Genomic DNA, 108,275 nt, shown 5'->3' with positions numbered 1-108,275 from the left:
GGTCGACACGTGATCTGACAGGTTCTGGCGAGAGTTCCGAGATGATCTGTTAGAATCGGCCTAACGTGCTGACTGGTCGATCGGCATGGGATGCCGAAGATTGGTGTAGGTGAGTCGGTCGTTAGCACTTACTAATTTTGACGACCGTGTATGAATAGGTGATGTGTGCTGATTTACCGTTTCGGCATGGCTCACCAAGTTGGTCTTTAGCTTCGTTCACATTCCACGCATCATGACGTGAGTGGGGGGGGTCAGATATGGTACAAACACTTCCCATCCAACCAAGCATCACCATCTAGAGAATCGAGTGGCTGTGGTATGGGTTTGAAGGTTGGGTGTTGGAGCTTGATCGAGAGAACACACAGAGAGAGAGAGAGAGAGAGAGAGAGAGAGAGAGAGAGAGAGGGAGAGAGGGAGAGAGAGAGAGAGAGAGAGAGAGAGAATTTTTTTTTTTTTTTTTTGTTTTTAATATTTTATTTATATTTTAATCAATTTAAAATTAAAAAAATTGAAAAATGTGAGACCTATAGTGCCACGTAGGCAACTAACAGAGAGACCTGACAAAAACCTTAACGGCAGAACCACGTTTTAACAACGTGTCAACAACGTGTTAACAACGTGTCAACATGGAGTAGCTACAGTCTCATCAACAAGAAATGAACAACCAAAAACTGTAGTCGTGTTTTGGTTGTTTACATAAACAAATACCACTAAAGGCTTGTCATATCAGTTGGTCTTGTACATACTATCAAATATCAACACATCCACAAAGCAACAATAATGGTGTAAAGAATGAGAGTCTCTTCAGAATAAATTTTCTAATTTATTCTCCTCATCTACACTAAACATGCAAAAAAAATTCTGGGTCCACTTCTGCCTTCGCATTCATGTAGCTTATTACTGCTTGCGCATCACTATCGAATACTACTTGTCGATGCTCGAAATCCAACATGTTATGTAAATCCTTACTTGTGAACCCAACGTTCATTTATCTGGCTGCTTGGTCAACCATATAGTCGTCCAACTGGTTTTAAATTAGAACATTTTCTCATAGAAATAGATTATGCAATGTCGGATTCCTTAACACATCGGTGGGAGCGAAGAAAAAGCACCTTATGTGAGTGAGCAAGTCGGTGAATGTGCTCATTTACAAATTTATTCACAATATAAACATCTCGTTTATGACAATATTGCACAGCAAATGCGGTGTAATGATTCTCTCTGGTCTTTTTCCTTAGTGTACGAACTATATCCTCTCTATTTGTCCATTTCTTTGATATGCTCCCTTCTTTTGAGCACAACCATTGTCTATTTGTCACAACCCCACCCTTGCTACGTCTTAAACGGCTTCTTCTTATGGTAAAACCAATTGCAAGACTATAGTTCGAGTAAGATCTTTTTGCTTCCTCAAAATTTGCAAACTCCCTCCCCTCTAAATCATTCATGGGCATATTTTAGAAGTTTAACTCATCATACTCCAAGCATCCACTAATCTCGGTAATTTCTTCTGTTGTGTCATCCAAATACTGCAAAGATGAGACATTTTTTGTTTTTTCGAGTGACTCAACCTCCGCAAAATAACCTTCAATGGTAGGTACGGAGCTTTGGCCCTGAATTCCATTGTTTTTTCTTGCTTCTACCTCAATTTCCTGAAAATAGGTAACATGTCTTTCATGTTATAATTAATATGAAAATAAATGGATACACATCAATTGCATTTAGTAGAAGTATAAATATACAATTAATTATGAAGGATTTGCCATTATTGAGATATTCTATGTTTCATAATTGCACACAGAAAATTCAAAACCCTCACAACCACATGGCAATTGCTCGAATGGAATGCAAAAGGGACAACTTGTTTGTCAATTGGAAGACTAGAATGCAAATGACACTACCTGTTTGTCAATTACATTGACAAATCACATATTGTATCTACATTCTCAAAATTGAAAAAGCTGCTAATAACATGGCAATATGCGTACACTAATTACAAAAGTCGGCATAACCAATTGGTAATTGGATTAAAATATGACATATCGAAGTACCTATTGCATTTCCATTACCAAAATGCAAGGCTACAAATATCATGACATTTGCGTACACTAATTGTAATAACAGGATAATCAGCCGGTAATTGCATTCTGAAAATGCATAAGCTTGCCAATTGCATGCCAAGTTACGTACATAAATTGCAAAAATCCGCTTACAATTTCGTAATTGCATGCTTAAATATTATAACAAACGTCAATATATAATACAACAATTCTGATGAAGATGAGTTGAAGATGAACTCAATGTCAGAGCTCATAATATCATTACAATTAAGAAATTCTACTTAATGCTTTTCGAATAAGTCACAAAATTTTCAACATCAACATTATGTCCAACATGAAAGAAAAAAAAGATACAAATTAATAATATTCGGTTTCTTGTATGTAAAAAACCTCAAATCACAATGGGTTTCTTTTCAGGGGAAAAAAAAAACCCAATCCTCAAAGCAAATTGACATTTTCTATACTCACCTTGACTTAAAGATCCACCAATTGATATCCACCAGTCAAGCCGTTGTTCGAACTAAGAAACCCAACTAAAGAAGATATAGCAACAATGGAACAACGAGTGAGAGTGCTAACAAGAAGAAGAGAGTAGTCGTTGCCAAACTTTTATACTCCTTTAAATCCTAGTTGAATATCTCAGAATTTTTAAACTAATTTGAAATCCTTTAAAATCCACCTCGGTAAATAAAATGGGCCTATGTGGACTCTTAAATGACAGAGGACGCACCTAGCTTGGGCCCTCTCAACGATGACGTGGAGTAAACAGGGCCTCCCACAATTGTATTTCTTTGCTTTGGAAGTTCCAATAGCAGCCTCATTTGCCAAATCTCCTCTTTATCTCTCTCCCTGAGCCTGAGCAACTGTGAGCGAGCAGAGAGTGAGGAGTGAGAGAGAGCCATGGAGATGGCAACCTGCAGCTTCCACAGCTCCTCTTTCACCCTCCCAAACCCTAACTCTAACCCTCGAACCAGCCTTTCCTCTACTCTTCCACTCTCCAAGCAACTCTTCGGTTTCAGCTTACCTTCTTCTTCAACGGTCAAAACCACCACACTCAAACTCCGTACCCGAAACCCAAAACCCTTCTCCACTCACCCACCAATCAAATGCTCCGTCTCTGAAGCCACCGAAGCCGCCACCGCAGGTACTTTCACTTCTTCTTCTTCTCTTGCAATCCTTCATTTCTATGTTTCTGTTCTTTTCTGTTTACTGCAGCAATTCTTTACGTTTCATTTTAGTCACATAGAAGTTGCTTGCTTCTTTCTTTTGTGTGTGTGTGTGTGTGTGTGTGTGTGTTGGTTGGATTAAGTTTGGTCTAATTAGGAACTGAGTTATTGTCTTAGAGAAGAAATGTGTTTATGTCTGTGTTTAGAAAAGTTGGTCTAATTGGGAATTTTGGGTTATTGTATTAGAAAGGAGGAGAAAGTTGATGAGGAGAAGTGACATAAGGAATATAGCAATTGTGGCGCATGTTGATCATGGAAAGACAACTTTGGTTGATGCAATGTTGAGGCAATCAAAGGTAGAATTTTTTTTATTCCTATATGATTTAAGTTGGTCAATTATAAATTCCAAATGAGATTGATAGGGCTTTTCTGCAGGTGTTTCGCGATAACCAATTTGTTCAGGAAAGGATAATGGACTCAAATGATATAGAGCGTGAAAGGGGAATTACTATACTAAGCAAAAATACATCTATTACGTATAAAGATTCAAAGATTAATATAATTGATACTCCTGGCCATTCTGATTTTGGAGGCGAAGTCGAACGGATCCTCAATATGGTGGAAGGGATTCTTCTAGTGGTACCCTTTTGCACCTTCTGTTGCTTTGGCATCTAATCCTTTCCTATGGTGCTTGCTTGTCATCATTTGCTTGCTCTTTCTCTCTTTATAGGTAGATTCTGTTGAGGGCCCAATGCCGCAGACAAGATTTGTTTTGAAGAAGGCTCTAGAATTTGGCCATGCTGTTGTTGTTGTTGTCAATAAGATTGATAGGCCTTCAGCTCGTCCAGATTTTGTCATCAATTCCACTTTTGAACTCTTTATTGAATTAAATGCGACTGATGAACAGGTAACTAAATGTTGAAGGAGTGGCGTACATAGAATTCACATTACTGGTTGATTTTGGCCATTTGGAATTCTGTTTGTTTCTCAAACCTGGCCCTGTATTTGAAACCTATTGCCTTTGAATCGATATATCTGGGTCAGTGAAAAGGCATCTTGGACTACATGGAATTAGTTTGTGGTTGCTATGGGATATAATGGCAAGAAATTTCCTTCTAAAACGTGTTTGAAATGTCGATCACATTAGGAAAGCTACAAAGTGATCTATCCCTGAGATCGCCTCTTTATATTAATTGTCTTGTCTATGACGCTTTTGGATTGCACTGCTGCTTCAATGTTAAATGCATGTAAAAGTCTAACCTCATTCCGACATTCATTTTACATGCAGTGTGATTTCCAAGCAATATATGCTAGTGGGATTAAAGGAAAGGCAGGGTTGTCAGCGGATAATTTGGCAGATGATCTTGGGCCCCTTTTTGAGAGCATAATGAGATGCATACCTGGACCTGCTATCGACAAAGATGGTTCACTGCAAATGCTTGTTAGTGGTTTTTCTTTAATGTCATCATTCTTTCTCTTTTTATTTTATAATGCTCATTCACTGATCTTGACCTTTACAACGAACTATTGCATCAAGAAAGGCTGATCAATTAATGAAACTACAGGGGTCTGCATATAAAGACCTGGATGCAGTACACACCATTTCAGTATGAGAGAAGAGTCAAAGGAGGCTCAGACTCTTTAATATCTTGACTAATTGAAATTGATTAGTGGAAGATGAAGAACAAGACCCTTTTATATTAATCGTTCTTGTTTTGTTATACATTATAATTAAATGTTGCATGATATTGTACGGCTTTAAATTGTTACTATAAACCTTAGCTCCTCATTTACTTTTAACTTTACTTTGCATGAGCATCATATATCTTATTCTGTATTTAATATTTCAGGCTACAAATATCGAGTATGATGAACACAAAGGGCGAATAGCTATTGGACGCTTGCATGCTGGGATTCTGAAGAAGGGGATGGATGTGAAGGTGATTTTGAGCCAAATCTTGAATATGTTCTATGCTACATTCTAGCCTTTTTCTTTTCATTACATGATCTCTGGTTGCTAACATATTAATGCAATGCAAGGATCTATAACTAATTCCCATAAAACCAATGATACTCGGATAGAATTTTGGAATCTTATCCATACCTATGTATTTCCTTTTGGTCTACTGTAGTTTATGTTAATGCTTTGTGATCGCATTCATTGGCTACTATACAGAAAAAGAAACATGTTTCTTAATTTCTGGTTATGGTTCGATTTTTATAGGTATGCACCTCAGAAGATTCATGTCGATTTGCAAGAGTTAGTGAGCTCTTTGTGTACGAGAAGTTCAGTAGGGTTCCTGCAGAAAGTGTGGAGGCTGGTGATATATGTGCTGTTTGTGGAATTAATGATATTCAGGTGACAACTTAATAGTTTTGCATTGATATATGGCATATGATTTTTATAAAATCTCAGAGATATTTCATGGCTGATTTTAATATTTTTAATTTATTTAGATTGGCGAGACAATTGCTGATAAGACCAATGGGACACCATTACCTGCAATTAAGGTGGAGGAACCAACTGTGAAAATGGCTTTCTCTATAAACACTTCACCATTTGTTGGACGCGAGGTATGTTCTTACATATATGGATGCCTAGATGTTCTTGCACTTCAAATGTGTTGGCGTTAGAAAGCCATAATACGATTGTTTGAATGCATTTTTATTTTGTTGTTAAATTGTGCATCAAAAAACTGAGAGTTAAAATACAAAACCTGATCCCTAATGAGGAGATTCTACACCTGAAAATATTAAACCTGTCAGTAATGGAGCAGAAGATATAAGGGGATTCGAGCTTAGCGTCTGGACTTTAAAAATGCAATGGATGAGCAATTTTCCATATAACATACATAGGGTAATTCTCCTGCCAGATATTTGGCATATTATGATGTCAGAATGGGAATCCGGGTCCATTTAATCATGGTCCATATTGACAGTCTTGCAACATAGCATGCCAAATTATCTGGCAGCATAAGGTGCCCCCTAATCAATATCTCTTTTTAACATGTCTGTGTCAATTAGTGGTGGTACCATATTAAGTGATCGAGGGTTTGTTGTCTTGTTTGGCATTTTGATTGGAAATTGGTTTCCTATATTTCAGGGGAAGTATGTTACGAGTAGGAACTTACGAGATCGTCTTTCTCGTGAGCTTGAGCGTAACTTGGCTATGAAGGTTGAAGATGGTGAAACAGCAGATACCTTCATTGTTAGTGGACGGGGTACTTTACATATTACCATATTGATAGAGAACATGTAAGTACAGTTATTTTGTTGTTATTACATAATCCTATTCTTCTGCATACACAATTTTAAATGGTTATTCAATGTAGGCGAAGAGAAGGGTATGAATTCATGGTGGGACCTCCCAAAGTCATTAACAAAAGGGTGAATGACAAGTTGTTGGAACCATATGAGGTGATTTCTGTTTAAATGTTTTTTTAATGGTTGATGTTTAGGTAAAGGGTGAAAGGTCAATAGCTACGGTTATAGTTGAAGACCAATATTTATGCTTCGTTTCGAAACAATTTGAATAGAAATAAGGCACATGGTGATATTACTTTAAAATAATAATAAATGCAGTATTTATTTCTTAAGAATTGTGATGCCTTGCTTTTTACAAATATAGCACAGATATTTCCAAATGATTCACGTTTCTTTTTGGTCAAAAATGTTCCTGATAAGTTACAAATCATGCTACCACTCTTCTGATATCAGTCATTTGTATCATGTGGATTGCTTGCAGATTGCCACTGTGGAGGTTCCAGAAGAACACATGGGCGCTGTCGTTGAGCTTCTTGGCAAAAGACGGGGGCAGATGTTTGATATGCAAGGGGTTGGGTATGTAGAATTTTTCTGCTTCTATTTTCATTTTTGACTAATCATCTTTTGAATAAATTCAAAGTAATGCATAAAATTAGAACCAAAGGCAAAAAACTATGCTTGATTATTACATAACTGTCTTTATAACTCTACCAATGAAACTGTGTAGCAGCATATTGGTTACAGGTTCAACAGAAGTTTGCATTATGTAAAGGATAGATCTACAGATGTGATATACAGTAAATGCCCAAAAATAAGATTGGTTACCAATCTTATGCATCCGCACATGCAGGTGCAACATTAATGCAACTGAACAGCCCATAATCATGGCAAAAAAAAAAAAAAAAAAAAAAAAAAAGAATACCCAGCCCATAATGAAGACCTCGTGAGAGATTATTTCACCAGTAGATATTTGTATAGTACATTTTTTACGCCATTTCTTGTCAGCTACTCAGGGATATCATTTTCACTCTTTTCCTAAACTGGTGCAGCAACAGTATCAATGTAGATCGCTCTTATAAAGTAATTGGTTTTGAAATTAGTAAGCTATGTAACCAAAAGAAAATTAATGGACTAATATTTTGTTGTCATCTGTTCAATTCCCCCCAAGCGCACGGGTACTGTGGGGTGTCACAGTGTTATTATATACTCCACTTTTACATCTGTACTTTTACTCTACTTTTGTTGGCAGTTATTGGTTGAATTTGCTGCGTGGTGAATGCAACAGATGTCTGATTATCTGGACTTTTTGTATGTGCTAGGTCGGAAGGCACAACCTTCCTCAAATATAAAATTCCAACTCGTGGCCTTCTTGGTCTGCGAAATGCAATTTTAACAGCTTCTCGTGGCACTGCGATTCTCAACACAATATTTGATAGCTATGGACCTTGGGCTGGTGATATGAGTACCCGGGATCTGGGCTCACTGGTAATTTCTGAGATTGTGGTTATATTTTAAGGTTTGACTTTATTAGTCCTGGTGGTGGAAAGCCTTTGTCAATGTCTGGTATGGTAGTGACCACAACAGTTGTTATATCACATGCACCCTTTTTGCACATCTAGTGTTGAGAACAAATCATCCAAAAGAGAAGTAAAGATCATATATGTGCTCTGCACACGTTTGCATGTGTGTTTCCCTTCCCTTGTGTCAGGATGACTAAATTGAATTGCAATATTTTCAGGTTGCCTTTGAGGGTGGAACGAGTACTTCTTATGCCATTTCTAGTTCACAGGAGAGGGGGCAGTTGTTTATTGGTCCTGGCGTGGAAGTTTATAAAGGTCAGATAGTTGGCATCCATCAGCGGCCTGGGGACTTATCCCTTAATGTGTGTAAGAAGAAGGCTGCAACAAACATCCGTTCCAACAAAGATGTAACAGGTGAGAAGCAACTATAGTACCTGTTCTACTTATCTCATGTCTCGGGTAAAAGAGTTAATACCGTTTCTGATATTGTTAACTTTACATTTCTTAAGTTATGATGTGCTGACCGTGACTGTATATTGGGTGAGGTTTAGCTGTTTTAAGTTAATAGCACCGACTTCATCTCACAAAGAAAGAGAAGAGAAGTTAATAACAAAGACTAAAATGTGTTCGAACATTTCAATTTTGTCTAAACAAATTGTTACTTTAGTATTTGTAAGCTATTTTATCCATTGTTAACAGTACTTTAAGATAGACGCAATAATGAATTGTATTCTCTGTGGAGCAAGCCATGGATTGAATTTTCATAATATTTCACTTTTGCTCTTCGTGTTTCTAATGTCTGCTCCTTTTCTCAGAACAGAATTATCCCTATATTTACAAGGACATAGGATATTTCTTAAGTTTAATGGGGGTGGTATCATAATATTTGCCAGAACCAGTGTAGGCTTTTTATTAGTTTCTGGAAGGTCTCTCCATGCAGTAGCCTTTTTCTTAGACTAGTAGTTTCTGAAGGTCTCTCCATTCTCCGACTTCAATAATCTACTTAGTAATTGATTGCTTACAAAATGGTTGGGTTCACATGTTTTCTTCTCTTTTATAAGTAAATCAATATTTTGAGTTTGTACATTTGCAGCAACAATCCTCAGTTTATTTATGGCAATTAATAATCTAGAATCTCCTTTTCTTTCTTTTTTTTCTTTTTTTTTTGTTCCAGTGATTCTTGATACCCCATTGGACTACAGTCTGGATGACTGCATTGAGTATATTCAAGAGGATGAACTGGTGGAGGTTACTCCTTCGAGTATCCGAATGTGCAAAAACCCAAAGTTCTCAAAGAAATCAAACAGGTAGTTTTGTAAATATATACCATGTGGGCTGATGAGTATTTGTGAAACTCATCACATATTTGTTGAGTCACTTGAGAAATCAACGATAGAAAGTCACGTTTTTAGACATCAACACAGAGTAAGTCAAGTTTTGCAATATTGGTTGTATATATAAAAGATCAAGATTCAGCATTGTACTACTAGAAGATGTTCACTGATGATGTGAAGACGAGTGGGTTGACGAAGATTTTTTATGTTGAGTTGTAATGAAGACTACAAGTATCAAACATTTAATTGGCCGAAAGACGATAGGTTTTGTTTTACCGAGTAACTGTATCTGCTATTTTAAGCTAATGGAAAAATAATTTTTAGCCAGTGATGCAATATGATTTGTCTTTTTTGAGTTTTGACTGGTTCTTGTTCGAGCTCAGGCCTGCAGTCAGTTGCTTAACAGGTACGTTATGTCGCTCACTCACTCTCCTATTAAAAAATCCCATGTTTGACACTTAACAGAGACAGATGTGGCCCTGAACGTATTTTTTTTATACTGAAGCTGTTCTTATGTCTTCATATGTTGGGTCATGAATAGTGTTACTGCCGTTTTGTTTTGGTCTTTCGGAGAAAGTTTTACGGTCTTAGGGTAAGATTACCAGAAAGATGAGGATTGAGTAGACTTGGATATGAAAGCCTGTTTATGCTCAAGAAAGTTGGATTTGCTTGAGTTAGTTAACTTGAGACCAAAGCAAAGTTCCAGCTTTCATGTTTCTTAGCTTCTTCTGGCCAAGTCAATTTTAATGGAAGCAGCTGGGTCTTTTGCTCATTTGGTGTGTCAGTCATCCATGGTAATCATGTGTGTCTAGAACCAAGCTTGGTCCCACACAAGAAATTTTTAGGCATCTAGAACGAGTCATTAATATATTTGAATTATATTTTCTTGTTTTGCTTGTAAGTATTTTTGAAGTTAAATAGAAGCTTCTGATTCCATTCTTAATACAGTAGAGGGTTCAAATATAGGTGAGAACAATTTAGATGTTAATCATAAGACTGATGTTTTTAAATAAATGAAATAAATAAATGAAGCATTTCGTAACAAGGGGATTAATCCAACTACCTCATTCATTTTTTTTTTAAAAACAGAGAAATTCCACGCAAAAAACAAGAAAGGAGTAGGCCATCGGCTAGAACAGTGAGTCCGGCCTCTTGTAATCAAGTTTGAATATACCTCCTCATAAATTTTTTATTTTTTATTTTTTTAAAACAAAGAAATTAATGATAAAAGCCTAGAATAAGGGAGGGTCGAATTTCTTTGAACATAAAAATAAAATAAAATAAAAAAGATAAAAAAGATTGAAAGTGTGGCTGCTGGGATTCGAGCCCAGGTCTCCACGGCCACAACGTGGAATTCTTACCACTAAACTACAGCCACATTCTTGTTTTATATTCTTACAAGTATTTGTATCTAAACGCAAATATTAAAAATGGATAATAATATTTTTTTTTTTCAGTAATATTTTTTTTATATTTAAGTTTATCACATATGAAGAGTGGGGACCATAAGAGCAATTAAAAACCAGGTAATTTTCAACTTCAGTTGGTGTTGACCCAAAAAAAAAAAACTCCAGTAGGTCGTTGACTTTTTATAATTTATGAAAGTTATTGTTGGGAATGGCTGGCAAAGCAAACGACCAAAACTTCCGAGTTTAACAAGAGAGAGGCTGATTCAACAAAGTCCATTATTGACTTGGCACCAACAATACTTTACACGTACCGCCAACGAAAGTGACTGGTTTTGAAATAAATAAACATGTTTGGTTGGCAGCATATGACTTGCGACCAATTTTGAAATTTGACATGGCATGGCATTTACTTGGTCTTTCTCTACCACAAAATGATTTCCTCCACTGCTAGTGTATGCTAAACTGACAAGAATTATAAGTACCACCACATGAAATTTTCCAGAGTTGCGCTTGTGGAAATTTCCAGAAGCATCTCCTTAGAATTGTCATTATTATTTCATCTATAAAAGGAGAAGAGAAATTTCAAATTTGTGGTTGGGTTTTTTCTTTTTTCAAAGGTGTTTTTCATAAGAAAGATAAAATACTTAGCTTAAGCTTTAAGATAGAAATGATAAATAGTAGCTTCTACTGTGCTTTCATGCTTCTGATATGTGTATCGTGAATCAAATATGATTATTACTTTGTAATTTTACTTGAAAAGCAAAAGATCATTAGCTTCTCATGATCGCTAAGGTGCAAGCCACCAAGATTGCAAAAGTTTCAAGTTCCAAGCTTACTTTTTCCACTCAATTTCCATGCCAACCTCATTGAAGTGAAAGTTCAGTCAACAGTGACAGCATGTTGTAAAAGTGTAAAGGAACAAAGCTTTGTATCATTACATTGGATCCAGGCTTATACTGGTTGTCTCGTTATTACCCAACCAGAATTCAACCGATGCACTCTTTTTGTGTTTTTATGTCTATTTCGGGCACGTTATTACTTCTTTTCACCTGAAACTTATATTGCTATAGTGAAAATGGTGAGATTCCATTTGGGTACTTATCTCTCTTTTGGATGGAAGCTCTTTTGTTCATGAGCTCGATATATTTTATCCAACAAAGTAGAGACTAAATATCACGAGATGAAATTATCGTTGACAGCGATTAAAATTATTCTTTAATAGGATTTGTAGGCCTAAATAGCAGTGGCACTTTGCTTATGCCCCCCTCGGATGAACAAAGAACAAAAACCCAAACCCCTTCTCTCTTTTTTTAATTGCAATCGACGTCAAGTGCATAAGACTGTATCATCCATTGGTGAAAAACGTAAATAATACTTGAAAATGGGAGAGAGAGATGAAAAATGCATGTGGAAGATGAACTAAAATGCGACCAATATAAACTTTGTGGGTGAAGCACAATACAAGGCCCCGTTAAATAAACAAGTGACGCGTGGCTTCCAATTGCTTCCATTCCATGCAACTATGAATGAAATGTGGTGCATTTCAACCAACATTTTGGTTAACTTGTCATGAAACCTAACCATTATCTTGGAATATTGTCAAAGCAACGTTGGCACCGCCCATTAGTAAGCATTTAATTGTATGGTGATCTATTTTGGCTTCCATTATGTTGCCTTTGAGGGTGCATCCTTCCAGACTATTTCAACTGTATTCATCATTTGGGTCACTATATGTCGCTTGTTGGGCATGTGGGCAGTTCAGAATTCAAAAGCTAGTTGGGCAAAATTTACATACTAAACTTGATGATACGAGTGCATTTCATTAATAAACACACAAATATACACCTACTTAGGAGCCATACCCTCAAATGCATCTCTATCCATAAATAAAAGTTCAACAAATACAAAAGCTAAAACTAAAACCAAAAGTAAATGCAATGTAATACAAAACAACACTATTTAAATCTAAAATTTAACTATGCGAGGCTTGGAACTCTTAAAGGATAGCCTATGAATAATATGTAGAAAGAATTTTAATCAAACAAATTTTCATAATAGCATCTCAACAATACCAAACCAAAATTTATAATTCATCCATAATTAAACCCTAAAATACTCAATTTTAAGAAGATCTCAAATCAAATCCATACAATAATTCATCACTAATCAAAGCCCTAAATAATTTCAACAAAATTCCAAAATTATTATTCATCCTTAATTCCTAAATTACTCAATTTTAAATTAAAACTATAATTAAAGATATATAGCAATAGAAAGAATGAGAATAACACTTGTTGTTAACAAAAGGAGATGAGAATATGTTGTTGCCAAGTTGCCCACCCAAGATAATAGAAGATATAGCCAATAGAAGGAGAATTTGACCCAAAAAATAAAAGAGAGAAACTTGCTAATGCCTGATAGCAACGAGAGAGAAGATATAGGACCACCTGGATGGGCAACATATGTGCAGAATTTGCTTTTAATTTTTTTAAATTTTGGAATGGACTTATAACGCATGTAGGTAATTTTAACAAAATTATAATAATTTGAGCTGGGTAGACACCCAGCCTGCCTGTGCATAGCACCACCCATTATCAAGGATACAAAAGAGTTTTTATGAGTTGTCACTGCAATATCTTTGTTCATGTTCGTCATAGTACTAATGGTCCGACTCATCATCTAGTTAGATTTTGGCTTGCATATTGAGAAAGCTTGTGCTTGTTTTGAGGAGCCTCATGATGTTCTTTTTTAGCATGGTAATCTCTCATGAGTTAATGATATCTATTTTCATTAAATAAAAAATGACTACTAGCAAAACATATGAGGTTATCTGAGCTTTCTAATGAGTCCAAATTAGTAATTAAGCCTAATTATGTTGCTTACTCATCATGCGGCAAAGCCAAACAAAGTACTATTCACAAGTTAGATGAACTCAAGTTATACTTTGTTCAAACGAACTTCTATTAATTAGATCATTAATTGTAAGTGTAACTTGAATTCATCTAACTTTTTAACAATTTCACTTGTTATCGTAATAAACCGAGTGATGGAATTACACTCATTATCATCGCACTAAAATACGACATCATAATAAACCTAACATAATGATCTCGATTCACAAAACACTCTATTAAATGCCAATTCTAATTGAATTTATTTACGATTTTGTCTTCATTGTCTTGTAAGATTTCTGTGGCGTTCACTTTCCTCAGGTATTCCAGCTGGCTCAGAGCTGCTGAGTCCAATTTTAAGCATCAACCAATTGCTGTCAGTTTTTTTTATTTTTTTTATTTTTTTAAAAAAATTCATGGTCTGACAACCAAAATCAGGATAAAATTCTGTGCCTTGACGTCACATAATAAGAGTCACAAAAATAAAGGAGCACGAAGATTTTTTTTTTTAAAAAAATCCACTCAAAGGCTACAAGTTGTGTCTACTTGGCAACTCCAAAATTCGACATGTTGTATCCACGAGTCAAAATCGTCATCCTTGACTGGTCACCCATATGCCAAAATCGGAGGGCGACGCTTTTGATGCCATTATATCTTTCTTTCGTTAAATGACGAAACTGTCCTTTTTGCCCCATCCCTGGACGGCTGGGCCCCCTGTGCCTGCTTGGAGACAGATGCAAGCTTTTTATTTATTCGGACATTTTTGTTGGCATGGACGACCTAAAAAACCAATAGGGTCTTGCCAAATAGAAATGAGCATTAGTTTGCAGATTCGTAGTCTTATATTCAAAATTTTATAATATTTTAATAGTGTGTGTGAAAATTTCTCTTTTCTTATAGTTTAAATTATTATTTATATTTATAAAAAATAAAAAATAAAATAAAAAACTCTTGTTGCAGTGCCAATTACCTCTCCACTCACCCATATACAGCCCAAAGGGCTCCAATTATCTTCCAAATTGAATGAATTCAAAGAGAAACAACAAAAGGATGGAGGAGTGAAAGGTGGAAGAGGATTTGTGTAGTTAAAAAAAGGATTGAAACTATAATTGTAATAAACGCTAGGAGTAGGTATGGTCCGATTTGGTTTGGTTTTCCTCTTGAATTAAAAACGAAATCAGAATTTTCATATGTTCTAGTTCGATTCGGTTTTTATAGAAAGTGTATAGCAGAACCAAACCAAAATGGACCAATACGGTTCCAGTTCAATTCAGCCCGAATTTCAAATTGGAAAGATAAAAATATAAATATGTGGAGAATGGAGAAATAGGAAGTATAATATATATATATAAGAAAGAGTATTAATTGAGTATAAATTAAGAAAGAGTTAGAAGAGAGGACGAGAAATGAAAAAAAAAAAAAAGGTGGAAAAGAGATAAAGGCAGAAGCATAACAAGAACGAGTATGGTTCATCGAAAAGAAAAATAAATTGGACTAAATTAGTTATTTAGTTTGGTATAAATTAGAACTAAACATCTGAGTATTAATTGTGCTAAAATATCTAAATATTACTTGGAATTAATAATGTTAGTTGAATATTAATTAAGCTTACTAATAATTTTATGTAAAATTGAATAAGTAAAATTAATATAACCGGTCGAGTTTGGTTTAGATTAATTTTTTCAAGATAAGAATCGGGGGTAAAAATCGATCCAAACCAGTCTAATTCAATTTTTCAGTCTAGATTGACATTTTTTTTGTCAACACGAATTTTTTTTCGTTTTTTCCGACTCGGTTCACGGGTTCAAATGCCCACTTCTCAAAAAAAAACCCTTATGACAAATACTAATCATTTGGCAGTTAATGGTTGGCGGGCCTTGGCGGTCAATAAAGGCTATAAAAATCTCCTGGTCGGACAAAATTACCCTTCCGAGATAATTTGTATAGTCAGTGGAATATACTGAATTAAATTGGGAAGGCAACCCCTTGTATATTTTAGTCGCTCTCTCACGCCCCCACCAAAGTTTTCGGTTGGCTTCTAGAAGGTCTACGATGAACAAGGCCAGCCAGTTAAATAGAGCCACGTGCGCATAATCCATTAGATTTGTCTTTTATATCTAATTTTATGTAGAGCAAGAAGTTGTGTGTAAAACGAGAAGGATAGAGAGTAGGTCACTTTTGTCAACTGAATGCAAGCGTGTCGGCCAGAAAATGACCAAGCCTTTTGTCCCTTTACGTTATCACAATATTGCCCTAACTTCTCTTCTTATTTACTAGACTAGCACTTATTTTTATTTTTTATATAGTCAAACTTGTATGCATATTATGTTAATTAAATACTCATAATTTTCAAAGCACCTCTCAATTATATTTTTTATTTATTATAACTAAGTAAATTTTAAATTTTTACTTATAATTTTCAAAGCACCTCTCAATTATATTTTTTCTTTATTATAACTAAGTAAATTTTAAATTTTTACTTATAATTTTCAAAGCACCTCTCAATTATATTTTTTATTTATTATAACTAAGTAAATTTTAAATTTTTCAAAAATTTAAAACTTAAAATTTGATCCATGAATTTTTTTTTCTTTAAAGTTAGGCCCACCGAAAACCTCTATTTTGAGGTAAACATAATATAATTGGGATCAATGCAGGAACTACATTTCATATATTTATTTATATGAATCAAAGATGGTGATCGAGTCAACTAAGATCTGTGTATGCCAATGGTGATAATGGTGTTATATATATATATATATATATATATATATATAGAGAGAGAGAGAGAGAGAGAGAGAGAGAGAGAGAGAGAGATTATCCATTGTAGGGGCTACAATTGTATTTTTCTAATTACCCATTGTTCGTAGTACCTTGCTCAGATTTCTTAATCTAATGATATTTGTACGTACCTTCCGTGTATTTATGATATAAAGAACATGTTTTACAGTATTCGAATCAATGAGTTTATTTGCATATAATATGTGGATTAAGTCAGTTAATCAGTGTGTGTTAGTCTCTTTGCATCCGAGTTCGATTTTATTTCTCGTATATTAGTTTAGAATAACACATATTATAAAAATAAAAAACCAATGAGTTTATTTGAGAATTCTCTCCGGACATATACACAAAGGTGACTTCAAATTAGTAATGAGAATGTAATTGATGGTACTTAAAATGTCTTGGATATTAGGACTACATTTATTAGAGATATATATTTATGTTAATGCATGAATATTGGAATACTATTGAGCCACTTTCATAGTGGGCAAGATATCCCTAAGAAGTAAAACAAAAGAAAAATTAAAGAAGAACAAGAGATAATGGAAAAGTGATGGAGTTGGATTAAGCTGATCATGAAGAAGACCAAGGAGGTATGACGGAGATGATTCAACTGATGAAGATAATCAACGCATGATGAACGCAAATAACCATTAGCTAGAGATCTAATTTCTCATATCGACTAGGTTAACCTATCTCTTGAAGTAGTTAATTCATTGTATAAATTTTGATAACGTAATGTTAATGTAAGAAATTGGAATACTATCATAGAGGGAAAAACCTTCTATACAAGAGGATTTAAGATTAATTGGAGAAAATTAAGGCAAGATGAAAAAATTAATGAAGTTGGATCAAGCTGACGAAGGAGATGAAAGAGGCGGAGAGAGAGAGAGACAAAGAGAAGAGAAGAAGATCCGAGGGTCTCACCACGTGAGAAAGAAAAAGATGAGAACATGATTGAGCTAGCCGGCTCAATTTCATTTATCACTACAAATTATAGATAAATAAAAAAAAAATAGCTCCAAACCGAACCATTCAGTTTAATTTAATAAGTCGACCCGTTTACGATTTGAAATGTCGAACTCTAATTTTGATGTACTTTTTTTAGAACAAACAAAACCTCATTTGGAATTCATGTATATTGATCCTACCTGAAAATGATGTTATTATTCTTCATCAATAAATAGTTTGTTTTTCTTTTTCTTTTTCTTTATATACAACAAATTATATCAAAATATAAGAGATGGCAACGGGGGTACTATTGTCAATACCAAGAGAAAAGACATGGTAAACAACAAAATTAGATGTAATTTGTAATTTTGAACCTAGATTGAGGGCATAGTTTATGCACCTTAAAAAATAGAGATAATTAAATTTTGTTTTGAATATTTTAGGAAACAACAAAGCTCTCCCCTTCTGGAATCTGGACTCTCTCTCTAAATTTCCATCTGTCTATCCAACTGCGTCTGAAGAGAGGTAGAGGTAGTCTAGAGAGAGAAAGAGCGGGTAGGAGGGAAGTCTCTGCGGAAGTCTCTGCGAAAGAGGCTGGACCCTTTCTCTGTCTTTCTCTCTCTCTTTCATCAAATGGTGGTTTTCACACGCTAAATTCTCCTTCTCAGCCTCTTCTCCAATTCCAAACCCAAAACCCTCTCTCTTCATTTCCTTAAATCACCTCCCTCATATCAAATTCTGGTCATCTTCCATTTCATCCCAAAAATACTTCCTACAAATTCCGATCCTTTATCTGAAAATTCTCATTACAATTGGGCTGCAGAGCAATTTGGATCTCAAACACAAAAAACCATATACTATTTTTATCCAAAGAGCTCAGATTTCGATTCGTTCCGGAACTGTGTTCAAATTCGGAAACCATTTTGGCACACAAAGCGTTTTATTATTATTATAGATGGGTAATTGTTGTGTGACCCCTCAAACGGGTTCACCGTTGAAAGACAAGAAGAACAGGAAGAACCCATTTGCAATAGACTACCCCGGCAACCAGGGCAATGGAGGCATCAAGCTCTCTGTGCTGAAAGACCCAACTGGCGTTGAAATCGAGCAAAGATACGAACTGGGTCGCGAGCTCGGCCGAGGAGAGTTTGGAATTACATATCTTTGCATCGATAAGGCAACCAACGATAAATTTGCTTGTAAATCGATTTCGAAGAATAAGCTGAGGACAGCTGTGGATATCGAGGATGTAAGGAGAGAAGTTGAGATCATGAAGCATTTGCCTAAGCACCCCAACATAGTGAGCTTGAAAGACACATATGAGGATGACCATGCTGTCCATCTTGTCATGGAGCTCTGTGAGGGTGGTGAGTTGTTCGATCGAATCGTTTCCAGAGGCCACTACACAGAGCGCGCGGCTGCCGCCGTCACGAAGACTATTGTGGAAGTTGTTCAGGTGAGAATTTGGGTGGTTTTGAGTGATGCTGTTCGATTGGTGATTGGATCTTCTTTTGAGTTTTTGTTGTTGAATTTATGCAGTGGGGGATTGATTTTATTTAAAAGAACTATTTGGTTTTGGAAGTGCTAGACTATGGTTAAATTTAGAACTAATTCTGCTTCTTGTAAATTTAGATCTTTGTTGAATAGATAGAAAATAGTCAGTTGATTACCCTGTAGTACTTAGAAAGAAGTAGCTGATAAAATTCTTTCGGGTAAGTTGGGTTGTTTAATTCTTTGATGAGTATATTCTTTGTACATCAGTTAATCTAGCTTTCGATGGTCAGATTGTAATTGCTGGAATTAGGTGAATTGATTCTTTTTCCTTGTTATCTATAGAACAGATTCTCCTTCACAAGATTTATTCTTTGAGGAATCCACCTTTTAATAGTTTTACATGCGTTGGCATGAGTTAATGTGTTTAATTCTGTTGCAGATGTGCCACAAGCATGGTGTGATGCATCGGGATCTCAAACCCGAGAACTTTTTGTTTGCAAACAAGAAGGAAACAGCTGCTTTAAAGGCAATCGACTTTGGGTTGTCAGTGTTCTTTAAACCAGGTAAAGTCTTCTCGAGACTATCACATTTGGTTTTCTTGTTTTGTTTAGTTTAACCGATGTGTTATCTTTTCATGTACATTACCAGGTGAAAAATTTAATGAAATTGTTGGAAGTCCATATTACATGGCCCCTGAGGTGCTAAGGCGCGATTATGGTCCTGAAGTAGATGTGTGGAGCGCTGGAGTTATACTTTACATCTTACTATGTGGAGTTCCACCTTTTTGGGCAGGTTTGTGCGTGTGTGTGTGTGTGCGCACGTGTGGGTTTAATATTTTTTCCTTAGTGGAGTTACAACTCCTGATGGACAGTGATTACCTTTATGCATGTTAAGTACCTTACATGGTCATGCCAAAGTGTCTACATATACACAATGGTCATACATGCATACTTGCATGTTGGACATGTATACATTTATGAATACTTTCTTGGACTTAAGTATGTTCAGAAAAAGTAAGTACGTATAATTTTCAGTGGTATTTGCAACTTAACACTCCCACTCACTCTAGATAGCCATGCAAGCTGCATCTGCCTATATTCTCACTGAAAACATTAAGAGGGGAACACTATATTAAACTTCACATTCACCACGTATACTCTATCTGTGCGCTTACCCTGTTGACGCATGGACCATGGTTTGCCAATATATTATCCAAATACGTTAATTTTCATCAACTGATAACGAATAGAATCAGAATTTGGAATTGCTGTTATCAAAATACAAGCTTATGTGCTGTAGGTTAGGAATTTACTTACTAGCATAAGTGGCAGTCACCAAATTATAGTTATGGCAAATGCATTTCTATGTGCATTCAAGTAGAATAAAGACCATGGAATGAAGTTTCCACTTTTCTAATTTCTCTTTGCTCCTATGAATTCTAATTTGCTTGCTGGCTTTCCTAGCGTTATAATCTCTGATAATTTCTGACTTCAAATCTATTATCTTGCTGTGCAGAAACTGAACAGGGAGTTGCACAAGCAATTATACGGTCTGTTGTAGATTTTAAGAGAGACCCCTGGCCTAAGGTTTCTGATAATGCAAAAGACCTTGTGAAGAAGATGCTTAATCCTGACCCAAAGCGGAGGCTTACAGCCCAGGAAGTTCTAGGTAATGTTCCGTTCTGTGAATGACAATCATTATTGTTTAGTATAAATGAAACTTTTGTTGCTAGAAGGATTTGCTTATGAGTTTAAAAACTTCTGAATCATAATATAATAAACATACATCTTGTTCTTGCAGATCATCCTTGGTTACTAAATGCAAAGAAAGCTCCAAATGTTTCTTTAGGTGAAACTGTGCGGGCGAGGCTCAAGCAATTCACTGTAATGAACAAGCTCAAGAAGAGAGCACTGAAGGTATTGCCTCAAATATTTCTGTTTGATAATATGTCAAACCCTGTTCATCTTCTTTGGATGTTCTACTGTGATATGAATGAGTCCTCTGTTACTAATGTTTTTATTTTCCACGTCTTTTGGAATTTTAAATTAACAGGTTATAGCTGAGCATTTGTCAATGGAGGAAGTTGCTGGCATACAGGAGGGATTTAAGCTCATGGATACTACCAACAAGGGCAAGATTAACATTGATGAGCTGAGAGTTGGGTTGCATAAACTTGGCCACCAGATTCCTGATGGAGATCTTCAAATTATGATGGAAGCTGTAAGTACTATCCTGAATAAGTGTATGGTTTATACAGTTTAGGGAGGCTTAGAGCTTAGAATTTGAGATATAGATTACTTTAGGCCAATTTTAGAGCTTAAGGTCTAAGGTTTAGTTCCTGGATTTGGGCTGCGCCTAAAAATTAAGAATTGAACTCCCAAGTCTTAAGCGATGATCGAGAAGTAAAAATGCAACCTTGAGGGTGTAACTGTGATACAATTACAGTTACAACTGTAAATGTCCAGGGGCCAGAAAAAAGCAAGGGGACAGCAAAAAGCCATAATTTTTATTTTTATTTTTTTAAATTAACGGGGGTGGGGTGTTGACAAAATGGCATAATGCTAGCATAATTTATCTCCAAGCATGCTTGCTATGAACTATTTTGTTCATACTTCTAACATTTAGAAGGAAATCACATTGGATGAATAACTTCTTCCAAGTCCTCTAACCCCCTAATGCCTAGCCCCCAATTTTATTTAATGGAAACAAAAAGAAGTTAAATCAAAACTCTACTTTTAAGTGGCCAAATTCCTCTTAGGCTGGTCTTCAGTGTCGACCTACATGTTTGATATATCTAAGCAAAAAGGAATCTGCAGAAGTGACCTTTAATCAGTTATGAACTTTAGGTCAAGGGGGAATAAAAGTGATTGTTTTGACATGACAGAACGTATCATCTCTATGTACATTCAAGTCAGAAGAATGCTTGGATTATTTTCTGAATTACATAATTATAAAATTCTGTGTATTACACTTAGTAATCAGAGGTTGTGCTTTTTCTTTAACAGGGTGATGTTGATAATGATGGATGTCTGGACTATGGAGAATTTGTAGCCATTTCTGTTCACCTAAGAAAGATGGGCAATGATGAGGTGCACCTTCGCAAAGCATTTCAATTCTTTGATCGAAACAAAAGTGAGTATATTGAGATTGAGGAGCTGCGAGAAGCCTTGGCTACTGAAGTTGACGACAACTTTGAAGATGTTATTAATGCCATTATTCATGACGTGGATACAGACAAGGTTGGTAAAATCTCATGTTAATTAAAACTATATATGATTCATATCATTTTCCTTTTCAAATTGTATCTTCATGTTGTTAGTCTGAGCCAAAAACAGGAATTTTTCTTGCCATGCATGATACTCTAAAATCATGCCACTCTCCATGATCTGTGCAAAATTTTTTTATTTTTTATGCTTGCTTAGAGTTGACACTCAATGCCCATCCATGATTGCAGGATGGACGAATAAGTTACGAGGAGTTTGCTGCTATGATGAAGGCCGGCACAGATTGGAGGAAGGCTTCAAGGCAGTACTCACGAGAGCGGTTCAATAGTCTAAGTTTGAACTTGATCAAGGATGGATCATTTGATGAGAAAAAAGTGATTAGATGACTTGGAAGATTAACTTAAAAGTACTTGTGGGAAGATGCAAATTAAGGAAAGAATCTTTCATTTTTTGTTGTGTTTTTTGTAATTCTTTGTTCTGTGTTGTTCCTCTGTTTCATCTTTTTTACACCCTTTTGTGGGTCTATAGGATATGGGCCAAAAGTGTTCATGTCTTGATGAATTGGGATGTATGTAACTGGTTTGTTGTATGGGTTTGGATGGGGAAGAGTGGGTTGGAAAGAAGTTCATTATGATTGTAAATATGTTAAAAATTGGCATATATTTTCAGCAAAGTCATTGTTGGTATAAATTAATGAGTTTCATGTGGATTTGAATTGACACATATATACAGTTAGCTGGGGATTTATAATACTCAATGGAAATATTAGTACATGCCGCTGCTACTACTCTCACTTCTTTGTGCATCCTAAGCTGTAAATGAATGCATGGCCATATATTTGGTTGATAAGGTGAGTAATAAATGGAGTTGCAATTCAGTCTCATCCTTGTCTCTCAGCTACTTTGATGGCCTATCTATTCATTTGAACAACATAATCAACTCATATATAAGAGATATCCCCTTCACCCGATGTCATAAGTTTGATTCCCCGCTTTCTCAATGTCATAAGTTCGATTCCCCGCTTTCTCAATTTTACTTGTATTAAAAAACAAATCATTTATAATAAAAAGGAGAAGAAAAAAAAAATTGGTCTAACCTTCCCAGTTGAGAAATTGCAATGGTTTTCAGATGCCTTTAACAGACTCACTCTTTGTTCCTTAGCTCTTACTCTCTTAACATACCTCACCCTTCATGTGTAAAAGAGATGAGAATCAACTCATCAAGAGTGCAAACTCAATCACGTACAGAGGAAAATATCAGCCCACAATGGTAAAGAAACTATTTGGACTCCACAAAGATAAAAAGTCTTCAAGCACCCAAAAAATGTAATCAGAATATGCAATTACTCACAACACCCATAAACTATATTTGAAAACTCACCAAATTTGTTGCTTTTTTATCCCGACCTACATTTACTTACCACACCCAACATCATTTGAAAATTATTCTAAAGCTAACCCTTGAAGGGAAAAAAAAACACTTGTTTAGTATTTCTTCAAAATTTATTTAAAATTAAACAAATCAAAATCAAGGGTGCAGATAGGCCCATAGTGAGCAAGGGACAGCAGGGTCAAAAGTTCCATTTACATTCTTGCAAGCGGCAGAAATGTTCTTTCCAGGATCAAGTGTGGAGGTGATGTTGATTTGGTTCATGGTTACGTTTTGACAACCTGGAGTGTTGGAGCAATCAAATATAATCGCTTCCTCCTCATTTGCATAAGTTCCTTGAAACCCTCTGTAAATCACATTACTTACATTTACTGCCGAAGCCTGTCAATTTTCCAAAAAAAAATTGAAATCACAACCCATGTTTTTCATTAGAATTTTTTTAGTACAAGCGATAGTCTAAACTACTCGCACACACACAACTATGATGTACTGGGGATTTGAACCTGAGACCTCTAATATGCAAGTCAAGGCCATTTTTCACTGGACTAGACTCCATTGGCATTAGAATTAAGTTAACTAAATCTGGATTAATTAAGTGTTCATTCTGAAGACCTTTACAATAAAAAATAATGGAGAAAACTCACTGAAGGTTTGCAATTGTGTCCATTTTTATCACAGTAATATTGGTCGATGATAATAGGGTTTTTAGCTCCTATTAGTGTGATATTCTCAAATGATATCCCTTTGACATATCCAGAACCGCCCTGAAAAAAAAAAAAAAAAAACAAGATTGTTTTTGTTATATGGGAAATGGACTAGTTCAAGACATATTGTGCTTGTGTTCAACTTCAATACGATGGCGCTTCAGGATTTAGAATGATTTAGGGTTCATATTTAAACAAAATCATGAATCGACGTTGCTTTGGACATAAGCACAACATCAGGAAAAAAAAAGGATCAGGGCTCTTGAACTGTATTGGGTTTAATGTTCATTACCTGCCATGTCTTAATTCTAGCTCCGTTCTTTGTACCATTGAAAGTACAGTTTCGCACATGAACCTCTTCTGCCGTCTCATAAGCTCCATCTTCACCTAAGCTTCCCACACTATATATGGAGGAGTTAGAAATTTAGCATGCATTTATTTGTTTGTGGTTGATATACAAGCGAAATTGAGGGAGACGGAACCGAACCTAAAACTTCGGATGCAAAGGTAAATGCTCTTAACTACTTGAGCTACAAACCCCTTGCATTTAGAATGCATTATTTGTAAAAATATATAGCAATCAAAATATGTACTGACCTAATTCCATGACCTGGTCCGCAGACAATGCTGGTGATATTGATATGTGATGAGCCATTATTAAGAGCAATACAATCATCACCTAAATGTAAAACAAATCCAACAAATAATAATAACAATTATTATTTTACCATTATGCAATTACATAATAATTAGTTGACGATAATAATATTGCTAATGAGTGAAAGAGATGTAAGATTTGATGCATTGACATTACCAGTTCCAATTGTGGAGTTACGGATATTGACAAAGGTTGACATGGAGATGTCAATTCCATCTGTGTTGGGGCTATCTTCAGGTGCAATAATATGAAGGTTGGAGACACTAACATTGTTGCAATTGTTTATAGTAATATGTGCTTTTGGACTGTCAAGATGTTTGAGTCCCCTTAATTGAAGATAATCACATTTGTAGAAGTGTATAGCCTGCAACAATTTTCCACATTCTGATGATTTGTTACCAATATTATTTTGGCAAAGAAAGTTTATAGAGACATGCACACGAATTGGTATTAAGTTTTCTGTCATTAGATAAAAGTTGAAACAGATTTTGGCATACTTATATGCATATGTTGTCAAACTGTGAATCCGAATCACACGTTTAGGTAAGGATCAACTATATTAATGATTTAGATTCATAATCTGACAAGGAAACATTCCCTAAAAAATACGTGCGAAAATGTTCATGCATGCAAAACTACGTAGAGCTCACCTTGGGACGTTGGTAGCATTTCACCTTGTACCCCTAGAAGTGAGCGAAAATTCTCTCATGTTAGACTTCACCAACTCAAATTAATTCACCAAGAAAATGTAGAACAAACAAAGAAAATAGAATGTTTGTGTTCACAAATTTACATTGTTTACAACATGGTGAAGTTGCCTAGCTTTGCTCCACCAAGGTTTACCATTGCCATCAATTTCTCCAGTTCCATTAATGGTGAGATTGGTGACCTCCGAAAAAGATATCCAGAATTCTTTACACTCTTTCCATGCAAGTAGAGTGTTGGGTGCCACAATTTTCCCCAAAATCTGTCATCCACCCACCTCAATTATGTCAGCCTAAAACATGATTAGGCACGGGAAAATTCATTGATTCCAACTTTTGGTTAAATTAATTGTTAAATTTTGAAGTCCTCCATTTATTATAAAATTGGTGTGTGCTTGCTTACTTTCTTACCTGAACATGGACAGAGTTGGATTTGCAAGGACCCGAGAATTTTATAGGTTGCAAAAGGAATGTTTTCCCTGCTGGTACTACAAGCGTTGGTGTCCCTGTATCATTAGCTTCAGTTGCTCCACATAAAGCTTCCCATGCTTTCAAGAAAGCCTTTGCGAACACGTATCGCAAACATCAACTAAGTATTAATTTAGTGATATTTCTCTTTTCAATATCAGAAGAATTCTCAAGTTCGAATCATTCTTCGTCATTGATAACAAAAGAAACGAAAATACACACTCTAAAAATTGAGAAACTTACTTCAGAATCATCAGTTTGGCCGTCTCCAACAGCATCAAATTGAAGCACATTAAAAGTTGTTTGGCCATACCAAATACTATTTGACAGAGCTACATTGCAAAATATCAAAAAGCATACAAGTAGTTTGCTCATGGTTAGAAGAACCTCAGACTGATTAATGATATTGCAATAGGATTGAGATTGTGGTTAGTATATAGAAAATCAAATCTCAACCATTGTATAAAAATGAAGGACTACACAAAAGCGTATACAAGTTGGAAATTAGGGGTGATTAAATAAATAAACTTCATTTCATATTTATGGTTTATACTAATTTTGCGGTTTCTAAATTAATTATATTTTATTATTCTGACGATTTAATAATATTAATGAATTGTTTTAAGATTTTTATGTTCTTTATCTATTGTGACAAACGATTTCTATCAATGCTATACTTATTCTTATAAAATATGTCTACAGTTATTTGTGTTCATTGCCCGTTATATCATGAGTAAGTATTGAATTAATTTTAATACTTATATCAATTTTACAAAAGTATATTGAATGTGAAATTCCGTTTACAATTGAACATTATCTTTTTTTGGTGAAGAAACGGGGCTAACGCTCAACAAAGAAATTAAATAATGGCTCGAGGCCTACAAACTCCAAGTAAATCTTCACTAAGAAAAGACCTAATCCTGTTAGGAGGGTCATTGAAGGTTGACAGACTCAACTCAAAACATGAACCCAATTCAGCTAATTTATCCGCTACCATGTTGCACTCATGATATACATGATGAATAGAACAAATTCAGTTTTTGTTTATATAGTCTTGGCATCCCCACAACATAGCAGCAAGAGGATGAAGGTCTTCCACATTTTTGTTAAGCAGATAATTGAACATTGTCTTTACTATTAAGATATTGATCAAGATAAGCATGGTTAAGTGGTTAGAATGTATCGCATTTAATTGCTAGGAAAGATAGATTAAGAACTCGGAGACCATTTGCTTAGAAGGGATTTTTGTAAAATGTCATTTGAACTTATACTTCAGTTTTAATTTGTCACCTCAAAGAAAAATTTAAGAGAAATACCACCTTAACTTTTTAAAATCCATGATTTGTCATCTTACTTTAACATCATCCAATTTTTCATCCATTTTTAAGGGTATTTTAGTCTTTCAATTTTCAAGGAAAACAAACAGATAAAAAATAGACCTCTTTCCCCCTTTCTCCCCCACCCAAAACCTCTCTCTCTCTCTCTCTCTCTCTCTCTCTCTCTCTCTCTCTCTCTCTCTCTCTCTCTCTCTCTCGGTTTGGGTGGACTTAGGGAATTTGTGTGTGGAGGGTAGCTCTTCCATGGTAGAGAGAGAATGAGGACGGGAAAGAGGAAAGCGGGAATGGAGGAGGTGGGCAGGATTGGTTGGAGCTGTTGGTGGCGCACATGGGATAGGGGGATGTGAGATTTTTTTAATACATTTTTTTTATAATGATTTTTCTATTTTTAAAATACCTTTAAAAATGAAAAGACTAAAATACCCTTGAAAATGGATGGTGTTAAAGTCAGATGACAAATCATGGATTTTGAAAAATTAAGGTGACATTTCTTTTTTTTTCTTTTTTAAGGTAACAAATTAAAACTGCGGTACAAATTCAGGTGACATTTTTACAAAAATCCCTACTTAGAATTACAATTGTAATTTAAATTATTTTCGTTCATTGTCATATTAATTTTAATCTACAAATCTTCTTTTGGCTGGGCCTGTACCCACCCTAGTCCACAAAAGAAATTTCTTTGGAATGTTTTAGAGCTCAAAGCCCAAAGAAATTTCATATTATTGTATAGCCCAAAGAAATTTTAGTGTCAGTGTATATGAGAAAAAAAAAAAAAAAGTATTTATAATTTGGTTATTGATTTTAGCATAGGCAACTTGAATACGAAAGTGTTCTACAACTGTTCAAGTTTTTACTGAAGTGTTTATGCAACTTCATTATGTACTTGCTTCAGTGCTTTAATTTGGTTATTGATTTTAGTATAGGAAACACATGAATGTTTGTGTAAACCCCTAACTAATCACTTGCACAAAAAAATATATATATGTATATATATATATACTTATTTGAGTTTTAATTAAATGGCCAACGGGATCTAACCTAGTAAAAAAGGGTCTTGACTTGGTCTCAGGTTTGAACCCCCATGACACCTTAGTAGTGTGTGTGCCCTTATCGCTTGTATTAAAAAAAAGATTGTAATTCAATGTTTCTGCAACATCATTACCTACATTTCAATGTTTCTCCCATATTTTCCCTTCCTCTTATCCCCTCTTCTCCTCCCCTTCCCCTCCCCAAATAGTCTAGATCTGTTTGAATCTAGGTCTGTTTGTCTGTTTGTTTTGTTTTATTATTTTTGCAGTGTTCCAGGTGACTGGGGTTGTTTTTGTATCGGCGGCGATGACAGTAGTGACGCTATATTGCGTCTCTCATTAGGAGAGTTGTGATACCTGGTGCATGCCTATTTGAGCTCGATGCCCAACCCCGCTCGACCTCGTCATACTATAAATAAAAAGGTTAATTACACTTTGGTACCATGTAGTTAATATCCTTAAGACATATTAGTCTCTACCTTTTTCATTTTTACCATTAGATACCCTGGTATTTTAAATTTATTATAATGTAGTTCCGCAATTAGAGTTCTGTCAAATCTCTCCGTTAGTTGCTTATGTGGCACTGTAGGTCCCACATATTTCACATTTTGTTAAATTTAAATTGATTAAAAAATATTTTTTAAAAAAAATTGCAGAAAAAGAGAAGAAAAAATCATCCCCAATTGCCCCCCTGCGATTTTCTCTCAACCTGCAATGAATCCAGAACCCCAGCTCGGTGATCACTCTCTTTCCATCCTCCAGACCTCGTTCCGACCATCGGCCGGCTAGATCTAACTCTCTCTCTCTCTCTCTCTCTTTTGTTGGATATTTTTGTTTACAAATCTTGTGGGAATGGCTTACAGAAGAAGTGTTTAAGAATGAATGGTAATGAGAGGATGAAAGATGCTTCAAGGTGTGTTGTGTATGAATACACTATCTTTCAGACTTTATTTGCCCTCACAACTTGTGTGCAAAGAGGTTAAGCAAATAAGCCATGTGGATACAATAAAGCCTAGCCTAAACTATATGTTGTCAATGTCTTGCACAACAAAGGCAACCCCAAACACACTTTAGTATTGTAACAAGGATACTTATGATTCCTAGAGGCTAAATCTGCAGAAAATAACCTCTGGAGGTTTTACTTTGTTAAACTAGATGGAGAAGAGTTGGTATTAAACTTAGATATCAGTTGGATCTTTCTTGGATTATTTTCTTATTCTTTATTGATGTATAATCATCTCTATTTATACAGAAATTGGTGTCCATTCTAAATTGGTTTAACTCCTAATTCAGAAACTATACAACTTTTGAATTGTACCTCTTAATCAAGAGGTACCACTTCAATAAGGACACTTCTCTTCATGAAAGAATGTGTCTTTATTTTTAAATTATGTATATGAAGTGTTTCTAACGTTCATATACGTGATTCAAACATTTAGGCATTAAGAGGCACACCAAATGACTGAAGAGGTGCTTCAGAATCTCACACTCTGTGTTCAAACGACCGGTCATTTTTCCTTCGGGCGACTGGTTGTTTTATACAAAGACAAAAACTGAAGTTTCTGACCAAAATGACTAGTCGTTTTTCAAAAACGATCAGTCGCTTTATACTTTGAATTTTTTTCCAACATCTCTCTCTCTGTGCAAATTCAAAAACCAAAAAATTGAAAAATTAAAAATTAAAAAATGCGAACATTGTTTGCATCTATGGGTGAGTTGCAGGTGGTGTTGGAAGTTTGAAAGCAAATTGTCCTACATCGGAGGAAACAAATGGTTTTACATGTTTCATAAGCATGATACTTTTACACTAATTAAATAAGATTGGTGGGCTGATGGGCTTGATAATAAAGGCTATATATGGTTGGCTTGATTAATAATATTTAATTAATCCAAGACTTAGGCCTTCGCCTTGAGAGAGAGAGACATGGCTAGTTTTAAATTTATGATGAGAGATTTTTATATTCTCAAATACTAATAATTATGTGACTTTTTTTTTTTCCAAATAATTATGTGACATTTATTCACACAGAGATTGCTATCAATTTCCTTGGATTTTCTTGTGCTAATTAAGGCTTTCACGCAACGCAAGTGATCGCATCAAGTTCTTAATTTAAGCCAGACAAGATCATGCCCGTTGTCTCATTGTCTAATTCCACATATAGATACATTATTGTTCATATAAACAGACCCAAACAGATAATTTTATTGTACATATGTGTGATTCATGAGAGCACCTGTGGCAATGTAAGCAAGCGGTTAAGAGGTCCTCCTCATAAAAATCCCAATAGAAAAGTTGGTATAATTGGTCCTCCTCATAAAAATCCCATTAGAAAAGTTGGTATAAATGGTTTGATTGTGACTATATGTGATTGCCTATCTTGCATGTGCCTCTTGATCAATCCATCTGAAAATTCCAAGGGTGCCATCTGCAACACAAGACAAAATTCTGATAGAGAAAGCATGAAATTGAAAGAGATATAATTAATAGATAAATGAAACAAACTTGAGCATCCATAGATGTAGAGAAAAAAATTAGTGTATGATTTTTTTGTTTGAAAAGAAATTAAGAGCTCGTTCGATTACCATTTCGCTTTCGACTTTCAATTTTTGTTTTCACTCACATTTTCTTAAGGCAGAGCTTTCATGAAAGTTCACTTTCATATTGTGGTTCCAATTTCAACATGTGTAAGCTTTAGTTCTAGCTTGTGATGGCTAAGGCTTTGACCATAACGAAACAAAACGAAGCACCGTCCTGCACGCATGCGATGGACCACGCACGTGCTAGAGGACAACAGCCTACGTGTCCAGTCCAAAAACATGAAGATCATACGCAGCCCCACTGCAACAACAACAGAGAACACGTGTCATGATCCCATATGATCGTTATATCGAATGCCGATCAGGATGATGTTGACTAACCAGCCAGACCCGGATGACAAGTTCTTTCGTTTTCAAGGTTTTTCTTTCGAAATTATTTTATACGCCTAATCGATTCTACTTGAAATCTCTCTAACAAAACGAAAAATATATATATTGTACAATATATTTGTTTCAAAGTACAAGAGGTAAAAAATGACTAATAAAAAGAAAAAGATTCGAATTTGAGACCTCTATCTCCAAGTTAAAATCCTGCAAGATTCGGTTGGCATGAGAGGATGTAACTTATTAATAATGAAGTCTATCTTCCCACGGAGAAAGAAACTAAATTTATTCTTACTCTATGGTATTCGAATTTATATTGTACTCTTACACCGAAAATAAAATATTAGACTAAACACTAGTTGATAAGCGTGAATATTTTTGGATTGCACTTCCAGATTCCAATTTGTTAGCGTACACGTATACATGTAAAAATAAAAAACATGTTGAATTATTGATTCGATGTATAGCCACAATCAATCAACTAGTCCAAGTAATATTCTGGACTAGAGGCAAAAACAGTCAAATTATTGGTTTGCTGAAATCCAAAGTTGTAAAAGCAGTCAAAATGAAGATGAGCTAGTAGCTAAGCTACCATCCAAAATGCCATTCAACCTATCTTTGCCAGTACCAAAACCGCCCACCCAGCCCCTACTGTTGGACCAGTCTTTTTCGCAGCAACAATTATCAACAAAGACAAAGCAATAATAATATTATATATATATATATATAAAAAAAACCCTAATTTCCAAAAAGGAAAATTAATTTAATTTAAATGCAAGTGACTTGTGGATTCATTCACGTTCGTCATTGAGCCAGAAAAGATATTGAATTGGAGATTTCCCCCAAATCATTGTATCAAGCGCCAATCACCGACTGTGCGGCCGTCATTGTTGTTTAAACTTTAATGCATAATTATTGTACAGACAAACACATTTAGATTTGACACTCTTCCTCTAATTAACAAAAGAACTTGCATGTAACGGAAATAACACTATTTGTTATCCTCGATCAATAATACAATGATACGTGAAAAAATTATCATACGTATTACGTTACATGAGAATTTCTCTTCCTAATTAGGGTTCAAGCTTTGATCTATTTTTCTATCTAAGCTTTTTTTTTTTTTAAATTTATTTCTTTGGTCCAACTTTTCTACGTAAAGTGGAAAGCAGAAATTTTATGTCAAAATGACAAGAAGTCGGCTTTACATTGATCTTGGTGGGTGGACTGGATCACATACTCCGTCAGTTCCAACGTGGTTTGGGCCCCACACATGGATGATTCGGACAAACATTCGGGTTTGGGTCCAGTCTGCCTGCTGCTGAGTGCGGTAGCTTCCTTTTTTGTCGAAACTGCCCAGTGTAAGCTTATTAGGCATACAGTCTTCTGGTGTCCTGCGTGTTGGGTGGGCAAGTGGATATATAGATGCTGACACAGAAATCATATTTTGTATTAATATATTTTGAGTTTTGTTTTTTTGGTCTGAATGTATTTTGAAGTTTAGATTTAATGTAAAGAAATGTCCCATTTTATAAAGTTAATAAATCTTTAAAAAAACTATTGATTTTGGGTGGAAATTTTAACTTCATAATTATCCATATCGATGGTGAAATTAAGAATTATTCAACCTATGGACTAACTAAATTTGTTAACTTAAAATTTGTTGATGATTCATATCATCATTATAAGTCGAGCCTATCAGAGAGCACCACGTGGCTACAAGCAATCAGGTCACCCTCGTACCGACCCGACCAAATTGACCCATTGGGTGTCGAGAAAGGGCCTCCTAGCCGAGACTGATGGGAGATACCATGTGAACTCAAACATCGACCTGATTACTGAGATACCATGTGACTAGAGACAGTCATTAATATTATGACACGACCAGACCCCTGTTGAGTAAATTACTCCATGCGCCTAATGCCGATCTGGTGATGGAGAGGGATCATTTAATGTGCTTCACATCCAAAGCCAGGTGTCGCCTTACCACTTGATCCCTGATAAACAGTCTGGTGATGGAAAGGAATCAGTTAATGTGCTTTACATACAAAGCCACGTGTTGCCTTGTCACTTGATCCCTGATAACCAGCATGGTGATAAACAGGGACCATTTAATGCGTTTCAATCCCTCCATTGGGAAAAGAGAAAGATAGGAAGACTGAAGGAGAGACAATCTCTCATTCTTCCTCTTATAAATACTCTTCACCTGTATTCGGATGAATGTAATAAATATTCTCATCTAAAAACTCTTCATCCTTCTCTCCACTTTAAAGACCACTTCTAACTTAGCCATCGGAAGAGGTTTAATTGGAATCCATCCAGTTTACTCATGTTCTGATAATCGCTTGAAGTGTGCAGGTCATCTCCAAAGAGCAGCTTAACCACACGATCTAGGATAAGTCCTAACCTTGACCTCAAGCAGGGTTGCCAGAACAACATGAGGGATACCAAATTAACAAAATCTAAAGTTTTTTTTTTCACTTACAGTTTCTATAGTGTTTTTAGAAATAAAAGTATACATTAAATTATATTAATCGCTCTAGTTAATTGTAAAGAGTGATTTGATGACCGTTAACATGAATATTGACGACAAGAGGAAACATTGGGAGAAAATAGTAAAAATTCGTAGTTAAAGTTATGAGTGTTTATTAAGGGATTATGTTTCTTAATTAAACAAACAAATTAAATATAAGATGGTTATAATAGACTTACAAAGATGAATGGATAATGATGGGTTACTAGGCTACATTTGGATGGACTACTAAGTTTTTATGGAGTGAAACATATTAAAAAGCTACGTAAACTAGAGCCCATAGTCGCCTTATTGCTAGTTCCACCAATAATCCACGTATTGAGCTCAACGTGCACACAAAGGACTAGAATTACCTCCCAATATACTTAATTAAGTGGATGTCGTTTTGGCAACAATTTTGAATTGGCTTTTTATTAATTCATGCCAGATTTGTGAGTGGATTGGGAATCTAAGCAGCACAATAAGCAAGCACATATTCTTTTGTATTAATAATGAGAATCTTATCATATTTGTAGTCCTTCGTTTGAAGATCATAGTGACTTCCTTATTCATTACTTAACTATATATATACAAACACAATGGATTGACTAACAAAATTATGGAAAAAGGAACATATTAGATGAGAACGAATGAGCCAAATGGCTGGTTCTGATAAAAAAAGAATTTCTTTGTTTTCTTTTTAAGGGATGCAGAAAATATTCTATCATGTGAGGTTATTACATTGCATATCTCCTTTTCCCCTCCTAACATGTGAGGTTATATAATGAGAACATGTTCAAAGAATCTTTTTAGGGTCTAGTGTAAAAGGGGTGAAAATAGAATTACCTAAATAGTAGTTATAGACTAGTAATTAATTTGATGACACGGGCGGAGCCACACTTCAACCTAGTATGAAGTGGCTGTATTAAATTCTAGTAATTTTTTCATAGTCAAAGAGAACGAGAAATGTCATTCAAATTCAAATTTAAGACCACTAATTTAAAGACAAATGCTCTAGTAATGTTCTCACCCCCCGGCCCCCCAAAAGTAATAAATTTGTATTATCGTCCCCATAAGAAACGAGAGCTAGTTCTATCGCTGTTTGCTTTTTAGGAAAGTGATTTTGCTTTCAGGATAAAATCGTAACACACAATTGTCTATAAACTTTTGAGTACAAATAGAAATCTATAAAAAAAAGAAATTATACTTCACACACGTTACGAGAAAAGTTTATGCATCATTGTTTGGGTCCAATCCAAAAGGCTGGACAAAGGTGGGTGATGACTCATGAAACATATCATATGACATTAATTTTGTCTCGTGACTTTTGCCTTCTCAAAATGCCAACAGTTAACGCCAAAAGCACTCTTTGATATTTTCAGACAAAAGATTGACAACGTGAATTTTTGTACACTTGCGGTTGCAGTTGGGTGGTGAAAAGAGAAGACAAATGTGACCACAAATTCTAAAGCCGGTAATTAAGTTGGAAATAACTTTCAAATTAGTCCAATAATGAAGTTGATAGTTTTGATCTCTTGGACTACAAGGATCTAATAGATTTGTAGTCACTCATTATTGGATGTAAATTTAACGGTTCACTTACTATTATACTCCTTTTAAGAAACTTTTTTGAACCATTGGATTAATATCTAACGATGGGTGATCACAATTTTTTAGACTCCTGTAGTCCAATAGATCGGAACTCATGAAGTTGATTGAAAGAAACACCATATTGTATTATGTGTTTCTAGAAAATATGGGTTTATGTCCATATTATATCTAGAAAATAAGGTGGCCTTGCCCTAACTTTTGCTAAATCATAATGGCCAAAAAGTTGGCACCATTATAAATGGCATCAAATCATTCAGATTACGGAACATAAAAACAAAAATCACAACCCATTTTGAACATATAAAAGGTATGAAATAAAGATAGTAAAATTTTGCTATCTTTAATTAATTACAGATTATCACACGTGATATGTCGTAATTAACCGAATATAGCAAAATATTACTCTTCCATTTCACATTAGCATTTCTCCATTTTGTAACATCTGGTGCAGATAAAAAATGCACTATGGCCGGGCAATGATGAGTGAGTCAGGAGCCATGTTTGGCTTTGTTAAAGAAAGCATGATATTAAAATACTTTTTCTCAACTGGGACTTTCCCATAACACAAAAATATCTATACTATTTAAAAAAAAAATATCATCGACACGTATTATATTGTTCCGTTGTCGATCAATCAATTGCTCAAATGTATAATCACGTATAAAAAAAAAGGTTAAATATTTTAAATTAAATCTAAAACACTCGAACTTGCAATTTGCTCTGTATTTTGTATCATTTCAGAATACCAAATTATCAATTCTTGACAATTAAAACATAGTTTTTAGTAATACAAAGTTCGAGTCACCCATCCCTCGCTCGAAAAAACGAATATAAAGAAATGTTTCTTAGCAAACTGTCTAGCAATATAACAATTTTTATGTTGTCCAAAACCTGAATTTGTGGTACACATTTATAGAGATGACGTCTTTCTTCAAATAAACTAATTGGAAATCACAATCCAAATTCATAAGATGAGAACGTAACTAGTGATTGACCAAAAAAAGATCATAACTAGTGCACCAAAAAAAAAAAGAGATATTTAGTGATATACCCATTTCTAGCACTAATATTATAAATAAACCCTACACAATTGAATTTCTATAAACAAACCCAAAAAAAACCCAAAAGATGATAGCTGGCCTTATTGAATTTAATATTGATTATTAAATTACTTTGATGCCCTATTGAGTGTTTTGGGTATTTTTATGAGATTTTGGGGTTGGGCTTGTTTTAAGAAATTGATGGTAGTTTTGTAATTTATAAGAAGTTAAAAGCTTTTTTGTTATGTTGTAAATGGGCTTTGGGTGTGTTTCTAAAGTCTATTTCATATAGGGTATTTTTATAATTTGGGCCCCCATATTGGGTATAATAGTGAATTTCCCAAAAAAAAATCCAATGATAGTATCCCACGTGGCAGCATCTGGAAGCATCGAGGAAAGAACTTGCTCGAAATTTAACGCAGCCCAAGTCATATATAAACCCACCATCCTCTTCTTTGGAAACTCACGTTCTGTGTGTAAAAGCAGCAAACACAAACGATCAGTGAGAGCATTGCATTCAAGAGCATTCCTTTGCTCGGTGCACTTGTTCTTCTCTCTGGGTTTTGGTTTTCCAAACCCTCACTTTCATTTCATCTCTCTGTCCATTTCTAGAGGCTTAACAAAGCTCTGTGCTTGAATTCCTTGGGCAGCCAGAGACTTTTTTACCTTTTCCGGTGAGTGCTTGGGGTTTTCTGGAATTGTTTGAGCTTTGATTGTGAAGTCGGTGGTGTGAGCTGTTTTTTAGCTCTTTGTTTACTTCTTCATGAAGCTCCAGCTGCCTTGAATGGCTTCTAATGATAAATTAGCCGTGAATTGAGCTTAGGCTCTGTGAATTTCATACTTGAACTTTGATTAAAATCCTGACGCTCCTGTTTTATTCTGTTAGTCAGTTTCATATGATTGTTCTGAATTTTTGGGGGTTTTCAGACCAAAAAGTTTCAAGCTTTCAGCGAAAGTTAGAGGCTGGGAAAGGACACAGGCCCACACCTTGTGGACCAAACTTGATGCTGATTCAAAACCCTCAAGTTATTTCCCTTTTTGCCTTTTGGGTTTTTGTTTTCTTTCTGTAGCAGTTTTCCTCAAGCAGCCTCAATTTTTCGAAATTACCAAATAAACCCTGTGCGCCAACATGCATTTCACCTGGGTTCTTAAATTTTTCCATTGATGGTATATTTTTCCTGCCAAAAATTATGGCTTTTTATTTATTTATTTATAAAACCCATGGATAAATATGAAATTGATGTAGTTGATAATTGTAAACATGCTCCAGAATTCTCTATCTGATCCAAGGTGAATTTTGATGAATTTGTGTTTTATGTTGTGAGACAGTAGTTTCGCAGTCATCAACCATGACGGTCATCCCACAGATTTCAATCAACGATGGGAACTTGGTGGTTCAGGGAAAGACCATTTTGACTGGAGTTCCAGACAACATCGTGCTTACACCAGGGACTGGTGTTGGGCTCGTTGCTGGTGCTTTCATTGGTGCCACTGCCGCTCAAAGCCAAAGCCTTCACACCTTCCCCATTGGTGTTTTAGAGTAAGCAGTTTCAGTATCTCTTGTGTTTTTGGTTGTCAAAATCAATATGTCAAAGTTTACATCTTTTAGCTTTAGCCGTAGATGGTGATTGAGTAATGGTGCAATGATTGCTATGCTTTGAATTTCAATTTTTCAAATATGGTAGTAATTACTGTCGTTATTATGATGCATAGGGGTCTCCGTTTCATGTGCTGTTTCCGGTTCAAGTTATGGTGGATGACTCAGAGGATGGGGACATGTGGGAAAGATGTTCCATTGGAGACCCAATTCATGCTTGTTGAAAGCAAAGGTGATGGCGAAGGAGGTGATGAAGATGATTCTTCTTCCTCTACCATCTACACCGTCTTCCTGCCTCTGCTTGAAGGCCTTTTCCGTTCTGTTCTGCAAGGCAACGAGAGGAATGAAGTCGAGGTTTGCCTCGAGAGTGGTGAGTAGGTTATGGCAATAAAACAAGTATCTGGTGTAGGCTATTTACACCTTCCCTGCCTGTCATTCCATTATATAAGGCCATGTCTTCCTGTTAATCAGTCCCATCCCGCCAGCCAATAATGAAGGAGATGAACAATCTGAAAATGTGGGGTGGAGCTGTCATTAATGCGAATACAGTCAGGCTGGAGAAACCACCCACAATGAATATCATTCAAATGAATCAAATAATTGGAGTTTAAAGGATTTGGGAAAAGAAAAAAAATACAAAATTCGAGTTCGAAGGAACCGAAAACAACGTGTTTCTTGTGGTGTGTGATTGGTTTTGCAGGAGATTCTGCTGTTCAGACCAATCAGGGCCAGTGCCTTGTTTACATCCATGCTGGAACCAATCCATTTGAGGTTATCACACAGGCTGTAAAGTAAGTCCTGAATTTTCATTCTAATAATTTATCGTCATCATTGTAGATCTGCAATTAAATCTGTAATTTTGTTTTGCTAATATGATTATGTTATTGCTAGAAAAGGTAAATAGTTTGGTTTTGATTAGGATGATGGCTTTGCATTTATTTTGGTAAATGACTCTGTTTTCAATTTCATTAAACAGGGCTGTGGAAAAACACATGAAAACTTTTGTTCACCGTGAGAAGAAAAAGGTAAGACCACAACACTTTTTGTCTTCTTCTGTAATTGGTGTTCTACAATTTGAATGGCGCATCACAACCGTTTCTTGAATGAATCTAATATCTGTTCTCTTGGTTGCATGCAGTTGCCTTCTTTTCTTGACTGGTTTGGCTGGTGTACATGGGATGCCTTTTACACTGATGTCACAGCCGAGGGTGTGGAGCAAGGCCTTAAAAGGTAATAAGAAACGATATCATATTTAACTTGCTATTTACTCTAACTTGAATTTGTAAGCAGCTTTATTTAATTACTATGTTGTGTTGTGGAATCATTGCAGCTTATCCAACGGTGGGACGCCTCCGCGATTCCTTATTGTTGATGATGGCTGGCAACAGATTGAAAATAAAGACAAGGATACTGATGCTGTTGTACAAGAAGGAGCACAGTAATGCTTCTGTCTTCTTTCTTAATTTTAAATGATTACTCTTTTATCAGTTTTGATAATGTTCTCTTTCCATGTACATGATTGGAATGGATAAATTAGAAGGATCTTCCTTTGTCGTCACGCAATCATGCATTTTTTCTCCGGACATTGCTGTTGGGTCTATCGACTTAAAGTAGTTGTGTTAGTTAATGCGAGTACGCTAATTGCAGGTTTGCAAGTAGGCTGACTGGAATAAAAGAGAATGAAAAATTCCAAAAGAATGGCCACCACAGTGAGCAAGTCTCCGGTCTGAAACACGTTGTGGATGAAGCCAAGCAACATCAAAATGTGAAGTAAGTTGCACGGAACTCCCTGCTGTTCTTTTATAATGGTTTTACATAGAATTTGTTTATCTACTTCAGACACATAGCAAGATATTGCTGGGATTTAAAAATCCATGATTTCGTATCCTTAAAAATGGTAGGTCAGAGTAGAGATCCCCTGGAGAAATATTTATTATGATATTCAGAATTATAACATGAAAATGGGTACTTATTGTGAAATTAATTACAGATATGTGTGATGTCGAAGAGTTTATGATCAGAATAAATGTTGAATGGGGACAAAGGGCCTTTTCTTCTAGTTAATAAATTGATGGGTTTAGTTTGAATAAAATCTCACTATCAGTAGCAAACAAGGAAAAAAATTGAATATTGTGGGATGCTAGATTATGTATTCTGCTTGACATTTGCTGATGTTCGTCCATTGTAAGATTTTATTATTTGAAAAAAAAAAAAGATTTATGTAGGAAGTATTGTTACTCATTATCTGAATTTGTGACTTGCTGCGCAGATTTGTGTATGTATGGCATGCTCTAGCTGGTTACTGGGGTGGAGTGAAACCAGCTGCTACTGGCATGGAACACTATGACACTGCTTTGGCATACCCAGTGTCGTCCCCTGGTGTAACGGGAAACCAACCAGACATAGTTATGGACAGCTTATCTGTTCACGGCCTTGGTCTGGTACATCCCAAGAAAGTTTTCAATTTCTACAATGAGCTGCATGCCTACTTGGCTTCTTGTGGTGTGGATGGAGTTAAGGTTGATGTTCAAAACATCATTGAGACTCTTGGGTCTGGTCATGGTGGTAGAGTTTCGTTGACCCGCAGCTACCACCAGGCACTTGAGGCTTCGGTTGCTCGAAACTTTCCTGACAATGGATGTATCTCTTGCATGTGTCATAACACTGATGGGCTCTACAGTTCCAAGCAGACTGCTGTGGTGAGAGCTTCTGATGACTTCTACCCCCGGGATCCTGCTTCTCACACAATTCATATATCTTCTGTTGCTTATAACACCCTTTTCCTTGGAGAATTCATGCAACCTGATTGGGATATGTTTCATGTAAGTAAATAATGAGGTATTTTATGTCTCATTTTGTTATCTCAATATGCTTTGGCACTGTCTGATTTTTCTGGATGTTGATGTCTGGAAGGCTAGTAAGCAGCCATTTCCTTGAAGTACATGCTTATTAAATTTACATTCATGTTGTAATTGTAGAAAGTAGTTTACTATTGCACACTAGTCTACGTTAGTTGGTGGAGGCTTGAAACATCAATATTCATGTTTGTTCAAGATTTACAATTGCAATTTATTTGGTTATTTGCAATGTTCTGTGATGTTGAGACTCAATGTCATTTATTTGGAAGAAGGGCAGATAAACTTGTTGCTATTATCATTTGGCATAACATGTTTTATTGATGAAAGAATCTTTTCTTTTGCAGAGTTTACATTCAGCTGCAGAGTATCACGGTGCAGCTCGTGCTGTTGGTGGATGTGCAATCTATGTCAGGTAATGCTATGCACCAAACAAATTTATTCTATAGGCACTTCATGGAAGTATGAGTTCTGATGCATAATTTTGGGTATTTCTCTTAACAGTGATAAGCCAGGCAACCACAACTTTGATCTTTTGAGGAAGCTGGTCCTCCCTGATGGATCTGTCCTCCGTGCCCAATTACCTGGCAGGCCGACCCGTGATTGTCTCTTTGCTGATCCAGCAAGAGATGGGACCAGGTTTGTTCTGTTCCCTCTATATGCTTTCCAAGTTATATGGTTTTTAAAATTTAGATCTCTATAAGTAAAGCTTGTGTAAATAATTTTCTTTGCAGCTTGCTCAAAATTTGGAATGTCAACAAATGCTCTGGTGTGGTTGGTGTGTTTAACTGTCAAGGTGCAGGTTGGTGCAAGATTATAAAGAAGACTCGCATTCATGATGAGTCTCCTAGTACCCTCACTGCTTCTGTCCGTGCCACCGATGTTGATGTCATTGCTCAAGTTGCTGGTGCTGATTGGAATGGAGAAACAGTAGTTTATGCTCATAAATCAGGTACCAACAGTCAGGAAGCAATTCTCTAGTAGCTTGTCAATATGATGTAATAGCAAAACTCATGGGAACAAATCTGCCAACCTTTATTATAAATTGTAACATTTTCTCCACTACCTGGTCTTCAGCTTTCTATCATTATGAACCGTTATTGACTGTCAATAGGAACAAAATGATATAATTGCAAAACTCATAAGAACAAATCTACCTACCTTTATTATAAATTGTATTCAGCTTTCTAACATTATGAACCATTATTGACTGTCAGGTGAGGTAATTCGGTTGCCAAAAGGTGGTTCGGTCCCTGTGAGTCTTAATGTTCTGGAGTATGAGCTTTTCCATTTCTGTCCTCTCAAGGTTGGTCATCTATAGTCGCTATTAGATGCTGAAATTCCGATTGTTGCTAAGGGTTTACTAAATGATATGGTTTTGTCTGTTGCAGGAGATCACATCCAACATCTCATTTGCTCCAATAGGCCTACTTGACATGTTCAATGTCAGTGCTGCTGTGGAGCAGGTTGAAATCCATTTGGCTTCTGACAAGAAACCAGAGCTTTCCAATGGGGAAGATACCACTTCTCTCTGCGAGAATGGATCTCCAACTGCGACAATTGGTCTCAAAACCAGAGGATGTGGAAGATTTGGAGCGTACCTTTCCCAGCGTCCACTGAAGTGCACTGTCGACAATGCTGAGACTGACTTCGAATATGACTCTGCAACTGGATTAATGACCATTACCATCCCAGTTCCAGACGAAGAGATGTACAGATGGTCAGTAGAGATCAAAGTTTAAGTAGTCCAATACTAAGAATTTAGTTAACATTGTCACTCTGGTTGGGGGTTTTGGAATTCATGCATTTGAAGACATGATGCGGCTGTTTTGCAAGCTGGAGGGAGAGGCCCTACTTGGGAAATAAGTAGTAGAGTAGCTAATGTTGTAGTGTTCTGGTTTCTCTGTAATAAAGGTTCCACTCAGCATCCTGTTCCTTTAGTGATGTTGCTGAGAACTAGAGTTGACCAATGTTGTAGTGTTCTGGTTTCTCTGTAATAAAAATATCTATCTTTGTTACTCAGCATCATCCTCTTCCATTTTTTTAATGTCCTGTGCAAGTGTGCTAGGAAAGATTCTTAGTTCTAATCAGTTCTATACAACCATGAGTCTGCTTCTTGAGAAAATTTCAGTAGGGCTTATTTATTTCACTTCATGGGCGAGTACAATCCAGTTAAAAGTTGACATGCATAACTGCCATCAAGACAAGAAGTCTCACTGAAGATTTTCTTGTCTCTCACATCACATGAGAACCCTACAAAGAAATGTAGATGATAAATCATATCATACCATCTGCAACCACGTAATCATTACCTCATTTAATCATTGTCATCTTATACTTTGCTTAATTACCTTATTTAAGTCGCCAACATGATGCGGGTTTAGAAGATCTTTTGTTCCACTCCATCATGACTAACTAAGAAATAAAATTAATAATATGACAACCAGCTAATGTATACGACTCTCTAACACCACTTTGCTTTCAATGTTTTCGTTCTGATGCATAGTTTCCTTCAAATTTTACATCCTGATGTTACGCTACGAGTTGTATCAAAAACTAATTATCGAGCACTTAAATGATACGTAGGAATGTGTAAGAATTTAAAAAAAAAAAAAACGGATAAAGATATTAGAAATAATATGGGCGACGAATCGTTAAATCATACATATTAAAATTAATTTTATGTAAATTTTAAAGGAAAAATTATTAAACCAAATACAAGTAGTCGAAGAAAGATGCCCCTACTTTGCAAGAAAATCAGCTACCACGTTAGATTATTGAAATTATTTATATCTCCTGGCAATCTTTGATTTCAAATTAACACATCTATTAGAAATCTAAAGAGAGTTATTCCCCATTTGGTTCGCGGAACGAATTTGAGGGGAAATTATTTCCCAAAGAATAAGAAATGGAAGATTCTTTTCCCACATTTGGTAATACTGGGAAAGTAATCGGGAGATATCACTTTATTTCCTTTCTCATGTTTGTTTTGAATAGGAATGAAAAACAAAGTTTGTATAAATTTTAAATTATACCCATATTAAATCAAATAAAAAAGAAGAAGAATGTATTTAATGATATATTGTAATTCTAAATTGTTTATAGGGACAAAATGGTCATGAAAAATGTTTATTTAATATTGGCTCATTTTCCCAAACTTTCCCATAAAGAGGTAAAACAAAACTCAAGTTGGGAGGATGACTTTATTTTCCCCTCTACTTTCCCATGGGCCAGACAACAATTTTCCATGTCTGAACTTACTAAACATGAAAAACTAATTTATTTCCTATCCCCAAATCTTCTTTCTCATGAACCGAACGGAGAAGAAAAAAAGAAAAACTATATGGCGTAGTCCACACATGATATGAATGAATACTTCCGATGTTTTAGTATGATTGGAACACGCCATTTATTATATATGCTAGTCAAATTATTAATCATTACAAACAACTAGAGAGATGTTTGCACGCTATGGAATTCTTCGCATTGCATCATGGAGTTTCCTCCTAATTTCTCACTCCAAAAAAATAAAAATCATGACATTGTCATATTCCAAACAATATAAGGCTCTTTTGAGATTGCTTTTTTAGTTGGCACTTCTGATTATAAACACTTTTTACAAAAGCGGTTTTTATTATAAATATGTTGAATTTTCATAAGGAATTCAAGTGCTTCTTGGAAATGCACTTGTGTGTGCTTCTTGAATATGCACATAGCAGGTGCTTCTTCAAAAAGCGATTCTACGACCAAGAAGCACTTATGAACTGAATCAAAGTACTTCCATTTGTTACTGTTTTGCATCCTTCAATCCTAAAAATGAAAATGGTGACACAACCCATCGTCTCCACCCCTTTTCTCCAATACTACGAATTTCTCCCCATCTATTGTTCAATTTTTACCAACTTAGGTCACACTAAATTTCTCCTATTGACAATTTGATAACATAATATGTTAGATTGAATGTAAAAAGAACATTTCTATATGTAGCCGCGAAATAACAGACATAACTTTAAGTCCACACATTGGAGTATATAATCTCACTATATTGAAGGATTTTCACTGCAAGACATTAGCAAAGTAGGAAACCAGTTAGCGACTCATTTGTGGGCCATAAACAGACAAACATATAGTGTGTTTTCCGATTACCACTCAAGTGATATAATCTTATCAATAATGGTAGCTACATAGAATCAAACGATAAAACAGGAGGTTAGAGAACGCTACGTACTTAGTGTATACATAAAAAAAAAATTATTATTAGAACAACGTGTTCTTCCTCTAGAGTTACTAAGTTTGTTGCCAAACTATTCGATCATTGAGTAGGTGAATTCTTATTGAAATGTGTACTTAGATTGACAATCCAACAACACACTATGCGAAATAATTGGGAAAAGAACATAACATAATCATATACATTGTCTATACATACAGTCTTTTTAAATGATAATACTAATTGTGTGGATATAAATAGAAAAGAATGACATGTAATGACCAAGTGATTAAATCACATTTTAATGTGACGCATCAAGAAGTTGATGGGGCACCAACAAGTAATGAGGGCTTCTCAGTCTGTCTCTATAAATATCGAATCTCACCATCCCATTCTTCTCACCAATCCATAAATTTTAGCTCAAATATCCCATGAACATCCATTTTGCATGCTTCTTATATAATAGAAGAAAACGATGTCTCCTCAAGAAATTGATTTAATCCCATTCTTTTTCATCATCCTCTCTTTTGTTTCCTGCAGTTTACAAGACATCCCACTCAACAAGTATGTTGAGGAAGCATCTCAATTCGGTTCCCAAGCTTATCCTTCATACTTCGACATGATCGATGACGGCGGTAACTTCTCCAAAGACTTGATCAAGCAAAGTTCAGATGTCCTAAGTTTGAAGAGCTTCGACAAAGTGGATGGCACTTCAGCTTCGGTAAATGTCAATGATTTTGGAGCTGAGGGTGATGGAGAAACTGATGACACAGAGGTGATATTCTTCTTAAACCAAAGTGGTGGTTATTTTGTGGCTTCCACGAGGGTACTATATCTTGTATTTTGCTTTCTGATGTGTAGTATTATTATTTGTTCAAGAATGTCAAGTTTCAGATGTAAAAGTTGGCAAAATAAATACAACATATGAGTGGTTTACTACATTGATGCCTTCCATATAAAACCACACACATGCCGGATTATACATGTGGTTCAGTTATCGATAGTTTGATAATAGTGGGCCACTAGTCCGTCCCTCTGAAATCTTTACACTATTGTAGTGACAACTTATACTTTACAGTATATCTTGGTGTTGTATGCCTAATTATATAGTTCTTTCAGGCGTTTGCGAAGGCTTGGAAGGTAGCTTGTTCATCTAATGATGAAGCTGTTCTGGTGGTGCCTGAGAAGATCTATCACCTTAAACCAATTCGATTTTCAGGCCCTTGCAAATCTGAAGTTACGGTTCAGGTGAGCTATAGAAAGGAAGGCTATAGCTAGCTAACTATGCTTGAATTAATATATTCTAAACTATTCTTGTGTGAACAAAAATAAAGATTATGGGAAAATTTTCAGATTCTTGGAACCTTAAAAGCTTCTGATAATCGACCGGACTTCAGCCAAGATGGTAGACACTGGCTTGTCTTTGACACCGTCCGAAATTTATTGGTTGAAGGTGGTGGAGTCATCAATGGCAATGGGGAACAATGGTGGCAAAACTCATGCAAAATCAATAAATCTAAGGTATATTAGTATAATTTAAATGCTGTTTTCAGATACTTGTACTTGGTTTAATAAAATATATGCTGACTTAATGTGTTCCAATCCAATATTGATTTGCAGCCCTGCAAGGACGCACCAACGGTATGTATGTTCATTTCCTAGCCCCACACATATATTTACATACAAACTGTTATTTTAAAGAAATTATTGAGTTAACGGTCTAACCCAGTGGAAAAGGGTCTTGACTTGCAGACTAGAAGTCTCAGGTTCGAATCCCCATGACATCATAATTGTGTGTGTGTGTGTGTGTGTGTGTGAAATCTCTCTCCCCTCTAGTTTAGACTATGCTTGTACTAAAAAAAAAATTTAGATTTTTCAGGAAATTATTTTAAAGAAATTATTGAGATTATAGGATAACAAGGTCCTAAATGTTTTTATGGGTTACTTTGACTCATCATAAATATTTTGGCTGCAGGCACTCATCTTTCAGAAGTGCAAGAATTTGAGGGTGAATAACCTGAACATACAAGATGCGCAACAAATTCATGTGTCTTTCCAGAAGTGCATGAACGTTCAAGCTTCCAATCTCTCAATAATTGCACCAGAGAAAAGCCCCAATACTGATGGAATTCATGTCACAGATACGCAAAACATACTCATCACAAACTCTGTTATAGCCACAGGTGCACTTCACATAAAACCAAACAAAAATAAAATTTTCTAATTACTGCGCACCCTTCAATCATCCTAACATATAGATATTTACCATATTGTTAACTAAGGTGATGATTGTCTTTCAATTGTAAATGGATGCGAAAAGGTGCAAGCCACGAACATTACCTGTGGACCAGGTCATGGAATCAGGTATAATTTTGAACCCCTACTTTCTGAAAAAATTTTCGGGTTGAATTCAGATCGACAGTCTAGAAACGTAACATATGACAGCCTGACTGGCAAGAGAATATTTTCGTGATGTTATCTATGTACTTGAATAGTAATGCTTGTCCAAATTTTTCATGGTGACCTCAGTATTGGAAGCTTGGGATCTGGAAATTCAAAAGCTTATGTTTCAGAAATTACAGTCACTGGAGCTATACTTTCTGGAACCACAAATGGGGTTAGGATTAAGACATGGCAGGTACATAGAGTTTCAAATTAACTTAATTATAAGTACTGAATGAGTTTGAGTACGAAAAACCATGGAACAACCAACAATGTTATATTCAGGGAGGATCCGGAAGTGCAAGCAACATCACATTTGAGAACATTGAAATGCACAATGTTTCCAACCCGATAATTATCGACCAAAACTACTGCGACAACAGAAAGAAACCTTGCAAAGAACAGGTAATTAATCAAACTACCAGAAGATTAATTACACCAACTTGATCACTTGATTAGGCTCTTGATTAATAATTATCTATTGATTCAATGATCACAGAGATCAGCAGTTCAAGTGGAAAATGTGGTGTACAAGAACATTAGCGGAACAAGTGCTTCGGATGTTGCGATAAAATTCGATTGCAGCAAGAGCTTCCCTTGTAAGGGGATTGTGTTGCAAGGTATTAATCTCCAGCGCGAAGGAGGGAAAGCAGCTAAAGCATCATGCAACCATGTCAATGTGAATAGCATAGGAGATGTTTCTCCACTTTGCCATTATAGTTAGAACAAGGGCAATATATACAAGATTTGCCAATATATATGCCAATATAAATATAATATGATATGACATCTTCTATTCAAAATTGTTGTGCCCGCGCCTACCCTTAATATGGTCGTATTTATTTATTGTCAAGCAAAAGAAAAAGTCATTCCTAATTATTTAACCACCCACACTTACGTAGTCTATTTCATTTTATTTTATTTTTTATATAATACAAGTAATAGTTTAAATTATAAGGGGAATATGAGTTTTTTCACACACACTATCAAGGTGTCATGAGAAATTCAAACTTGAGATCATTGATTTGCAAGTCAAGACCCTTTTTCCACTCGGTTAGACCTCGTTGGCGAGTAGTATTTATTACCAAAAAAAAAAAAAAATTCGGCATAATTATTGTACACATCCACTGTTAAGTAGTCTGTCTTTATTGATGAAGACACAAAATGAGTGTTGTCAATTTCACTCCCCTCATTATTTCCCCATTCAATGCTTATAATTAATCTTAATTGCACATTTATCTCGTATGAAATTACTTAAAAGAACAACTTAAGCTTTAAAAATAATAAATAAAATACTGAATGAAATATCAGCTGTGTACAAAATTGTTCCCACCGTTGACTACTGTATGTGATCGGCAAGCAAAAGTATGGTTTGTATTTGAAGGCACATTTGCAGTCAATTGATTCATACCCTCTGTATTCACCTCATCGAAAAAACCATGGCTGATGTTGCCTTTGAGTTGGCAAGCAAACTCATTGAAAAGCTAAGCTCCATTGCCTACGATGAGATTTGCTTGGTATGGGGCGTCAAAGCAGACCTGCAGAAGCTGGGGCGCACCATGTCAGCCATCAAAGCTGTGCTCTTGGACGCTGAAGAGAAGCAAGCACATAACAAGGAGCTACGCAGTTGGCTACGACAACTTAAAGATGTGTTTCTTGATGCCGAGGATTTGTTGGATGAGTTTGAGTGCCAAGCTCTGCGAAAGCAAACATATCATGGAACCACTAGAAAGGTACGCCGTTTCTTTTCGCCTTCTAATCCAATCGCGTTCCGTTTGAAAGCAGGTCATGAGATCAAGGAGATTAGGGAGAGGTTAGATGAGCTTAAAGCTAATAAGGCTATATTTGATCTTCTCTCTATTGACCATCATGGAAGAAATCATGATGATCATCGTAGTAGTGTAAAGAACATGATGATGAGAGAGAACATGACCCACTCCTTTGTTCATCCTTCGGAGCTTATTGGTAGAGACTCTGAGAAAAAAAAAATGTTGATCTTCTGTTGCAACAAGGTGATAACCAAAGTGGCAACAATAAGAATGTTTCTGTCATTCCAATAGTGGGAATTGGAGGTTTGGGGAAGACCACACTGGCCAAATTGCTGTACAATGATGAAAGGGTTGTTAGGAACTTTGAATTGAGGATGTGGGTGTATGTTTCAGTAGACTTTGATATTATTAGACTAACAAAAGAGATTCTTTGTTCTGCATTAGATACAGAGATCAGTGATAAGTTGTCTATAGATCAATTGCACGGAAAGCTACGCAAAGCTTTGAAGGATAAGAAATTTTTGCTTGTCTTGGATGATGTGTGGATTGACGATCGTGTAAAATGGAGTGAGTTCAGAGATGTATTGATAGATGGAGCCAAATTAGGAAGTAAAATTTTAGTGACGACGCGTAATATCTCAGTTGCTTCAGTCATGGGCACAGTTCGAACATACATTAATTTAAAAGGTCTCTCTTATGAGCATTGCGCTGGTCTTTATTTGTAAAATGTGCATTTGTAGAAGACGATGAGAAGAAACATCCAAATCTCTTTGAAGGAAAAGATATTGGGAGAAAGTGTGGAGAGGTTCCGTTGGCGGTGAGAACCCTAGGGAGTTGTTAAAATTAATGCACACTTGTGTCTTGAATAATATAGAATAATCTAGAAAAATTGAGAGAAGTTGACAAGTTAAAGTCATCACTAGAAACATCCTTCTAATTATATAATGTATTATAACTAGAGAAATCTAGAATTAGAAGACAACTTGTGGCTGAAAATGACTTTGAAAAAGTCGGTTACTGTGCAACGTCCAGAGCAAAGTTGCCGACTTAGTTTCTCCATAAATAAGCCTATAGCCTCTCAAAGTAATCAAGCTAAAAAACTACAGCTGTCCAACTCTAGCCATCAGCCAACTCAAGTATTAAAACCTTGTACCTTTCCTATTTCAATCAATAAAATAAAACTACTTTGTTACACTTTCAAAAGTTTTCCTTTCCAAGTTAAGCTTTTGTCCTAAACACTACCAACCATTCTCTAAACCTCTTCTCCCTTAAACTAACAAGAGTCAATTGTACTTGAAGACTGATGACCCAAATGGAAATTGATAAGAGATTCTGAGATATGGGAATTAGAACGAGAAGGTGCTGGTCACATTTTACCTGCTTTAAGATTGAGTTATACTCAACTGCCTTCTCATTTGAAAAATTGTCTTGCTTACTGTTTACTTCTTCCAAAGGGTATGTTTGGATATTATAGCTTGGACTTGATCTATTGTTGGATGGCACATGGAATCCAATTCAACCAAGGGATCATGAAAATCTAGAGCTAGAAGATGTTGGCAATCTATATTTCAAAGAGTTATGGGAGAGATCTTTCTTTCAGCATGTTGAACTTGTGGACTATCACTATAATCTCAGCTATAGATTTCCAATGCATGATCTTATCCACGACCTTGTACAATCACTTGCAGAAGGTGAGCTCTCTATAGTAAACTCTAGCACCGAAAACATCTCTGAAAATGTTAGTCATTTGCCAGTTCTGGAACTTTGCCAAAATGGTTCAACAATGCTGAGAAAGCTGAACAAAGTGCGAACCTTAACGGCTCGGGGTATAATTATTGATGAATCCTTCCTTCACACATGCCTTTCAAGATTCCAATATCTGCGTATGCTTGGCTTGTTTGATCTATCATTAAAAGGGTTGCCAAGTTCCATTGGTACCCTAAAGCATTTGAGATATCTGGACTTAGCTGGTAATGATGAAATCAAGAAACTCCCCAACACAATTTGCAAGTTACAGAGCTTGCAAAGCCTAGGCCTTCTTGGATGTGAGAATCTTGAAAACTTGCCTAGAGATACAAGCAACTTGACTTGCCTCAGACTCCTTTTCTTAACCACAAAGCAAACAAGTTTTTCGGAGAATGGAGTCCGATGCTTGAAATCACTTCGGTTTCTTTGTATTTGGAATTGTGGAAATCTAATGTCTTTGCCAAGTGATATGAGTTATCTTGCTGCATTGCGTACCCTTGTAATATATAAATGTAAAAGGCTTGAATTGGTGAATGGAAACTATCAAGTAATTGCACTGAGGCTCAAAAAATTGGTTATAGATGGCGTACCAAAGATGTTGGCATTGCCCAAATGGTTGCAAGGAGCTGCTAAAACCCTACAAGACTGCTATATTATACACTGTGACAATTTGGAGGCATTATCAGGGTGGTTGACAAGTTTCACATCGCTTAGAAAGCTGGTCTTTGAATCGTGCTGAAATTGTCGTATTTGCCAGAGGAGGTGCATCCTCTAGAACTTACGATTGAAAATTGTCCTCAATTGGAGAGATGCTAACGTACCATTGGGGAAGATCCACCGAAGAATTCTATTTGTAGAAATCTTGTATGTGTTCTTGGCAATATTTTCCATTTCTCTTACATTGAAGGGAAAAATAACTTGCAGATGTTTTCCTTTCCATTGCGGAATAATCTTTTATTTGTTTCTTTCTTTGACTCAGTGATTGATTGTATCATTGTTCAATTCTTCTTAATTAAGAGGGCAACATAGCAGATGCGAATTAATCCAGTTAGTTAGTTAGAGCAGTGGGACGACATTGATCGAATTTGAACAATGTATGAACTATTCAAGTTGACATAATATATGGACCATTCGTGATTTTTTTTTTAAAAAAACCTATAAAATATTATAGGACGACGAACTAATGAATAGGGGTTTATTAATTTAAAACTGAGACATGCTTCAATCTCAATTGTTTTTCGGTTGAACACTTAATCAAAATTTCAAAACTACATAAAATAAAAAAAATAAAAAAAAAAGAAAAGAAAAAGAAAAAAAAGGCAGCCAGAAAATAGAGAGTGGAAATATATATATGCATATGAGAAAAAAGGGATGAGTGCTTCTGGTGATGTGTGTGACAGCATATGGTGCCAAGTACAGTACAGCCACTGTTTAACTTCTTTCCAGAATATACTATTTTCTGCAAAAGAATCAATATGATGGCATGGCAGTTTGTAGTACTCATTCACCGTATAAGCTTGCTGTTTGCTTGAGTGTTTTGCAAACAGCATGGCATGTTAGGGCACTGGCAAGACTTACTTTATGAAACGCTGGGAACAAAAAGTTCCCAGATTTTGAATGAAATGGATTTCACGCTGGCAAATTGACACAAGGGCAAGATGTCAGTGGCCTGTGTCACCAGATATATCATGTCGTCTTGTAACGGTTACTCTCATTCACAGTTTAAAAAATATAGAGAAAATATGCATCCTCACGTGACGAGAGAAATATTGAGAAATAAAAGTTTACTCTCTAAACTCACCATGTGATTCATTTTATATATGCTTATCAACTTTTATAAGATGCTGACACATTTGAAGCCAACTAGTCATTCTATTTCTATGTTCTTGGAGAGAGAATGCTATGCATATTTAAGAGAGGAGAAATATGCTTTGGCAGAAAGAAAGGGAAAAAAAATTACAGCAATTATTCTTGGTGGTTGGGGTCACATATGGGACATTAACATGTGATACCACTAAGGACAAATTGGGAAGAGAAATAAAAGTTATCTCCACTTGAGGAGGTCACAGAGAAAATCAAGACACCACTGACATGTTGTAAATATCCTCAAATGTTTATATAAAATAATGATGTTTCAAACTTCAAGACCGTTTGGTCCTCATCCATGTTCTGCAGCTCAAAACTACACCAACCAGAAAAGAAATCAAAAGCAAAAAAGTATACAAAAGATAGAGAAGTGAAATAATCACAGAAAGAAGATCCAAAGTACCAAAAGTAAGAGTGACACAACAATTCAATTTCAGAAAACCATTAATTAAGTTCTCTCTCTCTCTCCCATTATTTTTACTCCTTAGCATCACTTAGTTTTTTCTTTCTCATCTTGGTCTCTTTACCATATCATTCCTTCTTTTGTGTTAGTATCATTTTCTCAGTCTAGCTTTCATCACCTCTTTCGTGGTATTTTTTGCTTGAAAATAAACTAATGTTCTAACGAACTACAATCCTGCCCTTTTTCTTTCTCAAGTAATTTCATCCTCCTCATAGTTTTCATTGAATCTTTATTCTACATATAACATCCCAAAGGACCAAGTTAGAAGAGAGACCATATATCTTCACCAGGTAGCACATATATATGTTCATGGGGACTCTTCCACAGTCACAAGTTGGGGCGCCGCCGGTGGTAGTGGTGGACTCAAAGACTAGTTCACGGTACACGCATCGATCCATTGAGACACTGGTGGTGGTTTTGGCAGTGATCACACTAGTAGGTGTCATTGCAGGGATTGTAGCTCGGCTATGTGGTGGAAGGCATCTTGGTGGCAGTGGTGAGCATGACATAGAAGGATGGGTTGAGAGCAAGTGTAGGAGTTGCATTGATGGTGGAGTTCCACCAGAACCCTCCCCTCCACAACAGGCCAAGCCTGCAGCAACAGAAGAAGCAAAGAAGTGAAAAATGGACATCATAAATTATATATGTAATTATCTGAGCCAGCAGTTGAGGTATTAATTGTCTATCTGATTTATAATTAGTCGTTAATCATAGAACATAGGTGGGCTTATTACCATCAATTTCCACATGTGCTTACGGGAGGATGACATAATTTTACTAGTGTAAGAAATTGTTGGGTTATTATTATTATTACTGTCTGTAGGACAAGAATAGGGGGTTTTCAATTGAACTGGTTTTTTTTAATCTTTCTGTTGTGTTATGGCCTGTAAATTTCTAGTTCCACACCATTGTTTCAGTTGTTTTTTCTTTTATACAAGCGATATTGGGGGAAGGGGTTTTTTCAGACACATGTGGATTCGAACATGAAACCACTAATTTGCAAATCAAGGTCTTTTCTACTAGGCTAGACCCTGATAGCTTCATTGTTAATTTTGATTCATTTATGGTCTAATTGCAATTGAGCTTTTCTTTCTCAATAGGCCTACTTACTAAGATCATCATTGCATTCAGCACTATACTTGATATCATGTTGGCTGCCTTAGTCGTAGGCATGGATCTTTTTACTACCTTTACAGTAACAAAATGCTGCAGAACGGAATTAAAACGGTCGAAACATAAAGAACTGTAGAAATTAAAGGAAAAAGAAACCCACTGTTTAACGTGGTTCAGCTTAATTTGTCTGCATCCACCGTAGAAGAAGAAAGAAACTCTTATTCATCATAAACAGAGAATTAAGAGCACTCATACAAAAGCCAACTGAAAACAATTAATGCACGCATCAGGTACCAAGTTACACTCATGAAGAGCCCAAGGCAACTAACTCCACTCAGCCAACATAATAATAAATTAAGGAAATAACTCTACAACTCTTCAAATATTTTACACAAGCAAAAGGTATGTAGTGTATGATTATAATTTCACACTATCTGACCGTTGCTTTTCAAAAGCTAATCTTCATCATGCTTTTGCTGCATTCTCTCACTCGTCTTTCAAAGGCTGACCAAAATAGGCCAATGCTACTCAAAGCGCCGCGCCGCCCACCACCCCCCCGGCAAAAAAAACAGATCACCATCTGTGGATTCTTGCTTTCGTAATCCCCCCGATCTGTTTGATTCAACAAGCATTACCCTTGATTGTTTATAGTGATGTGTGTGGCTATGCATAAATGAGTCAAAGAAAAGAAATTCTTTAATTATTTATCAAAATTTTGATTCTCCTCTACAAGGGATATGCGAAAATAATAGTAACTGAAAAAACATGTATGCCAAACGAAGTGATGGAAATGGGAGAGAGGTTGTGTCGAAAACTTCTCTTCAATATTTTGATGGTGATCTACTTTGAGTAATTAATCGCAGCTAGAAAAGGACTCCATAGATAAATTTACTCCTCTGTCTTAAACTTTGCTGGGATCACCGTCTTACATGTTTTTTTTTCTCTTTTAAAAAAACAATAACGGACTTATGAATTACCTATATAAGTGAACATTTTTATGCTTTAATGTGTATGGAGGTTACGAGGTCTTGAATGCTTATAAAAGGTCACTCCTTCACTTTTGACACACAACTATAATCTGATTCTCTACACATCTCTTCTACTACTTTCATATATTCTTTATTTTCTATTATTATTTTTAGGCAACTGTTCGGTGGAAATATACACCACTATTAAAACAAATCTATTTCAAAAGAACCAGAGATGAGCCTTTAATGAATTTTTTAATTCCAAAATATCATCATTAATTTTTAAAAATGACACCACCTCCACCTCCACATTCTTCTCCTCCTCTGCCACCACCTCCACCTCCACATCCTTCTCCTCCTCTGCCACCACCACCACGCTGACTAGTCATCACCATCATGATGAATAGGGGGATGGTGAACAATTACTTGGATGTTCACAAATTAGGGAAGGAATACCATCATAAAACTCCGTCGACAACATTCATATTTGAAGTACGAATAAAGATATTGTTGATATTTAGTTGTTTTTGGTCTTTACTTTACAGCTAATTATTTACAAGCACAACAAAGCAATTTTTTTTTTTAAAATGACAGCAATCCAAAAGTGGAGGAGACTGAAGTTCTGTTTGGAACTATACATGGAATGCTATTGTCTTCTGTTTGTGGATTTCTTACAATGTTACTGTCTCAAGATTTTTTCAGGCATTGTATAACCCATTTCCACAAGCGTCCAAAACTATGCAATAAGAACATCACAAATAAAGGCATGTCACCATCACAAGGAAACATTAAAATTGTGCTTAAATTAATTTTTATTATTTACTTATTTACAATGTGACATTCTAATTTTCGTCTAAACTAGAATAATTCTGTGGTACATCGGTTGTACCGGTACAATGATGTACCGGTACAACCACTCATATGCCAGTCACGTGCTTTTTTTTTTTTAAAGAACATGAGAAACCTGTTGCTAAGGTCAACAAGTTAAATCATTTCACGCGCGATACAGCCACTCAGTCGACGTCATCTTCTTCCTCAAACTCGTCTGCTTCAACTTCAAACTAATTTCTTTTTGTTCTTCAAAGTCCTTTTCTTTAACTCATCTTTTGTTTCAAACTCATTTCTTCGTGTTCTTCAAAGTCCTCTTCTTCAACTCATCTTTTTGTAGAAAGTTTCTTACTCCTCTCTACAACCTCTCTCTCTTCTTTGTGTTTTACTCTCACTTTAAAGCCTAACCCAACGTGAAGAACCCGAATATATTTCAAAATCTGAAAATTGGAACTGCTTCACTTTCACTCTTGCACGCTCTCTTTGTCTATGGCACGCTCTCTTTGTCTATGGTTGAATTGACCTTGTCGTTTCGCTCTCTCCCGCCCTCTTGGTCACTCAATTCACCTATCTCCTCCTTCACTCGCATTTCTCTCCCTCTCTTTCTCTCTCTCTCTCTCTCTCTCTCTCTCTCTCTCTCTCTTTCTCTTTCTCTCTCTCTCTCTCTCTCTCTCTCTCTCTCTCTCTCTCTCTCTCTCTCAACTGCCAATCTCACGTGCAACACCGTGTCCGTCGGCTCTCAAATTCCACGTCAAAGGTAAGAACTTCCATCCTCTTCATTCATTTATGTTTCTAATTGTGCATATGAGGATTTACATAAGGAAAAATGGTAAGGGGATTGAGTTTCTAACAAATTGATTTGTATGAGGGTTTAGGGTTCCTCTTTCATATTGTAATTCTTTTGTCTGGGTAGATGGAATGGATACAAATGGGTAGGATGCTAAACCCGCAATTTGAGGGTCTTGCCACAGCCCTTGGCGAGAAATTTATAAACACTAAACTTATAAAAGAATTCAGGATCAATTACTCCTTTCGCTTTCAAGTAAGAGAGTGCGGCTTCTGTGTCATCGTCGAGCAAGATTTCCCTGAGTGATGCATCCAACTTATTGTACAAATCCTTGATTTGAAAACCAACATTTTAATACCCACCACATTGGTCAACCATATACTCATATGTATGACATATTCTAACCAATGCTCTTCGCATTCCCACTACTTGTGCTAAATCAAAATTTTGAATAACACGGTTACATTAGAGATATGGCGATTGAAGTGGAGTAACTAGTCCATGATTGTGATGTGGTTCAAAATTCGTAATGACGTAAGTATCACATTTCCTCTCATAACCCACCAAAAAATGAGCCAGACAATTCTGTTTTCTAATTGGCTTCAGTTGCTAAATCCTACCCGGTATATCATTAAACTTCTCATTTCTCAAACCTTCTTAAGAACAACACCACCATCTCCTACTTACTTTCCCTTTCGTATTACAAATCAATTTGTCATTTCTCATGCTAAATCCAATGCCTTTTGCATAACTCATATAAAATTATTCTGCTTATTCTATCGTTTTAAACTCTTTCCCTATAGTATCTTTTGTCCTCGGTACATTAATGTCAACACCATTATAATCACTACTTTGACTAACCGGATGTTTGGTCGACATATGCCCACTCTCGGTTACCGATGCCCTATGACTCGACCTTTCACAACCACCCAGATACCCTGAATACAACCACCCTTTGATGTCTCTAAGCCCCTGTCCGTCTTAGCAGACCTCTCCATGCCTGAGAAACATAAATTCAAAATAAAATTACATTATAATCTATGTGCTAACATACGTTCTCTTCAATACAGACAAATGAATAATCTCAACATGCAATTGTACATAGTCATGTCAATAATTGCCCTACAGATAATTGTTTCACCCAAAAAAGAAAAAAAATGCAATTGCATGAACTCATTAATATACATTCAACTCCAAAACCAGAAAAAAAGGGTTGTTTAAGCTCTTACTTAATGTTTCCAAACTTTTAACGCCTCCCCCTTACACTTTCTTTCTCCACCAACTCAAATGTTGTCATTCAAACCCAAAGATCTTGAAAATCTTTACAACCACGCTGCTACTACAAATCCAATCCCGCTGATGTCGTCAACGGTCAAACTCTTCGGGCATTCGTTCTCTCTTGTTTCTTGAGTTCGGGAGTGAGTCTTGTATATCAATTTAATGTAGTACCCCTGGAATATGCTTCAAAGCTCATATAAACATCGGAAAATGGGCGATCACATATCAGGCCGATGCCACCCTTCAATGTGCGACATTGAATTTCTGTATCAGACAATTCGAACAAATCAAACTAAATACCTCTTAAATTTGGTGACCATTACATCATGGAGGCTAGACCCACCATCAATTCGATAACCATTACCTTTCTGTAAATGAGTTCTAGGCAACCAGAGAGAAGAGTTGAGGACCTCAGTTAGGCAAAGCACAAACAAGAGTTGGAGGCACTTAGGATGGATTTAGGCAAGCAGATAGAACAGTTTGAGGCACTTAGGATTCGATTTGGGCAAGAAGAGAAAAGAGTTGGAGGTGCCTACGATTGGATTTAGGGAAGCATAGACAAGAGTTGGAGTGAGTGTCGTCTTCGACCTCTAGAGCGTGCGTTTGGGTTCTGTTTCCCTTTCTCAGAGTCACATGTGACTCACGTGTTCAATAACAAAGGGCTGAATAGGTTATTCAGTCATTCAATCTCAGCCATCCATTTTTAAAATGCAAAGCCCTTGGATAAGTGATTGTACGTGTACAATCGATGTACCACCAAATTTTTGTCTAAACTAATTTAACATAGAAGGAAGGGGGTTGCACTTTGTGCAATGAACGGACATACTATCTTGATCAACTAGGCTAACTCACATATAAAGTTGGTCTTTAAACTTGATGGACAAATGCCCAATTTAGAGCCGTCGATTGTAAATGCCCTACTATCTCAAATCTATCAACCCCTCTGGCTTATACTCAATATGAAACAACTCGATTGCAGGGGTAGGTAACTGCTTTTAATCATTTGAGCTTCGATTCCCTTATCCTATTATATACTTTTTGATAAATATTAATGTAAAAATAGATTTTCACCTCAACAAATACTCCAGTCCACATATTAGCCCTGTTAAATATAAATCCTATTTTTAGTAAGCCCATGGGCTCGAATATCTTAGGCTCACTCCTCGAAGTTTCCTTTTTTGTTTTTGTTTCTAAACAAAACTCAGGGGCGATTTCAAACGACCCTGTCTCTTGGGGAGAAAACTTTGGCGTGGACTTTGGATTCGGCGAATTCCGTGTCCTTCTGTATTCGCAGAAGGCAAGATTGAAAAAGCCTCGGACAATCCAATCCTGGAACAAATCCTGGGACTACAAAATCTTGTCGAATCTTATACTGGATTGTTTGGTTGCGGAAATAGAAATTCCATCTTGTTATTGTCCTATTGCTGCATGCTGTGTGTTAATTTCTTGGTTCGTTGATTGGCGAAGAGCTTGTGTATACGAATTTTAATGGAAACTCCGGAGTTTCCAGATCTGGGTCGGCATTGCTACTGTTGGAAACAAGAGCTTTTCTGATAGCAAGTATTTAGAAGAAAAACAGATGATTTGATAATAGCAGTGACGGCTGTTTTAATAGCCTTACAAAAAGTAACCTAAGAATGAAAGAACAACCCACGTTTAACAAAACTAGTACGTGGTAACAGACTAAGTCAAAACAAACAGATACTCCCTAAACAATAGGGATTTATTAACGAAGCAGTAACACACTAACAATAAACTAACAATAAATCTAACTGCAACCTAACAGCTACATCACCGATTGCCAGTAGATCGATTTCTTGCCCTTCACTTGCAATAGCTGCCATCAGGTCCTCTCTCTCTTTCTCTTTCTCTGTGAATTATATACCTCCATGCTTATGTGAACATCAAATGTTAAGAAATATATGTGTTTTGAAATTTTCATTTTGGTTATTGGGATTGAGAATATGTTATGTTTGGTTAGCTTGGAGAATTTGCATTGGATTGGGATAAGAATTATTATTTCTTGGAAAAGAAACAGAGGAAGATCCCGAAATGAATTTATCTGATCAAAATTCGAAATTTTGTCCATTTGGAACTGTGCATAACAACCTTCTCTGCGAATTTCCAAGAAGTTTCCGGGAAATTTCTGGTCTTGCGGTGTGCTCGAGTTACTATTATTAACTTTATCTGGTGATATTGCATTGCCATGTAAGCTCAAAGTTTTTATATTATTTGACTGTTTATTAGTATTTCACGAATTGCATTGAATGTTTTGGAGAAAATAACTGGGGAAACATTTTCAAACTAGAAATATTTTTGCTCACCATTCTCACTACTTGATATGTGTCCATCGACGTAACCTTAATTAACTCTTTGGTTTGTATTTATGGAACTTTGGTTATGTCCATGAACACGTGTCAAGTGGTGAGAATGGTGGTAAGGGTAAACCTTGGGTTAAAGTGGTGAGCAAAAATGCTCTATTTTCAAAATTGACAAACTAATGGTAAAAGGGAAGTGAATTGTATTGCCTAGTTGCGGAATGTTCTCACAACCTTTTAGATCATTAGTTTTTCTTTTTAATTACTTTTATATAAAGTAATGTGATTCCCCCACGTATATCTTGTGAATTTCACCAAATTTTTATATGCCCTAGATGTATGCTAACCAAACAGAGTTGGGGGTTGGGATGCATTCCATTTGATTATGTAGTTCTTATTTATGTAGGTTGATACAACGGTGTAGTCTTCAATCTTTCTGCGATCATCCATATTCCTAAATTGTAGATTTTATTCTCTTACATTGTTTCTACTCATTCTATTTTTTTTTTTTTTTTTTTTTTTTGACATAAGCCTAACGTTTTGTAGGTATTTTGTTTGGAGCATCGAAGCTATATTAAGCATAATTGTCCAAAAGCTAACAAACAAAATGTCACTGTTGTCGTCTGTCCCCTCTGTGCCAAAGGAGTTCATCTAATTCCAGATGAAGATGCAAACATTACTTGGGAGAGACATGTTAACACTGAATGCGACCCTTCTAATTATGAGAAAGCCACAAAGAAGAAAAAGTGTCCTGTCCCTGGCTGCAAGGAGCTCTTAACATTCTCCAACATAATCAAGTGCAGGGACTGCACTGTCAACCACTGTTTGAAGCATCAATTTGGACCTGATCACAAGTGTCCGGGACCCAAAAAACCAACAACAAGCTTTCCTTTTTCGGGCCTTTTAAGTGGGAGTAGGAAAGAAGTGTCGAAGCCCAACCATGCTCCTGCCGCATCTTCCTCGAACTGGAGTAATAGCAGCTTCATCTTTTCGAGCCTCAGCTGAAGCGAGTGTGGCAAAATTGAGTAGCGAACTTAGCCAGAAGTGGCAAATTGCAAAGGATGGAGCAGGGCAGAGTAGCAGCAGTGGGAGTAGAAACGGGCAACTGGAGGAGTGTCCGCAGTGTGGTGCTAAGTTTTCCTTCGTCACCACTCTTGTAGACCACGTAGAAAAAGTCCATGAGAAGGGTGGCGACAGAGCTGAGGTGAAGAAAGCGACAATCGATGCCTGCCCTAAATGTAGTAAAGGGTTTCGTGATCCAGCAGCTCTCGTAGAGCACGTTGAGAGAGATCATGGTGGTATATCAAGGACATAGGTATCATTTTTGGAGAAAGTGTATGTATTATCTATTAGGTATAAATTCATTTTCATCACACTGACAAATGCATGTATATTTTTGAGCATTCAGTCAAATTATTTGTGTTTTAAAATACAAAGTTATTCTTTTGTGAATACTTTAAATATCACTTGTTGAAAGCCAAATGAGATTTGTGTTGTCCCTTTCTTTAGGCTTTAGGGCTTGCAAATAGAATTTAAAGGAAGCTTGGAATTGTAGGTAATGAAATTAGAATTGTGGGGTAATGTTTTATTTCTTTCATGTTTTCTTACTTTGTCTTCAGGTCATAAGGATACAAGGAATTATTCTCTAATAGAAAATTTTTGTTTAGGAACAGGAACATGCTCCTAATTTTGCTTATTTACTTTCATTGTCATTTGTGCAGTGCCATTGTTTGAAATGTGTAACTATTATTAATCACTTGAACTACAATCTCTTTGGCCGGCGGTTATATAATTTTTTTCTATTTTTAGTACAAGTTGTAGTCTAAACTACATTAGATAGGGGGTTTCTTACACACACATTACCATGATGCCCGGGATCGGCTCCACCGTAGCACGATATTGTCCGCTTTGGGCCCCCCTCTCTGCCCGCACGGTTTTGTTTCTGGGAGCTCACGAGCAACTTCCTAGTGGGTCACCCATCCTGGGATTGCTCCAGCCCCCAACTCGCTTAACTTCGGAGTTCCTATGACTCCGAAGCCAGAGAGCTCCCAAAAGGCCTCGTGCTAGATGGATGCGAGTGTGCACATATAAGGCACATCACCCCCTCTCCGTTGGTTGATGTGGGATCTTACAATCCACCCCCCTTAAGGGCCCGACGTCCTCGTCGGAACACTCGCACCACACGGCAGAGTGGCTCTAATACCAAATTGTCACACTGGGCCCCCCTCTCTGCCCGTACGGTTTTGTTTATGGGAGTTCACGAGCAACTTCCCAGTGGGTCACCCATCCTGGGATTACTCCAGCCCCCAACTCGCTTAACTTCAGAGTTCTTACGACTCCGAAACCAGAGAGCTCCCAAAATGCCTCGTGCTAGATGGATGCGAGTGTGCACATATAAGGCACATCACCCCCTCTCCGTTGGTTGATGTGGGATCTTACACTATATAAGCAATCAACATCTTTGCATCATCACGTAAAGACGTTCACCTCCACTCCACATAAAAGCCGGTCCACACATTAGCCTAGGTAAATGCAAATCCTAGTTTGAAAGGCCCTTAGGCTCCCATATCTCAGGCTTGAGAAGAACTTATATGTAGAGGGGATGTGACCAAGTTTATTGTGGATTGTCATAATGAAAAGCTAAAACACATGGTAATGAGTGATTGACCCGGACTAATGTAGCCCCTCTTATTGTCAATTTAACACATACCGTTAGTTTTTAGCAATCCCATCCAAATCTCTGTTAAAAAAATCACCTGAATCCTGTTACCTAATACTCCCCCCTTGTTCCCTCCTGTTCCTAATATCCCTCTCTCAGTGCGCACCAAATCCAACCATCTTATTATCCCAATCGCTCCCCACTCTAGCTTGACGTTCTGATTCTAGGCAGCCTTTTCGTCAAGAAAATAGAAAACTAATCGAGTCGATTTCAGGTTCACTGCTCAAGTTTCTTTTTGGCTTTTAAAGAAAACTTGGACGTGGACTTAGGATTCCGCGAATTCGGTGCCCCTCTGTATCCATAGAAGGCAAGACTGAAAAGCTTCCGACAATCCAATCAGGCGCCCAGCAACAAATCCCGGACTAATAAATCTCGTCGAATCTTATATTGGGTTGTTCGGTTGCCGAAATGGAAATCCCGTCTTGCTCTTTGTCCCGTTGCTGCATGCTATGTGTTAATTTCTTTTCGTTGATTGGCGAGGAGCTTCTGTAGAAGAATTTGAATGGAAACATCTAGGTCGTCATTGCAACGTCGTCGATTGCCAGCATATCGATTTCTTTCCCTTCACCTGCGATAGCTGCCGTCAGGTCCTCTCTCTTTATCTTTGATATATATTGAATGTTTGGAGCGTCTATAACTATAAGCATATAAAAGGGTGAACTGCAAGTATTCAGTGTTCACCAAATTACTCTCCAAAATGAGCCAAATCTCAATACAACTCCCCCGTCCACCACAACCACCACCCAACGCCGACCCTCGCATTCTCCATGCCCGAGCCATCACCGCCGCCAACATCGACCGTTCTCCACGCAACAACCTCATCACTCTCTACTCCAAGTCCAATCTCCTCTCCTACACTGTTCGTCTTTTTCACCAAATCTCTTCTCCCAATATCGTCTCATGGACGACCGTGATCTCGGCCCACCCTCTTTACCTCCAACAATTCATTTCCATTCTCTTACCCTGCACAGCCTCCCATTGGCCACTGTCCCTCCCTCTCTTTCTCTTCCATTCTCTCTCTCTCTCTCTCTCTCTCTCTCTCTCTCTCTCTCTCTGCTTTGTGGCCTTCTCACACAATTCAATAAATTAACCATAGCCCAATCCTTGTTTCTCACGCTTTTGGTGGCTACCAAAGACCCATCTATATTTCTTCTTTTTGAAGGTCTCGCTCATTTGTTGACATATGCTATCACATCTGAAAAAGGTTGAGGTGAGAGATGGGTGTTAATGGTAATTGAATAAAATTGGACCCATTCTCAATGCTTATGTTATCTTGCAAGTGGTATTTCATGGGTTCAAGACACCTTGCAGTTTTAGAGAGACATATAGGAGAGGGAGGGGCGGCAGTGCTGGGTAAGGGGTTGGGTTGGGTGTGAGGCGGTTCTCGAAGTCATCTTTGTCCTTTTCTGTTTTTGATTTATTTTTTCTTTAGTTTTATTATGAATATAAAAAAGAAGTTTTAAATTCAACTGTAAAAACTTATATTTTTTAATATAAAAAAAATGATACATGATAAATTTTAAATGGGAGTATCACAGGCTGACATGGTGACACAATCCTATTCTATAATTTCTCGTAAAACTGAACACAAAGTTACTCTTTTATGAATCCTTTAACATCACCTGTTGAAAGCCAAATGAGATCTGGACCATCCTTATACTTCTTTTCATTTTTTTTTTCCCTACTGTCTAGCTATTCCGCCACCATGGTTAATGAGGTTAATTTTCTTCAATACTTTTATTTTAAATGAATTCATCTTAATTAAAAAATTTGTATGAACAAAATTCAAATCAAGCATGACCCTGATTAGTGTTTAGTGCGTGTCATAATCATGCCGGGCAGCTTAATTATGTGACAGGAGACACTTGAGTGCTTCCATTTGTCTACTGCCACTTCATTTTGAATTATGCTTCAAAGCTCAATTTGAATTATTATATCTCTACCTTGCTTTAAGGAACAGAAAACAATCAGCAACCTAATAATTTTCCTTTATCTTCTTTCAACCTCATCTATTTGTTATCTTTGTTGTTGGCATTTCTATTTCTATTTTCCCTTTGTATTTATGTTTGTTAAATCACTAAATCAGTTGTGAAAAAGGCCAAATTTCTTTCATTTTTCAATTATTATTATATTTAACTTCCAAGTATACATTCATTGTCCAAACAAAAAAATAAATGAGCAAAAAACATTTTTCGTCACTTAGGTTAGGCTCGAAAATAAATTTGGTCACCGTGATTTCATTTTTTTCAATTTCATCGTCTTATTTTCTCAATTTCATCATCTTATTTTGCCCCAGTCTAACTACCAGAACCTGTAAAAGTTAGATTAACTTGGAGGATTAGAAAAGGGAATTTAGGGTTTTTACTAAGTGGGAAAAGGGGGCTTGATTCTTAGTCAAATTGGATTCGATTTAGGTTTGATTCGGTTCCTTTGTGCTTAAGAGTTCTTTCTTATGGTTAAATTTTTAAAGAAATCAAATTGATATCATTCAAGAAAAAAAAATTGAAATCTAACCACTGTAGAAAAAAAATCCAATACGATAAAGGTAAATTAGTAAAATTAATAAATTGATACAAAAATGAATTGCAATGGAGAGATTTTAGAAATATATCAATATTGCCAAGACGAAAAAATATAGTCCCAGTCTTTTTTTTTTTCTTCTCATTTTTCCCATTCAGGTAAATTAACTGTCAAAAGTCGTTGGGAAAAAAAAAACAAAACAAGAAGAAAATTAATTGTCGAAAAGAGAGAAAGCAATGCACAGCACGTCTGTCATCAGAAAACGTTAATATATAATGCAGCTACGTCGGCATGGGCCCCACAAATCAACAGTCTAGTAATCTAGCTACCAACCCCTGGGGCCCACAAGTTCAACCGTTAAAACGTGTAGGCGTTTTTTTTTTTCCTGTATCATTATTGGCAGGCTGGACGGATATTATTTTGAGTATAAATTCAAATTGAAAACAAAATAGGGAAGACACAAAAGAAATCGCGGTGGAATATGCTGGAATTCCGGTGGATTTTCTGCACGGCATAAGATGGATTTTCCAGCCTCAGCGTCTGCTCTTGCAGGCATTCAAATGAGGTAATTTTTCTCAACAACAGTTAAATTCTGTACAAATTGATCAAGTTTGTGATGAGTTTTGGATTTTCTCTTGGACCCTTTTGGTTGAATTTTGAACCCACTTTGGCATTGCATTGTTCTTGAGGTTTTGATTGGTTTTTGAGGTTCGTGACTTGGGGATTTTGTTAATCTCAGGCTGGTTTTTGTACAATTTGAGAGATACCCATCTCAGTTTTTGAGCCTTTCTTTCCCTTCTCTGCACCCAGAGCTTTCCTCATAGATTTGGAAGGGAAAGAAAGGCCAATTTCTGGGGTGCCCATTTTCATATCTGTGTGAAGTGAATTGTATGTATCTTGAATTCAAAAATGAGTGCCGTTTCGGGAATACTTTCGCGCCAAGTTTTGCCTGCATGTGGTGGCCTTTGTTTCTTCTGCCCGGCATTGCGGGCCAGGTCTAGACAGCCCGTCAAGAGGTACAAGAAGCTCATAGCTGACATTTTCCCTCGTAACCAGGTTTGTTTTTCTCGTTTTTTTATCATAATGGGTTACTGTTGGATTCTATCTTAAAAGGGTCATTGCTACTTGTTTCTAAGTTGGTTCTTGTTATTGTTGCCTACTTTTTGTGAAGAGAGACTCTTCCAGATGATAATGTATGTCATGCCTGTGTGCATTTTTGTGGGTTTGGAAAAGTGTTGATGTTGTAGTACATATTTAGTCCTTTGATAGATGTTGGACTTATGCTGTGCAAATGCAACCATTTGACATTAAAATCCAAGTAATGTTTTTCCCTCAGTGAACTGAAACTGAGAGGAAGGTTCTTTATAACTTGCTTCCAACCATTACATAATTTAAACTAAAATTATAACATCGTAACGTGTAAGTTGTACTTGAGTTAACTGACTGGTTATCTGCCCATTCATTTTGTATGTGTTAACCTATATATCTATTTAATACCATGTTGGAAACAGGGTCTAGTTATCTCAATTCCTGAATTAATTGATGAGCAAGAACCTCATTTTGAGTAAAATGCATATTGTTACTTCAGAACACAATCATGTAGACAGATATCTGATAACTGATTGAAAACGGTGTATCAGCTAGTGTTGTGTGCCATGTGCAGCTGAATTGAGAATTTATGCAGTATGCATCATTGTCTAGTAAAGACTCGTATTGCATAACTTCAGATGATAGTGATCTAAATAAATGCTGAAACTGATTATGACTCTGATAACTGATTGAAAACCCAGTCTTTGCTATTGTTGTATGCCATGCAAGGCTGAGCTGAGACTTAGAAAAGAACTTCTTTTATTAAAATATTCTTTGACTTCATAACACAGTCCTGCATATGAATGTTAAAATGTTTATGGCTCTGACAATTGAAAATAGAGTTTCATAATCCTTTTGTGCCATCTCGTTATTAAGTGTAGACCTTATGCATGATGTGTTGATGGTGTTCTGTTTTTGTGTTTTCAAAGTTTTGATTGTTATCTTCCTTTTCACATTATGATATGTTTCTCATGAATATAATTCTTATACACTAAGGTGTAGTTTAGAATTTTTTCTAAAAGGTAAAAGGCACTGTCAAGCGGTATACAAAAAGAAAACTTGTTGGTTGCATTTTCCGATGCAACCAATGCCTTGTACATGTATTTTTATTTATTTATTTAAATTTTGTTTATAGAAATTTCAAATCCATGCCCCTACTTCATGCCTTTAAGACTCAATAAAGAATAGTTTACTTTTTTTCTTTTTTTTTCTCTTCTTGTTAAATACTTCTTTATTAAATCTTTTTTTCTTTTCGTTCTTGTAGTTCTTATTCAACTTACCTCAGCAAAAATTCTCTGAGATCATTATGCAATAACGTATGTTTTTTTTTTTTTTTTTGTTACTCCATTTAGGGGAGCACACACTTCTTCTTTTTGTTTTGGCCAGAACCCATACTTCGTTGATTAACAAATTCTATGGTTAGAAGCCATCAACTTTATTTCTTTGGATCCTTTACAAATATGAATATTCCGAGATTGTCTTCCAGGTTTTGTGCCATTGCACTGAATTTACTGATTGTGCATCCTGGTCTTCTGGCTTTTCTTAAAAAATGTTGTTTCATTGAGCATGATGCATCTAAATTCTTCATGACAGATGTTTTACAAGTATGATTCAATTTGTTTGATTATGCATTTTTGACATCGATGTTTTTTCACTATCTTAGTGATCCATGTCCCTTCTCCGTTTATTATTCTGCCCCAAATTTTTTATGTTTATATCAAGATTTAGGACTTGTTCTTCACACTTGACAGGAAGAAGGACCAAATGATCGGAAGATTGGAAAATTGTGTGAATATGCTGCCAAAAATCCTTTGCGAATTCCGAAGGTATAAATGATATCATTTAAATCGTTACTCTAATATGTCTTAAGTTAGGGCTTTTTTCTCAATCAAACGCTTCACTAAAATATATATTACTTTGAGTGCTCTTAGCATATAACTTAGTTAACTCATAATAACTCTACAAAATGATTACTGTATTAATTTAATTGATAAAAAGTGTCAAGAGAAGACAGAGACAGAGACGGAGAAAACATCAGGAAATAAAATAACCAAAAGAGTTGAGAGAAAAGAGAAACTAAGGTGTACGTGTTGCAACATGGCATGTAGTTATTAGTAAGTCAAAAAACACTCTGTGTGTGTGAGGAAAAATATGGTGTACGCATTGAACGCAGGCGTATATGCATGTAGTTACTATGAACTCACAATATACTCTCTCTCTCTCTCTCTCTCTCTCTCTCAACCTTTCTTCATAAGTGTATATACTCTGTGTGTGTGTGTGTGTTTCCTGAGGGCTATGGCAACAAGTCTGAAATGTATTCGTTAACGGAAGACTTATCCATTGCGAAAACGAACACTTAGGAATTGCAAAGATAAAAGCGATCATACAACAAAGATGTGGATTTCAGATCAGTTACTGCTATTGAATTTGAGCAAGGGTTAAACCTTTTTATATTGTTTTACCTTCTCTTCCTTTTCTTTTTCTTTCTCTCTCTGGTGTTGCCTATGGATTCAAATCTTTTTCTTGCACCAAATACGTGATATATATCTCCTTGCGATAAATTTTGAATAAGAATTTAGCCTTGGTTTCTGCATAGAGTGAAATATCTTTTGTAATTATAGTATTTCCCAGTAGCCACATCTTGCAGATTTTCTTAAGATCACTTTATGATTAAGCCCCGTCTGCTGATAAATACTTCGAGCATTCTTTCTCTTTTGACTAAAATTGTAAATTGTGTGAGCAGATCACAAATTTTCTTGAGCAAAGGTGTTACAAAGAGTTGCGGAATGAGAATTTTCGCTCCACAAAAATTGTCATGTGCATCTACAATAAATTGCTGATTTCTTGTAAGGAGCAAATGTGAGTTATTTCTCTCATTCTTAATTATATTATTATGGTTTTGCACACACACGCGCGCATACTGTCTGCTTCTTAAACAAGATCCCTCGCTGTTCGAATGAAGAGCCAAAATTTTCTTTTAAAGTGGTCCCTTTGAGGGTTTAACTTTAAGGTTTAAACATATGGCCAACACATAAACCATAGAGCTAAACCCTAAACCCTATGGTACACCATGAAGGAATCAACCTTATTCTAACTGGGAAACAGAAACTAAAGAGTTAAGGGCTGTGTGAACAACCTATAGAACTGTTTGAATGCGGGATCCCCACGTAAAGTTTTTTGTGTGAATCTGGACTATTGAGGAGGAATCATATGTCTGAATGTGCGGTTCTAATCCACATTCTAGCAGGATAAAATGCCAACTACCTGGAAAGATCTCTCTCTCTCTCTCTCTCTCTCTCTACGTATGTATATACGTGCATATATTTTTGTGTATTGATTTTTATTCAATGACTTTTCATAGGCGTCTCTTTGCGAGTAGCTTACTCAGCATTATGCATACTCTGCTGGATCAAACACGACAAGATGAAATGCAAATTATAGGATGTCAGACCCTTTTTAACTTTGTAAATAATCAGGTTTGTGGGTTTGTAAATATACTTCTATATTTAGTCATAAATCACCGGATACTAAGCTTCACATGTAATTTATTACCATGTTGCCTACATAAAATTCCAAACTCAATTTGTCTCACTGAATTTTGCAGAAGGATGGAACTTACATGTTTAACTTAGAAGGCTTTATTCCAAAACTCTGTCAGATAGCTCAAGAGCCAGGGGAAGATGAAAGAGCAAACAATCTACGTTCGGCTGCACTGCAAGCCCTTTCTTCAATGGTATTTCCTTAATATTATGTATCTTGTAAGCTTAACATTATACCTTAGCAATAAGTTTATGACACATTGAATGCATGTGAGGTTCAGAATGCAAAATGCTATCAATATTCCTTATATTTAGCAATTTTATCCCCTTTACCATGAACAATGAATTCCTGTATATTATTTACCTGTTCAAGCTGTTAAAAGTAAAATAATATAATGATACTCTGTTGGCAATTTATGCCTTCCGCAACATTTTTCCTAACGATGGAACCTATATATCGAATGCGAAATTGAATTGTCTACCTTTTCTTTGTAGGTTTGGTTTATGGGTGAGCACTCTCATATATCAGTCGAGTTCGATAATGTAAGTGCATTGGAAGTTTCTTAAATCTTGTTTCAACTTGCAAGTAATCTTGGTATAGTCCTCTTGACATTGTTTTTTTCCCTTATGTTAAATCAGATTGTTGCAGTAGTCTTGGAAAATTATGGAGGTCATAAATATCCTTCAGAGAACCTTGAAAGTTCCAAGAGCCGGTGGGTGCAGGAGGTGCGAAAAAATGAGGGTCATGTTTCTCCTTCACCAGATGTCAATATCAATGTTCCTTCTTGGAGCTCCATTGTGGATGAAAAAGGCGAACTAAATGTGAAAGTGTATATCTCTATTGGCACAAGATTTTTTCCAAAACCATTTCATTGTTTTTTCAATATGCATATCAGTTATTTATTTCTTTTCTTATCCTATAGGGAAGATGCCAAGAACCCCTGCTTTTGGTCAAGGGTTTGCCTGCAGAACATGGCAAAGCTGGCCAAGGAGGCTACAACAATAAGGCGTGTCCTGGAATCTGTGTTCCGTTACTTCGATAATGGAAATTTATGGTCTCCTGAACATGGTCTTGCCTTTCCAGTGCTAAAGGAGATACAACTTTTGATGGATACTTCTGGTATTTAATTTTAATTTTTTATGCATTATTTTGAGGTCCTATCAGCTCTTTCAACCATAAATGCTGTTCCTCTAGTCTTCCATTGATAACTTATCCAGCCTTTTTAATCTTTGGTTGTTGCAGGGCAAAATACCCATGTTTTGCTCTCCATTTTAATCAAGCATCTTGATCACAAAAATGTCCTTAAACAACCCAACATGCAGCTCGACATAGTGGAGGTTACCACCTCCCTTTCTCAACTTGCCAAAATTGAGCCCTCTGTGGCAATAATTGGTGCAGTAAGTGATGCCATGAGGCATTTGAGGAAGAGCATACACTGCTCGCTTGATGATGATAATCTGGGAACAGATGTAATAAAATGGAACCGAAGCTTTAGAGAAGAGGTGGATAAGTGCCTTGTACAGTTATCATATAAGGTAATGCTAATCTGCTACAGTTACTGAATTAACCTCGTACCCACAAATCCGTCATCATGTTAGTTTTGATTTAGAATTGCTTGCATTGTTGGTGGTCTTATCATTTCAAATAGTTTAATAGTCTTTATAAGTTTCCACATGCTCAAATTTCACTGAGATTGTTACTGAATTTATCAACTGTATAATAACCAAGCTGTTTGTCGAACAGGTTGGCGAACCCGGGCCAATTCTTGATGCTATGGCTGTTATGTTGGAAAATATCTCAACTATTACAGTTATAGCCAGAACTACAATTTCTGCTGTTTATCGTACTGCTCAAATTGTAGCTTCCTTACCCAACTTGTCCTATCAAAACAAGGCAAGTAGTATAATGTATGGTCTTTTACTTAATTGTCTTTCTGAGATACTTTCAGTCTTATAAATAATTTTTAATTAATTAATTTATAATCTTTCTTTAGGCATTTCCTGAGGCATTGTTTCATCAATTACTCCCAGCTATGGTCCATCCAGACCATGAAACACGTGTTGGAGCGCATCGTGTCTTCTCTGTTGTTCTTGTGCCATCTTCAGTTTGCCCTGGTCTATCCTCATCCAATACTGAATCAAAAAAGGCCTTTGATTTTCCAAGGACACTCTCCAGAACTGTATCTGTATTTTCTTCTTCAGCTGCCCTTTTTGAGAAGCTAAGAAGAGAAAAAATTTCTTCACGGGAAAGTATTTGTGAAGACAATGATGAAAATGTTGTTAATGAAGGGGAACAAAGAGACACCAATAATGGGATTCTGAGCAGATTGAAATCATCTTATAGTCGGACATATAGCTTGAAAATTTCGCCTGCACCTTCAACACCAAATGAAATTTCTATGAGCAATTCAACCAAGGAACATGTGAGTTTTAACAATTTTAGTTTCTTTACTTTAGCTTTTCCTTAAAACTTATGAAATTCTTAACCATCTTCAATGTACTTATCTAGTTTGCATGGGGCTTACAGTGAAATTACTTTGTTTATTGAAGAGGGTTGGGTATTTTTAATTAAAAATCAGAATTATATTGAAAACTCCAATCTTTCTGTCTCTCCACGTGCCAAATGGGGCTGCACATGAGGGAAAGGATGCTAGCTTGATATACATTGTTAGCATTTACCAATGATTTTGTGTCTTTGCATTTGTTAAACCTCAGGAAGCCAATTCCCTCAGGTTGAGCAGCCACCAGATAATTCTTTTGCTTTTATCAATTTGGGCACAATCCCTCTCTCCTGGGAACATGCCCGAAAACTATGAAGCAATTGCTCATACGCATAGCCTCGTATCACTTTTCTCTCGGGCCAAGGTAATTTCTAGAACAATGTTTCTTGATTAGTCTTTTCTATTATATATGTTGGCGATGCCTTTTCTATGTTATTTTCTTTTTATGGTGCTTTCACTTAGTTGGAACTCCTTATATTTTGCATGTTTGCATTATGTCTTGTTACTGCTTAACACATCTAGAAAATAGGGAGCATAATCATCCCTTTTTCTTTTTTATGAAGCCTCTTTTTAACTGGAACTGCATTAAAATGTTAGAGGCATTTTGTTCATTTCAGTCTTTCTGAAATATTAAACGCCTTCTTTTGTCTTTTGTTCTTTTTCTTCAGAATGTCTTTAATTTATTCTGTATCGTCTTAGTCGCATTTTTTGGACTTGGGGACTAGTAAAGGATTCTTCCATAGACTTCCAGTCATATGCCATGGCACCTCGCAACAGTTAGGGTAGCTTTGGTTATCGTGCAATTGCAATAGAATGAGAGATGACTTTCTATTTTCATAGATTAAAAGGGGAAAGTAAAAGAAGAAAAGAAAACCTTGTCATTTTGTTTGAATATTCAAAAACATTCTGAAGAGTTAATGCCTTTTGATATGATATAGATGGAAAATGATAACATAACTTCTTTGATTACCACAAAACCCGTCTTAGTTCCTTGCTCGTTTGAAGCTCATGAAAACATTTTTCTTTCCAGAACGGCTTCTTTTATACTTTTTTCTTTCCAGAACTGCTTCTAACTGCTTTATAAGCTTCACAGCTCACCTACCATCTCATAGGTCATTGTGCTATGTAGTTAAGAGGGTATTGTCATCAGGGAAAACTCTGATTCTAAAGTATATGGTAGAAATAGAACCATGTGACTATAATTTCATTTTTCAGAGTTTAACTGCTATTATGAATTCATGGATGACTGTAGAACTTTTGCCAATTCTATAAAGAGATGCTGGCACTTTTTTTTTTTTTTTTCCCTTCGTATCTATTGCCTTGTTTTCCCTTTTTTCGTTCATCTCATTGTTCATCTTTTTTTGCAGCATTCCAGTGTTGAGGTTCTTGTTCAAAGTTTCCAGTTAGCATTTTCCTTGCGGGACATATCTCTTACTGAAGGAGGTGAGCCCCACAGTCTGCCCAAACTAAATGCATACCTTCTATGCATGTGTTTCCATTAATGACAATATACCATTATTTGTTGTTTCCATTTACTAATATTAATTAGCTAGAGAAGAAAACATGAGAAACCTTCGAACTAAAGATAGATGTATATAAAAGTAAGTAAAACATTAGTTATAGCCCGGATGACATGATTACACCAGGGAACTTTTGTTTCTAAAAATTTTCATAATCCAGTTCTGACAACTTTGAACTCGGTATTAGCATGTGAACAAATTCTGCTGATTCTTTTTCTAGTTGTATATCAATTGGTTTAGGATATATTTAGGCTGACCCCTTTCCCTAATCTATACTTTATAATGGAGGACAATGATTGCTCCGATACTGAACAGCTGTAGGGCAATGACTGCTGTTATACCAAATTGATGTAGCATAGAAATTGAGGTTAAGCGTGCTCACAGTATTTCTTGTATCAATATGCCAAACTCTCCCTAACCTTTAAGAAGGCCTCTATTAACATAACTAACCACAAAACAATAATAACAATAATTTTTGGTAATATTATTAGGTTGTAATCATAATTATTACTATTATTAATAGCCAGAGTATTATACATATAGCCGAGACTCCAATTCTAGGAATAAAAAAATATATTTAATTTCTACTCGTCCACCTATGTGCAAAATAATTACTATTTCTTCTTGCGCCCATTGCCATACTGAATTCAAGAAATTTTGAACAAGCTTGACTTTGCATGATTGGGATGTCAGATAGCAACTTTCCCTCTTTCATTTCAGGGCCATTGCCACCATCACGTCGCAGGTCCCTCTTTACCCTGGCAACATCAATGATTCTCTTTCTATCAAAAGCATACAATATTCTTTCTCTTGTTCATAGAGCCAAGGCATCGCTTATGGATAAGACGGTATGTGGTATATTGTAATTTGTAAATAAAGCTTATAGTTTATTCATATTGGTTCTCTTGTATGTGATTTTCTGAGGTCCCATAAGATCTAAATTCTCTTTAAGAACCATTTCTTGCATATGCTTGTGATTTATTGCTTAAATTAATCGATTCCAAGCACTTGGAAGACACAAAGAAAGTGAGCCAGTACTTATGGTTTCTTTTTATGTGAGATTTCCATAATTAAACATCTTTCTAGCTCAGGAAATAGATTTGAAGACATTATATTCTTATTCAGGTTGATCCGTTCCTACATTTGGTTGAAGATCGCAAGTTGCAGGCTGTTAAGACTGGATCTGACCATCCCACAATTGCTTATGGATCTAAAGAAGATGATAATTTGGCCTTAAAATCTCTATCAGAAATAGCTATCACTGACGAGCAAACAAGGGAATTCTTTGCTTCTCAAGTTGTGAAGAGCTTGGACAAATTGTCAGATGTAAGCTTTTATACCAATTGATTTAAGCGACTTCGACTGCCTTTTGATAATAAAAGAAAACAAAAGTCATTTGTACTATAATATCGATAATGAATAGGGAGCTATTATGCAGTCTGAACTGTCTACTATAAGGGAGCAGCTGGTCAGTGAATTCTTACCCGATGATGTGTGTCCACTGGGAGCCCAGTTGTTCATGGATGCTCCACAAAAGTTATATCAGGTTGATTTAAGCAATAGTGAAGCTATTAAGGAGGTAATTTCCCTGCATAGCTTTCAATTCTCTTCATTATTATTATTTTTTTTTCCTCTTTTCTTTGTTGGTAGGGAAGATCCTATGCCTTGTGTGTGAGGGTGGCAACTATTACATAAGCGTTGAGCAAGAAAGATGGGAGTCAATCAACTTATTTATCTAAAAAGTTTTCTTAATGCTTGGGACTCATAATTTTATTCTTGTTATGCAGGATGCTCCAATATTTTCTTTGGATGATGATTCTTTTCCAGGTTCATTTGATAGCCAAAAGAACAACTCTGCGAATCTTCCTGATCTTTTGAGTGTCAATCAACTTATGGAATCAGTATGTTAGCCACTACATGTTTTTGTTGGTTTGTTAATGAAGAAAAATTCAGAGAGAGGAAGGTACATCGTGACAATATTTTGAAAGCATGCTTTATGCACTCAGGTCCTGGAGACAGCACATCAAGTTGGAAGGTTGTCAATCTCAAATGCACCTGATGTGCCTTACAAGGAAATGGCCGGCCACTGCGAGGCACTCCTGATAGGAAAGCAACAGAAGATGTCCAGTTTGATGAATTTCCAACAGAACCAGGGATATTTGATGAACCTATCTTTACATAATCGTAACGATGATGTGAAATGGATGACGTCCTATTTCCAAGCTGATGCCGGTTCCCATAAGGTACTTCCTGGCTTTAACTTAAACCATGGATACTTGTGCTATATCAATGTATATAGCTACGCATACCATGCATGTGCTCTGGCTGGAATTTTGATGTAGTTGAGTTGTAAAGATGCATACTCTCCAGAATTTTGATCTGCATGCAAACTAATTCACACTGTTTCTCTCTCTGTGAAAATCTAATATCGTGAACTTGAATGAAATGCAGAGCGGTAATCCTTTTGCTGATCAGACTGCCACTTCATACATACCACCCCAAACCCCAGGCTGTGTCCCAATGATGTGTGCAACTGAGTACCAGCAACATCCCTACTCCTTCAGACTACCGGCATCAAGTCCATATGATAACTTCCTAAAAGCTGCAGGCTGCTGATGAAAGGAAATTTTTGGTAATCCAGTGAATTTAAAATGCTCAAGGGTTACCGGCTTTAGGTAATTTTTTTTTTATAGCTTTTCCTTCTTCTTTTAGGCTTTGTTACTTAAGGAAGAGATTGTTGTCACCAAACATCCACCAAATTTTTAACCCTTTTCGTTTCCAATTCCTTCATTCTTTTCATTTTCCCAACATTTAGTAGTTGACTGTACCATTGGTCTTATGAAGTTCTCATAGCCTTGTAGACTTTCTCGTTACTGATTCGATCAGTTTTGATGTATAAAATTTCATTTATTTGTTACTTTCAATTGTCACTGTGGAGCTGTATGTGATTTGCAAAGTTCACTCCCACCCAGACACAAGACATATCTGTAGTTCTCACTTGGGTTTCTTCTGTAGCTCACTATGTACATGGAGCTATATTTCTTGCCATATCTTTACTTGCAATATATACAAGTGCTATTTGTCACTTGCAATTATTTGACGGAAAGTTTGATGAAACTGAACTTTGATACAAATTTGAAACATAACATGTAGTTTGGGTGGTTAATTGTAGAACATTTTGGTCCATGTGGGGCTTGCACAAAACTGAAAAAGTTCAGTGGTATTGGGGCTTGCACCTAGATCTAAGAATTTGTTTTTTTTTTTCTTCTTATCTTTTTCACTCTTCTCCTTCTCTTTACTTTCTAGGTTGTATTCTCAAACAAGGTTTTACTCAATATCACTCTACTGCACTTGCTCGTGCATTCTGCTCCTGCCTCAGATAAAATCTTTTCTTCGTTGTTTCTGGTTGAATGAAATGCTCTGGCCTCCACTATTTTTCTGGGCTTCAATGAAATGCTAGTAATTAAATAATAAATTAATAAATGAATAGAAGAACAAGGATGCCACATAACGCATCTTGAGGAGGAGGGGGTTGGGGGGTGGGAGAGGGTCTTTGTTCAAAGTGAATGGAAGAACTATGGTGGTTTTGATTTGCCTTCTTTCCCTATGCTATTTGATAATGGAAAACCACATCAATCTAGACTATGGCAATTGGTTGTTGGCCATTGAGTTAAATGGTTTCATAATATTTACGTATAGCTCACAGCACATAAAAATTTACCAAATACTTGCACACTAATTATTATACCATCATCACTTTTAATAAAAAAATTTATCAAATACCAAATTGATTTATTCATGAAAAAACAAAAAGGATTTTCAATACTAAAATCTTTAGAGCCTGTATGGTAACGTTTTAAGGGGTTTTTTGTTTTTATTTTTTTTAAGGGGTTTTCATTTTCAAAGAACAAAAATGAGGTAAAAATACAATTGGTGGCCCAAAATTAGAAAACACTGAGAATATGTGTACTTGTAGAAAACAGAAAAAAGTTGTTTTCATTTTCATGGGAAACGTTTTCATAAAAATAACTCACATATTATTATTTCAAATTGTACTACCAGACATGTTTTCATTATTTTTATTTTCTAAAGATGTTTTCTAATTAATCTACCAGACGCATTTTCATTTCCTGAAAATGCAAATTTGTTTTCTTGTTTTCATTCTCTAAAAATATTCTAAAAAAACATTCTCTAAAAAAATTACTGAACGAACCCTTAGTATTTTCGATTAGGTGTCAAATAAATAACTAACATTAATTACATTTTTTTTTAGAATACACGAATTACGTTTTCTATCTTAGTAGTTTGACGTATTTTTCACATTGGTCCACGTTATTTCGATTTTAAAAATTTGTCATGTAATTTGGTTTCAAACAAGTCCAAAACATATCATGGGTGCTGTGGCTATTGGGTTTTGGGAGTTTACAATCCTTATGGGTCTATTGTTTGATCATATACGTATGATGCGATTTCGCCCCCATTCTCGTCGGTCGATTCTTTCGGGTGTCTTCATGGAACCCATGTTCTTGTGGTTGCGGTGATGATGAACTTGGCAGCAATGGCGACGGCTGGTGTTTTTTAATAACCTTCTTTGGTAGGGTTGCTAGGGTTTGTGGTAAATGTTGTGCTTTTGGTTATGGGGTTGGTTCAGTTTATTTTATTTTGTTATATTGTAATATATTGAACTTGAGCTGTTATGCTTTGGCCTGGTTGTAATGATCTGTTCCTTTTTACAGTTTTGATTTGTCTATATCATTTAATCATGTAATCATTTTACAGTTTTGATTGTTACCTAAACAAAACTACATGAGTAAGCTAAAATGGAAATAATGAGGACCATAGTGGAAAATATTCGGCCAATTACTTATATATATATATATATATATATATAGCAAAAGGTAAATTATATATATATAAATTTTTGGTATAAGTGATAGTCTAATTACAGGGTTGGGAGTTTCTCACACACACTATTAAGATGTCATTGGAGTTTGAACCTAATATCTCTGATCTAGAAGTCAATGCTTTATCTCACTGAACTAGACCCCTGTTAGCGCAATAACTAATATAATTTAGTATCAATGTTATTACATCATATGTGAACCATGAAATGACATAAACAACTCTCACCCATCTTTTAGTTGTACATTCTCAAATTTGTGTGATGCCACGTTCCTGGGCAACAAACTTATACAACTCGAAACTATGACCGCAGTGTAGAAATTCGTATGTATCTTTGTAATCGAAGAATGTGAGTACAATGCACAATCTTATGTATTTAAAACCTTCCCTTGAATTAAAATTTGCAATTTTGACATGTGTATAATTTAGTGTTCATTCAATATATATATATATATATGTCATATCAAAATTTCGCAACAACTAAGACATCAGTTAAGTGTGATTGAGACAAAACAGATCAGATTCATGAGATTCAAATTCCAATTCAACAAGTTTTGGAATGAAAATTATCTTCCAATATTGTTTCAAAAAAATTAAACATTCATTCCAATTCAAAAACTTGGAATTTTTTTTGAATTTTTGGAAAATTTCGGAACTTACATATTTTGGAATGTTTTTTAGAAATTTCATAAAGTAGTTCAAAATTTTAAATATGTCCAACAACCGAAAAAGCTAGAAAAACTATTATATGGTAGTATTTAGATATTGTTATCTTTTATGGAATAAAGCGTCTATGTCTATTTGGTCATTAACTCATATTTAGTTTAACATGAAATAAATAATTGTGTGTAGTCTAATTTCAAACCGCGATATATTTCAGAATTTTCGAAATCTTGAGATACATTCCAATTCCATTTCAATTTTTCTTGATTTCTTTTTTTGGATTTCGGAACTTTCATATGTCAAAATTGATTTGAACTTGTCAACATTAGAAAATTTCAAATTAGAATTAGCCAAAAACGGATTTTCCAATCCAACTTACACCCTCCACTAGGGGAGCATTTTTACTCACCACTTTAACTCAAGGTGTATCCTCACCATCCTTCCCAAAAGGTGACAATGATCCTGATCTCTTGGACTACAGGGGTCCAAGAGATTTGTGGTCACTCACCGTTGGATGTAAATTCAACGGTTCACTCACTCTTGCACTCATTTTAAGAAACTTTTTTGAACCATTGGATTAATATCCAACGGTGAGTGACCACAATATCTTGGACTTCTGTAGTCCAAGAGATCAGGACTGAAGGTGACAAATGTCCATGGATTTAATTATAGTTAACTCTTTATTTTTTATTTGTTTGATGGCATTATTATGAGAGAGAAACAATGATTTAATAAGATTTTTTCTAATTTACCCTTATTCTATTAATTAATCCAACGAACTTTCCACTTTTATTGATTAATTTAATTTAAAAAATAAATCAAAACAATGGAAACTAAAAAGCATACGTTCTTATTCCAAAAAAAAAAAAAAAAAAAACCAGAAGTCCCTTGAATTGAGAATTTAGAGTTTCTTGATTATCCACAATTTGAGTGCTCGTATTTGAAGACTTAATAGCTCCAAGAGTTCACTGCTCAATAGAATTCCTTCCTTTGTTACTTGTTTTTTGGTGTTATGTATTGCTTTTTTATTTTTTATTTTTTATACTTTGGGGATTGGTTTGCTTTATTTAGTTTTCTGAGTATCAAGGCCAAATTCGAATTTAACAATTCATGTCCTTCGTATAATTGGTAATTAATATAAAAAGTTTGTTGAGTTAATTAATAGAATAATGATAAATTAGGAAAAATCTTATTAATTAAAGTACTGTTTTTCTCTCATAATAATGTCATCAAATAAATAAAAAATAAAGAGTTAACTATAATTAAATTTATGGACATATGTCACCTTTTGGGAAGGGTGGTGAGAGTACACCTTGGGTTAAAGTGGTGAGCAAAAATACTCCCCTCAACTAATAGTACATACTCAAACTTATTATATACTAGCCCCTTGACACATGCTCACGCATGTGCCAATTGGTTTTCTTTTTCTTTTTTATTTTATTTTTAGAATTAAGAAAAGATAACAGGGTAGTTATGTTCCATAAAAGTAGGACCTATTATCTTATTTTGTTTTTAATTTTAATTTTTTTAATATTAAAAAATATGAATTTACCATATTATCCTCATTTAATTAATAATTTCAATTCTTAATGTTTGAATTAACAAAGGGCATTTTCTGGTATTTTGAATGTTTCACCATTCTCTGCCTTTTGCTTTATATATATAGATAAATCAAATATATAAGTCAATTACAATATTAGAAAATTTTGAATCAAAACCGGCCAAAAGCGAATTTTCAAATCCAACTTGCACCCTCAACTAGTAGTACATACTCAAACTTATTAGATATAAATCAAATAATATATAAGTCAATTACAATATTAGAGAATTCAGAATTGTAATCCAATAATAAGGGCGGTTTATGCTTTGAACATTATGAGAATTATTAAATTAAGAAATTAATCTGGTTATGTGCAAAATTGTGAGTGATTCAGTCACAGCAGATTTCAGACCCCAAAAAAAAAAAAAGTCACTGCAGATTTTGGCAATACGGAAAATGAAGTATCGTTGACTTTTACATTTTGTTGACCATGGGCTAAGTCGTCAAAAACAGACAGGTTACGGTCAAGATACGTCTAGGGGTTATTGTGTAATTGTATAGAAAATTATGTAGTCGTTTAGAAGATTATAACGAATATGGGGCCAAAATGTAGTTTTTAAAAATTGGCCACATCACACCTGAGCCTTTCTTCTTCCGGACACACAGGAAATCTAGGTTTTTCTATTTGAAAAGAAACGGCTGCACCAGCAAACTCAAGGAACCAGATCCCGAAGGAGGAGGAAGGAAGAAGAGAGAAATTTCGGAGGCACCTCTTCGTCCCCACTGAAATTTCTGCTGCTCCATCTGCTACACTCCACCAGGTTTTTTTAATTTTATTTATTTATTTTTATAAATCTTCACTTCGTTCGTTGATGTATTAGTTCATTCGTTATAACCAAATCCAAATCCTGTCCGGATTATATTAATTAATTAATTTTTTGTTATAAAAATGAATTCTTTTGATGAAAATGATATTGGGGAGCAGATCTTCGTGAATCACTTGGGAAATGAATGGTTTTATTGGATGTGTTAGTTTCTCTGCGTTGTTCTTCCATGGAAGCCGTTCTTAACTGAGGAACCGGCAAACCCATTGTTAATTGTTTGCTTTTGTTTTGTGGACCTGAATTGGAGCCTTAATTTGGGACATTCGTTTGGTGGCTGGGACTGGACAGGATTGGGATTGTGTCCAGTCATATCCCATAGAGTCTCCCACCCTTGCGAAGGAGAGGAACTTCCCTGCCTCGGTTTCACTGTCGTCTTCTTCCTATCTCTCTACTCATGCACCTGAGGACAGAGATAGGAAGAGGGGATTCCGGCAACCAATCCGGCCGAATTTCTTCCGTTTTGTCCCAAGCTCGTTCAGGTGATTCCGGCAACCAATCTCTTCGAATTAGGTATGCTTTTTCATCCTCTCGATGTGCTCTAGCTGCTGGTTGTGGTATTTAGGAGAAATTTATGCGTTTAGCAAATCAAATAAGCGATGGAAGTTTGGCTGGTTTTCGGCCTCCGATTCCAGCCACTTCCGTCGACTTTTTGGGGTAGATCCAAGAACAAAAGTTGCTCCACTCAATGTGCTGATCCTATAGTGTAAGTCTTGGCCGTCAGTTTGGAGTTTTTCCAATCGCCAAAATTTGATTTGGACACCGGCGCGTGGGGCACATGGTGGCCTGTCATTGAGTCCTAAAATGATCCTCATGTAGTCCCGAGTACGACGGTATGCTCGGATATGAATTTGGATATCGTTTGATCGTCGATCGGATATTGCATATAAGGCGTTATCCAGGTTTGATATGTTCGGGCCGTTGGATCGACTCCAATTTAATATAAGTTGATTTAGGCATTCCTAGGATCGTGTAGGAATTCGCGGATCATGAATCGAAGCCCCGGATGTTCCGGTTCAATAACTTAAAATTTGCGTTTTACGATAATCGTCTAATCGTGCGATCGTGAGCGATCCGACCATTCGATTCGGACCAAATTTGAAGGACGTGTATCCTAGACCGTGTGGAACCCATAGGAACTTTCGGATCGTAAACCGGAGGTCGTGGGTCCTGTGGGTCCCATGGGCCCGGTTGACCCAATTCTGAAAGTTTGATAGCTCGGTTGACCGAGCGTCTTCCGAGGCTATCCCTTCATTCAAAACACTTAGTTGGACCTTAGGAACGTCTCATTCCTCGTGCTTACTTGAAACTCGGGAATTAGGGTTTTAACTTAAAAGATTCTCGTTCGATAACGATTTATATAATTGCGTGCACATATTCTGAAATAGGTACTCCGACTACGCGTGTGCAGCAGGCGGGACCCTCTCAGGGTCGAGCAGTGTGGGACTATCTGTGAGTGGCGAGGAGCTTCTGTATACGAATTTTAATGGGAACTCCGGAGTTTCCAGATCTGGGTCGGCATTGCTACATCGCCGATTGCCAGCAGATCGATTTCTTGCCCTTCACCTGCGATAGCTGTCATCAGGTCCTCCCTCTCTCTCTCTCTCTCTCTCTCTCTCTCTCTCTCTAAATTATATACCTCCATGTTTATGCGAACATAAAATGTTAAGAATATGTGTTTTGAAATTTTCATTTTGGTTATTGGGATTGAGATTATGTTATGTTTGGTTAGCTTGGAGAATTGTACAAATTATTATTTCTTGAAAAAAGAAACGAAGGAAGATCCCGAAATAAACTTATCTGATCAAAATTTGAAATTTTTTCCATTTGGAATGGTGCATAACAACATTCTCTGGGAATTTACAAGAAGTTTTCAGGAAATTTCTGGTCTTGCGGTGTGCTCGAGTTACTATTAGTGACTTTATCGGGTGATATTGCATTTCTGAACTATTTTAAATAATGGTACATCATGTTGCATTGCCTTGTATGCTCAAAGTTTTTATATTATTCGATTGTTTACTAGTATTTTACGAATTGCATTGAATGTTTTGGAGAAAATAATTGGGGAAACATTTTCAAACTAGAAATATTTTTGCTTACCACTTTAACCCAAGGCGTACCATCACCACCCTTCTCACCACTTGACACGTGTCCATCGACGTAATCATAGTTAACTCTTTGGTTTGTATTTATGAAACTATGGTTATGTCCATAGACACGTGTTAAGTGGTGAGAATGGTGGTGAGGGTACACCTTGGGTTAAAATGGTGAGCAAAAATGTTCCCTTTTCAAAATTGACAAACTGATGGTAAAAGGGAAGTGAATTGTATTGCCTAGTTGTGGAATGTTCTCACAACCTTTTAGATCATTAGTTTTTCTTCTTAATTACTTTTCTATAAAGTAATGTGATGCCCCCACGTATATCTTGTGAATTTCACCAAAATTTTATATGCCCTAGATGTATGCTAACCAAACAGAGTTGGGGGTTGGGATGCATTCCATTTGATTCAGTAGTTCTTATTTATGTAGGTTATAATACAATGGTGTAGTCTTCAATTTTTCTGCAATCATCCATATTCCTGAATTGTAGATTTTATTCCCTTACATTGTTTCTGCTTATTGGGATCATTCTTTTTTTTTTTTTTTTTTAATGACATAAGCCTAACATTTTGCAGGTATTTTGTTTGGAGCATCGAAGCTATATTAAGCATAATTGTCCAAAAGCTGACAAACAAAATGTCACTGTTGTCATCTGTCCCCTTTGTGCCAAAGGAGTTCATCTAATTCCAGATGAAGATGCAAACATTACTTGGGAGAGACATGTTAACACTGAATGCGACCCTTCTAATTATGAGAAAGCCACAAAGAAGAAAAAGTGTCCTGTTCCCGGCTGCAAGGAGCTCTTAACATTCTCCAACACAATCAAGTGCAGGGACTGCATGGTCAACCACTGTTTGAAGCATCGATTTGGACCTGATCACAAGTGTCCGGGACCCAAGAAACCTACAACAGGCTTCCCTTTTTCAGGCCTTTTAAGTAGGAGTAGGAAAGAAGTGTCAAAGCCCAACCATGCTCCTGCCGCATCTTCCTCGAACTGGAGTAATAGTTTTCTTACTGCAGCTTCATCTTTTCGAGCCTCAGCTGAAGCGAGTGTGGCAAAATTGAGTAGTGAACTTAGCCAGAAGTGGCAGATAGCAAAGGATGGAGTAGGGCAGAGCAGCAATAGTGGGAGTAGAAACGGGCAGCTGGAGGAGTGTCCGCAGTGTGGTGCTAAGTTTTCCTCAGTCACTGCTCTTGTAGACCACGTAGAAAAAGTCCATGAGAAGGGTGGCAACAGGGCTGGGGTGAAGAAAGCGACAATCGATGCCTGCCCTAAATGTAGTAAAGGGTTTCGTGATCCAGTAGCTCTCGTAGAGCACGTTGAGAGAGATCATGGTGGCACATCAAGGACTTAGGTACCATTTTTGGAGAAAGTGTATGTATTATCTATTGGGTATAAATTCATTGTCGTCGCACTGGCAAATGCATGTATCTTTTGAGCATTCAGTCAAACTATTTGTGTTTTAAAATTGAATACAAAGTTATTCTTTTGTGAATATTTTAAATATTACTTGTTGAAAGCCAAATGCGTTTTGTGTTATCCATTTCTTTAGGGTTTAGTGCCTGCAAATAGAATTTAAAGGAAGCTTGGAATTATAGGTCATGAAATTAGAATTGTGGGGTAATGTTTTATTTATTGCTTGTTTTCTTACTTTGTCTTGAGGTGTCATAATTTTGCTTATTTAAAATTTTGTTTAGGAATAGGAAAAGTGCTCATAATTTTGCTTATTTACTTTCATTTTCACTTGTGCAGTGTCAATGTTTGAAATAGGTAACTATTCTTAATCACTTGAACTACAATTTTTTTTGCCACACTACCATGATGTTATAAGGGTTCGAACTTGAGATCACTAGCTTAAAAATCAAAACCCTTTTTTCTCTAGGAATGACCCATTTGCGTATACTTTTAGATAAAAATCAATGTAAAATCCCTATAAATAAGCAATCAACATCTTTGCATCATCACTTATAGATTTTCACCTCCACATAAATCCAGTCCACACATTAGCCTAGGTAAATGCAAATCCTAGTTTTAGAAGCCCCTTGGCTCCCATATCTCAGGCTTGAGAAGAATTACATGTAAAGGGAATGTCACCGTAGGATTATATCAAGCCAGTCCATCATAGATTGCCATATTAGAAAGTTAAAACACATGACAATGAGTGATTGGCTTGGACTAGTGTAGCCCCTCTTATTCTCAATTTATTCTCTACCATTAGTTTTTAGCCAATTCCATGCAAATCTCTGTTAAAAAAAAATCAGGTGAAACTGTTACCTAATACTCCCCCCTCGTTCCCTCCTGTTCCTAATATCCCTCTCTCAGTTCGCGCCAAATCCAACCATCTTATTATCCCAATCGCTCCCCACTCTAGCTTGACATTCTGATTATGGGCAACCTTTTCGTCAAGAAAATAGAAAATTAATCAAGTCGATTTCAGGTTCACTGCTCAAGTTTCTTTTGGGCTTTTTAATAAAAACTCAGGGGACTTGAAACGACCGGGTGAAAACTTGGGCGTGGACTTAGGATTTCGCGGATTCGATGTCCCTCTGTATCCGCGGAAGGCAAGACTGAAAAGCTTCAAAGAATCCAATCCGGCACCCGGCAACAAATCCCTGGCTAATAAATCCCGTCGAATCTTATATTGGGTTGTTTGGTTGCGGAAATAGAAATCCCATCTTGCTCGTCCCATTGCTGCATGCTGTGTGTTAATTTCTTTTTGTTGATTGGTGAGGAGCTTCTGTACAAGAATTTGAATGGAAACATCTGGATCGTCATTGGAACGTAGTTGATTGCCAATAGATCGATTTCTTTCCCATCACCTGCGATAGCTGCCGTCAGGGCTATATTAATGATAGTTGCTGCACCAGCTGATTATTGTAGGATTAATAGCACCAGCTGCCTACTTGTAAGTAATGATAAGCTTGGTTAGGCAGCCATCCTCTTATAAATATGTTGTTAGTAATACAAAGAAAAAAAACAAGTTGAAATCTGCCAAACGTTTTATGTTCTTCTCACTTGTTCTGCCGAAACTAGAAACCTTTCTTATGATACCCTTTTGATACTCTTCTGATGCTATTTTGACATGGTATCAGAGCAGCGATCTTGCTGATTGCTGACTCTTGTTCTAAGTCTTTGCTATCTCCATGGGGGAAGATGTTTTTTCCCCTGCTGGAAATAACACCACCAACCCTTCTCAACCTACCTACCTAGAAGCATCAACGACACCGGTCCGGACCCAGACACCGACCCGACCGATTGGCCTCACCTGGTCGCTTGATGATGATAATCTGGGAACAGATGTAATAAAATGGAACAGAAGCTTTAGAGAAGAGGTGGATAAGTGCCTTGTACAGTTATCATATAAGTTAATACTAATCTGCTACAGTTACTGAATTAACCTCGTACCCACAAATCTGTCATCATGTTAGTTTTGATTTAGAATTGCTTGCATTGTTAGTGGTCTTATCATTTCAAATAGTTTAATAGTCTTTATAAGTTTCCATATTGCTCAAATTTCAATGAGATTGTTACTGAATTTATCAACTGTACAATAACCAAGCTGTCATTGTCGAACAGGTTGGCGAACCAGGGCCAATTCTTGATGCTATGGCAGTTATGTTGGAAAATATCTCAACTATTACAGTTATAGCCAGAACTACAATTTCTGCTGTTTATCGTGCTGCTCAAATTGTAGCTTCCTTAACCAACTTGTCCTATCAAAACAAGGCAAGTAGTATAATGTATGGTCTTTTACTTAATTGTCTTTCTGAGATACTTTCAGTCTTATAAATAATTTTTAATTAATTAATTTATAATCTTTCTTTAGGCATTTCCCGAGGCATTGTTTCATCAATTACTCCCAGCTATGGTCCATCCAGACCATGAAACATGTGTTGGAGCGCTTCGTGTCTTCTTTGTTGTTCTTGTGCCATCTTCAGTTTGCCCTGGTCTATCCTCATCCAATACAGAATCAAGAAAGGCCATGGATTTTCCAAGGACACTCTCAAGAACTGTATATGTATTTTCTTCTTCAGCTGCCCTTTTTGAGAAGCTAAGAAGAGAAAAAATTTATTTGCGGGAAAGTATTTGTGAAGACAATGATGAAAATGTTGTTAATGAAGGGGAACAAAGAGACCAATAATGGGATTCTGAGCAGATTGAAATCATCTTATAGTCGGACATATAGCTTGAAATTTCTATGAGCAATTCGACCAAGGAACATGTGAGTTTTAACAATTTTAGTTTCTTTACTTTAGCTTTTCCTTAAAACTTATGAAATTCTTAACCATCTTCAATGTACTTATCTGGTTTGCATGGGACTTACTGTGAAATTACTTTGTTTATTGAAGAGGGTTGGGTATTTTTAATTAAAAATCAGAATTATGTTGAAACCTCCAATCTTTCTGTCTCTCCATGTGCCAAATGGAGCTGCACATGAGGGAAAGGATGCTAGCTTGATATACATTGCTGGCATTTCCTAATGATTTTGTGTCTTTGCATTTGTTAAACCTCAGGAAGCCAATTCCCTCAGGTTGAGCAGCCACCAGATAACTCTCTTGCTTTTATCAATTTGGGCACAATCCCTCTCTCCTGGGAACATGCCCGAAAACTATGAAGCAATTGCTCATACGCATAGCCTCGTATCACTTTTCTCTCGGGCCAAGGTAATTTCTAGAACAATGTTACTTGATTAGTATTTTCTATTATATATGTTGGCGATGCCTTTTCTATGTTCTTTTCTTTTTATGGTGCTTTCACTTAGTTGGAACTCCTTATATTTTGCATGTTTGCATTACGTCTTGTTACTGCATACGTCTAGAAAATTAATTTCTTTCAAGCAGGGAGCATGAGGACGGCTAATCATCCCTTTTTCTTTTTTCTGAAGCCTCTTTTTAACTGGAACTGCATTAAAATGTTACAGGCATTTTGTTCATTTCAGTCTTTCTGAAATATTAAGCGCCTTCTTTTGTTTTTTGTTCTTTTTCTTCAGAATGTCTTTTATTCTGTATCGTCTTAGTCACATTTTTTTGGACTTGGGGACTAGTAAAGGATTCTTCCATAGACTTCCAGTCATATGTCATTGCAATAGAATGAGAGATGACATGCTATTTTCATAGATTAAAAGGGGGAAGTAAAAGAAGAAAAGAAAACCTTGTCATTTTGTTTGAATATTCAAAAACATTCTGAAGAGTTAATGCTTTTTGATATGATATAGATGGAAAATGATAACATAACTTCTTTGATTACCACAAAACCCGTCTTAGTTCCTTGCTCGTTGGAAGCTCATGACAACTTTTTTCTTTCCAGAATTGCTTCTAACTGCTTTATAAGCTTCACAGCTCGCCTACCGCCTCATAGGTCATTGTGCTATGTAGTTAAGAGGGTATTGTCATCAGGGGAAAACTCTGATTCTAAAGTATATGGTAGAAATAGAACCATGTGACTATAATTTCATTTTTCAGAGTTTAACTGCTATTATGAATTCATGGATGACTCCAGAACTTTTGCCAATTCTATAAAGAGATGCTGGGACATTTTTTTTTTCCATCGTATCTATTGCCTTGTTTTCCCTTTTTTCGTTCATCTTATTGTTCATCTTTTTTTGCAGCATTCCAGTGTCGAGGTTCTTGTTCAAAGTTTCCAGTTAGCATTTTCCTTGCGGGACATTTCTCTTACTGAAGGAGGTGAGCCCACAGTCTGTCCAAACTAAATGCATACTTTCTCTGCATGTGTTTCCATTAATGACAATATACCATTATTTGTTGTTTCCATTTACTAATATTAATTAGCTAGAGAAGAAACATGAGAAACCTTCGAACTAAAGACAGATGTATATAAAAGTAAGTAAAACATTAGTTATAGCCCGGATGACATGGTTACACCAGGGAAAGTTTGTTTCTAAAAATTTTCATAATCTAGTTCTGAGAACTTTGAACTCAGTATTAGCATTTGAACAAATTCTGCTGATTCTTTTTCTAGTTGTATATCCATCGGTTTAGGATATATTTAGGCTGACCCCTTTCCCTAATCTATACTTTATAACGGAGGACAATGATTGCTCCGATACTGAACAGCTGTAGGGCAATGACTGCTGTTATACCAAATTGATGTAGCATAGAAATTGAGGTTAAGCATGCTCACAGTATTTCTTTTATCAATATGCCAAACTCTCCCTAACCTTAAAGAAGGCCTCTATTAACATAACCAACAACAAAACAATAATAACAATAATTTTTGGTAATATTATTAGGATGTAATCATAATTATTACTATTATTAATAGCCAAAGTATTATACATATAGCCGAGACTCCAATTCTAGGAATAAAAAATATATTTAATTTCTAGGAATAAAAAAATATATTTAATTCCACCTATGTGCAAAATAATTACTATTTCTTCTTGCGCCTATTGCCATATTGAATTCAAGAAATTTTGAACAAGCTTGACTTTGCATGATTGGGATGTCAGATCAAGCAACTTTCCCTCTTTCATTTCAGGGCCATTGCCACCATCGCGTCGCAGGTCCCTCTTTACCCTGGCAACATCAATGATTCTCTTTCTATCAAAAGCATACAATATTCTTTCTCTTGTTCATAGAGCCAAGGCATCGCTTATGGATAAAACGGTATGTGGTATTTTGTAAATAAAGCTTATAGTTTATTCACATAGGTTGTCTTGTATGTGATTTTCTGAGGTCCCATAAGATCTAAATTCTCTTTAGGAACCATTTTCTTGCATATGCTTGTGATTTATTGCTTAAATTAATTGATTCCAAGCACTTGGAAGACACAAAGAAAGTGAGCCAGTACTTATGGTTTCTTTTTATGTGCGATTTCCGTAATTAAACATCTTTCTAGCTCAGGAAATAGATTTGAAACCATTATATTCTTATTCAGGTTGATCCGTTCCTACATTTGGTTGAAGATCGCAAGTTGCAGGCTGTTAAGACTGGATCTGACCATCCCACAACTGCTTATGGATCTAAAGAATATGATAATTTGTCCTTAAAATCTCTATCAGAAATAGTGTTCACTGACGAGCAAACAAGGGAATTCTTTGCTTCTCAAATTTTGAAGAGCTTGGACAAATTGTCAGATGTAAGCTTTTATACCAATTGATTTAAGCGACTTCGACTGCCTTTTGATAATAAAAGAAAACATAAGTCATTTGTACTATTATATCGATAATGAATAGGGAGCTATTATGCAGTCTGAACTGTCTACTATAAGGGAGCAGCTGGTCAGTGAATTCTTACCTGATGATGTGTGTCCACTGGGAGCCCAGTTGTTCATGGATGCTCCGCAAAAGTTATATCAGGTTGATTTGAGCAATAATGAAGCTATTAAGGAGGTAATTTCCCTGCATAGCTTTCAATTCTCTTCATTCGTTTTTTCTTTTTTTCTGCTTTTCTTTGTTGGTAGGGAAGATCCTATGTCTTGTGTGTGAGGGTGGCAACTATTACACAAGCGTTGAGCAAGAAAGATGGGAGTCAATCAACTTATTTATCTAAAAAGTTTTCTTAATGCTTGGGACTCATAATTTTATTCTTGTTATGCAGGATGCTCCCATATTTTCTTTGGATGATGATTCTTTTCCAGGTTCATTTGATAGCCAAAAGAACAACTCTGCAAATCTTCCTGATCTTTTGAGTGTCAATCAACTTACGGAATCAGTATGTTAGCCACTACATTTTTTTTTTTATAGCTTTTATTGACTTAAAAGAAATGTAGCCTTTTGTTGGTTTGTTAATGAAGCAAAATTCAGAGAGAGGAAGGTACATCATGACAATATTTTGAAAGCATGCTTTATGCACTCAGGTCCTGGAGACAGCACATCAAGTTGGAAGGTTGTCAATCTCAAATGCACCTGATGTGCCTTACAAGGAGATGGCTGGCCACTGTGAGGCACTCCTGATAGGAAAGCAGCAGAAGATGTCCAGTTTGATGAATTTCCAACAGAACCAGGAATATTTGATGAACCTATCTTTACAAAATCGTAACGATGATGTGAAATGGATGACGTCCGATTTCCAAGCTGATGCCTGTTCCCATAAGGTACTTCCTGGCTTTAACTTAAACCATGGATACTTGTGCTATATCAATGTATATATCTACGCTTACCATGCACGTGCTCTGGCGGGAATTTTGATGTAGTTGAGTTGTAAAGATACATACTGTCCAGAATTTTGATCTGCATGCAAACTAATTCACACCATATCTCTCTGTGAAAATTTAATATCGTGAACTTGAATGAAATGCAGAGCAGTAATCCTTTTGCTGATCAGACTGCCACTTCATACATACCACCCCAAACCCTACTCTGTGTCCCAATGTTGTGTGCAACTGAGTACCAGCAACATGCCCACTCCTTCAGACTACCGGCATCAAGTCCATATGGTAACTTCCTAAAAGCTGCAGGCTGCTGAAGAAAGGAAATTTTTGGTAATCCCGTGAATTTAAAATGCTCAAGGGTTACCGGCTTTAGGTAATATTTTTTTATAGCTTTTCCTTCTTCTTTTAGGCTTTGTTACTTGAAGGAAGAGATTGTTGTCACCAAACATCCACCAAGTTTTTAACCCTTTTCGTTTCCAATTCTTTCGTTCTTTTCATTTTCCCAACATTTAGTAGTTGACTGTACCATTGGTCTTATGAAGTTCTCGTAGCCTTGTAGACTTTCTCGTTACTGATTCGATCGGTTTTGATATATAAAATTTCATTTATTTGTCTTTTCAATTGTCACTGTGGATGTATGCGATTTGCAAACTTCACTGCTACCCAGACACAAGACATGTCTATAGTTCTTACTTGGGTTTCTTCTATAGCTCACTATGTACATGGAGCTATATTTCTTGCCATATCTTTACTTGCAATATATACAAGTGCTATTTGTCACTTGCAATTATTTGACGGAAAGTTTGATGAAACTGAACTTTGATACAAATTTGAAACATAACATGAAGTTTGGGTGGTTAATTGTAAAACATTTTGGTCCATGTGGGGCTTGCACAAAACTGAAAAAGTTCAGTGGTTTGGGGCTTGCACCTAGATCTAAGATTTTTTTTTCTCATCTTTTTCACTCTTCTCCTCTTTAATTTCTAGGTTGTATTCTCAAACAAGGTTTTACTCAATACCACTCTACTGCACTTGCTCGTGCATTCTGTTCCTGCCTCAGATAAAATCTTTTCTTCGTTGTTTCTGGTTGAATGAAATGCTCCGGCCTCCACTCTTTTTCTGGGCTTCAATGAAATGCTAGTAATTAAATAAAAAATGAAAAACAAAAGAACAAGGATGCCACATAACGCATCTGGTGGGGGGTTTCAAAGTGAATGGAATAACTATGGTGGTTTGTGATTGTATACGTTTTTTTAGAATACATGAATTACGTTTTCTATCTTAGTAGTTTGACGTATTTTTCACATTGGTCCATGTTATTTCGATTTTAAAAATTTGTCATGTAATTTGGTTTCAAACAAGTCCAAAACATATCATGGGTGCTGTGGCTATTGGGTTTTGGGAGTTTACAATCCTTATGGGTCTATTGTTTGATCATATACGTATGATGCGATTTCGCCCCCATTCTCGTCGGTCGATTCTTTCGGGTGTCTTCATGGAACCCATGTTCTTGTGGTTGCGGTGATGATGAACTTGGCAGCAATGGCGACGGCTGGTGTTTTTTAATAACCTTCTTTGGTAGGGTTGCTAGGGTTTGTGGTAAATGTTGTGCTTTTGGTTATGGGGTTGGTTCAGTTTATTTTATTTTGTTATATTGTAATATATTTGGACTTGAGCTGTTATGTATTGGCCTGTTTGTAATGATCTGTTCCTTTTTAATGAAACTTATCTTAACAAAAAACAAAGTCCAAATCATATACTCTGTCAAATTAACAAATGAAATTAAATGTGGCCATATAATTACCGCATGAGATTACTATATTCCACGCAAAATAGTATCGATTTGTCTATATTGATTGTTATCTTCTATGGAATAACGCATCTATGTCTATTTGGTCATTAACTCATATTTAGTTCAACATGAAATAAATCATTGTGTGTAGTCTATTTTGAAACCGCGATATATTTCGGAATTTTTGGAATCTTAAGATACATTCTGATTCCATTTCAGTTTTTTCCGGATTTTTTTTCGGACTTCGAAACTTTTGGATGTCAAAATTGATTTGAACTTGTCAAAATTAAAATTTTTCGAATCAGAATCGGCCAAAAACGGAATTTCCAATCCAACTTGTACCCTCAACCAGTAATACATACTCTAACTTATTATATATAAATCAAATAATATATAAGTCAATTACAATATTAGAGAATTCAGAATTGTAATCCAATAATAAGGGTGGTTTATGCTTTGAACATTATGAGAATTATTAAATCAAGAAAAAATAACCTGGTTGTGTGCAAAATTGTGAGTGATTCAGTCACAGCAGATTTCAGCCAAAAAAAAAAAAGTCACAGCAGATTTTGGCAATATGGAAAATGAAGTATCGTTGACTTTTACATTTTGTTGACCACGGGATACGTCGTCAAAAACACACAGGTTACGGTCAAGATACGTCTAGGAGTTATTGTGTAATTGTTTAGAAAATTATGTAGTCGTTTAGAACATTATAACCAATATGGGGTCAAAATGTAGTTTTTAAAACAAATTGGCCACATCACACCTGAGGCTTTCTTCTTCCGGACAGAGAGGAAAGGCTATCTAGGTTTTTCTATTTGAAAAGAAACGGCTGCACCAGCAAACTCGAGGAACCAGATCCAGAAGGAAGACGAAGGAAGAAGAAAGTTCGAAGGCACCTCTTCGCCCCCACTGAAATTTCTGCTGCTCCATCTGCTTCACCACCAGGTTTTTTAAAATTTTATTTATTTATTTTTATAAATCTTCACTTCGTTCGTTGATGTATTAGTTCATTCGTTATAACCAAATCCAAATCCTGTCCGGATTATATTAATTAATTAATTTTTTGTTATAAAAATGAATTCTTTTGTATGAAAATGATATTGGGGAGCAGATCTTCGTGAATCACTTGGGAAATGAATGGTTTTATTGGATGTGTTAGGTTCTCTGCGTTGTTTTCCATGGAAGCAGTTCTTAACTGAGGAACCGGCAGACCCATTGTTAATTGTTTGCTTTTGTTTTGTGGACCTGAATTGGAGCCTTAATTTGGGACATTCGTTTGGTGGCTGAGACTGGACAGGATTGGGATTGTGTCCAGTCATATCCCATAGAGTCTCCCACCCTTGCGAAGGAGAGGAACTTCCCTGCCTCGGTTTCACTATCGTCTTCTTCCTATCTCTCTATTCATGCACCTGAGGACAGAGATAGGAAGAGGGGATAGTGAAACTAGGGTAGGGAAGTATTTTTCCTCGCAATTCTCTGATATATGGAACAGTTGTCCAATTTAATGAGTCCAATGCCACCATTGTTAAGTTCATCATTAGAATCAAACCCTTGCTGTGGAGAGAAACTTCCATGCCCCGTTTTCACTATCCACTATTCCCGTCTCTCTATAGGTGACATGAGGAGAGAGAGAGGAAGAGGAAAATAGGGAAACCGGGTCAGGGAAGCATTTTTCCTTGCTAATGGGGACTTGTTGTCGCTAATATGTGGACGAGTTGTCCAATTTAACGAGTCTAGTCCGACCATTGTTAAGTTTATCAAACAGAAGACAGAACATGTAGTCCATTTAAATTGGTCTTGCCCTGTCTAGTCCTAGCACCAAGTAGTTGATATGGTTTTAGTTTGTTTGAATGCCTTCCTTTTTTTTATTGTCATTGCCTTTTCTCTGATACCACTCGGTTATGTTTCTGAGTAGCAGTTTGAAAATGTCTGCAAAATACATCGTTTCTGCTGTATTTGGATCAATTGCTGTGGCATGGACATGCGACTATCTTATGGCTGACAAGAAAATATTTGGAGGCAAGTTGGTGTTTCTGTTTTTTGAAGCTTGTTGCATAATACTTGGTGCAATAGTCTGATGTTATTGTGAATTTTTATTAACTTAGGAACTACTCCAACAACTGTTGCAAGCAAAGAATGGTGGGAAGAAACTGACAAGAAGTTCCAGGCATGGCCTCGTACTGCCGGTCCACCAGTGGTCATGAACCCCATCAGTCGTCAGAATTTCATTGTCAAGTCTCGTGTTGATTGAAGATTTTCATGATCATCACTCTGTTTATGTAACCAGTTCTAAACAATGTTAGGCTGGACTTGATTCCTAAAGGGTTAGCCATCATTTCATAACGTAATGGCCTTGATATACTTTCCTTCATTGTATGGTATTGGGTTGTTTGGATAACGTTGTCAACCTTTCTGCGATATGAATAAATTTCAGTGAGCCATCTTGAATCTCAGGTCCAAAAACCCATTTTTGAATTACCATTTATTTATTATCTTCTCATTTGTTTCACCAATAATATTAAAGTCACCACAAGCTCTCCTAGCTTTTAGTCCCTAGTTGATATGGAATATTTCAGTGGATAGAAATGAGTGAGGTTGAAGTGGCCATTTGTTTTTCCAGATTTTTAGATTCGAGAAAATTCGGTATTGTAATTGCAGGGCGAAACAAGTAACAAAAACTCTTTTAAAATAAATAAATAAAATAACTAAGTAGCAACTCATGAGTAAATATGATACAATCAGCCATTTCAATTAATCCCCTTCACAATAAACAGATGAAATACCTGGGAACATAGACTGAATGGCCTCAACAAATTATGTGGAAAAACAATTCCCATGTGGATGAAGATTTCCCACCAACCACAACTCAAATGATGATCCGGGTGATTTGAACACAGATATTAAAAAAAATTTCTTTGCATAATAAGGTATTTAAGGATTGAACTGGATTAAAGAGAAACTGTAAATGATTGTTGATATGCACCTTCACATAAAAAATTTCAAAACCAGGAACTACAACATTATACTTGGGACCTAATATGTAAAAGAAACTCAAGAATAACCCTTCCCTATGGGAGGACTCTCCTTGCATATTCATCCACCACCAATTCCTGCATCAACTCAAATCACAAGCGCCATTTCACTTGAACACAAAGCAAGGAGATGGATGATCTGAAACCAACCCAGCCTGAGTAAAATTTAAACATGACCACTTCCCCTGGGGTTTCAACTTCACATCAACAAAAGAGCCTTGATCTGATGGGTTCATGACATAGAAGATCAAATGGCCGAGTATCCATCAGTTCTGTTTTATTTCTTGAAGCATTTCCACAACCTTCTTCATTTTGGGTCGTTTGGCCGGTATGCTGTCAGTGCAGAGTAGTGCAATCTTCAGTGCTGCGAGCATTTCTTTCCGCCAACCAAAGGAAACTGTGCTAAGCCTTGCATCGAGAATCTGCTCAGGGGTTTCACCTCTTGATGGAGCATTATGCACCCACTTCACCAAATCCACCCCCTCGTCAAAGGCCTCATCTACTGGTAATTTGGTTGTAAGGATCTCAAGCAAAACAACACCATAGCTGTAGACGTTCCCGGGTGCTGTAACTTGCATTGTATATGCATATTCTGATGGCAGAAGAGAGAGAAAACAGAAAACATGATTAGTAATAAGGGCGAGAGAAAGAAAGAAGGGGAAAGTTGGAATTGAAAATTCATGGCTGCATATAAGATAGAACACTAACAAAGCTACCAAATGAAAGGATTGAAAATTGAACTGTATCAAACTATTAATATACCTGGAGGAATGTATCCGAAGGAGCCTGCAACTGCACTTATACTGGCTGTGCCCCTGGATGGATCCAAGAGCTTTGATATCTCAATCTCTCCGACCAATGGCTTGAAGTTAGCATCCAGAAGAACATTACCAGAAGAAATATCAAGGTGGATAATTGCCACGTGATGAAGAAAGGCCAACCCTTCTGCAACTCCGATGGCAATAGAAAGTCTTGTTGGCCAGTCGGGTTCATATTCAGGTAGCTTGGTAGATTCATGAAGAAGCTGACACAATGTCCCATAGGGCAAGTAATGATGCAGCAAAAGAGCAACATCTTCATAAATAACAAATCCGATAGGACGCACTAGATTATCATGACAGAGTTTGCTCAGCCTTTCAAGCTCTCTAATCATCTTGTTCTGGTGATGAATGATTGTCCTGTCCATGGATTTCAGTCTCTTCACTGATAGAATCAGCCCAGATGGCATAACAGCCTTGTAAACTGTGCTAAAAGTCCCAGTACTGAGCTTGTTTGAATCCTTCAGAGTTGCTTTAACAGCATAATCAAGATCTATTGCTTGTTTGAGATTCTCAACAAAGACATTCCCTGCCACTATCGCCGGTACATTATTGGCTTCCTCATCTTCAGTCCCTGCAGATTTTTCTGCCTTCTCCTGTCTCTCTCTGATCATAAACAGCAGAACCACTACGGTTACGGATACAAAAACTGCCAAACCAGAACCAATAACGGCCAGTACGATCCTGTAAGAAACCCTGTGATGGTCATTTGCATGGCCACCACTGTTAGAATTTCCACATGAGGAGCTCAGTGGCTCTCCACAAAGCCCTTTATTTCCAAGAAAACTGGAATTCGGACTCTTCTGAAATGGTACAAATGTGGGTACTGGGCCAGTGAACAGATTGTTGGAGAAATTGACCTCTATCAAGCTTAACATCCCCTTAAATGCAGTTGGAATGATATCAGAGAGCTGATTATTGGAGACATCAAGAGAAACCAGCTTGTCAAGTTTACCTAAATCAGGGGGAAGAGGTCCCCTGAGATGATTGAAGCTTAAATTTAAGGCTATCTGTAAGTTCTTTATTCGACCAATTTCAGGAGGGATACTGCCAGTCAAATAGTTTCTTCCCATTTGCAACTCAAGCAGTTTAACACAGTTTCCAATCTCATGAGGTATCTCTCCCCTTATGGAATTCTGACCCAACAGCAAGTACTGCAATCTCGACATGTTGCAGATATCATTTGGTATGCTACCATTGATTCTGTTATTGCTTAGGTCGAGCTTATTAAGATTCTTGCACCCAAGAATTGATTTGGGAATCTCTCCAAACAGACTGTTACCAGAGAGAATTAACTCCTGCAGATTCATAAGCTGTCCAAGCTCAGGAGGAATCTTCCCAGTAAATCCATTTGAGGCCAAATTTAGGAGGGTGAGATTAGAGCACTTGGAGAATTCTGGAACAATCTCACCAGAAAGATTGTTGTTGTCTGCTTCAAAGTAGGTGAGGCCACTAATATTCCCAATTGAATGAGGAATGCTACCTATAAGATCATTGTTCCCGATTCGGATGCTAGATAAGCTACTGCAGTTTCCCATTTCTTCAGGAATGTCACCACTTAGTCTGTTCTGGGTCAGAACCAAAAACTCCAGCTTCCCAGAAGCAAAAATACTTTTGGGAATTGGACCTTCTAGCTGGTTAGAATGCAGATTCAACGATTCAAGCTCAGAAATTGAGCCTAGATTATCTGGAATTTTACCCTCCAATTTATTCTCATAGGCAGTAAAAACCCTCAAATTGGTCAAATTGCCCACCCAATTTGGGATAGTGCCATTCAACCTATTACTAGAAATTTGAAAATCCTGTAACTTCTCTAGGGCCTGAATTTCATCTGGTATTTCTCCCACAAGCAAGTTATTGGACAGGTTCAATGATCTAAGGTTTCTGAGATTACCCAGCTCTGGTGGAAGTGAACCCCCAAACTTATTCAAAGACAAATCAAGAAATTCAAGCTGAGATAAGTTTCCAAAAGCTGAAGGAATTGATCCTTGGAAATCATTATAAGAGAGGTCAAGCCTCTTCAAAGCTCTAAGCTCAGAAATAAGAGTCACATTACCTCGGAGGTTATGACGAGAAAGATCAAGCTTTTCCACCATAGAATGGTTCAAACCACAGCTAATGCCAGGCCAAGAACAATAATCTGAGAAGTTGGCGCCCCAACCGGGTACTCCAAGTTCTTCGTTAATGGCTGACAATGTAGTTAAATCATGAAGCTGAGCACCCACAAGCTGAGACTCAGACAAGCACCCAACTAGAAGAAGACATAACAAGCACAAAACTGCCATTGTTGGGTTGTCTTCTTTTAAAGTTGGAACACTTCCTCTGTGGAAAAGAACTCAACTTTCTTCTCCAAACTCCCAAACAGTGACAAGGGCATAAAACCCCTTCACCTTCCAAAACCCACCTTTATTTTCTTCAATGATTTCCTTTTTGGCTTCTGAACTTGGAACCAAAGATCAGTTTTCTTTTTCTTGATCAAAGAATCAAACCCAAAAAACCATTCAAGGAATTCACCATGAAAATGCCATGGAAACCCATGACCCCAAATCAGTCGTCACCTTTTCCAAAAAATACCCATTTCAGATTCCTTCAAAGAAAGGCATTGGCATTGCATACAGAGCAAACCAATCCCTTAATCTTGAGGGGAACAAGAGAAAACAAAGCACACCAATCAAAGGCTTTTCTTTTCAGGATTGGAACTCAAGACCCAAATGAAAGGAAGAGCTACAGACCGAAACAAGAGGAAGCAAACAAAAGAGCTACAAACATGATTGCATTATGGAACATGGGTTGTAATTATACATGAAAAATGCCCATGTCCTTAGTTATAAAACAGCCATGATTGCAAGGCCAAACAAGAAAATGACTCCAGAGGCAAGGCTTTTGTGAAATGAAGGAAGAAGAGTAAGTGATGAGCAAAGAGTACAGAGTACAATGTTTTGGTACAGGGTTTCACGGACCAGGTGTTTCTCTTTGTCTCTGAGAGAGAGAGAGAGAGAGAGAGAGAGATTTGAGGAGTCGTGGAGTAGGGAAGTGAGATGAAATTGTTTGTCACGTAGGCTTTCACGAGGAATGGGCAGTGATGAGTGAATGAACTATCAAGGCTGCTGCTGCATAGGGCCTACCTAACCCGTACTGCCTTTACCATATTAATACGTCTACCTATATAAAGTATTAACGAGATAAAAAGGGCTTGTACCTCTAGTAATAAAGAGTAGCCACCTCAATTAATGTTTTGTATTCGAATCAACTTTTCTAATATTTCTTGTATAAAGACAATAAAAGGAAGGGTGATGAAGTTGAAGATGACTATTTGGTCAGAATTCGACTCTTGCCTTCAAATTCATTATATATATAAAAAATCAAAAGAAATTCCATAATCAAAATATTTAGGGGTGTATATTGGTTCGAAACCAATGAATTTTTATCAATCCAATTCAATCCAATATTTTATTGAATTTGAGATTTACAATCCAATCCAATGTGTTCGGATGTCAGGATCCAATCCAATCCAATGTACATTGAATTGAATTGGATTGGATGATCGGTTTGTATGAAAATATGATAATCACAAAGATAATCGTATAGAATTTAATCCGATAGATAATATCATTAAGTATGTACAAAATAGACATAAATAAATTTTGGAAAACAACATTATAACATGAAGTTCGACACAAAAGGTATAAATCTAGACATAAATAAGTTTGAGATAATACAATGTTATAGATACAAATAAATTTTAGAGTTGAAGTTACATCAATTCCTTTAAAAACAAAAAATAAAAAAAAAAAGCGCTTTAGTCAACACAAAAAGTTAGAAATCTAGAATTTTTATGCTATATTAATATATTGTTTTGGGAAAAAATATCAACAATATTGTGTTGGTGCATTAGTGTAAGTGAAATGTGAAAGGTGGTTTAGTTTCAAACACTAGGAAAGGTAAATTTTTTTTTTTTTTGTTTTTTGTTTTTTTTAAGGTTAGATCAGTTCGGTTTGAATTGGATTTCAAACTCTGGATATGCTAACCAAATCGATGCAATTGATTTTTCATTTTTTGAATTCAATCCAATCCGCCGATATTATCGAAACTAATAAAATTAGATTAAATGGAATTGAATTGATTAGTTTTGACAAATTAGTTTGGATCCTGTACAACCCTAAATATTTTGCACAATCCCTATGTATAGCTGCCATTATTAATTTAAGGTGCAAAAAATTATGAATAAATAGTAGTCATGTTGGCAAATTTTACAACAATTGAGAAAGGGAAAAAGAAAAGATGAATCATTTTGTTTTGTAAGACTTATTGTGCTATATAATTTTTAATTTTAGGAAGCAAGTACCATGTGAATTTTAAATGGTTATTTTAGTACATAAAACATGTAGGTCCGCCGAGCATATTCTTTGTTAACCAATACATAATGAGGGGTTGGCTTGGCACTTGTGCTTTTAAGAGCCCATTAAACTTTTGAACTTAGTTACTTGGCATCACTCATTGCCTTGACTCTTGTTACTCTTGCGCACTTCCCTTTTGGCTATATATTTCAAGTGGTTGCAGCTTAAAGCGGCTTTCAATTGTGGAAAAGAGAGAGACAATAATAACATCTATAGTTATATATATCTGAAAATATAACTATATAAAAGAAAAAGAAGACATGGATAAAACTTTCTCAGCGACCTGAATTAGCTGAAAGATTAAAACGAAAACGTGAAAATAAAATAGAAACTAAGAGCCAACAACTATTCAAAATCAAAGCAACCAACCACTGCAAATATCTTATTGATTTTAAGGAAACAAATACGAGCAAGCATAAGCCACAAGTAAACCTAGGAGTAAACCTAGGATTCCTTCCATGTGGGTTATATATGTTTCACATGATGTGCACAGCCTAACATGGACATTTTCAGTGTTATGGGAATTTTTGACAGTACCAGTAGTCAGTACTCAATTTTTTCATGTAGTTTAGTTTGTCTCTAGAAACCTGCAAGATTTTCTAAACAAGCAGAAATCATGGGATATTCAAGGGGACGCTACACTAATAAAATGGTCCTAATGGACATATTAGGAGGATTATAGTATAAATGTTAGCATTCAATTCAAAGCCAGTTGATAATGAGTAAAAATTAATAATGCATTTCTAGATACTCTTGATATGCCCTCTCATGTGTAGCGTCACTAAGTGAAACACCTATACAACAAATATTAAATCGATAATGTAAGAGCACGTGTGATCATTTTGCCTAAAACGTGGATAACATCTCTTGATGTCTTCTCGTGTAACTTGATAAATATATCAAATTGACAATCTGATAACATAATTATATCTTAAACTTGTTTAATTCTCAATAACTTTAAATTTTGGTATACATATCCAATACATCTAAGTGCTTAGAATACCCTTACCATGTGGAATTGGGGCAATAAGCATTTGTTGGGAAAGACAATCTCTTGAAGGGAGAGAGTAGGAGTGGGAGGGAAATCAAATGGTTTTTCATATAGGGGATGATAAATTAAGTAACGTGTCAATGTGACAAAGCTGTCCAAAAGAAGATGGGACAACATCAACATGTACATGTAAGGACTACAACAAAGTGGCACAGTGGCAGATTCTCCTAGGTCTTGCAGCTTGCTGCAGTTGGTGCTCTAAATCTTACACACACAAAAGTGTTGTTAATTAACCTAGAAATGCTCCATTATTTTATGTCTTAATTTGTCATAATTTTCAAACCCCACTTTGGAAAGCCCACTTTGTCTTTTAATCTGTGTTAGTGTTATCATTCCTCTCTCACAGAATCTAATCTACGACAGGTGGTTTGTGATACATGACCAAATGAGTGCAAATAATATATATATATTGTTACTTGAAATTTTTGAAATTTTAGGATTATGTTATTGACACACTAACAAAATTATCATGCATTGATTTCTCATGAAAACATTAGAGATAAATTACAAAAAAAACATGCATGATGATTTTTTTTATGTGTCAGATAACATTTCTCATATTTTATTAATTTAATTTGGAAGAAAACCATCATTTCCAATCCAAAAAAAAAAAAGTGACCCAAAGAGTAATAATATACATTATAGATGGTTGAATAGCAGATTTTTAATGTCCAAATCTAAAAGCCTCATGTAAACCAAATGTTAAACACTTTTTAACTAATATCGTAATCACCCGCCTAAATACATTTTTCCCTCCCTCAGGTAAAGGTTCTGATGCTCTCGATCGTATACTAACGCTTCATAGTTATGTAAGGAGCTTGTAGCTCAAGTGATTAAGAGTAATTATTTATGTACATAAGGTCATGTGTTCGAATCTTCTTCCCTCAATATTTTTTGTATAAAAGAAAAAAAAGATTGATAGTTACAAGGGCTTACATGTATCTCGTTAGAATGCTTTCAAAATTAGCAAACCTAATATATATGTAGCTCTGGAATTTGAAACACTGCAAATTATTGAATTTGTAAACTTTTCAGCCTCCTGGCCATCAGATTCAGAAGGGAAGAACTTGCATCAGTATCTCAATTTCAATTCAAACATGGGTTTGATTCACACTCCATGTTCTGAGAAATAATTCCATCCTCCTCTTGTCCAAATTCAAACCTCCTCTATAAACAAAAACGAAGGAGGGGCCAACATGAATAATTTGATGTGGTGTATGGGACCCCCCAGTAATGGGTCAAGGGTGTGGCATCTCTCCAAGACAAGAAGGGACATATCATGTCTGTATAGGACTAGGCTGCACTAACATATTGTAAGATCTTATAAAAAAAACATATTATATGATATAAAGGCTAAAGCGTACATGGGAAAGCCAGAAAAGTCACATACCCTGCTCTAGGAAAATCTTTCTTCTTGTAACATTTTCTTTTGTGGACAAGATTAAATATATTGTGCATAAGAATATGTTGTCATGATGTGAATTGTTTTTTTAATTAACGGGAGAGAAAAATTGCATTTGAGACATCTGATAATATTGAGAAGAGAAATATCATTAAACTATAAAAGCTGGTTGGTACACGATTATGGAGTTTAGAACCAAAATCACAACTTTCTTTTCATTTTTTCAAAGAATTTATCATCAGGTTATAAGGGTCAATAATAATTTTATTACAATTTAGAAGCATTTTTGTATCTATCTATCAAGAGATAAAAAATGCAATTTTTTAATAAAGATCAAAACAACAAGACCGAAAAAGTCTAAAGTAAAATAAAGGCAATTATATGTTATTATTGATAATTATTATTTTCATTCATATTAGTCATTATAGAACTATAATGAGTTGTTATTTATATGCATAAACAATAACAAACCACTCGATTAACAAATAAAGAAGAAAACAACAACCAACCTAAATCAAGCCGGGAATTCTGCAGGGATCAAGGATTACATACTAAGATTTAGAATACAGGCATACTCTGGTTCTGTTGATACAATAATTATAAGTGTTCAATTACTCTAAATATTTGTGTTTATGTGATTTCTTATCTACTTATTTATTCATGCTACTCTTATCACATTTGTATACCACATCTTTATACCATCTTATGTGGCAGCTGAGGTGGACAGCCACATCAATTAAAATTATTTAATATTTTCTTTTCTTTTATGATTTATTCTAGTATTTGGTTTTCTAATTGTCTTAATTAAAATACACTTCATTGATTTAATTGATGTGACATATAATATAGACATGCCATATAATGTGGTATAGAAATCTGGGATAAAAATGTGGTAAGTATAGCATTACTCAAAGAAGAATTATGTTAAGCCAATATACTCATCACTTTCGTAGATCGAAAATTTCAAAGTGTACCACATTTTGGCATCCCTTAGAGTATGCTATAGTGGTGGGGTTGATTAGAATGTGACGTTTTTAAAATTATGGGATTCCATGGCATGGTTGATTTTAGGGTGTGGAGTACAAAATAAAATAAAAACGTGCATTAGGCTAAGATGGAACCTATATGGTTATGGAAATGCCTTTTTCGTAATGCCTCATTACTCCTATTGAACAAAACTAATGAACAAAACTATGAACCTCTTTAATGGATTTTAGAAATTGTTTATGTGAGTTCATAGTGCTCATCATTTGAGAACAGTCAAAAGGAAATTTGTGGTTGCATTGAATCAACAAAATCCTGTTTGTTGTACTATGGATGTTGAATAGAGGCCATCCCATCACCACCTTCCCTTCCCCCCCCCCTAATGAATCACCCTTTTTTCACTTTCGAAGGATATGACTCCACCCACCCACCTTCTACTCTACCAATGGCATGTGCAGGAGTGATGGTGTGGGGAAACCGCTTTAGGGGATTGTCATCCATATGAGTATGACCACAAAGAAAGAAAATAAAAAAGGACTGCAAAAGCAAATGGTATTTCACTGTGCAATCTCTATTGATTGAGATTGGGCTCTCCCTTTACTAGACATGCATCATGATCCTTGTGTCATGGTTGTCTCACCTCTTTCGGGCACAAATGTCCTCTCTCTCTCTCTCTCTCTCTCACATAAGTATTTTCCAGTCCTACTCCGTCACTCATATTCATAAAGCCTAATTCCCATCTAGAAATCTGTTTTATTTTATTTTTTATAATACAAACGATAGTTTAAAAAATCAATCTACTCACCAAAAGGTCTGATCAGGTTGAAAATAGACTTAACTCTGTGTGTGTGTGTAGCCTCCATTCCCCTGTAGTTTAGATTATTACTTGTATTAAAAAATAAATATATATTAATTTACTGTACGAGAAGGAAGATTCAAAGTTGAACGTAAAGAGGAGCTCATTGCAATAGCCAACTAGCTTAATCGAGGTCTGCTTCTCATACTCAAATTTAAAAACAGTTAACCTGACTTTTGGACAGCCCATACCGTCTTTTAGTATGACCCAAAACATGGGGCTTGAACAATTCTAAGGATAGGGCTACGTGGAATTTTGTTATAAAGGTTTTGGGCTATGGGTCAACTGGTAATGTAACGTGAACAATTCTTATTAATGTAAGTCGCCTTTGATAACCAGTTTAGTTTTCTTTTACTGGAAACATAATAACTATTTTCTGTTTAAAATAAAAGAAAAACTGAAAATTATTTAAAACTTTGTTTAGTAACAGTTTTTTTTAGTTTTATATAGAACGTGGAAATGAATTTATTCTTGGAGTCAAATTATGAATTTGAGGTCATAAAAATGAACATGCATCTTACAAAGAACTTGTAGAAATTTTCGGTGAGTTTTTCGAAATTAGGATTAAATTTTGATGAACTGGATGCAGTGGTGGATCTAACAAGGGACGAGTGAAGGCTATAGCCCCCACTCACCCTTATTGCTACCCTTGAAGTCTCCCATAATGTTCTTTGAAGTTCTGCTTGAAGGGGGCAAAGTCTTTGAGAAAAGTCTTGAGAGAAAATAGGAAGGGGGCAATCTGTTGACAAAAATAAGTGACGGATCTAAAAGGGACAAAGTGTCTGAAGTTAGTTTCATTTCATATGTCTATATTGGGCACAAATATTTTGGCATGGGTTTTAGAAATTTATGATTTTTCTCTTAAAACTAAATGCTTTGCGCTTTTACATTTCGCCCCCAACACGAAAAATTCCTTAATCCGCCACTAGTGGTTGGATGTACCGAGGCTCGGACTAGGTTAGCGGGGGAATGAAGATTCGACCGGCCAATTCCAAGTCAAGAGGTCCCATATGCAAATTTTAGGATTGAAGTGCATTGTATGTGGGGTGATGTAATTGGTGAATGAGAAAAAATGGTAAAAAAAATGAAAACAAAAAATGAAAAATGAAAATTTTAGTATGAGGATCTTGCATCATTCCTCCACAA

The 108,275-nt window shown here is 36.1% G+C and overlaps 10 protein-coding genes, 1 long non-coding RNA gene, 1 other non-coding gene and 3 pseudogenes across 20 annotated transcripts; 11 read left to right on the top strand and 4 right to left on the bottom strand.

The window, feature by feature from the left end:
• LOC18771129 (GTP-binding protein TypA/BipA homolog) lies at positions 2,875–9,677 on the top strand. Its single transcript, XM_007204561.2, has 14 exons — positions 2,875–3,201; positions 3,470–3,579; positions 3,659–3,862; positions 3,954–4,130; positions 4,512–4,664; positions 5,074–5,163; positions 5,448–5,582; positions 5,681–5,797; positions 6,327–6,478; positions 6,556–6,640; positions 6,969–7,063; positions 7,807–7,972; positions 8,226–8,421; positions 9,182–9,677. The coding sequence occupies exons 1-14, from the start codon at positions 2,958–2,960 to the stop codon at positions 9,316–9,318; spliced, it is 2,061 nt and encodes a 686-aa protein (XP_007204623.1). The 5' UTR covers positions 2,875–2,957; the 3' UTR covers positions 9,319–9,677.
• TRNAH-GUG lies at positions 10,648–10,719 on the bottom strand. The gene has a single exon. It is a non-coding gene; the product is annotated as a tRNA-His (tRNA).
• On the top strand, positions 17,794–22,816 carry LOC18771868 (calcium-dependent protein kinase 8). The gene is made up of 8 exons (XM_007204041.2): positions 17,794–18,829; positions 19,307–19,430; positions 19,516–19,659; positions 20,383–20,535; positions 20,668–20,783; positions 20,920–21,087; positions 21,873–22,106; positions 22,322–22,816. Exons 1-8 carry the CDS (start codon positions 18,329–18,331, stop codon positions 22,475–22,477), a joined length of 1,596 nt encoding a protein of 531 aa, XP_007204103.1. The 5' UTR covers positions 17,794–18,328; the 3' UTR covers positions 22,478–22,816.
• On the bottom strand, positions 23,619–26,389 carry LOC18771286 (probable polygalacturonase At3g15720). The gene is made up of 8 exons (XM_020568958.1): positions 26,258–26,389; positions 25,958–26,107; positions 25,645–25,809; positions 24,999–25,206; positions 24,782–24,863; positions 24,477–24,585; positions 24,125–24,244; positions 23,619–23,861 (listed from the first exon to the last, which is right to left on the bottom strand). The coding sequence occupies exons 1-8, from the start codon at positions 26,387–26,389 to the stop codon at positions 23,619–23,621; spliced, it is 1,209 nt and encodes a 402-aa protein (XP_020424547.1).
• LOC109950474 lies at positions 30,506–31,566 on the bottom strand. The gene is made up of 3 exons (XR_002272733.1): positions 31,488–31,566; positions 30,963–31,218; positions 30,506–30,805 (listed from the first exon to the last, which is right to left on the bottom strand). It is a non-coding gene; the product is annotated as an uncharacterized LOC109950474 (long non-coding RNA).
• Positions 36,923–42,944, top strand: LOC18770520 (probable galactinol--sucrose galactosyltransferase 2). Of its 2 annotated transcripts, none has more exons than XM_020567763.1 (14): positions 36,923–37,138; positions 37,797–38,004; positions 38,178–38,431; positions 38,762–38,852; positions 39,038–39,086; positions 39,200–39,291; positions 39,392–39,499; positions 39,709–39,831; positions 40,331–40,883; positions 41,264–41,331; positions 41,421–41,555; positions 41,651–41,868; positions 42,134–42,222; positions 42,308–42,941. In XM_020567763.1, the coding sequence occupies exons 2-14, from the start codon at positions 37,814–37,816 to the stop codon at positions 42,656–42,658; spliced, it is 2,322 nt and encodes a 773-aa protein (XP_020423352.1). In that variant the 5' UTR covers positions 36,923–37,138; positions 37,797–37,813; the 3' UTR covers positions 42,659–42,941. The 2 variants fall into 2 exon arrangements, with proteins under 2 accessions (XP_020423352.1, XP_007204267.1); XM_007204205.2 differs by having other exon boundaries at positions 36,952–37,138; positions 37,794–38,004; positions 42,308–42,944.
• Positions 45,543–48,402, top strand: LOC18770639 (polygalacturonase). Of its 2 annotated transcripts, none has more exons than XM_020568753.1 (9): positions 45,543–45,952; positions 46,246–46,374; positions 46,480–46,647; positions 46,747–46,767; positions 47,102–47,309; positions 47,409–47,490; positions 47,656–47,764; positions 47,854–47,973; positions 48,068–48,402. In XM_020568753.1, exons 1-9 carry the CDS (start codon positions 45,602–45,604, stop codon positions 48,290–48,292), a joined length of 1,413 nt encoding a protein of 470 aa, XP_020424342.1. In that variant the 5' UTR covers positions 45,543–45,601; the 3' UTR covers positions 48,293–48,402. The 2 variants fall into 2 exon arrangements, with proteins under 2 accessions (XP_020424342.1, XP_007203487.2); XM_007203425.2 differs by having other exon boundaries at positions 45,543–45,901; positions 48,068–48,401.
• On the top strand, positions 49,008–51,658 carry LOC18771783 (annotated as a pseudogene).
• Positions 53,722–54,033, top strand: LOC18770691. The gene has a single exon (XM_007204721.1). The coding sequence runs from the start codon at positions 53,722–53,724 to the stop codon at positions 54,031–54,033; it is 312 nt and encodes a 103-aa protein (XP_007204783.1).
• Positions 59,875–62,027, top strand: LOC18770254 (annotated as a pseudogene).
• Positions 66,351–77,677, top strand: LOC18769465 (protein EFR3 homolog B). The gene is made up of 20 exons (XM_020568378.1): positions 66,351–66,508; positions 66,683–66,999; positions 68,784–68,858; positions 69,776–69,891; positions 70,394–70,508; positions 70,637–70,765; positions 71,067–71,114; positions 71,211–71,401; positions 71,495–71,691; positions 71,815–72,107; positions 72,316–72,465; positions 72,566–72,994; positions 73,287–73,436; positions 74,440–74,515; positions 75,313–75,440; positions 75,718–75,918; positions 76,031–76,171; positions 76,380–76,493; positions 76,599–76,835; positions 77,044–77,677. Exons 2-20 carry the CDS (start codon positions 66,853–66,855, stop codon positions 77,206–77,208), a joined length of 3,102 nt encoding a protein of 1,033 aa, XP_020423967.1. The 5' UTR covers positions 66,351–66,508; positions 66,683–66,852; the 3' UTR covers positions 77,209–77,677.
• LOC18770061 (zinc finger AN1 and C2H2 domain-containing stress-associated protein 16) lies at positions 82,366–86,218 on the top strand. 6 transcript variants are annotated; one of them, XM_020568374.1, is made up of 4 exons: positions 82,366–82,518; positions 82,870–83,091; positions 83,967–84,163; positions 85,254–86,218. In XM_020568374.1, the coding sequence occupies exons 3-4, from the start codon at positions 84,065–84,067 to the stop codon at positions 86,031–86,033; spliced, it is 879 nt and encodes a 292-aa protein (XP_020423963.1). In that variant the 5' UTR covers positions 82,366–82,518; positions 82,870–83,091; positions 83,967–84,064; the 3' UTR covers positions 86,034–86,218. The 6 variants fall into 6 exon arrangements, with proteins under 6 accessions (XP_020423963.1, XP_020423964.1, XP_020423965.1 ...); XM_020568375.1 differs by having other exon boundaries at positions 82,683–83,060; XM_020568376.1 differs by having other exon boundaries at positions 82,683–83,091; positions 83,990–84,163.
• On the top strand, positions 86,599–93,404 carry LOC18769851 (annotated as a pseudogene).
• LOC18771668 lies at positions 95,329–97,042 on the top strand. 2 transcript variants are annotated; one of them, XM_007202756.2, is made up of 3 exons: positions 95,329–95,534; positions 96,505–96,608; positions 96,695–97,042. In XM_007202756.2, the coding sequence occupies exons 2-3, from the start codon at positions 96,515–96,517 to the stop codon at positions 96,838–96,840; spliced, it is 240 nt and encodes a 79-aa protein (XP_007202818.1). In that variant the 5' UTR covers positions 95,329–95,534; positions 96,505–96,514; the 3' UTR covers positions 96,841–97,042. The 2 variants fall into 2 exon arrangements, with proteins under 2 accessions (XP_007202818.1, XP_007202817.1); XM_007202755.2 differs by having other exon boundaries at positions 95,330–95,534; positions 96,508–96,608.
• On the bottom strand, positions 97,491–101,528 carry LOC18771189 (leucine-rich repeat receptor-like tyrosine-protein kinase PXC3). Its single transcript, XM_007204599.2, has 2 exons — positions 98,384–101,528; positions 97,491–98,213 (listed from the first exon to the last, which is right to left on the bottom strand). Exons 1-2 carry the CDS (start codon positions 100,722–100,724, stop codon positions 97,888–97,890), a joined length of 2,667 nt encoding a protein of 888 aa, XP_007204661.1. The 5' UTR covers positions 100,725–101,528; the 3' UTR covers positions 97,491–97,887.

The sequence above is a fragment of the Prunus persica genome, chromosome G7 (assembly GCF_000346465.2).
Source record: "Prunus persica cultivar Lovell chromosome G7, Prunus_persica_NCBIv2, whole genome shotgun sequence".
NCBI classification, from domain to species: domain Eukaryota; kingdom Viridiplantae; phylum Streptophyta; class Magnoliopsida; order Rosales; family Rosaceae; genus Prunus; species Prunus persica.
Note: the sequence above shows the minus strand (reverse complement) of the source record. Positions and strands in the feature narration are given on the sequence as shown.

What these genes read in the sequence shown, in the direction of transcription:
- LOC18771129 (XM_007204561.2), top strand. Translation starts at nt 2,958, where the DNA reads ATGGAGATGGCAACCTGCAGCTTCCACAGCTCCTCTTTCACCCTCCCA. An exon ending in TAAATGCGACTGATGAACAG is followed by an intron (nt 4,131 to 4,511) that starts GTAACTAAATGT and finishes TTTTACATGCAG; the next exon opens with TGTGATTTCCAAGCAATATA. An exon ending in AGTTGTTGGAACCATATGAG is followed by an intron (nt 6,641 to 6,968) that starts GTGATTTCTGTT and finishes GATTGCTTGCAG; the next exon opens with ATTGCCACTGTGGAGGTTCC.
- LOC18771868 (XM_007204041.2), top strand. Translation starts at nt 18,329, where the DNA reads ATGGGTAATTGTTGTGTGACCCCTCAAACGGGTTCACCGTTGAAAGAC. An exon ending in GTCAGTGTTCTTTAAACCAG is followed by an intron (nt 19,431 to 19,515) that starts GTAAAGTCTTCT and finishes GTACATTACCAG; the next exon opens with GTGAAAAATTTAATGAAATT. An exon ending in TTCAAATTATGATGGAAGCT is followed by an intron (nt 21,088 to 21,872) that starts GTAAGTACTATC and finishes TTTCTTTAACAG; the next exon opens with GGTGATGTTGATAATGATGG.
- LOC18771286 (XM_020568958.1), bottom strand. Translation starts at nt 26,389, where the DNA reads ATGAGCAAACTACTTGTATGCTTTTTGATATTTTGCAATGTAGCTCTG. An exon ending in CCAACTCTGTCCATGTTCAG is followed by an intron (nt 25,810 to 25,957) that starts GTAAGAAAGTAA and finishes GGTGGATGACAG; the next exon opens with ATTTTGGGGAAAATTGTGGC. An exon ending in CTAGGCAACTTCACCATGTT is followed by an intron (nt 25,207 to 25,644) that starts GTAAACAATGTA and finishes AAATTGTTGCAG; the next exon opens with GCTATACACTTCTACAAATG.
- LOC18770520 (XM_007204205.2), top strand. Translation starts at nt 37,814, where the DNA reads ATGACGGTCATCCCACAGATTTCAATCAACGATGGGAACTTGGTGGTT. An exon ending in AAGCAACATCAAAATGTGAA is followed by an intron (nt 39,832 to 40,330) that starts GTAAGTTGCACG and finishes CTTGCTGCGCAG; the next exon opens with ATTTGTGTATGTATGGCATG. An exon ending in AGTTTATGCTCATAAATCAG is followed by an intron (nt 41,869 to 42,133) that starts GTACCAACAGTC and finishes ATTGACTGTCAG; the next exon opens with GTGAGGTAATTCGGTTGCCA.
- LOC18770639 (XM_020568753.1), top strand. Translation starts at nt 45,602, where the DNA reads ATGTCTCCTCAAGAAATTGATTTAATCCCATTCTTTTTCATCATCCTC. An exon ending in ATTTTGTGGCTTCCACGAGG is followed by an intron (nt 45,953 to 46,245) that starts GTACTATATCTT and finishes TAGTTCTTTCAG; the next exon opens with GCGTTTGCGAAGGCTTGGAA. An exon ending in AAACTCTGTTATAGCCACAG is followed by an intron (nt 47,310 to 47,408) that starts GTGCACTTCACA and finishes TTGTTAACTAAG; the next exon opens with GTGATGATTGTCTTTCAATT.
- LOC18770691 (XM_007204721.1), top strand. Translation starts at nt 53,722, where the DNA reads ATGGGGACTCTTCCACAGTCACAAGTTGGGGCGCCGCCGGTGGTAGTG.
- LOC18769465 (XM_020568378.1), top strand. Translation starts at nt 66,853, where the DNA reads ATGAGTGCCGTTTCGGGAATACTTTCGCGCCAAGTTTTGCCTGCATGT. An exon ending in GGCGAACTAAATGTGAAAGT is followed by an intron (nt 71,402 to 71,494) that starts GTATATCTCTAT and finishes CTTATCCTATAG; the next exon opens with GGAAGATGCCAAGAACCCCT. An exon ending in ACTTTTGATGGATACTTCTG is followed by an intron (nt 71,692 to 71,814) that starts GTATTTAATTTT and finishes TGGTTGTTGCAG; the next exon opens with GGCAAAATACCCATGTTTTG.
- LOC18770061 (XM_020568377.1), top strand. Translation starts at nt 84,065, where the DNA reads ATGGGAACTCCGGAGTTTCCAGATCTGGGTCGGCATTGCTACATCGCC. An exon ending in CCTGCGATAGCTGTCATCAG is followed by an intron (nt 84,164 to 85,253) that starts GTCCTCCCTCTC and finishes AACATTTTGCAG; the next exon opens with GTATTTTGTTTGGAGCATCG.
- LOC18771668 (XM_007202756.2), top strand. Translation starts at nt 96,515, where the DNA reads ATGTCTGCAAAATACATCGTTTCTGCTGTATTTGGATCAATTGCTGTG. An exon ending in TGACAAGAAAATATTTGGAG is followed by an intron (nt 96,609 to 96,694) that starts GCAAGTTGGTGT and finishes TTATTAACTTAG; the next exon opens with GAACTACTCCAACAACTGTT.
- LOC18771189 (XM_007204599.2), bottom strand. Translation starts at nt 100,724, where the DNA reads ATGGCAGTTTTGTGCTTGTTATGTCTTCTTCTAGTTGGGTGCTTGTCT. An exon ending in CTTCGGATACATTCCTCCAG is followed by an intron (nt 98,214 to 98,383) that starts GTATATTAATAG and finishes TTCTGCCATCAG; the next exon opens with AATATGCATATACAATGCAA.